The sequence below is a fragment of the Vipera ursinii genome (assembly GCF_947247035.1).
Source record: "Vipera ursinii genome assembly, chromosome: 2".
NCBI lineage: Eukaryota > Metazoa > Chordata > Lepidosauria > Squamata > Viperidae > Vipera > Vipera ursinii.
Genome location: NC_139513.1, coordinates 121,843,711 through 121,987,889, shown reverse-complemented (window position 1 = coordinate 121,987,889; position 144,179 = coordinate 121,843,711). Strand labels below are relative to the sequence as shown.

The window sequence follows — 144,179 nt, the reverse complement described above, 5'->3', positions numbered from 1 at the left end:
ACTGCAGTGATTTGCTTAACAACCACGGCAACAAGGTTGTAAAATCGAGGCACAAATCACTTGACAGCTGTCTTACTCAGCAACCGACATTCTAGTTCCAATTGTGTGGTTGTAAGTCAAAGACTACCTGAACTTGAATCTGGATTCAGGATTACCGAAATGGAACCCTTTTCCTTCTTTTTCTCTTGGTAATCTCAAGATGGCAGTCTACACTAAATGGAGAGAGTATTTGGTGAATTAATGTATGAATGAGGAAATCTTTAACTTAAACTGAGGCTCTTCTGATAAATCTGTTGAGAAAATACCTTGGATATGTGTAGGAACAATGTTACTGCTAGAAAGCCTCAGCCAATCAGATTAAGTAAAATCAGGGGTACGACTGAAGGCTTGAGTCTCAGATCCTTCACCTTTGACCTCTTATCTTCTGCAATGGGCCCCATTTCATGAGAAGGAATGTTAAAGAAAGTTGTTCTGTTGTGCTCCATTTGTATTCAGCTAAAATGCACTCAAGCTGTCTTGTTTCTGAGGTTTAATTACTTTTAACTCATTTACAGGACAATTTGTTCACGCAGGCAACATATTGGCCACCCAGCGTGTGATTCGGTGGCATCCGGGAGCTCACGTAAGATGTTCTCTTTGTTATTTCAAATACCACTTAATTAAGACTTGATTCCATTTTTATCAAAGCATCTGTTTCCTTGCCTTATTCTAAATTATCCTGGCATTAACCATTTTTCATTATGGTCTGCCAAACCTCTTGGCCTCATTTTTTATTATTTTTCAAGATTCTTTCTCTCAGCTGAGACAAGAATACAATTCTTTTTTTGATCTCTCTTGCTATCAAAGTGCCGACATTAATAAACAGAAACTGGAGCGTCTCTCCCACCCTGATTAGAGTTTCACAGAACCACCTCTTTATATTTAGTAAAAATCCAGACCCAGTATAGTTGCCATATGAAATACCAGATTATGTCAGATACACTGAAAACCCATCTTCCTAGCCGGGAGAAAAAACCCTATAGAATACCTGAGGTGAAGCAAGAGGAACACAGGAAAGTGCATTGTGGTGCATTGGATGACTTCAGATCACCCGCGAAGGGGGGTTGGGAATCAAGTTGTGGAAAAGGAGAATAATCAGGCATTTCTTTATCTTGATCTATACTACAACTTGCATATATTTTTGTAATCAATGCCTTCTAAGGAGAAATGCTTGCTTACCCAGAGGCCAAGTCCATACCACGAAGTAACTGGGCAAAATGATATCATAAAATTGGGCTTGCTGGAGATACCATCTTTAAGACTGAAATTATCTTCAGCCATTTCTGGGTGTGAAGAAATCAACTCTCGCCCAACATTTTTTGGGCTCACAAGCTGACATTTATCTTACTCAGCTGGCATCGAACCAGATTCAGGCCAATGGGTTGAACTGTGACATTAGAACTCCAAAACACACCATCGGGAGTTGGTGTCAAGAAAAGATGGTGGCACAAGGAGATGTAATTGGCTTGCAGAGACAAATTACTGAGGGTGAAGGTTCATTCTCCGAGCTTGTAGGTTTGTTTCTGAACATTTTGTTTACCAGGCTAGGTAACATCTTCAGTGGAGTTTCACGGGTATCGGTGTCAGTGTTGTTCTGTTCACCTCCCAGTGACCCTCACCTGAGGTAACCTTCCCATCACAAGCCTCTCACTGAAGACCCTCACTTGACATACCCACACCTGAAGCCCTTATAAACAGAACACTGGCACTCCCTAAACTCCACTGAAGATGTTACCTAGCCTGGTAACAGAATGTTCGGAAACCAAGCCACAAGCTTGGAGAATGGACCTTTACCCTCACTCGAGCTACATATATTTGCCACTATTGCAAACAAATTACTTGCTACATCCCATGAACCAGGTATCCCAGGTTACGAGTGTAAACCCTACCAGAGGAGGGATTCTGAATTTAATCTGCAGAAGTGTCTTTTGTTTCTGCAAGTAATTGGAATCCTGCAGCCTCACTTTGACATATTTGCATTATGCTGTTATCATTCTGGTGATAGTGATGTCTTTCTTGCACAAGCAATTGTGCTTTAGCACACAATTGGCAAACTGTACCAGTGTCTGAGATCTGCTGGCAGTCCCAGTGATAGGCACTGCCTGCACTCTGATCCAGAGGCAGCTGTTTCCTTTCTTTAATTATGATTCTGTTTCTCTGTCCCAGGTGGGGATGGGCAGCAACAAATGCTTGTATGCTCTTGAAGATGGAATTGTGAGGTTCACTAAAGAAGTCTATGTACCTCCTGCCCGGGGCCAGGAAAGCCGAGAAGTGATCTGCCAGTTGCCCAAAGGAGCTGTGCTGTATAAAACTTTCATCAACATTGTTCCTACCGAAGAAGTGGGAAGTTTTAAGTTGATCACCATGATCTGAGAGCTAGTTCTGAATGACTTTTGTTTAGTCCTCTGCAGCTGGGAATGAAGCAATATTTGGAGCAACTATAGCATATCATACAGAGACATGCTTTTAACACACAGCTCTGATGTGCTGCTGATGAAAGAAAGATTGATAGTATTTTTTCCCCCAAAACACAACTGTAGTACTGCTGCTGCTCATTTCAGAGGAACTACTTCAAGCTAATTCTTTATTCTTGGGGTAAAAGCAGATGCTGGAGGTAATTTTCCAATTTAAGAGTGTCCTTAAAGCATTCTCAGCAAATTTTGTAACCAGTATGTCTACCTACAGACATATGAAATTATTTCTTCCCAACTTCAGCGCGTCACAATCTGTACACACTGTAATACCATTACTTGTACATTATGCCAATGTATGCACACAATAAACTTTTGCAGTGTTGCTTGCTATGTACCAAATATGTGCAGCTGCTATAGATGCAGTCTAGCAGGAAGTTCCTATCCCAGCTTAATCCTTATCCAATGTGTCAAAGTAGTAATCAGTTTACACAGCAATTTTATATAAAATGAAATTTCTTTGGTGTTGGCTTGGCTTAGTGCATCCATTAGTGTGGATCCAGCCAGGTGGTTTGAAAACCATAGATTACATGTGAACCATAGTTATTACTTAGAACCAGGTGTGGTTTCAGTCCCAGTTATATAGCATATGACTTATTTGGGAAACCTTTATAACAATACATAATTCAAACTTTATTGCAACAAAAGGAGGAAGCAAGATTACTTGATTGCTTAGACTAATTGCAAATTTGACTTTTATGGTACCTGGGCAGAGCTTGGTCTCTAGATAATTTTTCTGTTAAGACTCATAATTCCAGACCTTGGATATATGTCTGTCACTGTGACCAACTGAAACAGGTGACCTGGGAAATGGTCCACAGACCAGGGATAGGCAACCTCAGGTCTTTTATAACTAGTGGACTTCAACTCCCAGAATTCCTGAGCCAGTATAGCTCAGCTTGGAAACCTCTCCCTTTTCCCTCAGCATGGCTGGCTCAGGAATTCTGGGAGTTGAAGTCCACAAGTCATAAAAGAGCCAAGGTTGCCTACCCCTGGCATAGACAATCAAAATTATAAGAAGGGATTGGATGAAATTCCACAGCAAAGTCTTTGTTTCAGCTTGCTTTCACCCATGAAATCAGAAAACTTTAATGCCTGTTCTAGTACATAGGTGACAACCTACCTTGACCATTAGCCACATTTGCTTGGGCCTAAGAAGAGAGTGCAAATTTAGGGCTTGTCTTCACTGGGAAAATAGTCTAACCAGCCTGTACTGTATAGTTAGAATATGAAATGCAATAGTGCTAGCTTTCATATGCATTACAGGCCCATTTTTTCATGTTTCATTGACAAATGCATAATCATCAGATTCACATATCCCACTGATCCCAAAGCAAACAAGCCGCATTTTGATGGTGTTCTGAGAACTCAGTCAATGAATGCCATGGCTAACACTATATGAGGTGGGTTGTTTTAGCAGATCTGACATAAAAATAAGTCTGGCTGACTTGACATATCCCATCAAGCCAAAATGATTATTCGATAGGTCATGGTGACTGGCTTCATATTCCAATCTGAGTTGAAACTTGTTTATAGCTTAATGCAGTGTGTGAAACCAACAAACTGGAGGCCCATTGGTGCTAGCAATGTCCACTCCCTAATCACCCTCATTTCCTTCTGTTTTTTACCTACAGATACGTAGCTGTAGTTCTAACTAAAGTTCAAGTAAATCATTCAACAGGCTATGGAACTCAAGACAGTAATTAGCTGTATAAATACAGCATGTTAAGCGGCAGTGTGATTTCTTTGATTTTGGCTAATTGGTTCATGGCCTGTTTACAAACCATGGGTAAAACAAAGGTCTCATGTATGAACCAAGCTGTTAAAAGAAAGCCTACTTGCCTTTAAATATGAAATACAGTAGTACAAGTACACTGTTGGGGCGGGGGTAGGAGCACAGAAACATAAATTTACTAAAGCTATCTCTTTATGTGTTAGCCATATCAAGTGTTACATCAACTGTCCTTAAAATAAAACCTTAATACAAATATACCTGAACTCACATCTGTTCTTTTCAATCTCACAGACAGGAAAGGGTAAATAAGTAACTTCATTCTGGTAGCTTACATGTTAGACTGTAGAAGAAATCCCAAGCATTTCCCAATTAGATTAATTTTCATTGATGGCATTAGGAACATTTGGAGTGATTATTAATCAAACAAACAAACAAAAACCTGTCCCCAAATCCAAACAAAAAAAAAACAGATTTAAGCTTATCAAGATTGCCTGAGCTCCAGCTGACAAGTAGAATAAACAATTCTGGTATACATGTTAATAGCTAAAGCTTCCCTTCCAGGGAGATTTCTACATTTTGACAGGTAACCCTTTAATCAGTTATGGCTTAGCTACAAAACAGGCTATTTGTATTTCAACTGGGGAAACATGAGACATAAGTGCCAGACTTGTCTTCTGCTTAATCTCTGAACTTGTCCGGATCTTCAAAATGGCTCCCACCCTTCAAAAGGAGAAAAATAAATCCCACCAGAATTTGTCCGAAGAGTTCATTCACTGGTATAGATTGATGAAAATAGCCAGAGGGTAAATTACATTCATCGTGTCACTTAAAGCCCCGAATTGTGTTCTGTGGATATAATTCTATGACAGCAAAAAGAAAAGAAAATGTTCAGGTAAGTATCTTGAAAGTTTGGCAGCTCTAACAGGTACTTTTTTTAAAAAAAGGGGAAGAGCTGCTGTACATTCTCTGAAGGTGGTCTTTGAACTAGAAGCCTTTCTCTGTCTTTAAAAAAACAATGAGGGAAGGTTCAATGGCTTTGTCTGATGTTTAGCTTCTGGGGATCAAACAAATTCCAATGTTGTATCTGCTTGACTTACTCCTGCAGCTAGAAGAGCATCTGGAGATAAACTTGGAAGTAGTCTCTAGCCCAGAGAGTGGCAATGTTTGACTAGCTGGGGAATTCTGGGATTTGAAGTCCACACGACATAGCCAAGGTTGAGCAACATTGCTCTAGGCCAAGGGTGTCTTAACTGCCGGCCTGCAGGCCGGACACATCATGACAAAATTGTGCCCACCCCATTGCCGGCAATGGGGAAAAAGCTCCGATACGTCGTGTGACGTCACGTGACATTGTGAGTTTGATATGTGCTCTAGGCTGTTCTTGTTGGAAGTTTATTTGGGTTCCGATGTATAAAAAAGAGGAAGAGAAAAGCTGATCAGAACTTCCCTAGAGCAATTTGTTCCATTGGGATGAGTAAATTTCTGTCTTCAAGAATAAATTCAAGACAGCAGTCCCAAAGCTGTAACTGTAAGGTGGGTGGGTGGGTGGGTGAGAATGGCTTGCTTTGCAACAATGCCAGAGAGTTTCATTCCATTTCCTCAGCATCACGGTTTGGCCAATTGCCCTGCAGAAACGAAAGCATTGCCCAGTCTGTGCCATGGAGAGTGGAGGACTCATTCCCAGCTTACACCGAAGTGTTCCTCTGAGTCTGGTAAGTGGGAGAAGCTTGCAACATGTCTGGCAGGCTCTGCCTGGTTGATAACTCTGAGCCGGCTCCGGTTCTTGACAACGCGGCAGGATACTTCAAGGCCTGTTCATAAGGGGGCGGTAACTGTGAAGAGAAGATCAGGAACACGGTATATTTCATGCCAACTGAGCTCCATGCTCCATTAAAGAATTAGTAGAGGGGCAACATATTCACCAGCCACTATAACCAAATGAAAGCTAGGTGATTTCAAGGCCTTGCACACATGGCTGAATAAAGGTGGAGACTGAGGCAGATATGAAGAAAACCTCTTACAATTATTGAATGGATTCTATTACAAAGACTGTAAATAAAAATTCATTGACTTGGGCCTGCACATATTGTACTAAGCCAAAAGAATTAATGGGTGCAAGTTTGATGCCAGGAATCAGTACAAGAACAAAGCAGTATTAGACTAGTTTAACTTCCCAGGATACTCCATTACAGATCTCAAAGTAGCTGTTTTTGCCAGCACAATTGACTGAGCAGCTGCTGAACTCACATGCATCAAAAGGTTTCAGGTCTTCTCAGAAAGCCTCAACCAGCCCAATGGATAAAAAAACGCCGTTTTTTGTAATTTGTCTCACATATAATCTGTATCTACCTAACCAGCCTTTCTTTCCCCCACTGCACTCCAATTTAAATCCTGCCTCAATTTAGACACACTGTGCCTCTGAAAAAGGGAGCTGCAGTGCACAAAAGCCTTTGAATAAGATGTGTTTTTCTGAAGAGTTCTCCTGATTACTACAAAGTAATCCAATTCTTGTAAAATAAGCCACACCTGGGTATTGTGCAGATCCACTCATTATGTCTAATAATCCATGGTTTATGGTTTGGACTGGAGCAATGGGTGATCTCAGCCTTTGCATGTTATACAAGAACAGTGCAATCCAGTGCAATGGACTTTCTGCATTCTTCCTTTCATTTCCATTTCTTTGCTCAGCTCTCCTTAGAACAGAGGCCTCTAGTCACCCTAGCAGCTTCTTTATACTTCTTTGTAACTTTTTAAATAATAAGTTATTCTTTTCTATTTTTTCCCCTATTTTATCTTTTCACTGTTTACTATTTACTATTTGGTTTATTTTATTTTACATTTTTTACTATGTTAGAAATTTTTTCAATAACACTATGATAGGATGTAGCGTAGTAAGTCACACTTACCAGCAACAGGAAGGCAAGATGTGGGGGAGGGACTGGTTGGTCCCATACATATAGCACAGGAAATGCGTATTTCTTATGTGTGAAGTGGGTGTTTGTAAACATGCCAAATGTTTCAAAAAATTGTGATAGCATTTTCCCTTAGTTGTTGCAATTAAATTACCGAGCAGCTGAGCAAGTGATGCACTGCACTGAAGGAAATGAAATAAACTGCAAAGCAGTGCAACATGATAAGCATCTACCTTACAATATAACCTACCAGAAGTATGTCTATAGCTTTCTATTGGCATCTAAATGTTGTGTTTAAACACCTGTTACGTAAACTAGGATTGTCATCCATTGCTTTAATTATACTTAAGCTGTAATCCTACACCCATTTATTTGGGAATAAGCATTTCTGAACACAAGGGAAACTCCGGTAAACATAGGTAAGGTTGTAGTATTGTCCATTAATAAAGGTACATGCCTTTGCATGCAGAAAAGAACAAAAGTTCTGAAACTAGAATCATGCTTAGTTTTTAAAGGGTGCCAGTATACATGGCAGGGGATAAAAATAAAAGAAGGGGTATGCTATCTTGTATTTGCATACACACAAATGATTTTTTAAAATCTGGGCTACTTTAATGAGGGACTCCTTTTTTATTGATTAAAGGTTTTAAACCTCTTAATGGGAACTGACTGACTTAAAGGTAAAGGTTCCCCTGCGTGCTAGTCGTTTCCAACTCTAGGGGCCAGTGCTCATCTCCGTTTCAAAGCCGAAGAGCCAGCGCTTGTCCGAGGACGTCTCCGTGGTCATGTGGCCAGCATGACTAGACACCAAAGGCGCACGGAACGCTGTTACCTTCCCACCGTAGTGGTCCCTATTTTTCTACTTGCATTTTTACGTGCTTTCGCACTGCTAGGTTGGCAGAAGCTGGGATGAGTAACAGGCGCTCACTCTGCTATGTGGCACTCGGGATTCGATCCGCCAAACTGCCGACCTTCTGATCGACAAGCTCAGCATCCTAACCCACTGAGCCACCGCGTCCCTTTCTGACTGACTTAGATTCTCGGAAATCTACCATACTGGTAGGAGCCTTCTGATAAAATAAGCGTCTCCCCCCACCAAGAGGAAAAGAGAATTTTTATCAGAAGGGCCAATATCCCCAGACATATCCCTTCCTCATTTCCATCACAACTTCCCACAAATCTTATTTTTCTGATGGAGGAGAGGATGAATTGATGGATAGAGGAGAGGCTTTGGATCAAGAGAACTTAAGGACTTATTTGCTTTCACCCATACATTCAAAGAGCTTTTAAACTAAGATAGGGTTTGGGTTTGCATAATCACCTTCCTTTTTTTTTCAAAGGGAGAAACTGTTGATTTAAAAAAAAGAGGAAAAGCCAAATTCAGAGATACTATATTCCTTGCTATGCCTGGCTGATTTGTCAGCAGCAAGAGCATGGATTCACTGGGATTGCAACACTAGAGCTCTCCGCAAACAGAAGAGACTTGTTTGGCAGACAATACCACCTGCATTTTAATTAATAATTTTTGTGACAATTTTAGTGTGTGTGGGGGGGGGAGGAGAGACGATTCTTCCATAAGCCTTTGCCCTTTTGTGTAGAAAACAGTTGATTAATCAGAGAACTGTTGGGCTGCATGAGAGATTTCAAAACTAATTTCATTTATATTTTTGAAAGACTGTTTTCTTGAAAGACAATGCACATCAGCAGTAGCAATGAATCAGTGCAATAATAACAAATACATTTTAAAAATGGAATATTGTAATTCACAGACACATATCTGGCATCAATAATTCCCCATCAATGAGGTCTCAAAGGGATTTGGGAACAGCCAAGTTTTTATAGGATTTTACATGTTTCTGGAAGGAATCCTGTAATTCAGAGAATGGAATCCTCTTTGCTTTGGGATGAGGGGAAATTCCATAAGGAATGTCCATTTCGGTCATAGAAACTCTCATGTTTTCTCTTTCTGCTCTGTATTCAGATTGGACAGTGATCAATATTTATATGTATTTATATGTAGGGTGTGTGTATGAATAATGTGTATATGTGTGATACATGTGTGTATGGATAGATATATACTTTCTTTTGAGAGCAGGCAACAGAAGTTCATTTTTAATGTGAGCCAGTGTGCTCATAGTAAAAAAAAATGACAATAAAGCTTATCTTATCTTATCTAGAAAAAGACAGGTAGAAAAGGAGTGATTGTCACCTATTACATCAAAAATACACATGTACAATATTCCAGGACTACACAGAGACAGGGAAATTGTCAAGGTATAAATCACCTTAGTAGAGGGCGAAGGACCGTGCTTCAGAGGATGCATGATGTGCGTGAAGGAAGGAAATAAAACACAATGCATAATCTTACTAAATACCTTTTAATTACAAAACTAAATATATATTATAAAGACAGCTAGCTGACTACATCCTAACGTAACAGACAGTAACAGCAAAGTGAAAGAAAATAAAAGAATAACTGTGAGAAACTTTTTCTAGACATGCGCACAAAACAGTCTGAAACCATAACATATGGGATTCACTATGGTTACCAGATAAGCTATCACCACAGGTGCAGACTGCAGGGGAAATGTACAGTTAGAAATGAACTTTTCTGATGAACAAAAAAAAAACAAAAACGTGCAGTGACAGAAATTTCAGTATTGTTTTGTGCAGGATGGGAAAAGCTACACCTGCTTAAAATCTTCTTAACTATTCCTAACTATCTTCTCTCTAACTGTTAAAAAGCAGAAGAGTCCGTTCCGCTGTTCTTATTGTCTGGGTACCTTGGCACTGAGATGGAATGTGACATATCCAGGACAATGTTTAATATATTAATCCATATAATTGTGAAAACATGCCCTAAAGACTAAAAGAATCTATAAGTCAAGAGATTAATAAGAAAACGCAAAGAGAGGCCACTGCAAATAAACTATGGTTGCTGAACTTGGCTATGATTCTGAGAAATGAATAAGCATGCTAAGGTTGCTTATGAATTTCTGCAGCAGCTCTAATACATCTGTGTAAAGCAGACATGTCAAACACAAGGCCTGGGGGCCACATCCGGCCCGCGAAGTGGTTTCATGCGGCCTGCGAAGCCATCCTGGAAACAGTGAGGGAATGGCCCCCACTGCCTTGGCCCTGGCCCAGAGACCCTCCTCCTGCCAGAGACCCTCAGATCTGTCCCACTCCTGCCCAGGCCCCCATAGGCACCCTTGATGCAAACGATGTAGAGCTGGCCATGCCCACCGAGTAGGCCATACGCACTTTAGCCACGCCCACCCAGTAGGCCATGCCCACCCAGGCCACACCCACCCAGCCCCCTGAGGGCAACCGCAATGCAGATGCGGCCCTCAATGAAATTGAGTTTGACACCCCTGGTGTAAAGAAATGGAACCCACAATAAACATTAACTGTCCTGGGCTTGTTTAGGGCAAAATTTTGCCTATAAAGATATTCAACCTATTTAATTCAGAGGAAACATCTTTTCTAGGAAAGAAAAGGAAGAACATCCTTTTTTAAACCCCACGTTTACAGAATTTCAGTTCCTGGTATCGTTCACTCCTGTCAAGGTGGCTAGAGATGCAGTTCAGAAATACTTGCTCTGCTCTCTTTTCTGACTTCAGTTTGTAAGCTTTGGCAAATATTTATTTTCAAAGCATTCTCTTGATGTCTCACAATGAGTTCCCTTTCCAAAGTCCATTACTTCAGGTTTGGCATGTAGAGAAAATAAACCTTAACACAGTGCAGGGAGAAAAGGTAGGATGAGAGGAAAGAAGTGCTGAATTTTGAGGACAGAAGTATGATCTGAGTACAAAGACTTGAAGCTAGATGCATGTTCCAACCTGAGTTCTTTCTTATCTACTGTTTGGCCTATCTAAATTATGTGCTAATATAAGGGCTTACATATCTGTAGAAAGTGCTTTAAGTGTGCAATATAAGTTGTAATTGGTGTTCAGGTTGCTGACTGTTCTTATTATTTGTCGATATGAAAGTTTTAAGGCTCAAGGCCATTAAAAGTCCCAGCATAGAATTCCAGGTTGTGAATTCAAAAACGTTTACGTTCAGGTAAAGGATCTAGGTTGTAAATTCCACTGGGATCAATTGAATGGACTTTCTAATAATTATATACAAGATTACATTCCTAGAAGTGAAGCTTGGTGCTATTCCATCTCAGTTAAGTATTCTGCTATAAGCAATTATTTCCTTGCAATTTCAATATCATTCACTCCGATTATTAACTCTTTCACTACAGCGCAGGACAGATTGAAAATTGTTTGAAATGGGGCTTCAAAGCACTTATATGAGGATACAGTTTTAAACAAATGCCAATGATATGAAGGAACCATATTTGCACAGGGGCCATGCACTTTTTCCTTTTCTCCTATTATCATTTCTTGTCAAACAAATTCTGTACATTTTGAAGCCCTGAAAGCAGCAGCAATAGGATGAGCCTTTCATTTAACCACAGTTCACTGAGGGTAGAAACAAATCACTATTCTGACTAAAATAACAGAGAAAAGCACCTTCTAATAGACTCTTTTGATTTCGGTGGGCACTGGTGGTTTTACGAAATGTTTCAAAGTATAATTAAAAATATGCACGTTTTTTAGCTGTTCAGTTAAAAAAAAAAGAGTTGTTCCAGCTTTCCTAAAGGTTTTCAGATACTGCTCCACTCATCTCAAGGTCAGTTTTCAAGGCCAGAATACTTTCACAACAGCCTGAGTAGTACCAGAATGCTCAGTACAATCATTTTGAACTCCAAACATCATCTTTTGTACCAGTATTTGTACTAGACAGTGTTTTGAAACACTTTAGATTCAAAAGGTTTTGCACACCACTAGTTGTTAGAAGAGGCAAGATTAGTTTTGTTTCCATTTTCTTACACCACTGTTACAAGGCATAGTAAAGACCCTGATGTCTTGAACGGCTTAGTTAGAGTACTGGGTAAAGGGCAGCCAGAATACATGTCACAGGAGACCTACTGATAGCTTGAGACCCCTAGCTTTTCCAGCCTTCCCTCAAAAGCACATTAGGAATACAACCTCCCTCTTCTCTTTTCCAGGATTCCGTATCTGTATTATCCCTTATCAATAGTATTGTTTATTTTACCTACATCTGACCTTTCCTTCAGAGACATAAGAGGACATACAGAGGATTCTCATCATCTACTTTCTCCACAATCACCTTCTGTGATTGGATGGCTGAGAGCGTGTGACTAGTCAAAACTCACTGAGCAAACTTCCGTGGCTAAAGGTAACTCTAACCTCACAAACACCTCAACCGCTCCAGCACTCTTTCAATTTCTTGCATAGGTAAGTTCTTGCTCTGCTATCTTAACCAGAGGGTTTTTAATATACTCAATTAAAACTAGTGAGAACTCCGAATGGGTGTTTTGAATGGGGGCTGAAGGAGTCTCACAGGTCTGCCTATGACTTGGTATAAGCCAAGCTGTATCCTGCACACAAATATCAAGGTTGGAAGTTGCACTGGTGTCAACTGAATTCACTTTTAAATAATTGGGAAAGAACTATAATAAAAGTAAGTGGCATTCTGTGTCAAGGAAAACCAATACAATTATACATTTATCGCAATTTCTCTTGATTTAGGATAGGTTGGGCATCTGGGATATCAAAATAAATGAACAATGGATTTTGAAAAAATTGATAAATCATTCCCTTTTGCATGGATGAATGAAGAAAATACAGCTATCCAGATGATGGACAACAAGTTGCATCATCTGCATCATTTGCTATCATTAGCCATGTCAGCTTGACCTGAAGCGAGTTAATCATCTAACAAGCCCTGAAGAGTCAGAAATTTCCTATCTGTACTTTGGTGAGTGGTTGCAAACTGAGAGGAGCCACATGTTTGGGGACAGTTTTGCTTGCAGAAAACATCTTTCAGGTTGCACGACCTTGCAGTAAAATGATTACAAGTAAAAACGGGAAAAGGACTTCCTTCCTTTGCTACAAGATGGATAAATAGCTAGACTTGGTCCAAAACAAACACTGCAAGTTTAATGTGGACCCACATGGTTTACTTTGAATTACATATATTTTAGCTGAAATCTTAACAAGGTAAAAAGGTAAAGGTTCCTCCGCACATGCGTGCTAGTCGTTTCCAACTCTAGGGGCCGGTACTCATCTCCATTTCAAAGCCGCTTGTCCGAGGATGTCTCTGTGGTCATGTGGCCAGCATGACTAGACACCAAAGGCGCACGGAACGCTGTTACCTTCCCACCGTAGTGGTCCCTATTTTTCTACTTGCATTTTTATGTGCTTTCTAACTGCTAGGTTGGCAGAAGCTGGGACGAGTAACAGGCGCTCACTCTGCTACGTGGCACTCGGGATTTGACCCGCCAAACTGCCAACCTTCTGATTGACAAGCTCAGCGTCTTAACCCACTGAGCCACCGTGTCCCTATGAAGGTAAAGATAAAGGTTCCCCTGCACATGCGTGCTAGTCGTTTCCGACTCTAGGGGCCGGTGCTCATCTCCATTTCAAAGCTGAAGAGCCAGCGCTTGTCCGAAGACGTCTCCGTGGTCATGTGGCCGGCATGACTAGACACCAAAAGTGCACGGAACGCTGTTACCTTCCCACTGTAGTGGTCCCTATTTTTCTACTTGCATTTTTTACATGCTTTCAAACTGCTAGGTTGGCAGAAGCTGGGACGAGTAACAGGCGCTCACTCTGTTACGTGGCACTCGGGATTTGACCCGCCAAACTGCTGATCTTTCTGATCGACATGCTTAGCGTCCTAACCCACTGAGCATCTCTATCTTAACAAGACAAGGATGGATAAGAGGCAGAAGCAAAGTTGAAAAAAAGCACCAATTATTTCAGATATCCAGAAAGATCCCAAAGACTACTCTAGCAAGATGAGGAACAACTAAAAAATGTTAGCATCTTTATGATCTGTTGCCCTGCACAAGGTTGTGAGAGAAGCTGGAAATAAAGCCATTTGCCTCCATTGAAACCCATGGGGCTATATTCACCATGAACCAACCCACTCAGTTATGGTGTGAACATTTAAATGGACAGATCTCTTATGCACGGTTGCCTTCTTGTCTGCTGTAGCTCCTTGCAGAAGACAGAAAGACTACTTTTCAAAAGATACCAGATGAATCATTAACCAGAAAGAATATAAACAAGTGGCAAGCACTGGAGATTCCTGGAACATTCTGTTCCTTCCTCCAAGATTGGGAAAAAAAGAAAAAGAAAAAATTGAGCAGAGTCCCAAGTTATCTCAATAAAAAGTGCTTAGAAGAAATTCTATAAATACTTCATCAGGGGAATAATTTTATAGAACTAGATATGAGGTAGATATTTTTCATCCTGAGAGACCATTTTTACTGATTGCTCACCTCTGGAGAGACTTCTGCCCATAATCCAAATCTATCAGCAATCATCTGGTGAATCTCCCGTTGCCGATCCTTTTTTCGTACACTCTCATAGCTTGGTAGATGAGGCTGCTCCCACTGGGGAAGCTGATAGCTACCAGGGCTTCCAACACAAAACAATTCATCCCCCTAGATATGCAAAGGAAGCAAAGTCATCCTTCAAAAGTTTGGTAGGTTTACAAGACATGTTTGCCCATGTTTAGTATGCATACTGTCAGCGAGCATCCACATTAGGTTTATACTTATTATCAAATAGATATAAGGTCAGAACCGAGGCTAATGTAACTCTACTGATCTCTTCCTTTCAATGTCTATAAACCAGCCACATCCATTATAGCAGGGGTCCTCAAACCTGGCCACTTTAAGACTTGTGGACTTCAACTCCCAGAATTCCCCAGCTAATTGTCAAGTTTCTGACGTATGGGCTTTTCAAGTGACTCTGAGGCATTGTTTACCTTAAAAGTCCTATATTAGCCTAATACACCGGCAAATGTTTGCTCGAAAGAAGCTGGAATCTGAAATCTCCGCCCCTTGCACAATATATTAAAACACAATTCTCCACCTTTCTAATTTTGTCATTAATCATATTCTCCAATTAATTTAAAGAATCAGTTTCCCTTCCGTTAGAAGAACAGCCAAAGCCTTATCTTCTTTAGAAGGACAAATGGCCTTGAAAGTGCATTCCTACTCTTCCCTCCTCCCAACTTTAAACTAAAGCAATACACAAGTCTTAAAGCAATACACAAGTTTAACATATGAAATAGCTACTTCATCTCTTGTCAAGCAATAACATTCGATGTTAGCAGCGTTTACACTAGCCATGGCTGGCTGAGGAATTCTGGGAGTTGAAGTCCACAAGTCTTAAAGTGGCCATGTTTGAGGACCCTTACATTAAAGTAAGCAAGCATTCAGAGTACTCCAACAATTTTCAGCAAGCAGATTGGTGCTGATTTATGAGACAGAATAATTTTCTTTCCGCTCATGTAATCCTCGACTTACGACCACAATCGAGCCCAAAATTTCTGTGGCTAGGTGAGTCAGTTGTTAAATGAATTTTGCCCCATTTCACAACCATTCTTGCCACAGTGAATCACTGCAGTTGTTAACGTAATAACATGATGGTAAACTGAATCTGGTCTCCCCATTGACTTTGCTTGTCAGAGGGTCACAAAAGATGATCACGTGACCTTGGGGACACTCTGACCGTCATAAATTTGAGCCAGTTGCCAAGCATCCAAATTTTGATCCTATGACCATGGAAGTTCTGCAGCCGTCGTAAGTATGAAAAACAGTCATAAGTCACTTTTTTTCAGTGCTGCTATAATGTCAAACGGTCAGTAAACAAATGGTTGCAAATTGAGGACTACCTGTATACCAGCTATACGTTGCCATATTTCAATAAGGATTTAAAAACTCTGAATTTAAAAAAATACTGTAGCAAATAAAGATTAGGGGGAAAAAAGCTAGGAAGAAGATTTAGAGCCCATCTTCCCGTGCATATCCAATAAAATTATTCCTGATCTGTATTTCAGATTGCAGGGAAAAAGAATACATGTGCATGGAAGACTTCATACGGAGGGAACAGGGGGGCATTCGGACAAGTAATTACAGATAATCCTTGATTTATGACCATTCATTCAGCAACCATTTGAAATTATAATTGCGCTGAACAAATGGTGGTTACAATCAGTTCTCGGTGTTCTGACCATCCCAGCACCCTTATGGTCACATGATCGCGATCTGGGTCATTGGCAACTGGTTCACACTTATAACCAGTTATAACATCCCACAATCCCGACTGTCATTTGCAACCTTCTGTGCCAGCTTCCCCTGAAAATCAATGGGGAAGCCAGCAAGGAAGGTTGTAGATTGCTGGGGGTAAGTCTTCCCCACCCACATATCTTCCCCTAGCTTTTCTGTGCCAGCCACTCATGTGCCCTCCTGCACCCTTCCTGAGCCACCCTATTGAACCCCTGCACAAGCAGAGCAAAAGTTGTAGCCTCATCGCCCCACATCCTTGTGCGCTGTCTCAGTGCACCTTCCTTGCACATCCCCATGCATTCTCCTTGAGCTTCACCTCCCTCTCAGCTTCAGGTATCTCTGCACACCCTCACAGGTCCTCACCACACCTCCTTCGCATGCTTGTGTACCCTCACTGAGCCTTGCTGCATCTCCCTTGCGTCCTCTCTGTCCATGGCCATGCCTCCTTCATGTCCTCCCCCCACTCAGCCACAGCCCACCTCTGCCTGCTGGCCTGCTTGCAAGCCACCTGGAACTTGCAACTTCCTGCTGGCTTCTCCAATGACTTAGCTGTGAAAAGCTGACAGGAAGCCGCCTCATCCAATGACTCTGGGATTTAGTTAACGGTCACAACCAGCACTGCAGGGATTGCCATTGTTAAGTGATGGGTCACACTCTAAAACTGCATCACAGAGGAACAGAAATTCTGGTCCTGATGGCCATTGTATCTATAAAGATGAAGTACTACCCTTTAGAAAAGTGGCATCTCATTGTTCAGCGGAGAAGAAATTGCCAAGTAATTCAGATGAATGTGAAGAATGGCTGTCATGTTAAAACAGGTTTTTTTTTATTTAGCAAATTTATATAGCTGCCCATTTCATTAAACCTGACTGTGGGTGGCATACAACCAACAACAGTTAAAAACAATATAATAGTACTGTAATACAAATATTAATAATTGTAGTAATAACATTCCTCTAAAACTTCTAGCCTTTAATTGTAAGTGTCAAAGGAGACCAAACTTAACTGCATCGAAGCTGATTTTTTTTTCCTAATCTAGTACCTCCATATATACAGGCAATACTCGACTTGCAACCATTTCTTTGGTGACCCTTCAAAGTTGCAACAGTGTTGAAAAAAATGACTTATGACCACTTTCCTCACATAACAGCCAGTGCAGCATCCCCATAGTCACGTCATCAAAAACCAGACATTTGGCAACCGGCATAGATTTATGACAGTTGCAGTGTCCCAAGGTTATGTGATCATCTTTTGGGAAGCAAAGTCAATAGGGAAGCCAGATTCACTTCACAACTAACTTAATAACCGCAGTGATTCACTTAACAACTGTGGCAAGGAAAGGCTGTAAAATGGGGCAAAACTCACTTAACAACAGTCTTGCTTAGCAGCATAAATTTTGGGCTCAACTGTGTTCATAAATCGACGATTACCTGTACCATACTATAATTCCCATAATAATTCTCAGCAATCATGATCTACGGCTATGATGATTGCAGATAATTGCATCTGTTGCCGAACTGGCCTAATCTGGTAGCACGCTGATTCAGGAAAGACCAACACAAACCTACACTTTTCTGAAGAAAACCATTCAAGTGATTTGCAGCATTTTTATATTAAAAAAGGCAACAATCTAGCTTGCTACCCAATTAAAAAGTCTGTAAAGTACGCTAAGGTAGCTAAAGTGGCCCAGTCTTTAGTGTGTCTTAACCACACACTAGAAGCCAACTTCTATCTTTACCTGATCAAAAAGCAGTGTTAACTCTATTAGATTCTTTTCTTGCTATCTAGTGAGATATCTTATACCATAATGATAGGTAGCATCTGTGTTGACCCATACTGATACTTATCTGATGATTATATTAAATGTGTCATTCAGATAATTTACAATTTCTCAAAATATCCAAATTCCTGCTAAGACCAGTTTGGTTTAGTGATTAAGGCACCAGACTAGAAACCAGGAGACTAAGTTTTAGTCCCACCTTGGACATGAAAGCCAGCTGGGTGACTTTGGGCCACTCATACTCTCTCAGCCCAATTCATCTTACAGGGTTGTGGTTATGGGGAAAATAAGAGAAGGAAAGAGTACTAGGTATATTTGCTGCCTTGAGCTGCTTATGAAAATAACAAAGGCTTCTTAAAAATTCTAAGCCCTCCTCTCAGTTTACTTCAAAAGACAATTCCAAAAGCAAAGGAGAAAAAAAATCAGTAGGCTGTTTGGAGGAAGAACAAGATAATAATTAAATTCATGTTACCACATTCATATGGTTATCCAGATAAACAGTTTCTTCATTATGGTTCCTTTGAGGCCCCATTGCCAAGTTCCTCTACTATACTCAACCCAACCATGCCTTTCCCGTGTCCCCATCTCTTTTTCTAAGTGATCCATCTGTCCATAAAAGAAAGCTCTCCCACCTGGACACCAGGGTTTTCAGCAGCACCTGTCTCCATTTGCTGTGCTCCAGACTGGGATCTCACCAGTCGCTGGTTGCTATTGAAGTAAGAAGGAGGACATGCCTGTGGGATGGGAGGAGAATTTTAAAAACAAAAGCTGTGTTTTTCTTCTGGAAATTCCAGAGCGGAAAAGCAACCTATTACTCAACATGAACTAGAAAGTGATCTACAAGAAATACTAATTCTACTGAATCCTTTCTGTGGAGCCCATTCTGTATATTTCACTATAATGTATGGAGTAAGCGTAGGAAAGGGAGGAGTAAACTTTGCTTTCCCCAAATGGAAACATACAGGGCAAGTTCACCATTACAAAATTCCCAAACAACAGCTGCTAAATAAAGGCAGTATCCCAAACCACCTCTCGGTATCCTGTTGTTGTTCTCTTGAGCTTTTCTCTGTTCTCTCCCCAAAACTAGCAGCAGCTCTCTATGAGCTGAGAAATAGTCCCATCAGCGAGAGTCATAAGGCTGCTCTTGATCATGGAAGCCCCCTGAGATATGCCCCCATATCATATCAGCAGGGTGGGAGGAGTTTCCAATCTCACTCTTTCTTTGACCAGCCAAACCTGAGAGGTAAAATGAGATGAAAACGACACAATTCTTGCACACACAAAATCTGATGTGGCTGACTAATCTTACTGGGTGGTGTTGTTGATGCCCCAGAATGTTCCATTATGCCCAAGGGCAACAGGTAGTTTAAGCAGAGGTTGATAGGCCATCTGCCACCTTTGGGGGTTTCATGGGTGTGTTTAAAACAGGCAAGATGTTGGATGCAGGGTTGCAATGCAAGTCCAACCTCTTTGCCTATGCATTTGACATCAATGCCCACGTGAAAAAGGGAAGTTTGAGGCCGCAGCCACCACCTTGCCGGTTTCATCCACCTTCCACTGTGGATCCCAATGGACAGACCACAGTTTGCACACTTTTTCCGTTCTCCAACAGTGCAGCTACCTGGAGGAATTCCCTCAGTGTCCCAATAGGAGGCCTTTGTGTGTCTCCACTTTCACAGATAATGGCCAGGTAAATATTTTGCTCTGTCCGCATAATGCTGCCTTCCTCTAATTCTCAGCTCATGAGTAAGGCACGCTTAAATTGCCCTTAGCTGTACCAGTGCTAAAGTGGCATTTTTCTTCTTATTCCAACACTATTTAAGGGCAGCTCAAGTTGGTAAAATCCATTAGTCTCTGCCACCCATTAACCCAGGAGAGAAATTAGGTGACTGCAGTGTGTTGAAAAAGCGGTAGGAGAAGGATCACATGGAGATGATGAGTTTCCTAGCTGGTATTATTTCCTGCTGACTCAAGGATGAGTGGTAGGCATTATGCTTGGGTACAGAAATGCCCCAAGACTGATTGGATGGGCAGACATGTCATGCATACCTGAGTAACTGTAAATCATTTTATACATTGGGAGAAAGCCACTCTAAAGGCAGCAACATGGGTCAACAACACTGGTCTCAATCACAACTGTGAAGGGAGAAGATGTCTAGAAAGTGTTTCTTCTCCCACATAGAGGAAGGCATGTTCATAGTAAGCCCCACCCACCCACGCACCAGAATGCTCATTGTCTTCATCTAATCCTCCTTATAACTGTGCAAAGTGCCATTGTTCTTGAGATCAGCATCAGCTGAAATGTTATGCCTCTGCAAATCGACATTTCCTTTTTCAGACAGCAACTTCTCTTCAATCACTCATTGAGGGGTGTATTTTTTCTGCTTTTGAGTAAACCTACACTTGTCTGGATATTTCCACCTGGCAGTACAATACTGCAGTAATCCTACTTCCTAGAACAAGGAGAGAACAAAAGCAGGGCATTGATTGGGTATCACATTAAAGGTACTGTTTTTATTCTGGGGTTGTTGTTTTCAGGATACTTAAACATGGCCTTAAATAAGTACGTGGGAATTTTTTTTATTTAGTTCTGTTTGATGTAACTTTGCCAAATTTGCATAATAAATGATCTAGATAAAATTATACTCCAACTAAAGGTTTAGGAAATGGACGCTAGATACAAAAACATGCTCTATTAGAAAAATACTTGAAAAAATATATTAGGCAAAGCCTAGTAGAAAAATTAGGAGAAATGTAAACATGTATTTACATTTGGAAAATATGAAAACTCATGTAAAAAGAAGCAAATGTTTAAACCACATGAAGCAGAATTTGAAAGCTTTTTCCTTTCCTATTTTTAACCCTCTCTCTCTTTGTGTGTGTGTATCATCATCATAATCATCATCATTTTAGCCACTGTCTATCCACTGCAGGATGAAGGCCTCTTCTGCATGTTTCCAACCAATACGGTCCCAAGCTTCCCCCCCCCCCGCTATTTGGGGCTGCAATACTTGCTGATGTCATCAATCCATCTTGTTTTAGGTCTCTTTCATGGATGCTTTTTATCAAGTGGGATCCATTCTATGTTCATGCGTATATGTGTGTACAGTACTATATTCTCTGAAGCTGCAAAAGATCTGATTCAGACTTCTGGGATCTGCTTTATTTTCTATTAAAACTGGTAGCTAGAAAGAAATATGACAGATAAGGTGGTTCAGAGATGAGGAGCGCACATTCTAAAAAATAAATAGGAATGTGCATTTCCAGGGAGTTTGTTTTAATAATGAACTCACAAGTGAACTGAACACAGAAGTCCTGATGACTGCTATGTAATTATGCCATTCAGTTCTGATTACTGAGGAGCAAGTCCAGAGGATATGACTGTTTTGAAGCTCCTCTTGTATTCTTTCCAGGGTCATCTATACAACTCAAGTGCTGGACTAGACTACATTTTTGATCTGCTCTAATATAACTTTTTGTTCTAACGTATTCAAAGAGATTTGTTTCTCTGACTACAGAAAGCGCAAGCCATCTCGATTGTTTCAATATTACTTTAGAAAACCTAAAAGGCAGTGTGGTGCCATTCACTCAAAGGTTTGCATATGCAACTGCCTATGTTTGCAACTGCAAAATAATTGTGACCGCGTTCCCTCTTGAAGTCCTATCCAAAGAACAATGATCGCATGGGGAGCTATGACTAAAGGAGCCACAGTGAAAATAAAAGTGAGTCATCTCTAGTAAAATCCCTATCACTGGTCCTTCCCTGAGGTTTTTCCACTCCATGTCTGCTCTCTGCAGGCTGATTCCTTTGGGGAGGGGAGTTTTCACTTGATTGCGTTCAAAGTCCTTTGTTGCAACAATGGGGCAGCCCTCTCTGGAGGAGGGACAGGAAATTGTAATTAAGCATAGGAGGCAGTGTGTGACCAGTCACGTTTTAAAGAAATATAAAGCATGAATCTGAATGACTAATAGAGCTCAAAAAGCCTCCATTTTGCATTTCCCCCTTTTTTCCCCCTAAAATACAGAATTGACTGCAGAGGCCTACTATTTGAAGCTAAAGCCTTGGCAAGGAATATTAGTTTGCCAATTAATCCCATCGCTAAGGCCAGCCAAATAAACCAAAAGACCAAAAACAAACTAAAAAGCGGAAAAAAAAACACCAAAGAACACCACCACCCATGAGATGTTTCATGTTTGGTCTGAAATCTTAATCCGGGATTTGAAAAATAAGATAGAAGCCTGATATTGCTTTAGGGCAGGGGTAGGCAACCTTGGCTCTTTGATGACTCATGGACTTCAACTCCCAGAATTCCTGAGCCAGCGTGGCTGGCTCAGGAATTCTGGGAGTTGAAGTCCATGAGTCATCAAAGAGCCAAGGTTGCCTACCCCTGCTTTAGGGTAGCATTTCTTAACCTCAGCCACTTTAAGATCTATAGGCTGGGAGCTAAAATCCGTAGCTTAAACAATGCTTTAGGTTTTGCAAGTTTAACTGACGTATGGCATAGATTCACCGGACCTGAGCTGAGCTGAGCATGACTGCTTTAGGACCACCACAGAACAACATTTTCAAGGCAGTCTTACCTTCATCAAATAACCAAACTTTTCAGAAACCTTTGTAAATAGGCATGTAAACATGAAAAAAAATGGGATATGTGCACCCACTTAAAAAAGTATAGTTGGCCAGATAATTCCAAATCAGGCAACAGCTTAAAGCACAGGTGTCAAAGTTGCCACTTCACGTGACGTCGTGACAGATCGCAACCTTTTTTTTGCACTGCCAGAGCTGGGTGCAGCCTCCGCATGATGCAACGGGCCCATGGGCCGGCAGTTTGACACCCCTGGCTTAAAGGATCCATCCCCTCTCTGTTCCTCTCCAAATACTACAGTCTTTAAGAAGCCCTGCTTGATTGGTAACTGAAAATCCTGGGACATTCCATTACACACAGAGGACAACAGGTTAAAGAAAAAGTTGCCGGGATACATTTTTTTATGCAGATCTGCTTCAATGTGGTTTGTTTGTTTTTAGAAACCAATCAAAACCAGTCAACTGTGGTTAACTCAGCAAACAATGACTAAACCAGTAATAGTTTTACGCATTATTTAAAACAGTGGCTAGGTTTAATCTTATGCTTAAGTATCAGTATGTTTCCTCTGAAACAGTCCAGCCATTTGATTTCTTATCCAAGAGAGGATATCCATATGGGCTGGAAGCAAGGGGTGATTTCTTTCCAGGCAATTGATTTTCAAGAGATTAAGAGAACTGAGTCCTTGGGGACATCTATCTAGTCACATGGCATACTCTTCGAGCCAAGTTTGACTCGACCTCAGCTTTTGAAACAAACTGAGTAAATTTTGAAAGCTCTAAACATAGGACAAACATAGCAATTAGGCTGATGCACTTCTGAGAAAAATAAGCAAGAACCACCATGAGAAATAAATCCCTGGGGACATCAATCTACTCACAGGAATGCTCTCCGAGCCAAGATAGTTTGACTAGACCTCAGCTTATAAAACAAAACGAGTAAATTTTGAAAGCTCTAAGCCTAAACAGAGACAAACATAGTTCTTAGGCTGATGCACTTCTAAGAAAAATCAGCGAGAACCACTGTAAGACCTTGACATGCCTTTGCATATAAAATCAGCTAGGCGAATTCTCACACTTACACCCTGGAAGCTTTCTTTCCTTACTGAGCCGGGGCTGCTTAAGAAAAATGTTGCATGAAGGCAGCCTTTCCACTTACCCTGGGGACATTTGGTAATAAAGAACTTCCTGAGAAAAAGCTGTCCCAAGAAAAGCGAATCACAAAACACTCGGCTGAATCATAGATGAGACAGATGTCAGCTACTTCCAAGCTATTCTCAAGAAGTTTCTACACAGAATGATATGACACTGTATCTCTAACTTCCATAATTCCATATGATTTAGATTTACTACATAATGATTCCATTCTTCTGATCACAGAGGGGATAACTAAAACCATAATTTCTATGCTTACTACAGCTATGGGGGAAGGAGTCTTATGTTAAATCTATGGTCTATTTAAACTGGAAACCTGCAAGGGACTGTTGCTGCAACAAATGGGGAAATACAGTAGACAAGGGGTCTCCAGCCCTCAGTCCGTGGACCTGCATCGGTCCGTGGCATGCCAGCAACTGGGCTGCACAAAAAGCGAAGCCCCATCCACGGTATGCAGCCAGGATGGAAAACCACATCCCCTCTGGTCCGCAGAAAACCCTTTCTCCATGGAACCAATCCCTGGTGCCCAAAAGGTTGGGGGTCGCTGTAGTAGATGCAACAGAGAGTAGTGCAGGCCAGAAATCTATTTGCATCACAATTATCATAGCAACGTCTTCTTTGAAATGCAGGCTCTTTGGACTTTAAATGTGGATTATAGAAAACCAGATATTTTGCGGTAGGATGCATGTCATTTTGTGGCATAGGGCAGGAGAGGTCTATTTTAAAAGTCAATCCTATAACTGAGCAAGTTACGGTATATAAGGGTACCTCTGGATATGGAAATACATACATATTGCAAGTCTGTATAGACTTCAGGCTACCCTCCGAGAGTTTGGAATTTTTAACAGGAGATCGGGTGAGGTAGGATGGGAGGGTGGTGTAGTGAATCCACCCATTCTGGATTCCTTTTGGTTCCACGTCTTTAGCGCTCGCAAACAAGCATTATTTTTTTTAAAAAAAACACTACATGCCTCCGCAAAAAAGAGAAAGGGGGAACTCAGGAGAATGTTCTCTTTCTGGCTGTCCCCAGTCGTGAACTGTGAAAGGTATAAAGCTGGTTGCTGGGATACTGGCAATGGAGAATGGGGTTGTCTGCATTTACAAGTTCCTTACAGAGCATTCCCTGCTGTTTTCCATCCCTACAAGGAAAAGAGGAGGCCTGGGGCTGAACTGGGCCAGAAAAGTAAGGAGGGGCACAGTTCTCCTGGCACCATCATTACCCCCTGACACGACTCCCTCTCAGTGTTACCTTACCACCTGTTCTCGTACTTCAAAACACGCTCCCTGATAGTACCACCCACCCTCAAAAGCAGCCAACTCCCCAACTGGGGACAGGTTCAGGTGAAAAGGCTTTGTTTGTAGACAGAGTGGGAAGTAAACAGGCACTCCTTGTGTGCAACACTATAACTTGGCAGGAGAGTACTGTAAATAGACTTTGAGTTGCTATTCAGCCAGCGGAAAGAAAAACTAGACCCTGTTATTCCAAGGGTGAGATGACAACCATGCAAAGGGAGGCCTGCCAAAGACTGTGCAGGGAAACAGCGTGTGGGCTCCAGTCCTTGCAGAACACCAAGAGGCATGCTCTTTGCCAAGGATCAAAAATGGTCGGGGGAATGGTGAGGCCTGGTGGGCAAAGGAGACTGATCAAACCTGAAGAAGCAGGCAACTGGCAAGATACTCACATATTGACTAGGGCTCTGGAAGAGTCGGCAAGAGCACAGAAATTGGCAGCACAGAGGGTCCCGGTGGTACAAAAGGAGCAGCAGCACCAAAAGGGCCACAATGAACACAGAGGAGGAAACTGCTGACAAAGAAGAGAAAAAGGGAAATACAATGAAACATCTTGTACAGTTTCCAAATACCATCAAGCTCACTAAAATCTCTGCAAAGTATGTATTCAACTTCAGCCCAGACTTCCCCAAGGTCTACAACACTTGTCATCCCCAATGAGGAGAGTTGCTGTCCTAATGCCAATAAGAAAAAGCAAGGAAGTCAAAAGGCCCAAAGCTGAAATAGCAAATGTATTATTGCAGCAATGGGCATGCAATCAGTTTGATAGCCCATAGCTCCAAAGACGACGCCCTCTTTCGGAGAGTCTGCACCACTGATTTTTTTTTTTAACACAGGAATATCTGCCCCTGATAGAATTAGACATTTACCATGCTCTGAACCCACCCACCAGACCTCCTTTGCTAGATGCTAATAGCTAACATAAATATGGATCAAAGGTACAAGTGGTAAGTTGAACTAAAGCAACCATCTCATCTGTATCTACAGGTTTTAGAAACTTAAATTGATTCATTAAACCAGGGGTCTTCAAACTTGGCCCTTTTATGACTTGTGGACTTCAACTCCCACAATTCCTCAGCCAGGCACACTGGCTGAGGAATTCTGGGAGTTGAAGTCCACAAGTCATAAAAGGGCCAAGTTTGAAGACCCCTGCATTAAACCATGACCAATCGGAACTACCACCATCTTTCTGTCTACATCTGTTGCAGTTGTAAAAAATCAACTTCTACTTTGAAGCCATATTCTCAAAATGCTTAGCAAATTCATCATAGATAACCCGAGGTTTAAAGGGTTATCACCATCAAGTACTGTTCAGTTGCCCTGCAGGATCCCAAAAGAATTAGTTTCGTTTGATTTTAGACTTGCACTATCTGAATTCCCAATGTATTACAGCCCAAGGCATTGTGAGAAGCAAAGGTGCATTTCTGTTTCCACAAAGCTGAGGAGGGTATTTACGTACAATTGTTTCAATGGCTCTTTCCATCTCATACTTCCACAGTGTGATATTTGACATAATCACCAGCTCTGCCAACTAGAAATCCCATAGAGTATTAAGGAATCACTTGGATTTTTCTCTATAGAAAAAGATATTTCTCTATTCTAATGATGTATTTATACCTCCAGAAATTATCTGCCGCCAGCAATCTAAATACTAGAAGTAATTTGTTTATGACAAAGTGATCAGCAAACTATTGGATCTTCTCTTTAGCCAGTTATAAGATTAGCCCATGGGCTGACAAGGAACTGAGATAGTTCCATGGTTGTAATAATGATCATGAAGTCCTGAACTGGCTCCAGGCTTCAATCTGGATTTTAGTCTTCCTATCAACTCTATTGAAGAAATGTGAAATATAAATCTCCCAAACAAAACAAGCAAACCAACAGGCAAACATTTCCATACTTATAAATATGCAAGCTTCCTTAAATAAAATTATTTGTGATTCTTTCGATTTATATCTTGCCTTTTCTCCAGGAGCTCATGGTGGGGGATAAAACATTCCCTTCTCCAAACTCCCCACCACAACAATCTTATGAAATAGGTTGAACAAAGAATAAGAGAGAGCTCAAGGATACCTAATGAGCTTCCATGATAAAAGGAGTTTTGAACCTGGATCTTCCTAATCCAACAATGACTTCACTGCACAGCTCAAAAAAATCATTAATTTTCTGAATCTCCATAATTCAGTTTTATATAAGGATGGAACACTGCTAGAATTTCTTCTCTGGAATCATAACCTGGCTTTTGACTGCAAGCCTTGTCCAACCATTATTATTTTTTTTTGGGTAAAAGACTATTCATGAAGCCAATATTATAAAAACATATATAAATAATACATGTACTAAGCATCCAGAGAAACTTCTCTACATTTTCAGGGAGCTGCTATACTAAAAAATAGGAAAAGAATGGTGCGATGAATTTTTCTCCAGATACTCAATAAAAGACGTTAGGTTCAACAATGAATTTGAATAAGAGATAGTGTGTCACTGAAAAACAAATGAAACATGATACATTTCCATTGGCATTCCATGATCTCTTCTTGTTCTTTGTGGCGAAGGAAATGATCCATTTACACAATTTTTCAAAGTTTTGCTCTGCATAGAAAGACGTGAGACTGGGAAATCCATGTGTCACAAAACCTACCGTACGTATCTTTCTTACAGCTGATAAAAAATAAAGTTGTTTCTCTAGACTGTCCTAGTTTCCTCACTCTTGACCTTTATGTCTTGATATCTCAAAAGAATTTGCTCTTGTCCACTATCTGATGGGTGGGGTTAATCAGGTGGGACACATTGTTTCAGTGGACATAGTCCATTCCTAGGTACCCCTTCCTTACCACATGCTTTCTCAGAACTTTGTAGCACAATATGAGTCGGGTTCAGCTGAGGTAATCTATTAAAATGGTCTGTAAAGTGAAATGCATAAAGATATGCTGAGCTATGCTTCTTTTTCAACTTCCAAGTTTTATTCCTTTCTTCAGCTGTTCTGAATCAAACAAAATATACTGGAAGATCCAGTTGTTATCAGTTTGGACCCCAATGAAATGGGGCCTTGCATCTTTAGACTTCATACTGAATGCACCATCAAATAAACAATCCTCCATCTTAAAAATCAAGGCATCAGGCATAGTTTTCTCTCTGTCCTATTACGGGTTTTTTTTTCTTTTAATGCAACTACAGGTATATATAGCTGTACATTAGTCAAATAAATCCCTACTATAACCAAGATACAGGGGTCTTCTTAGTGAAGATAGGATTTTAGAGATATCCTTTAACATTTCACTTTTAATTGGTGATCTTCAGGTATAGTAAATTTCTACTCCTACTATCTTCAACAGTGCTGGCTGCAAATGATATCAACAATATGGAGTGCATCAGGTTGGGCTAGGGGTTTTCGTCTACTGAGAGGGATATGGGCAGATTGCAGTCAAAATGATTGGAAAGAAAGAAAGAAAGAAAGAAAGAAAGAAAGAAAGAAAGAAAGAAAGAAAGAAAGAAAGAAAGAAAGAAAGAAAGAAAGAAAGAAAGAAAAGAATCTTTTACCAGGTTTTGCTTTACCAATTTCCTCTCTCCTTAATCCCTGCCTCTCCCTTTTCCTTATTCTTAGAACATAAATTCGTGGGCAGGCGTTTCTCTTTATTCTACTCTACATAGTGCTCAGGAAGAGGGAAGCATTTGACAAATAATTGAGTGAAATTTCTATATCTCACATAATGAAGCAAAAATATCAGCAATTAAATAGTTGTTGAACACATAGGACTAAGCTTCCAGCCTTTAGAATCTGTAATTCTGCTGAATGTTTACTTCACAGCAGTCCCATTGGCTTTTAAAGGACTGGAATGAGGAGCTCTGGATGGTGGTCTTCCTCTTTTTATTTCTGCATGCCCAGATTTCTACCACTTGTGAAGATTAGATGATAACATTTCCTTCCTGCACAAGATATTAAGTTCTCAATTGTAATCTGTTTCTGAAGACGTTCATCAAAATAAACCAAATATCACTAACTGCAGCTCTTAGATCAGGCATGTCAAACTCTTGACATCACGTGACATCATATGACATATTGCGACTTTTTCAATGGGGTGGGCGCGGTTTCAGTATGATGCATCCGGCCCGTGGGCCGGCAGTTTGACATGCGTGTTGATAAATCCAGCAGTTTCATTTTAACTAAACTCTATTTGTTTCCATTTTCACAATCTGATGTCTTTACATATATTGGTCTATGACCCTCAATATTTCTACAGGTAATCCTCGACTTACAACAGTTTGCTTAGTAACTGTTCAAAATTACAATGGCACTAAAAAAGTCACGTGATTTACATTTGGATGCTTGACAACCAACTCACACTTACAATAGTTGCAATGTCCCAGAGTGACATGATTACCTTTTGCAACATTCTGACAAGCAAAGTCAATAGGCAAACCAGATTCACTTAACAACCGTGTTACTAATCTAACATCTGCAGTGATTCACTTAACAAATATGGCAAGAAAAGTCGTAAAATGGGCAAAACTTGCTTAACAAATTTCTCACTTAGCAACATAAATTTTGGGCTCAATTGTGGTCATAAATTGAGGACTACCTGTATTAGCTTCTGGGAATTCTGGAAGATATAGTCTACTCTATCACTTCTGGAGAGCTGGGAAATACTGTGTAAAGACTTTGGGTGAATACAGTTTAAAAAATACAACAGGCTGCTGCACTATACTTTTTTCTGCAGTGTCAGAGTAATAGAGCTCATAAATTAATGTTAAAATTTGGATCTGTCATTTGAGGCATATGTTCAAAAAGAACGAATTGTTTCAAAAAGTGTTTACATTTTTTGGCTATTTTTCTAATTAAGATGTTAATTTAAGCATCCTGATTTTACATGCAGAAAACTGATTTTAAATAACCTGCATCAAATATGGCTAGATCAATGTAGTTAATATAAGGAAAACTGGTATTTATTTAGAGTCCGTGGAGTCAGCAGAATTCTCTCATCTGCTTTGTATTTATTGGGATTTTATTAGTTTAAATTAGCTTTTCTGACTTGCTCTGGAAAAATGTGGTTGCTCAGCACTATGTTCACGTTGCAAGCAGGATCAAATTAAATTATGAGTCCAAAAATAACTGTATTTTAAAAAAGCCAATTCACCAATGTTGATTTGGCAGGATGGAGAACAAAGCCAAGACTATCAACATGAAGTTCAACCAAGATTAAATTTCTGCTTTAAGATAAAACAGATTAGTAAGACTGGAAGTAATAGCCCCTGGACTAATATCAATGCATGTGTGTGTGTGGGGGGGAAATCTCTGGACTTTGAAGCTAAACAAGAATTAGTGGTCACAATTGAGCAAATGTATACTGCATCACCACAAGTAGAGCATTAGGGGATTTGGCCAACTGATCCTAAAGTACTGTGTCCAATTTGAGGCACCAAAGTTTAAGAATATCTTATTCATCCATCCATCCATCCAACATTATCTCCAAATAGCATAAGCACGATAATCACCTTCAGGGAAAAATGAGGGCTTGAAGGGTCTTCCCAATCTAACACAAAAGGGCCCAACTGACTAAGGGAAAAAAAGGGAACATTTATGCTTAAACAGGAGAAGATATTCTAAAGTATGTGTCACATAAATGATAGATAGAAAAAATGTTTTCTTGCACTTAAAAGGTCTGAACTTTAATCAGCTCAAATGATAAGGGAAAGCATCAGGGTAAACACCAGAAAGAATTTCTTGATCCAAAGCACTTTTTGTGAATAGATGGCTACCTATCAGGAGTGCTGTAGAAGTAGACTTCCTGGGTCAACAAAACATTGGACAAAATGACCTTTGAGGTCTCTTCCAACCCAATTTGTTTGTTACACAGCTGTGATTCACGCACCACGTTAACTTCTGGTTTGATTTTTGCTTCAAGTGTTCTGCAAACCCAGGCTTCAAAGTTTATGGTTTAGGATGCAATGGGAATCCTATTGATTAATGAAACAAAATAAACCAGGAAGCCTTGCAGGGCACATCTGGAACAAGAGACAAGGCAAAAAGATTATATATGCTCATGTGACACTGAATGTAACTTTTGGCCTAGGGAGAAATCTTTGAGTAAGAAATGTTCTGAAACCAAATGGTGCATTTCTATAGACAGTGTTATTCCAATAGATTTGGTGGGACTGGAGGAGGGGCTGTTTTAAAGTAGCTATATTCAAACTGCAAAACTTTATCCTGGAAAATATACCTAATACCAGCTGTGGACACTAGCATGCTTTTATCTATCAGACAGGTTAGGTTTCTCCAGTTTATCTATTGATTTCTTTCCATTGTTGTGTTTAATGCTGTGCTTTTTGTTTTTATTTATAAATAAGCACAAATTTTTTAAAAAATAACATTTCATGACAATTATAATTTGTGTTTTACCACTATTCCTAGTTATTCTACCTTATGAATTCTGGGGCATTTTTTTGATTGAAAGATAGGCATATTTTCTATTTGAACAATCTTGAAAAGATCCTAAAAACAAAAAAAAATTCTAAGGGATGGATAACTTCGTGAATATTGGTGGTTAGGCAAGATAGCAAGTATCACAGGACACTGTCAAATTGTGAAACTGCAACATTTTTTTTATAAAATGTGATCAAATTCTTTTCATTCTACTTTCTCAAACAAAATATGTGCAATAAAGAAGGATGCAAGGGACAGACTGTCTACAATCAGGGATCCCAGAATTATTTAGATTATGGAAGAATCTGTAACTGTTATTTGCTTAAAAATGTCTTTACATTTTTTTATTAGTGTGGATAAAAACACAATTTGCTGTAGCAGAGGTATAAACATGACCTCCGGAGGTTACTGAAGCACAATTCCTTACATCCTGCATCCCATTGGCCATCTTACTGCCCCTGCTCCTTCCTCTCATGGAGCTATAAAAGTGTGCAAGACTGAGTTTCAAAGATGTCTACCCATTAGTCAGAAATATTTCTGTGGCTTTCAAAAATATAAAATATAAACACATTAATTTTGATTTTGGCTTGATAATACAAAGCATTATCCTTAGGTCTCCATCTACACATTTGCATGCAAAGAAAATACAAAAAAAGAAAAGAAAATGTTGGGTGCCCTAATTGCAGCCCTAAGTCATTTGATTTTGATGGTATAATATTTTTCTTAATAAACGATACAGCACATCCTGTTCCTATGGCAAATATGTCAGCAACACATGGCTTCGTGATGACTCCTGATCAGCTTGTCCAAAGGCTGAGGCAATTTCTGAAGTCATTATTTTGATAATGAATCACCTGGCATATTATAAACAGTTTATGGTTTCTAATGATTTTTATTGTTTTTCAAATGACTTTTATTATGTTTTCAGTTATTTTGTTGCATTGTTTTTGTGTTATTAACTTTGTACTCAGCTCAGAGTCATACATGTGAGATGGGTGGCTATATAAAGTTATCAAATAAATTAAATAAACTACAGTACAGGTAGGACCCATATGACTACTGTATGCTCTAAATTAGAATTCCCTGCCAAGGAGCTATAGTGACTTCTCCCTATCTTCTCACACAGATACAAGAGAGCACCATGCACAAAGACACTGGCTAATTCACACATTACACTATGCCCCAATGTGGCTTGGTTTGATTTTGATTTAGTGCCAAATAGCCATAGTTAACATCTTAATACAATGTATATACCCAGCTGACTGTGGTTAGTAAGCAAACCAGGATCAAATATACAATGGCTTACTTCTGCAGTTGAAATCTGGGTTTGCTTCTGGAACCACGATAAAGAATAAAGAATATTTACTACATCTGTAATTCAGCTTTTCCCAATCCGTTTCCTTCGATGGTGAGCCTGGGAATGCTGGGAGTTGTAGTCCTAATACCCCTGGAGTGCATTTACGAAAACATTTTCTCAAAAAAAAAAAAAAGTCACAAGCACGGTAGCACAAAAGAGCCCAGCTAGAAACTAACCATGTGCATGCACCCGAGAGAGGGAGAAGAGAAGACAGCATGGCTTTTGGCAACACAATGAAGTGGGAGGGAAAGCAGGGGACGTTTCTACATTCCTAAAGAGAATCGAAGGCAAACGCATCGATCCCAAAGGAAAAAAAGAAAAAGAGGACGACGAGGACAGGCGGTGCAAAATACTCACTGGTAGCTATAATAATGGCCACGATATTACTGTCCATAGGAACAGTGTTGGCAGGTGTGTTAGTCTGGGCCTCGCTTAGCTGGGTCATCGCCGGAGTCGGCCGCTTTCTCTCTGCTCTCTTTTCGATTGGCGGCTCCACATGGAGGGGGACACCTGCCGGACCCGCGGCTCTTCGGATCGGCGTCCCGCTTCGCCTCTTCAACAAGCCAGCTCCACAGGCTTTGCAGTCCGCCCTAGTTCCTGATAGCGTCTTTTTTTCTCAGGCTGCTGGCTCCTTGGGCAAGTGCAGTTCAGGAGCGGCTGGGTGCCGCCCCCGCCTCTCCTATTGTGCCCGGCGATCCCGCTCGCCTCTTCTTCTATTTGCACGCTCCGCTTGTGATAAGGAGATTTCTGGCAGGCCGAAGGCCGCTGCCGAGTTTTTTCCCTCCGGAGCAGGCCTGATAGAAGAACATCTGGATCGCTCCTGAAATAAGCCGGGTTTTTTTTTCTTCTTCTTCTTCCCCCTCCTGTTCTCCGCTCTCTTACAAAGGATAGGTCTGTCCCGCAGGCGACTGCATCGGATTCGTTTCTTTTGCAGCCGGTTCCGTTGCCTTCTCTTTCCGCGAGGGAAAGCTACTGCGATACTTTTTTTCGGATTATGGTGTAGTTCTCACGTTCCGTAACATTTTAAGAATTACACAGTTCCTTCGGATTACGTGCGGTTAACCCGTCTCTCCACTGAAATCGCTCGAAATGCTTTAAACCTCCTGGGCCTAGCCCCTACCGCCCGGCATTCCCAGCCAAGTAGCCTTTTATTGGGGTGGGATGGAGTGCGATGTTCCCCAAAGGCTTATTTCAGAGGCTCCGATCCCGGGTAGGAATTACAAAAAAAAAACATTTCCCGCTCTGCTCCCCTCCCCCCGCTACCTTAGACTCTGGGATGTACGGCTCCCGCGCTAGCTTCGCCAAGAGATCTTAGCACGATCGCCTTATTGCGCCTATCGTCTAGGCTTCGCTCCCGATTGGTTACTGATGGAACGCTCTCCATCCCGATTGGTTCAAAGTGAGAATCTCTACATTCTCGGGATAGAACATTGTGTCGGCGGTCGCCATAGAAACTGTGGACCCGGAGAGGGGAAGCGAAAGGAACGTTCTCCCTCGCCTCCTCTGGCAGTCCATTATCATTTTATTTTATTTATTTTTTAAAAAAAATGTGCAACGTAATTTCTCACTCCCCCGAATTATTGGCTTCTGGCTGCCTAAAGTAACGAAACCAAGCAGAACTACAAACTTGAACGGGACAGTTGGGAGAACGTTTTAGTAGCTACAATTATCTTGGAGGGGGGGAATGCAAAGTGTTTATAATATGGGGGCTAATTGCTACACGGTAGGGAGTTTGGTTAAAATGAGACAATATGGTACAAAGTGTGAAGACGGGGGATGCTTTTATTTGGCATTCATACCCAGAACATATTAAAGCCATATTAAGTCTTTGATATTCATTAATTAATGCAGCTTGTAACCAGTGACAACGGTCATATTATTACAGGCCTAAGGTGATCCCCAAATTTAAGATAGGAATTTTCCCAGCTCTACATTGCAATGCCCAGGAACTGAGCTTGTCCTGTGCTCTGAATTACAGCCTTTCTCACAGTGGTGCATATTGAGTGACCTTTGGGACATCTATTTTGTATACTAATATTTGGGGGATAAAAAAGAGATGAGGTTTTGATAAACATATGAATTTTAAAAACTTCCATGCTTTTTGGAGAGACTTTATAGGAGTTTAAAATTAAATTGTAATTGTAATTACATTTAAATTAAAAAATTCAATTTTTTCTCCAGATTTCAGATAACTTTTTACCCTTGCTTTGCCTGTTTTCTGAAATGCAGCTATGGAACACCAACTTAAACTTTGTTCATCCTTGCTCCACGTTCCTTAAGAATGGGAATAACTTTTTGTTCTTTTACAATTAAAACTCACAAAGTGTTGAAGATGGTAGACTTTGAGCTTTTAGGGAGGAGAGGAAAAACAAAAATTACACAATCAGTATCTGCAACAATGCATTCTTCATATTGGTTGGACTATTGACTCCCATCACCTTCAGACATGTTAATTAGAATCATGAGATGACTAACAAAATGAAGTATAAGTAAAAACAAATGGTTGGGTTCTTGATGCTCTCTTGAGCTGGGCTCTTTCCTTAGAGACATTTCATTACCAGGCAAAATTACATAAGTGTGAGAGAGTATGGAAATTAGCTTTATGGGTCTACCAATGGCTGATTTGTCTGAATACCAAGCTTCCAGGAATTCCTGATATTTTTGGATTCAACTTGATTTAAAATGTAGTTTCCCAGATGAAACCATGGTTGGGTCTCTCCATGTGTTGCAAGATGAATAGACATACATATGTCAATAGACATATAAACCTCATTTACTTGCCAATTAAAAAAATATAATCAAAAACCTAGAAAGAAAATGAAGAGCTTAGAATAGGATTCCTCCAGCAACCAATGCCCAGATATGTAGGAAAAAGTACTAGCAATCAAGGAACAATGCCTTAATCAAGTGTCATATTGCTAAGCACATTGGTTTGTGCTTAAATTGTAAGCCGCCCTGAGTCTTCGGAGAAGGGCAGGATATAAATGGGATTAAAATAAAATAAATAAAAAATAAAAATAAAAGAAGCCACACCATCACTAAGTCTGGCAGGGCAATCCAGGTTCAGCATCTGTAATTTACTCAACAAATTGAAGGTTTATTGAACATTCAGAACATTATAAATGCCTTCAGGTTTACATATTTACAGAAAAATAATACTTTCCAGATTCTTCAGTAAGATAGTACAAAATATTAATATAGAAGACCAAGAGATGGGAAAGGGCAGCTGCCTAGCAAAATATACTGGATAATTTTTTAGATGTATATTTATTGGACTGGATGAAAGGAACATTGTGAACATTTCCTAGAGACCTTGTTCCTAGTAAGCAAATCTAGCTTGCTTATTGAAGTGAGTCAATACTACATCTTGGTAGTATTGACTATAAACCCGCCCCCAGTTTTTATCAGCCTGTTTTCCCCAAACTGGGACTGTGCTAGTTGAACTAGTATTGTAGTTTTTAGTACACCCACATAAATTAATTACTATCTACCTCGTCCAAAGGCCCCACTGGAGAACATTGATCTCACCTACACTCAGTTTAATAGATCAAAGGTCTAAATTTACATGAGGCAGTTGCACTTAGTTTGAATGTTATCAAAATCAGAAGCATTCTGATAAGAAGGGAGGAAAGGTTACAGCAATACTGTGATAACCAAATTAGAAGTGCTGACCATGAACAGCACATGGCTGGCAGGAGAGCTAAGTTTACAGGACCTATAAAGGCAAGGCAGCTGAAGAGAGCAGAAGATAATGACTTGAAAAACAGTGTTGGGCCTAGTAGATAGGAGGCACAAACAGAAGGAAAAAGTCTATTTACATTCTCTAATCAGCTTTGGTTGCCATAATGTAAAAAAGATGTTGACTCTAGAGTACAGAGAAGAGCAACAAAGATGATTAGGGGACTGGAGGCAAAAACAAAAAGAATGATTGCTGGAGTTGGGTATGTGTAATTTAATGAAAAGAAGGACTAGGGGTGACATCATCATCATCATAACTTGGAAGGGACCTTGGAGGTCATCTAGTCCAACCCCCTGCTAAGGCAGGAAACCCTATACCATTTCGGACAAATGGCTGTCCAGTCTCTTCTTAAAAACTTCCAGTGTTGGAGCATTCACCACTTCTGGAGGCAGGTTGTTCCACTGGTTAGTTGTTCTAACTGTCAGGAAGTTTCTCCTTAGTTCTAGGTAGCTTCTCTCCTTGACTAGTTTCCATCCATTGCTTCTTGTCCTGCTTTCAGGTGCTTTGGAGAATAGCTTGACTCCCTCTTCTTTGTGGCAGCCCCTGAGATATTGGAACACTGCTATCATGTCACCCCTCACTCTTCTCTTCGTTAAACTACACATACCCAATTCCAGCAACCGTTCCCTATATGTTTTAGCCTCCAGTCCCCCAATCATCTTTGTTGCTCTTCTCTGTACCCTCTCTAGAGTCTCGACATCTTTTTTACATCGTGGTGACCAAAACTGGATGCAGTATTCCAGGTGTGGCCTTACCAAGGCATTGTAAAGTGGTATTAGTACTTCACGTGATCTTGATTCTATCCCTCTGTTAATGCAGCCTAGCACTGTGTTGGCTTTTTTGGCAGCTGCAGCACACTGCTGGCTCATATTTAGTCTAATGAAGAGAAGGACTAGGGGTGACATGATAGCAGTGTTCCAATATCTCAGGGGCTGCCAAAAGAAGCTATTCTCCAAAGCACCTGAAGGCAGGACAAGAAGCAATGAATGGAAACTAATCAAGGAGAGAAGCAACCTAGAACTAAGGAGAAATTTCGTGACAGTTAGAACAATTAATCAACAATTAATTGCTGCTTTTCCTTTAGAGTGTTAAAAATGGTGACCAAATAGTATAAATAGCTGACAATGAATTGTAATCTGTGCCATCAAAAATTTAATCACGTTACCAATTTTACACACACTTTAAGCTGGAAATAAGGTAAGAACCAAAACTAGAAATGGAGTTTGGTCAATATTATGCCGGGCTAATAACCTCAATATCATACAATATTATTCTGGAATAAATTAAGTAGGGACAAAGATTGTGCTATGTAGAGTTAGAATTTAACACTGTAGTTTCATAAATATATTTTCTTTTTAATCGCAGAGGGTACATGTAAAAAGCCAAAAACTGTAAGGGAAATTGATACAGAATACCGAATAACAAGAGTTGGAAGGGAGCTTGGAGGTCCTCTAGTCCAAGGCCCTGCTAGAGCAGATCCTATACCTAAAGAAGATCCTCTTGAGTCCAGGTTAGTGTACATGACCTCTACTTGCTTTTATAGAAAAGGACTTCTTGGACTATTAAAAAAAATCATGGTTCTATATATTACCATGATTTCCTGATGGCCAAGGTCTCCATTGAATGATATTTGATGCCCCGGACTTCTGGGTGGCAAAGGTCCGTTGATGGCGGTCATTTCTGACCGTCAGCCCCATTGTTCCATTCGAATCGTGAAAACAGTGACAATCAGCTGTTTCGCGGTTTGGGAATCCTCCTCTTGGGAGAAGAGGGGAGGGTGAGCATTCAGGTAGAGGTAGAGCTCCCCTAGACCCCCAGAATTATCAATCTGGGGGTCGAAGGGTGAGAGCTCCCTCGGAGCCTGAATTAACTCCGGACTCGGGGACTCCTCTGTTTTAAGCATTAAAACAGAGCAGGATGCTGCAACCATCCCTGCACTCAATACTGTATTCTGGATTACTTGGACGCAGGCAGAGCTGAGCAGGAGAATATTGAAATAGCAAGTATATGATCTTTAACTCCGGTTTAACTTAAAAGAAGGGGAGGAAGATGGCGCCGGAATAAATTTTTTGGAGGAAGCGGGAAGAACAAAAGAATAAGGAAAATAATATAAAATATTAAGGAGGAAGACAGAAAGTGGATTTTTAAAGCTGTAAAAGACTGTTAAAAACATTTCAAGCTGGCTTAAAAGAGATTTAAAAGATCTGGATATTTAACAGTAAAGCAACAAAGTTGCAATTTGGGTGGAAAAGTGAAAGTGAGAAACGAAAGTTAATTGGGTGTTAAAATGGCTTCCAAACCACCTAGATTTACCGTTTCTAAAAGTGCGGGGGCATCACCAGTTCAACAATTTGGACTTCAGACATTGATGCCACCCCCCGCAGCACCTACACCCACATTAACACTAAAAGATTTAAAAGATGCTTTAAAACTTCAATCTGAGCAAATATCTGAGCAAATGGCAGAGCTCATCAATGAGAAAAATAAGGAAATATGAGAGGATATTTTGCTGGCATTTCAGGGACTGACAGTTTGTATTGAGAGTCTGGATGAACGTGTGGAAGAAGTTAAACAAAATAATTTGATATTGGAGGCTAAAATGTGTGAAGCTGAGAATAAAATGGATAAAATTGATGATGAGGTGGTAATGATACAATATAGAGACATGGAGTTTGCCTTGAGGATAAGAGGTTTGAAAGAAAATCCACAAGAAAATTTGGAAGAGATATTGGCAAAAGCTGTGGCGCCTATTTTGGGTTGGCGAGCTGAAGATTTTATATTGGAAATAGATAAAATATTTCGTGTCAACTCCTGGATTGCCAGGCAAAGAATATTACCAAGAGATGTGGTTGTTTATTTTACAAAGAGAATGATCAGAAATGCGATTATTCAAGCCTTTTATAATAACAGATTTAAAGTGGCTGATCAGGAGGTCTTAATTTTGAAAGAAATTCCACCAAGAATCTTAAGAAAAAGGAAAGAGTTTGTTTTCCTGACAGATGAATTAAAATAATGACAGATCCAGTTTAGATGGGAGATACAAACTGGGATAGTGGTGAATTATGCTGGTACAAGATATCGTCTTAATACAGTTTTGAAGGCACGAGATTTTTATTGTAACATATTGAAAGCAGACCCACCGCCATCCCCAGAATTTAAAAGTGGGAAGGAAGGAGTGCGACAGATACAATCGGAAGGTATACAGCGAGGTGAAGAAACCACCTCGTTGATTCCAAAAGAAGCACAGCAAACTCTGGAAATTGTGCAGCCCTTGGTTCCATTAGAAGAATCAAAGGCTCAAAGAGTGACACGGGCTGCAACCAGATGAAAGGAACAACAACAACAGCAACAGAAACAGTATCCTACAATTACAACTCAGTAATCTAATAGTGAAGCAGTGGGAGGAGCAAGACCAAAGAGGCAGATGCTTGTGGATCTGCAAGATATGCTCCGAAAGCTTCAAGTCGCAAAAGATGGCGACAAAGTTTCTAACATGGAATGTTAATGGTTTAAACTCACCGCAAAAGAGAAAGAAAATATTTCAGTATTTGAAACAATTTAAAAATGATGTTATATGTTTGCAGGAAACGCATATCTGTGTATCTGATCAAAAATATTTGATAAATTCCAGACTGGGTATACAGTTTATAGCATCTGCTCCAGAAAAGAAAAATGGTGTAGTTATTTATGTGAAGAAGACTTTAACAGCTAACCTAATTGAAGCAGATAAACAAGGAAGATATATTATAATTGAACTTTTGATAGAAGGGAAGAAAATACTTTTAATCGGATTATATGCACCTAATCAACAAGAATTTTACAAACTTCTACATAATAAAATAATTCAATGGGATTATAAACCGAGTATTTTAATGGGAGATTGGAATGGAGTGCTGGACACACAAAAAGATAAAAAAGGACCTTTTAAAAGTACTCCAAATCATGCTAGATTGCCTAAATCCTTTTTTGATATGAAAGATGATTTGGAACTGAGAGATGTCTGGAGAGAACGAAACATGGAAGAAAGGGAGTTTACTTTTTTTTCTGATAGACATCAATCTTTTTCCAGGATCGACTTTGTATTAACTACTAATGATTCTTTTTCTAGGGTTAAGAAGATTAAGATATGTCCAAGAACTTTATCAGATCACAGTCCAGTATGGATGGAATTGGATAAGGGGAAGGGAGATGTGAGATCTTGGAGGTTAAATGAAAATTTATTTAGATATGAAGAAAATGTGGAAGAATGCAAAAAACAAATGAAATAATTTTTATTATAAATATGCATAAGGGTACACCCATTGAAATGGTTTGGGATGCAAGTAAAGCTTATATGAGAGGAGTGTTAATATATTTGAATAATAAATATAGACATAGATTGGAATATAAGCGTAAAGAATTAGAGGAGGAAATAAAGATGAAAGAGAAGGCTTTTATTTTGAACTCATCTAATAAGAGGCTGAAAGAAGCAATTAATTTGTTAAGAGGGCAGTTTGATATGTTGATGGCAGATCAAGTGGCAAGTAATTTACAATATGTCAAACATAATACTTTTTACACTGCTAATAGGCCAGGTAGATGGTTAGCTTATCTGTTAAGGAAAAAACAAAAATCATGTAATATAGATAAGATAGAATATAAGGGTAAAGAGGTGTTTCAGCAAAATCTTATTAAAAAGGCTTTTGTTGAATTTTATTCCAAATTATATGCTAGGGATATAACTCAAAGTTTAGATATAGATAGGTATTTACAAGAAGTGAATATCCCTATACTTACACAAGAGCAAAGGGAAGGGATGAATCAACTGATAACTGCTGAAGAAATTATTTTAGCAATTAAACAACTAAAAGTGGGTAAGGCACCTGGAACAGATGGTTTGACAGCCATTTATTATAAAAACTTACAATTAGAGTTGGTGGAACCTTTAAAAGAATGATTTAGAACAATTCAATCTGGAGGAGAAGTGCCTCCATCGTGGAAAACAGCATTTATAATGTTGATTCCAAAGGAAGATCAAGATCTTACCCAATCTAAAAATTACAGACCTATATCGCTTTTAAATACTGATTATAAGATATTTGCAAAGATTTTAGCAAATAGATTAGTGAAGGTTATGCAGCAAATGATTCATAGTGATCAAACAGGATTTATAAGTGGTAGACAAATGAAAAATAATGTGAGACATATTGTAAACTTATTAGAATATTTGGAAAGAAATAATCAAGTCCCTGCAGCGCTGATTTTTTTGGACGCTGAAAAGGTGTTCGATCAATTGAATTGACAATTTTATTTAAAGTCTTAGAGAAGATGGAGTTTGGTGATAAGTTTTTACAACCTATTAGGGCAATATATCAGAAACAAACAGCTCAAATAATAATTAATGGTAGTTTAACAGAAGTTTGCAAAATTGAAAAGGGTACAAGGCAGGGATGTCCGTTGTCACCATTGCTGTTTGTTTTAAAATTGGAAATATTATTGATTAAGATACGTGACTCAAATAAAATAAAGGGAGTTAAAATTAAAGATCAAGATTATAGACTGAGAGCATTTGCAGATGACTTGGTTATTACATTAAGTCAACCGATTCAATCGGTTATAGATTTAATGGAAATAATTTTGCAATATGGATAAGTTTCTGGATTTAAGGTAAACAGACAAAAAACTAAAATATTGGCTAAAAATATGACTACAGAACAAAAGGTAGTTCTAGAAAAATTAACAGGATTTGAAATAGTTTAAAAGATTAAATATTTGGGGGTATATCTTTCAGCTTCAAATGCAAAATTATATAAAAATAATTATGAATTGTTATGGTTAAAAATACAAAAAGAGTTAGATAGTTGGAGAAAATTGCAATTGTCTTTATTGGGAAGAATTGCAGCAGTGAAAATGAATGTTTTACCAAAATTTTTATTTTTGTTTCAAATGATACCTATACTTTAAAAAGATTCAAATTTGGAGGAATGGCAGAGAGGTATTAATAAATTTATTTGGGCAGGGAAAAGACCGAGAGTAAAACTTAAGATAATGCAAGATATACGTGAAAGAGGTGGTCTTAAAATGCCCAATTTTAAATTATATTATGAGGCTGCGGCTTTATCGTCAATTAGTAATTGGTTTAATTTAACAGAAGGAAGATTATTGAATATTGAGGGATGTGATTTATTATATGGCTGGCATGCATATTTATTGTATGATAAAAAGGTGGATAATGTTTTTAAGACACATATATTAAGGTACACCCTGTTGCGAGTTTGGGAAAAATATCGATACAAGTTAAATTATAAAATACCAATTTGGGCAATACCTAAACATGCGATAGAAAATATAAGTTTGGGATTTAAACATGATGTGATTACATATAAAGATATTCTTAGATTGGAAAGGAATGTATGGCAATTAAAGCCATTTAATATTTTAAAAGAAGGAAAAATAGTACAAACTTGGTTTCAGTATGGCCAGATACAAGCTAGATGGAAAGAAGATCAGAAAATTGGCATTTTGACAACAGATGAAAATTTGGTAAAACAAATTAGAGATCAAAGTCAAGCGCATATAAGAAGGATATATAATGCATTGATAGAAATAGATTCAGAAACGGAACTTGTTAAAGATTGTATGATAAAATGGGCCCAGAATATTCAGGAGCCAATAACGTTGGATACCTGGGGAAAAATTTGGGTCAGGAATGTAAAGTTTACTCAGGCACAAAATTTAAGAGAGAATTTTTATAAAATGTTTTATAGATGGCATTTAGATCCCAAAAAATTAGCATGTATGTATCCAAATTATCAGCCTAAATGTTGGAGGTGTGGTTGTGAGGATGCAACGTACTACCATATATGGTGGACTTGTAAAAAAGTCAAAGCTTTTTGGATTAAAATTTGGTGGAATATGCAGAAGATATTTAAGAAAAAGATAAGGTTTTCTCCACAGTTATTTCTGTTGGGTATTATTACAGATTGTACCGTTATAGAAACTAAATTGATGTTGAATTTAATAACGGCAGCAAGACTTTTGGTTTCGCAATACTGGAAGAAGGAGGAACTGCCTACTATAGAAGAATGGACTTTGAAAGTTTCAAACTTGGCAGAAATGGCAAAAATTTCAGCATATTTGAAAGAACAATCGCAACAGAGATATATTTTGGAATGGAGAAGATGGATCGATTGTATTCAGAATAAATATGGGACTAAAAAAATTCATTTAGCATATGAATTTAGTATTAGAATTATAAGATGTATTATTATTTAGTTATGTTTAAGTGGAGTTAAATTGTGGTAGGATTTAAAGTGTAATTATAGATGGTTAGCATATTTTAGCTCAAGTTTGTTAGAGGCAATGCCCTGTATTCAGCTCTGGGAAGTCGGGGGGGGAGGGGAAGTTTGGGGGGGAGGGGGAGGGAAGGAGTTTATGCTTAAAATGTATTGTAAACCTTTTTAATAAAAAAAAGATATTTGACGCCCAAGCATGGCCATGTCATTTTCTTGACAACAAAAATAAAATTTTGCCACTGTTTTCCCTGGGATGTTATTTTGACTCGCAAGTCCAGATTACAGCTCTTCTATTCCCTATTCATATGAGATCCTAACAAATAATACAGCTAGATTTCATCTTTTCCCTCAATAGATTTATTTTATTTTATGGAGATAAAATGTCAGTAACAGAAGGGAAGAAAAAGTGGGACATTTCCAAGCTGAGGGCAATCCTTGGAATCCATGTTCCTCTCCACCACCCTTCCCAGCTGCCCAAAGTTTCTATTCATGAAGGAACTGCAATTGCAAGCTAAGTCTCCAATATCTGCAATATCCATTAGTTTGCAGGCAATGAACTAATGGAAGGGGGAAGCGTTGACTTTCCTTGTGCATTTCTTGTTGTATAAAGTATAGAGACTCATTGTGATCAGATTCAAGCTTTGGGTCTTCACAATGTTTTTTGAAACCATCCTGGGCATGGATCTGAGAGCACTGTTGCTATATGTGTGCTAAAAAACAAAACCACTGAGATTACAACCAGAACTTTTGCAACATTCACAGACTAGTCCCAAAATTTTAGGGCTTGACCATTGTTATTGTTAGTTGCGAAGACCCGTTGCGACCCCATGGACAACGTTCCTCCAGGCTTTCCTGTCCTCTACCATCTTCTGGAGTCCACTTAAGCTCACACCTACTGCTTGTTTGACTCCATCCAGCCACCTCATTCTCTGTCATCCCCTTCTTCTCTTGCCCTCAATCTTTCCCAGCATTAAGCTCTTCTCCAGTGAGTCCTTCCTTCTCATTAGGTGGCCAAAGTATTTATTTATTTTATTTTTATTTTAATTCCATTTATATCCCGCCCTTCTCCGAAGACTCAGGGCGGCTTTACAAACTTAGCAGTAGCCTTCATTCTATGTATATGCCTGCTTATTAGGGCTTTCACACCCCCAGGATCTGGCCTTCTAAAGAGCAGTCAGGGTTGATCTCCTCTAGGACTGACCGGTTTGAACGCCTTGCAGTCCAAGGAACTCGCAGGAGTCTTCTCCAGCACCATAGTTCAAAGGCCTCAATTCTTTGGTGCTCAGTCTTTCTTATGGTCCAACTTTCACAGCCATACATTGCAACTGGGAAGACCACAGCCTTGACAATACGCACTTTTGTTGGCAGGGTGATGTCTTTGCTTACCATGGCTTTCTTTCCTAGGAGCGTCTTTTAATTTCTACCTGGGCTCCAAGATCACCATCTGCGGTGATCTTGGAGCCCAGGAAAATAAAATCTGTCACTACCTTCATTTCTTCCCCATCTATTTGCCAGGAATTGAGAGGGCCGGATGCCATGATGTTGGTTTTCTTAATCTTAGTTTCAAGCCATACACACAGCAAATGAAGGCTACAAACCCAGCACTGTTTTTAACATTCCACCTCATCCCCCTTTCCATACAATCAGCAGCCAATGAAAATAAATCTCCCTGTTGCTGTTTCAAAGTTTACTTACTGGTTTGGAACAATGCCATATTTATTCAATCAGCTCTCATTAGGTTCATTAAAAGAATGTGATAATATCAGAAGGTAGAAAGCCTCCGTGGAGTGTATGATAGTAAAAGGGGAGATGGTGAGCTTAATCACACCTGACAGCTCTTATACCAGCTTTTATGCAAGTGGCCTTTAAACACTCCACAAAGATTAGTTCATTCATCTCCTTTGCAATAATGCAATAATGAATTCATTCAGACTTTGCAAACACAGTAACTTTGCAATCCTTCAAATTTTTGATATGCTCCTATCAGCAGATTCTACAAATACTTCATTTTGTGCATTGCTCTCCACTGGCATAATTACTAACTTTGATTTTATTTGGCACCCAACATATGCAATTGCTGCTTTAATTATCCCGAATCCCATCACAGGTCTGCTTACTTGCAACAACTGAAGACATGTAATAAAATTAAAAACAGAGGCTGCGATCCATCCAATTTGACTACTAAAAACTTTGCTCAAATTTAGCTGCATTGCTGATGAAATCATCTTGCCCATAACCATAAGAATTAGAAACTTTAAAAAGGCAAAGCACAAAATCTTTCTGAAATCAGCTTCTGGATCAAATGGCTCCATACAATGTGCACTCCAAAATTTTGCTTTGGACAAAATTAATTTTTCAATAGGAACATAAGATGAACAGATAATGTGGAAGAATTATATGATTTCAAGACATCTGATTTAGCCTAATGAATTTCACCACAGTATGTTATTTATGTTATTTAGGGACGCGGTGGCTCAGTGGGTTAGGACGCTGAGCTTGTCGATCAGAAGGTCGGCAGTTTGACGGGTCGAATCCCGAGTGCCGCGTAGCAGAGTGAGCGCCTGTTACTCGTCCCAGCTTCTGCCAACCTAGCAGTTCGAAAGCACGTAAAAATACAAGTAGAAAAATAGGGACCACTATGGTGGGAAGGTAACAGCGTTCCGTGCGCCTTTGGTGTCTAGTCATGCTGGTCACATGACCACGGAGATGTCCTCGGACAAGCGCTGGCTCTTCAGCTTTGAAACGGAGATGAGCACTGGCCCCTAGAGTTGGAAACGACTAGCACGCATGTGCGGGGGTTATGTTATTTAGAGCTTAATGAGTTGTCTAAATCTTACAAAGTAATCCAAATTTGTAAATAAAATACAGACTGACAGTGAATTGCTTAGTTAGCATAATGTACTAAACAAGTTATTATTTCCATCTTCCTCAGGCTAGCACCTTTCAGACATGTGGATGTTACTTCTCAAAGTTCACAGCTATTTTGGTCCTTCCTCAAAATCCAGACATGAAGTCCATTTATCTGGAGGTAACTAAATTGCAGAGGACTGGATTACCCATTTAAAGCTGATTAAATCAGGACTATTGGATCCAGGCTGCAAAAATCTAGACAATCATTCATTGGCAGCACAGATTGCCAAGAAAACTATAGTATTCTGAGTGTCATTCAGTGATTATCCTGTTTTTTTATGTATCCTGGATTTGGGAATCCTAATTAAATAAAGCTAGTAAAGAACTGTATAGACTGCTCAGAGAAAGAGGAAGAAATCGTGACACATCCCATCCTCCTTCTAGAGGCACAAAAGTTTGTCTGGTGTTCAGAGTTTAAGTTGTTAACAGTCAATGGGTGCTACATTAATTCTTCCTTCCAGCAAAGGCGATAGATTTTTTTGGAAGCCAGTTTTAACCACTGAAATACAGCCTCCTTTTTCTGTTCTCCCAGTTTTGCCTTCTAATAGCCTTATGACAGCAGGTTGTGTTGCTACTGATCCCCAGCCTGCCTGCAAAACACAACCTGGTATTTCTTGAGTGAGTCAAGGAAATCAACTGCAAGAATTTCACACTCTTCACGCTGTAGAGATATATATTTATCTTGCATATATAAGACAACTTTACATAATGCTCTGACACCACATTTTTCATCACTCATTCTTTGGAAAGGGTTGCAGCTGACATTCTGCCTAGTTATTCCTTTTAGCACAGTATAGGGAAGTGGCTTTGTGAGTCCCTTTTCCAGGTTGAGGTACTACTCTTTCCCCAGCCCCATGGTCTATTGCTACGTGTGGCAGAACTGATCCTAAACAATTGTGTTATTGTTCTGCCAGACCTCATCAACAAGCATTTCCATTTGCTTTGTTTCTTACATCAGTGCAGATCTTAAAATGGAAGGTTATTTTTTTAAAACCAGACAACCCTGGTCATTTATACTTTTGACCCAGGAGGTTAACCACCTGCAGGTTTTGAAAAGATTGGACCAAAACCAGAGACCAGAATGTTTTTAAAATCTTTCTGAAGTTGCTTCAGAACTTCAGCTGGGGGAGTGGGGGATAGACACATTCTAAAATCCCTTTTCACAGGCAACAATCACTCTACTTGAAATAAGTCATGGGTTCCCCATGTTGCTCTTCCAATGGCAGACTACAGCCTCCATCTTTCTTAACCACTGGCCATGTTAGCAGTGTCTTATGAAAACTGAAACTCAACAATTTGGGAATGCATCAGCTCTCCAACCCTGATCAGTATTGATCAGTATATTCTGATATGGCACACATTAAAAGTATTCCAAAGAATGACTTCTTAATACTTCCCCCCTCCAATAACCATTAGAAAAGACAACAAACTCTGACACTGCTGGCCCCAGTTCAACTGGGGGTGGTTCACTCAGCTTTCTAGGATGCATCTGAAAGAGCAGATCAGACTAAGAAATATGTTTATAGACATTGGACAACATTCAGTACAGAATAGCATCACTCTCTGAGGATGGGAAATATGTTTTTGGCTGAAGGAGCAACAGCTCTTAAAGGGACAGCTTTTCCAGTAAAGGGCAGGTTGAGGAGATGTAGATGTGTGCAGGACACAGTAATGTCTGAACCTGACAAGCTTAAGTGTTAATGAAAAATTAAGGAAAGACGAAACAACACTGAAGAAACCGTCGCAAAGATGAAACAGGTTAGGGGAATCCGAGGGAGGTAACAGGAGATAGCAGATGTCCAGCAATCCAATGAAAAGAAGCAAATGGAAAAATATATAATGCTTTGCTTCAGATGTCTTTTAGAAAGAATAGTTAGGGCCATTAGCCTAGCTCCAACAATGTGTAGCCATAGCCAGAATTCACACTGGAAGAGGAAAGATAGATGAGGCGGTAAGGCTTAAGATACCTCACAACAGGCATTAGTGGGTACATTGGATTTGGCATCACTGGCAGTTCCATTTAAAGGGGAGCTTGGCACATTGGCCAGAAATGCCCAGCTCCTGTAAGGCCAGAACGGGGAGCTCATTTCCATTTTGCCCTCAAGAAGAAAAAACTTTTAAATCTTAGCATCAAGACCCAATCACCTAGTATGCCTAGGAGGGCACTCAATTTTTTTACCCTATAAAACATCAAGACAATAAGTTAGAGAAGAGAATGGAAACACTGAGGCAGAAGAGGGAGAGGCAAGATGATGGTGGTCTATATTGCACTTTTGTCTTATATATACACATGCACTTTTATTAAAAAAAAAGAGAGAGAAAAAATAAGAACCAAAGGGATGGAGGAAGAAGATGGAAAACAGGTCTGTCAAGGAACTGGCTTCCTGTATTCCTTGACTCCATACTGTCATTTCCCAGAATGCTTTGCCAGCAACCATTTGGGAACAGAGTGTCCTGATCTTGCAGAGCGTACTCCATGACTGATGAGGCCCCGCTGACTTAGGTGCGCTGAAGCCAGGAAGCTAACGGTTGAATCTGTCAGTCAAGAACGTTTCCGTTGTTCTGACTTATAAATATGTTGCTCCTCTTGCTTGCCTTCACTGCTTTCCAGCAAATCCTGAGAACGGTGGTGGGGAATTCTGCTCTGCCACTTTTTGCACCGCTAAGCCTGCCACGACAAAATGTTTCTGTCCCCGTGTTTGTCCCACGTGACAATGGTGCATTTTCACAGGCTGAAGTCTTATAAAGAGTTTTCCCTGCAGAGAGGAGGGCTCATATCCCCCCTCCTCACCCCGTGCCCTCCATGTGGGATGCTTCCTTGATCCCAAGAGTGTGCTGCAGCTGCCCCTGCTACCTTAGCCGTCCATCAGGCTTGATGGTCCCCAGTTCTGATTTGGGGTCCGGGGACAGTGAGCTCCAAGAGGTTTTGTTACAGAGCTCCAAGGGCGAGCAGCTGGAAGGGCTCGCCATACAGAGTCCAGCTACTGACCAGAAACTGCTGATGCTGCTGTCTGTCCAGTTCTCTAGAGCATGGCCAAAGAGCTGCGCATGCTGCTGGGAAGCTCGCCCGATTTCATCCAAATGCGGAAGGTTCAGGATCCCAGCCAGGCCCTGGAAATTTTGCTCCATGTACTCGTTCCGGGGAGGGCCAGCATGGAGCCACTTGCCATCATCTGAGTCAGAACACACACAGAGACAGAGAGAGGAGATGAGCAAAGACAAAGAGCTCCTATAAATCTGCCCACGTTTTAAGTACGTATGTGTATATTTACATATATTTTTATTTAAATGCCATCCCCCAAATAGTGTACAGGAATCATGTGTACAGGTAAGTCCTCGACCTACCACAACTGAGCCCCAAATTTCTGTTGCTAAGCAAGACAGTTGTTAAGTGAATTTTTGCTCCATTCTGCGACCTTTCTTGCCACAATTGTTAAGTGAATCACTGCAGCTGTTAAGTTAGTAACACGGCGGTTAAGTGAATCTGGCTTCCCCGTTGACTTGGTGTGTCAGAAGGTTGCAAAAGGTGATCAGATGACCCTGGGACACTGCAACTGTGGCAAATGTGAACCAGCGGGCAAGCATCCGAATTTTGATCACGTGACCACGGGGGGGGTGTCGCTGCAAGTGGTTGTTAGGTGTGAAAAACAGTAAGTCGTTTTCCCCCCCAGTACCGTTGCAACTTCCAACGGTCACTGAATGAATAGTTTTAAGTCAAGGACCACCTGTACTAGGCTAGAAGCAAGCTATTAACCTGGAGTATAACTTCTGACTGTTCGGCAAATGGTTCGATCTCAGAACAATTGAGAAGATTCCGTGATGGAGCACTTTCTTTTTCGAACAAGCTGGCCTGGTCTGACGGGATGGGGTTGGGTTTTTATAAATGTTTTTTATAAATAGTCTTAATTTTAATATGTATTAATTTTATGGGCATAATGTTTAATGGCTTTTTAATTTTTGTATTCTATCTTTATTGTGTATTGCCCTGTTCACCGCCCTGAGTCCTTCGGGAGAAGGGCGGTATACAAATTAAATTATTAAATTAAATTAAATATTTTGTACAATTCTACTAGAACCAATTCAACAGACAGTCATTGGTCTTGAATCCCTCCTGTCTCTTGTCCTTATTACTGGTGGCCTTTGGGCAAAATAACTGGAGGATGGAACTGAAGGCGGGGGTGGGGGAGGGGAGAAAGAAGCCTTCCTTCCCTTCCCTCTTTAACATTAACAGTCATTGGGGAAGGGGAGGCACACTATCAGCCCCACTGAGAAGGCCAAGCAAGAAATTAACTCCACAAGAAGGCTAAAATTCACTTTTACTAATATTGGCTACCATAACCAAATCTTTGTAAGTCGGACTGTGCTTGAGTCCCACCCCACCCCACCTTTCTTTCTCAAGATCATCTTTACTTTCTACCCATATCTACTTCACCCATCGTTCTGAATTTAAACTTGCACCATTTTGGGGGCGACTAAGGATATTTCTCCCCTAATCACAGACAAGATATCCAGTCTCTGCAAGGAGCTGGACACCTGCATTAGGAAAAGAGGAATGTAAAATGGCATCCTGCTAATGTAAATGGATCAGTAAACTGAAATTCCTCCTCCCTTCTGGTTGCCATTATCAAGTGTTTTGTAACAAGTTTCAAAACTGCTTATAATCCCAGGAGATTTATAGTAGTAAGGTTAAAAATACAGGAATCAAGCATTTCAATGAAAAACCTGACCATAAATATAAAGGAGAAGAACTTGTTATCCCATCTATAATGGGTCAACCAAAACCATAAAAGTCACCCAGCATAAACACCCAATTAAATAGTGCAGTGTTCACTGCCTGAGAAATATTCTTTGGAAGGGAGCAAGTGTAGATCCAGAAGCAGGGTATCCAAATCCCGGGGGCCAATATGAAGGAGTCTGCAAGGACAGGACCATAAACCTTTCCACACATACATGTGTAAATTAGGCACATTCTACTTGCAGGAGACAATTCCTGAAATACTTTGGAATCAAACTATGTAGAGCTTTATAGATTAATTTTATGACAATTATAGTTTCTGGGTCTTTTCGAAAGAAAAGGAGATTGTGGCAACACAAAAATCTGCATTATATTTGTTTCGCCTACTGATCTGGAATTAAATGTTCTTTTAAATCAAGCTCTGTATATTTTCAAAACTATGATGTGTGCACCCTAATTTGAGAAGAGGAGAGAGATCATTGCTGCTGTGCCTCAAAAGCGAATTCTGAGCTTGCTATATATGGTCAGAGTTCAAAATATCCATGCTAAGGACTGCATTGTTGCTGTTTTGACAAGGGTCATATTTACATAATATCCCCTTCATCCTGAAAGAGGGATTTAATGCAAACCTCTGACAACGTTATATAGGGCATTTGCAGACAACAGAGTGATGGAAATTAGTTATGTTTCAGGGAATCACAAAAGACTAAGTCATAAATGTACACAAAAGACTGAGTCATAAATGTAATGTATGAATACACTGGAGGCCCTTAAAAACACATCACGCATGCATGTGCATACACATAGACACAGCTCCATACCTCTTTATCTACTGCCAATAAACTGCTGATATGCTGAATTAGTAGCAATAATGGATACTGGATATGGGCTAATACTTTCTGCTTTAACCCAGAGAGAGAGGTGGTCTTAGTCAGGAAGCAGATGGAATTAGAAAACTGATTTCAGCCTGTCTTGGAGGTTGAAGAATCAGATAGCTAATCTGGAGGTTCTTCTGGATTCAAGTTTGTTATTATTTTATTTTTATTATTTTATTTTGCTTTATTAAATTTATTTGCCACCCATCTCTTTTGAAGCAATTCTGGGTGGCTTCCATGCGGAAACTCAGAAGACAGCTGCAGCCAGCAGTGCTTCTGCTCAACTTGGATGCTCATAAATGACAACTCCTAATGACGTCAGAGAAGGCCTTGGTGATACACACCTTAATTATATCCAGATTGGATTATTGTAACACATTCTACTTGGAGTTTCCATCTAAATAGGCTTTGTGAACTGTGATTACTCCAGAATCCAGCTATTTGCTTTTTACACTGGTCTTGAACTGATCATTGGTGCAGAATTCTAATACACATCAAAGTGTTGGTGTTGGCCCTTTAAAACCGGATTACCTTTAGAAATGCCTTCTCCCATAATACTTTATCCATAGTGTCCTCTGATGGAGAAGCCCTTCTGTGTGTCCCATAATGAAAGTATGATTAGTGGAACAAGAAGGGCCTTCTGACTGACATCACATTAACTACGGGACTGTGTCTCACAGAATTGGTACCTTCTTTGCTCATTGTCTGTTCAAGGCCTTCTGATTTTAGAAGATGCTTCTTTCCCAGGCAGACTACATAATGCTCGATACGTTTAACCGTTGTACCTGCCTTTATTGTCACTTCTGTTTGTCTGCCTTTGGTTTTTCTTTTCAACACATTCATTCCATTATGCACAAGCCTTTAATCGTTTATTATTTATTTAATTAATTTATTTGCTGTCCACCTGGTCACATGGCAACTCTTTTTAGCTGTTCCCGAGGGAGCCACATATGCAAGAAAAATGGGATCTCCCTCTAATTCATACACACGCATACACACAAGCGCACGTGTAAAGGTAGAGGTCCCTTTCGTTAGCTGAAACCTTCTCCTGAGTTCACACTCCTTATTTGTTTCCAGGCACTCCCAGTTTAGCCCACTTACCTTTCCGGAGAGGCTGCTTCTGATTGAAGGTCTGGGGGACCACTAGGAACTGGCTCTCTGCCAAGGGCTCCCAGAAATGGAAAAGGCGGATGGTCCAAGCACCTGGGCGAAGGGGCCGGCTGAGAGGCGGTTTGTACTGTGTGTACTCTGCATCTGCATCGACTGTGATATCGTAGGACGTGGCAATGATATAGGTGGGGTCAATCCAAACTACGGTGGCCGTGAGGTTGGGTCCCCGTGCCCATTTCTGCATGGCCACTGGTTCGTCGAAAGGCCCAATCAGGCCACCAAAATTGCGGAAGATCCTCTCTTTGGGGTCCCACTCAGTACCTACCTGTTAAAGAGTGGACAGAAAAGAGGTGTTTGTAATGGGGAAGAACACCCACCCACAGCACGGGAAAGATGTTCTTCAATAGGCAAGAAACATTTAGAACCTTTCATCGAGTAAGCACTTGGAAAAGAAATACAGGTGGTCCTCGACTTAGGACCACAATTGAGCCCAAAATTTCCCCTGCTGAGAGAGTTATTAATGTTCTGTACCAGCCTGCTACCGGTCCTGCAGAGAAGGCAGGGACAACCCCTTTACAAACGGCAAGAGGCTGGAATTACGCCTGCCAAATTTATTCACATAAAACAGAGCAAGACAAGACACCAACCATAAAACACGAGCTAAGAAGCAGGAACAATCCAAGCGGTTGCCTTCAGCAAACCAGCCCTCCCACACATTCCCCTTAAATACAGTTCAGGGCGTGGCCTCTCTGTGCCTCCTTCCGAGGTGCCCCATTGCCTTCCTCTGTTTACTCCTGACTGACTGCCTCCTGTGTTGGGCGTCCTTGAACAGGGCCAGCTGTGGGTCATCTTCATCCACGCTGTCAGGCTCACACAGCTGGGTCTGCATCGTGACCAGATGAGAGGGGCCTTGCTGGGGGCTCTCATCAAGCTGTCCAATCCCCTCATCAAGCTCTTCAACACCCCCCTCCTCCTCCTCCTCTGAGTCGTCTGACCCAACTGCCGAACCCACAGGCTGACCCTGAATCACAACAATTAAGGGAGTTTTGCCCCACTTTACCACCTTTTTGCCGCAATTGTTAACTGAATCACTGCAGTTGTTAAGTTAGTAGCATGGCTGTGGGGTTAATCTGGCTTCCCCATTGACTTCACTTGTCAGAGGGTTGCAAAAGGTGATCACATGAACCCAGGAACAATTCAACCGTCATAAGTATGAATCAGTTGCCAAGTGTCTTAATTTTGATCATATGACCATGGAGATGCTGCAACAGTTGTTAAGTATGGAAAAACGGTCAGTTGTCACTTTTTTCAGTGCTGTTGTAACTTTGAACTGTCACTAAATGAACAGTTTTAAGTCGAGGACCAGCTGTATTCCTACACAAAGATAGAATACATTGCCACATGCATTTCTATTCCAAATGCTGTTAGAAAAAAAAATCCTTTCTTCTGCCAGCATATCCGCACAGAAAAAGATTTAAAATTTGCCTTGCCTAAGGCTTTCTTCGTTCAGCCACCCACAAGAGTTCATATCATGTACATGGGGAGCACTATTCAGAGAACTCAAGTCTGGGTTGACACACCATCCTTCTCAAGGTGACCCATCTGGATGGAAAGATTCACACATCCCAAAGGCAAAGGCTTCCCCTTTCCAGTTGTGTCTGACTCCAGGTGGTCATGTGGCTAGTATGACTAGACACCAAGGTGCACGGAACACTGTTGCCTTCCCACTGAAGTATTTAGCTACTCGCATTTGCATGCTTTCGAACTACTAGGTGGGCAGGAGCTGGGGCAAGAAACAGGAGCTCACCTCATCCTGCAGCACTTGGGTCTTGAACCCAGGCTGTCAGCTTTCCAGCAGACAAGCTCAGTGTCTTTAACCGCTAAGCCACTGCGCTCCCTCACACAACACATCGCCCTATTAATTATATTATAACACCTCACAGCCACATAGGACAGAATCATGAAAAAAACCTGAAGTTCTGTGGTTGCAGAGAAGGCTATTTCAGTCATATTCAATTCCTACAGTCTTGCTTTGGGGCTTTTTTTCACAGATCACATTCTCAACCACAGAATCCTTTTTCTTGCCCAAGTATTCTTCAATGACCTTATTTTGAATGGAGGAGGCCATCTTCTCTTTGCCTCATACTTTTCATAGGCTTCATACAGCTCAGGGAGTAAAGACTAATCTCTGTCTCCACTTGCTGGTCTACTGAATGTCACTGTCAGGAACAGACAGAATTGGAGGAAGCTGCAAAATATTGAAGAAAGGACTTCTCATAAAACAGAAACGCAGATCAACTGAAATTGTTATATATTGTTGAGACGGTGCTTGCTCAGCAATATCAAGTCCATCCACAGTCGTTGACTACCATGATTTCCTTCAAGAAGCTGAATTAATGATTGCATCTTCTGGACATCAGCTGCATATTGATAACATGGTGGGGTGGGGTGGGGGTGGGGAGAAGGTGGATACATTGGTTGAAGCAGAGAGAGCATTTGGATTAATTAGAGCCAGGAGAGAACAACAGAATAGCTAAACAGGAATCGCACCTCAAGATTCTGCAAACGGTTGGCTGACTTGCCACTAGCTGCTAATTTGAGAGTCCCACGGGGCATCATCCATATTTCTAGAGACTCCATCTGCTGAGTTGCAGAATTCTGAACTTCCTGAGTCACCAAGTAGCCCTGGAAATGGTCATCATAAAAATACAAGTGGACACTGGAGGGAAAACCCTGCGGCTCAAACCTAGAGAAATATGATAACAATTACAATAATATTAATTATAGTAGCAGTAATAGCAATAGCAATAACAACCCTGAATAGCACTTGCAAACAGTCAGAATATTTGATAAGCATAATTAGGAACAGCTCTGAAAAGTTCATTATTATTATCCTTCATATTGCAGATGAAAAAACTGAGTCAGGTAGAGAATTTGCTTACTGTGGCCCACCTAAACAGTAGAAGTGAGAATCAACCCATCAACTTCCAAATTTGTAATTCACAACCAAATGTCCTGAGCCCCAATGAGTTCAATAGGTTTATTTTCCACTGAGGTCTTAAAGTCTTTTAGCCAGTCTAAAAGATCAGTTCGCAAAACCGACATGATAGATGTAGACGCTTCTAGATCTGAGCCACCTATAGACTATTTCAAGACCAATGAGACCTATTGGAATAATACTGTTTTATTAATTTGATCTTGTCTTTTTTTCATGAGCTGAAGGTGGTTCCTCATCATGGTTCCTCTTCCAGGTTATCCAGACAACAATTCACTTCCTCAGTAAGATGCATAGTGAACAACTCAGTCATTCAGTGAGCTTCCATAGCTAAACATGGATTTGAACCGGAGTTGTCCTGATCCTAATTGAAAATTCTGACTACTACTTACCTTGAGCATCCAATGCCACTGAGAAAGTAAAGTTATTTTATGCGAGTAAGTCCATGAACCCATCTTAGATATCTCAAATGACAGCAATCTCTACAGGCAGATACCAGAAGCAAAATTTGGACTGCCTGTTTGTGAAACCTAAATCCCATGAGATTTAGGTCTTTCTCCAGAGGTAAAGTATCCCATCCCTCTGGTAAGAAGGGAGATCCAAAGGACCAAGTAGTCAACTCTTAAGCAGGATAGGACATGTCTTTTCCCTTTAGGCCACATGACCGATGGGCCAGAAATCCAGACCAGGCTCTCCCACCTCAAAGCAACCCCAGGCTCTGTCACACGCTTGCGCTACCTGCATGGCCTGTCTTTTTTCTGGATTGGTGCAGATATCATTTTCTGTAGCCCCAGCCTGGAGAAGGATGTGTACACAGTCAGGATGACGTCGCTGAGCCCACTCAGCCCATCCACACGGTCATAGACACTCTCCCAATAGGCCTTGAGGGCTGGCGTGTTAGCTGGGTAGTTACCATAGAGATGAGTGTCCAAGATTTCCAGCACCTCCTGGTTGATGGTTGACTCAAACTTCCTGGCAAAAAATGTAGGTCTGGAGAGTTGCTGGAAAGAAGAAAAAAACATTTGGAAAATGGGAGAGAGAGAGAAACAGAGGGAAAAGTTTCCTAACATGATTCAATGCTAAATCTGTAACACTAAAAAAAAAGAAACTTACCAGAAAGCAGTCTGCACTTGGAATCTAAAACTTTCCAATGTAATAATTGTTCTAAAATATCTCTCGCAAAATCCTGGGAATTAACGGAAGCTCCCGAACCCCACATACTTGTATATGAAAATGTATTAGCCATCACTTTGAAAATTAACTTATGTTTGCAAGGGCCAATAAATCTTTAATAATCTCTGACGGTTATTAATTATAAACTACGGATATGTAAAGACTCAGGAGAAGAAAAAGTATATATGGATGAAATTCATATCATGATAATTATTTTGTTCTTTGTTTTTTAAACTTAACTTAGGAACACAGAAAATTGACAGCAGGAAAAGACCTAGTGGTGTATCGAGTCTGCCCGCTGAGTTTGTTTTTTTGTTTTCTTTTTAATTAATTCATTTACTTTTCTTTATTATTTTAATTTTTGCCAAAGGATGGACATGTGTTTATCTCACACATGTTTAAATTCAGTGATTGATGACTGATCTGCCACCTCTGCTGGAAATTGGTGCCAAGCTTCCACTACTCTTTCTGTGAAGGAATACATTCTAACATTCGTTTTACACTTCCCTCCCGCCAGTCTGAGGTGATGCCCTCATCTTCTGGATTTCGTTTAATACTGAAAATATCGCCTAATACTTATGGCATTTTATCTGCTTTTTAAGGAGGGGAGGGGGAGAAAGACCACCAGAATGAAAACCATCTCTTGATTTCATCCCAGTGCAAAAGAATTCACTGTCGAATGCTAGCCGTCTAAAAATAAAACCAAAGGCTAAAAGCAACATCTTACTCCATGTTACGGTCGGGGTGGGCCTGAGGAGCTAAAACCGCTGCTCAGCAAAGAGGAAGTGGGTAACCCAACCTGGCTGACCTTGCCTGAGGTTCGAAATGAAGTAGAGTTGAAGCTGGCTGGTATTTTGATGATGGGAGAGTGTCAAGGTATTCCAGGGTGTGAGCTAGATTGGAAAGTCAGAAAAACACATCCCGAAGGAAGCAATGGCAAACAATTTCTATACTGCTGCCACAAAAACTGTGTGGACGAATTTGAGTTTGACTTAAGGGCCTATTCTTGTTATCGTTCTGCTATTTTGCCTGCGCTGAGCTACTATGGTTTGGGCAAATGAAAAGGAGAAGGATGAATAACTTCCTGAGGGTAGAAGTAATGTTACATTATGCCAAAAAAATAAAAAATAAAAAATGGAAATGTCTGGGGTACCTGCAGTCTCAAGAAGTCTTGTGGTTTGAAGTCATTTGGGGAACATCCGCACCAATCAACTATGTGCTTATATTGGCACTTGCAGCCCAGCTTGCGGTTCCAGTTTGTCACCCGGAGGTTGTTGTCTACCAAGGTCTCACAGGCATGGCTGTTCTCCAAGACAGTGTGGAAAAAGGACTGTAGGAGAAAAGGAGAAGCATCGTGATAAATTTGGCTCCACCCAGGCAGAAATTACCATGTTTCACATGCCCAGAAGGCACTAATTCTAAACTTAGAACTTTATTTCAAGGGCAGGACTCTGCATTCAGAAAAACACTTTCTCACTCTGAAAGAAAAGCCACGTGCTGCAGAAGGAACCTCAACTGGAGGTGATCGAATTATTATTATTATTATTATTATTATTATTATTATTATTATTATTATTATTATTATTATTATTATTATTATTTTGTTGCAACAAATGAACCAGTCATTCAGCCAGTGAGCGAGTCAGCCGGTTGCCGCCTGGCCTGATCTCTCAATCAGTTCGCAGATGTTTGCCTTGACTTTTTACTGTATTCACTTTGCAAGAAGTTGAAAGCTGTCAAAGAGGGGCCAGAATAACAGGAACAATGATATTATCAGCAATCTCCTCAAGGAGGGATCTATCTGGATCTCATGCCTCACCTTCTCAAGTTATAAAATCGGGTGTTGGAATCCTTTGAAGATGAGAACAGCCTACAACTGGCAGATCATACATTTGTGTTTGCAGAACATTGAGACAGAGAGAGGATAGTTCTTAACATCTCTAGATCTGCATATTAGCACTAGCACTTAGATTTATATACCGCTTCATAATGCTTCACAGCCCCCTCTAAGCAGTTTAGAGTCAGCCTATTGCCCCCAACAATACTGATCTCGGAAAGATTTTACTGACCTCGGAAGGATGGAAGGCTGAGTCAACTTTGAACTAATCAGGATCGAACTGCTGTCAGTGGGCAGAATTTGCCTGCAATACTGCACTCTAACCATTGCGCCACCAGGGCTCCTAATGCACACCCTCTTTTCAAGTGTCCCAAGCATCTAGGTTAGCAATGAACTAACAGAAAAGTTAACATTTCAGCCTGATACGGATATTCTTGGGGAAGCCATTGTTTCTATAACCAGCCTCTTTCAAAGCACTTGGAGCTGTGCTACTGATATTATGTGCATCTCACTTGATTCCAAGTAAGAGATTTTCATCTGAAGAGTCTTTGCTGAACATCGGAAGACCTCTGAAAAGAAGCTTCTGACACTACTGTTGTGGACACTAAGTTGATGTTGAATTTAATTACGGCAGCAAGACTTTTAGTAGGGCAATATTGGAAGAAGGAAGAACTGCCGACTATAGAAGAATGGACTGTAAAAGTTTCCAACCTGGCGGAAATGGCAAAGATCTCAGCGTACTTGAAAGACCAGTCGCAACAGAGATATATTGTGGAGTGGAAAAAATGGATTGATTATATTCAGAATAAATATGGGACTAAAAAGTTTCACTTAGCATTTGAATAAGTACTGATGTGATATTTATATTGCTTGTAGTTATTTTATAAGAGTTAAAGTGCGATAGATTTAATAGTTATTGTTGTTTGCATATGGTAGATTATGATTGTTTTTACTGTTATACCTTGTATTTAGCTCTGGGAAGTCGGGGAGGGGGGAGGGGGAGGGAGGTAGGTGTTGGGGAGGGTTGGGAAGAGGGGAGGGGGTTGGGAGGGGTGTTGTTTTGTTTTGTTAAAAATAAAATGTACTGTAAAACTTTTCAATAAAAAAAGAAGCTTCTCCGTCCCCGCTGCTCTTCAACTTTGCAGTTACAGATAGTCCTTGACTTACAAATGGTTGTTTAATGAGTGCTCAAAGTTACAACGGCCTTAGAAAGGATGCTTTATGTAAAGCCTTTCTGGCCATCATAAAATATCATGCTCCCCTCCACCCCGGTTGCATTTCAGGTGCTTGGCAATCAGCTTCTGTTTTACGACTGACTGCAGTGTCCCATGGTCATGGGACCATGAGTTGCAATGTTCTGGCATGGACAATGTTCTTTTTTGGGTTCTTTTTTTTAGCAACCATTTTATTTACAGAACTTATAGAATAACTTACAGAAGGAACCTTAGAGGTCTTCTAGTCCAACCACCTGCTCGAGCAGGAAACACAATATCATTCCGTGCAAATGGTTGCCTAATCTCTTCTTTAAAAACTCCAGTGATGGAGCACCCACAAGTCATTCCACCGATTAATGAATGAAGTGGAATGAAGGCAAGTTATTCCAACGATTAATTGTTCTCACTGTCAAGAAATTTCTCCCTAATTCTAGGTTGGATCTCTCTTTGATAATCTTCCATTCATTATTTAATGACTGTGTGATTCAGACTTACAATCAAGAGATTCGTTTAATGACTGCCATAAAAATAGTTGAAAAATCAGGTCTGGTCATATGGGTGCCTCAACTCATGTCTGTAGTGACTTACGACTGAATTTTTAGCCACAATTGTGATCATAAGTCAAGATTACCTGTTGTTTTGTGGGTATATTACACTTAGGACTGGCACTGGGCTGTGGTTTGCCAGAAATTGAGCCGTGCAAACAAGAAAAGCCCCATCCGTGGGATGCCGGCAGCATGTGAAACCACATCCCCTCTGGTCCACAGAAAAACTTCTCTCCATGGAACTGGTCCCTGTTGCCCAAAGGTTTGGGGGCCACTGACTTAGAACTTAGTTATGAGGACGAAGAAAGAAATTAAGTTTCTTGTCTGAAGACAAAATATGAACACAGAAAATTTAGGATACCTGTAAAGTCCACCTCATGTACTTCATTGCCTTCTGCACTAAGTTATAAATAAATATGGACTTTATGTACTTATGTCCTTCTATGCAGTGTAAAGGCACAGAAATTAAAGAAGAAGAAGAAAAAATTCAGCTGCACCATGGATAGTTTCTTCACTCACTAGAAAAGTTAAGGGAGAAGCATGTGCGAGCATATAAAAACCCAATTTATTTTCTTAACTACATCTATGAAAGTCAACATCTTAAAAAACAAAAACAAAAAACAAATCTGCTTTCCGTCCTCCTATTTCCCATTATTAACTCCATCAGGGTATTGACATGGGACCAGTCACAACATGGGCATCTATTTCCCCACAGCTTTCGGTACTGGCACCTGGGCAAAGCAGGTGCAAAGAAATATCAAGCTACTGTAGTTAGAAAGATCCTCCTTCAGCAGTATTTGTTATAGCTTAACACATCTGGATAAAAAGCAGATCTGTTTAATCCTTCATCAATACCAAATTGCATCTAATAGAGCTGTCGAGCCCCGCGGGCCCGACATCCGGCAGGGCGGGTGATGGGTGGCTGGAACGCCCCATCCACGGGCCCTCTCCGCCCATCCCGCGGCAAGGGACTCGCAGCCAGCAAGTACGGGCCTCGCCGTTCCCGCGGGAGATGCACTGCCCGGACGTCTGGCACCTCTCCGACCGGCTGTGCTCGTGCCGGACCACCCCGTGGGCTCCCGGCTGGCTGAGGAAAGCGTGCCTGCGCAAAACCGCCGAGTAGGCTCCCGTCCGCTGCTGGCCTGCCCCATGGACTCCCGGCTGACCGGAAAAGACGTGCCTGTGCAACGCTGCCGCGCAGGCCCCTGCCCGTCGCTGGCCTGCCCCGAGGACTCCTAGTTGGCAGAGGAGGGCGCGCCTGCCCAGGTCCCTCGCGTGGAACCTCGTCCGATACTGGGGACTGCACCAACGAAGCCGGCGCCAGGCCTTGCGTTGGCACAAGGACGCCTTGCCGGTGGCCCTGCCGAGGAGCGGCTGCTAGCCCGTTCCTCATAAAATGTGGCTGGAGCCTGGACTTATGAAGCGAGCCCGCTGGACCGGGACTGCGGTGGTGCCGGGGACCGTGGGGGGTGGTGAGGGTTCTGGGGCCCGGGGCCGTGAAGGGAACGTCCTTGGGTAGGAGGTGGTTGTTGTGAACGGTGGTGATGGGGTGTGGGGCTGCGGGATTAGGGCTGGGTGGGTACGTACCTGGCAAGAGGAGCGCGGTGGGTTTGAGGGAGAGGCAGGGATCAAAGGGAGCTGACGGGGAGGGGGGAGTGTAAATAGGGGGGAGCCGGATATTGGTTTGTTTGGGCGGGGCTGTGGGTGCGTGCTTCGGCTGGCTATTTAGCAGCGTTGGATGCGAGTAGCAGCCAACGCTGACTTCGCCTTTTCTTGGTTTGCTGTTTGTCTCGAAATAAATGCAATTCTTTGGAAACAACACCCATTCCAGCTGTGCGTCTTTCCTGCTTTCACGGACGAGGGGTTGTTAAGAGCTCAAAATTATGCAATATTTGGTTCTGCTTTCTATGCCAGGCTGTTCCTTTTCTTCTAGTTAAGCAATATTTTTTTTCTTAGAAAGGATTATTACTTAAGTAGCATCAGAATTTGCAAAATATGAGAGACTAGAACCCAGCCCAAAGAGAGGTACAATAAAAAATCACTAAGAAAACAAATAGAGGCAGCCGAAGTGACACCTGCGGCCGGCGTCAACCTCCCTCCGTCCAGTGCGCTCCCACAGAGAGGGCCTCCTCAGGGTGCCTCCGATCAAAGAATGTCGATTGGTGGCCCCTTGGGGGCAGGGCGTTCTCTGTGGGCGCGCCAGACCTGTGGAACCGCTTGCCGGTCGAGCTCCAGATGGCCCCCGACCTTCGCTCCTTCTGGCGGGATCTAAAAACCTATTTATTTGAGCAATCCGGCCTGGTTTGATGGGTTAAGGGCTGGGTTTTTAATATGGTTTTAATTACTGTTCATATCGGGCATAATATTTAATTGTTTTTTAACTTTTGTACTTCGTTTTTAATATGTATTGCCCTGTACACTGCCCTGAGTCCTTCGGGAGAAGGGCGGTATAAAAATTTAATAAATATAAAATATAAATATAAAAAATATGTATGCATTTATCTCAGTTAAACACAGTAAGGCTTAGAAAATGGAGACTTGGGAAGCAGGGAAGGAATGCTATTAGAAGCCTGATTTATTTCCTTACATACATAAATTAAGTCAGCCTGTTATCGGCTGTATTGGCTGTACAAAGCTTCCATCTCATAAAAAAACCCCTACCCATTCACCACAATCAACCTGAAGCCTCTACAATTGATTAACCTACCTCTGCTGGAAGAAGTGTGTATGTGTAGAACTGTTGCAGCTGGGAGACCAATTGATCGCTGGTGTACACCACATATTCCACAAAACTGCGCGTTAGGGCAAACCAATCTGAGCCACCATCTACCACGATACCATCTGGGATCTGCCGTTCACCCAGTCGCCACATATGCGAGTCACATTCATGGAAAAGTCTGTCTAGGCCCTGCTTCTTGATGAACCTATGCAGAGATGAATGCCTCAGATTCACTAGGAAGCAACATGGAATTTTAGGAATTAAGTTTTGAACAAGAAGAGTTCTAGAACACTGCGCTTTGAAAACTTTGGATTCTATAATCTGAGAGTTCCAGGCAATCGGCATAATCATATCGATTCACAGCCTTTAGATCTTCCAGCTTCAATTTTGGAAACTGGGTTGTTTGCAAGATTTTGGTTTGGTCTGATTAACCATTGGAGGCTTCAAAAGCTGCCATGATTCTGCCAACACTACACATTCCAGGAGCTTTTTTCTTTACAGCATTTAACGAGCAAATGAAGATAAGTTGTGGAAGATGCTGAAAGATCATTTTTTTGATAATTACTGGGAGTAGAAACTACAAAGTGAACATACGATTTTTGCTCCCCCCCAAAAAAAGACTCCTCTAAATCGGAGCCTGTAATCAAAAATAGCTCCAAAGCTTTTCACATTTTTGAATGCTTTTCTTTTTTTTACAATTATGAAGTTTGGAGCTCTTTTTGAAGACACGATTCAGCAAAAAACTCAGAAAGACAACAAAGAAAAATGCTATTATTTCTAAATGGATTTCAGATATAGGTTTCGATTATGTTCGGTTTCTTGTGAATAAAGCAACAGAATCTATTCAAGTGCCATGAACTTGCCATACTACAGGAATGTGATATGACTGCAACCAATGGCATCTTTTTAACCATTCATTTGTTTAGCTACTCTTTTCCTCTCTTTTTATAGATAGTATTTAATAGCAGCAAATCTCTAGCTGGCAAAAAACATGTTAAAAGACAAGAACATTTAAAAATTATTAAGTCATAAAATCTAAATAAAAGATAAAAACAGCCGCACAGGATAAAATGAAAACAAGGTTAACGGCAGTGGGAAAGGCTTCTATGCATTTTAAAAGTTCATAAATATTCAAAGAACAACAGACAACTAAAAGATAGTATAATAAATATTATAAAGTCTATCTGGGTCTGAAGAGGGAAAACAGCAGTTGCCAGGTGATCTAGGCAGGGTATTTACAACTGGGGCACCACAGCCAAGAATGCACTCTGTCCAACAGCAATTTATCTGGGCTTTTGGGCTTTTTTGCCATTTTTAATCCCAATGTCAAAACTCTCCGAATTACCTAGCATTATCTCGTCCATGAGACTTCAAAAAATTCTTGTCCCGATATTTTGTTAGAAATGTCACCAGCTCCTCATTGGTCCTGCAGGGGGCAGCAAATCAAAAGAAAGAATTAGAAAAAGCAGAAAACTGACAGGAGACTGGTCAGCTTTCTGGGGAAGGCAACCTGAAGTACATCCAAATGTTTTGGATTACAAAACCCACAATTCTTTGCCCATACTTTGGCTGGATGGGCCCTGTGATAAGTTAGTCCAATACACCTTCAAACTTTAAGTCATGATCAGGAGAGAGGAAGAATGGAGTTCCAATATATACACATTTGTGGAAGCTCTGAAATTAGACCAGTTATAAAGCTGTACCACCCATACACGACTGGAAATTCTGTTTTGTCAGGGCTCCCATTGTACAAAGAATCTTGTTTGTTTATCTATCTATCTATCTATCTATCTATCTATCTATCTATCTATCTATCTATCTATCTATCTATCTATCATCTATTAAATTTGTATACCGCCCTTCTCCCGAAGGACTCATACACTTTATACACTTGCACACAGATAAGACTGCCATAAAATCATTACTAATCTTTTCAACAATAGAATAGAAAATGCAACACCAAACACTTTGTCAGGGACGTGAATTTGTTCCTGGATAGACAAATACTAGAACAAATTTATTTAAAGAGGAAATTTTTTAGAGGTTATAGAACAGTTCTTTAGAAAAGGGGAATCGGCACACATGACATGCATAGTAAAAAAGCCTAAACTTTTAAGGCCATCTTTCCAATCTGGGTGTCCTCTAAATGTGTGAAACCTTCCTAGTAGGATGGCAGAGCTTCTATCCCCAATTGCTTCTAAAAGTGTCTCTGCAGCACTGTCCTATTCCGAGAAGAATCAGATTAAGACTGAGCTCGAAGACAAGAAAACAAAAGGAAGAGAGGGATCGGAGAAGAGAGGAATGAGGAAGAGCAGAGAACAGATGCAAACAGAGCAGAATTAATACGTTCTCATCTACGTAGATTTCCACTTAACCACATATACGTTTCCCAACCTTCCTTTTTAATAGTCATTTTCCTTGTCTCCTGTATCTTTCAAGCAACAGTTATCTAGTTATTGAGAGGCTTTGGCAAAATCCAGGACCAAACCGTGTCTCCTGTCATTGTCCCAAAGGTCCTTTTCCAAAAGGCAACTGGACTTTCTTGATTTTTTTTCCTTTGAAAACATTTCACTTCTCATCCAAGACGGTTCTTCAGTTCTAACCCAACCCACTCAGCACCAAAACTTCTCATATGCTGTGGCCTCTTGTGTGCTCTGAAATTCCCTCTTTGTTTTCCTACCTGCATTTCTGCATTAAACTGGGGGGTGGGGGGTGGGAAGAAGGAGAACCCTGATGCTTTCCATTCAAAGCTTGTCTCATGTGATCTCAATGTTCATAGGTCATCAGCATAACCCTTTGCTGCCTGCTGCGCCTTTCCTTTTCCTAAAGACTGACCTGGTGGGGTAGTCGGTGGCACTCAAATTGATGAAATAGTCCCAAGCCCAGTCTGTCACCTCCAGCAGGTCCTTCATGCTGCGCAGGTACATCTTCAGCAAGCTGGCCCCACCCCAGATCGTGACCATGCGCCAGGGGGTAACCAGGATGTTAGGATAACGCTGGGCCAGCTCCATCACTTCACGGTGCAGGTACGTAGAACGCTGTAAAGGAGACGGGAACAGGGAGAGGAAATTGAATGCCAGGGCTTAGGATACCTTGAGGATCACCACATCTCCCTTTGGCCCCTTCTTTCCCAGAAGGTGTCTGGTAGTGCAAGCATGTAAAGAAGCTCCAGCAAGTTCTGGGGTGCGGCACAGAGACTTACCTCCCTGGTATTGTAGTTGATTTTATTGTTTTAACCATTGAACCTATTATTCCCCAGGTATAATACGTATATAGACTGGAGTTTTTGCTTCTTATCCTTTTGTTATTCTGATAGTTGTTTTAATCCTATTTATATAAGTTGCCTAGATTTATCTGAGTTATTGAAGCCACTTACAAATGGATGGGTGGGTGGAAATAAATACAGAAATGCTGGCTTTGACAGAAGTTTCACATGTCAGCTTTCATTTGCAAGATACAGAGTAACAGAGTTGGAAGGGACCTTGGAGGTCTTCTAGTCCAACCCCCTGCTCAGGCAGGAAGCCCTATATCATTCAGACAAATGGTTGTCCAGTCTCTTCTTAAAAACTTCCAGTGTTGGAGCATTCACAACTTCTGGAGGCAGGTTGTTCCACTGATTAATTGTTCTAACTGTCAGGAAATTTCTCCTTAGTTCTAGGTTGCTTCTCTCCTTGATTAGTTTCCATCTGTTGCTTCTTGTCCTACCTTCAGGCGCTTTGGAGAATAGGTTGATCCTCAGATGTCCGGCTTTCACATTAAAAATAAAGTTAACAACACACTGATAATATGTATATTTTGTAAAAAAAAACCAAACAACAACTTCAGAACAAAACCCCACGTCTACTAGAACAAGATAGAATTTCTGATATTGACACAAGACTTTATATTTATTCTTTGTTTCAGAGGTATTGTTCTGCCAACTATGCAAACAGCTGCTTCCTACACTATCCTCATCTCTGCTTTACCCTTTCAAGTTCTGCAGCCCTTCCACTGAAATTAACCTAATTAATTAGGTTAATTAACCTAATTAACTTGAACAGCATGGTAAATACTGGTACTCTAAACCATCTGAAGTGCAAGACTCCCACTGATTATGCATTAAATCTTAGGATTTGTCTTGCTTTCCCCAAAGGTTTTCCTTGTGTCCAAACCAAACAGTGATTAGCAGGAAGCAAATCAGGAAACTCTATTCATCCAAAACTCTGGACCTTGTTATTTTAACGTATGCCTTCCTCTAAATTTGTATATTTAAACTGGTGCTTTATCTCAACATGCACCACAAGATGTCTTAGAGGTTTTTGCCAATGTGGTTAGCCAGCGTCTGAACCATCATATTATTATAGAGTAGAAGGCTGATGAAAAATTCTAGGGAATCAATGCAAAATATATACACATAAGAACAGGTTTGGGTTAAAAAAACATCCTTTGGGACGCCTTGAAATAGAAATGCCCAACACCACAGACATAAATTATTTTGTTCACTGATTGAGCATTTTTCCATTGACTTTTGCAACAGAATTCTGGAGGTTTCAAGACAACATAGGGAACAAAGCAGGTGGAGTGTGGATGAAGGCAAAACACAACACCGATCATGAAAGTTGGTTTCATCCACAAGGGCTACCTGCCACTGAGAAATTTTTTCTAACTCCCTCAAGGACCCAAAATGAAGACTATAGCTCCTGGCTTTAATCAAATATTGAATAAAGAAAAATAAAATCGACTTGTCTTTTTTTAAAAGGGATCTGCAAGGATCTCAGTGCAACAGGACATCTAGTAAAATAGGCAGTATCAAAATTTTCAGTCTGGTTTTGGCTAGTTGTAAGAAGACATTAAGGGGTAAAGTGGACATCAGCTTCCCCTGGGTATTCTCAATGCCAACCCACCCTGTTTGTGGTGGATAGCTTGGGATTTTTGTCTGTCTTTCCAAAAGAGGGTAGACCCATGAGGTCTGCTTTATCCAACCATTCATTTATTCATAATAAAATCTGGACTGCATGTAGGAAGGATGTGAGTAAGCAAATATCACCTCTTCTTTTGTATTGTCTACAGCGCATACACACAGGAAATGAGATTCCCATATCTAGTATAGCAGAGGATAGAAGCTGAGAAACAGATGCTTTGGTCTAGAGCAGGGGTCAGCAACCTGAAACAGTGAAAGAGCCACTCGGAACCGGTTCCCTCACAAAAGGAAAAACTGGGAGCCACAAAAAATGTGTGCACATGCGCGTACATGTGTGCATGTGCAGAACAGGGTTTGACTGAAGAGTGGAGCCAAGGTGAGATATGCACCTACCCTGCATATTTGAATTGATTGGTTGAACTTTTTTAGTCCCACTTTTTTTTTTGGACTGCACATGACAGAGGACTGGGAGCCGCAAGAGATGGCTGAAAGAGCCGCATGCAGCTCTGGAGCCACAGGTTGCAGACCTGTGGTCTAGAGATCTGTGGACCCCTGGCTCATTTTATGTCATTACTCTCCTCTTAAATGCCACATGTCTTACCTTGTCCACATGTATGTAGAAGAAATGCTGCTGGTGATACACAGCCTTTATGAGGCGCTTCAGCTGGCGAATGGCTCTCCCATGAACCACAAGCATGTATGCAATTCGAACTGGCTTGTCCATGGAGGCCCGGACCATTTTGCTCTCATCCCATTGGATCACAGGACTAACCTTCCCTGCAGAGATTGAAAGGGATCACATCTACGATCAGCATGGTCTGAATGAGAAAAGCGGGGAGCCACTGAATAAGCTCCTTAGGCCAAGTGACCTTTAGATTACAAGCCAAACTTCTCCTGGTCCACACACACACAATAAGGAACGACAGCACTAATGGCAACTCCCTATTTTGATCCAACTTGCAGCTGCTGTTCTGTACCAGCCTGCTACCGGCCATGCAGAAAAGGCAGGGACAACCCCTTTAGAAACGGCAAGAGGCTGGAATTACGCCTGCCAAATTTATTCACATAAAACAGAGCAAGACAAGACACCAACCATAAAACACGAGCTAAGAAGCAGGAACAATCCAAGCGGTTGCCTTCAGCAAACCAGCCCTCCCACACATTCCCCTTAAATACAGTTCAGGGCGTGGCCTCTCTGTGCCTCTTTCCGAGGTGCCCCATTGCCTTCCTCTGTTTACTCCTGACTGACTGCCTCCTGCGTCGGGCGTCCTTGAACAGGGCCAGCTGTGGGTCATCTTCATCCACGCTGTCAGGCTCACACAGCTGGGTCTGCATCGTGACCAGATGAGAGGGGCCTTGCTGGGGGCTCTCATCAAGCTGTCCAATCCCCTCAGCAAGCTCTTCAACACCCCCCTCCTCCTCCTCTGAGTCGTCCGACCCAACTGCCGAACCCACAGGCTGATCCTGAATCACAACAGCTGCTGGAAAGCTTGTGCTGTGCTAGAAACCTCAAGAGAGGTGAGCAAAAGCCACATTCTCAGTGCACCATTACTCCTCTCTATCTAACTGGTATGGGGATAGCCCCATCGCCCCAGGTGGCCAAGCAGGATCTTCCTGAGGGTGACAGGCTCTTGCTCACAAAGCCCAGAAAATACTGCTCCTAATACCTTCCCTATTTGGGTAAAAAGGCCCCTTTTAAAAAAATAGAAATGGGAATACAAAAGGAGAAAGGACCAGCGTAGCAAGGCCAGAAGAAAGGAGCTAAAAGGAAAGAATGCTCCTGGGACCCTCATTAAACGTTCCAACCGGGGAACTCCAGGGAAGCAAAGAATAATCTTTCAGTTCAGGAATTCAGTTTGTCTCTAAGGTATAGGTAAAAGTTTTTTTGCCAAGAATCTGTGATTGGATCTTTGATTTACTGTAAAGTGTATGCTTGTTACAGTCTTTGTCTATGATGACTACTGTCCTGTTTCTGAGGATTACTGTATCTGTGCAAGCCAGTTATTATACCCTGGGCTCTTTGAGCAGCAGAGCCCTTACTACACCTTGGATCTCTCCCAATTTTATATCTGCTGTGACTGCTTTTTATGGATGATTCCCATCTTTATTTTTAGCAGCTCTCTATTTTTATCTCTTTTGCCACAGAATGTTTAACTGCATAGAGTTTAAAAAGCAGGCTTACATTTCCTCTGTACTTCATAAAGGTTTTTTTAATTATACTTTATAATTATACTTTTTTTGACCCAACTGTCATATCAGAAGACTGATTTCCTCAGTCAGACATTTACCAGAAGGAAGCTACAGAATGCATTTGATTTATTTCATTCCTTGTGTCCCATATCTTTTTACATTTGTGTTTGCCAGGCATGCCAGTGATGGTGCACTTATGTAACGTGTGTCAAATGTGACACGCCAAAATGTTTTGGATGACACACCAGTGTCCACCAACACCTGACAGTAACTACTCTTGAAAGCACACCCTGTTCCTGTGCAATTTTCGGAGGCTGTGCCAGAATGTGGTGTCTCTCATGCAACCCTTGGACCCCCCCAGAAGTTGTGCGAGAGGGACAGGTTCTTGCAAAACTCTGGAGCCTTCAAAAATCATGTGCTTAGGTGCAGTTTTCAGAAGCTGCCCCTTCAATAACTAAGACCTTGTGCGACCTAGAACAGCCTTGGGTAGGCCGTAGAGGTCTGTCAACAGAAAGAGAACACTACCCGAAGGTAAATGGCAAGTGGCCATTCCTGGGGAGTGCTGGACTGCAGGGACAATTGCCCCTTGGGGAACAGCGGGAGGCAGCCTTTTTGAGTGGCACCAGTGGTGCTAGGGCTGAAGTCGAGACCTTGACTTCTACTTCTACTTCTCCCCTCAGGTCCCTGCTGTAGAGTAGAGGTCCCCAACCTTTGGGGCACCGGGGACCAGTTCCGTGGAGCAAGGTTTTTCCGTGGACTGGAGGGTGTGTGGTTTTGTATGCGGCCTGCATCCCACAGATGGGGCTTTGCTTGTTTGCGCGGCCCGGTTGCTGGCATGCTGCGGCCCAGTACTGGTCCACGGACCGGGGGTTGGGAATCCCTGCTATCGAGCACTGCATGCCAAAACAACCAGACGTAAAGACCCCCCCCACTGCTCTGCTGAACACTTAATTCCCACAGCACTGTCTCATTTCTCATCTTTTTTCCTCTTCTCCTCTTTCCTGCTACCTTCTCCTATTAGTTTCTTATGATTTATCAATTGTTGTTTGTAACTTATACACTGTGAGCTTATGCACCGGCGACAAATTCCTTGTATGTCCTATCATACTTGGTCAATAAAGTATTCTATTTCTATTCCTATTCCATTCTATTTTCTAGTTCAGCCTTGGAGCTACTGCCAAGTGCTGCTATTCGGGTTGGTCTAGATGGGGGAGACAGAATTGTTTCTTCTTCTGGGTTTAAGAACTCTCATCTCTCACTCTCCAGATTCAACTCTGCTGCTACCCTAGTCCACACATGTTTGCAAACATGGGTTCAAAAATGCCTCATGGCACTCAGTACCCAGGATGAGGCCAAGAATGATCGTCGAGATATGTCCAAGATTTAACTTTTTGGATTCAGAGGTTGTCACTTTGCTACATTTTAATTTTATTTTTGCCAAGTATAAAGTTTAGAGAGTTCTGCCTTCAATTTTTAATGGTAGATTTTGGGGAGTTGGGCCCTTATCTTTTTGCAGGTATCGGGCCTTAAGAAACAAGAATGTTCACCCTTAAGTTCAGCGAGAGGTCTGAGAACAGGAATGTCTCACAGCAATTACCACATACTAGAAAAAAGCGGGAAATGGGGAAAGGAAATCATGTTGCACACAGCCATTCCGGTTTGTCTTGGTTGCACATCTCAGGGATTACTGACATTTGAACTGTTCCTAGTAGAGGTGGAAGATCTTCAAGCTATTTTCAAATTCCTCTGCAAGCAATTCCTTAGGATCTGTCTGTCCCTTTTTTCAGAAGGACGCTAGATGAGGCGGCAGAAACAGCAGCTCTGTGTGTGTGTGTGTCTGTGTAAAAGAATGTAACTCTGTCATAAGCCATCTCATCACTGCCTTTTCTCCACATACCACTACAGGTAGTCCTCAGCTTATGACCACAACTGAGCCCAACAATTTCTGTTGTTAAGCAAGGTAGTTGTTAAGTGTGTTTTGCCCCATTTTACAACCTTTTTTAACCACAGTTGTTAAGTGAATCACCACAGTTAAGTTACTAACACGGTTGTTAAGTGAATGTGGCTTCCTCATTGACTCTGCTTGTTAGCAGGTCACAAAAGGTGACCACATGACCCCGGGACACTGCAACCCTCATAAATATAAGTCAGTTGCCAAGGGTCTGAATTTTGATTACATGACTGTGGGGATACTGCGATGGTTATGTCCAAAACAGTCATGAGTCAATTTTTGAGTGCCACTGTAACTTTGAACAGCCACTAAATGAATAGTTGCAAGTCGAGGACTACCTGTACTTTCCCCAGAAAGATAAGCTTTCCTGATTAAGTCTTGCGGCATTCAGACTAACCCTTTCCCCTTTTCTCCCCTTGGCTAGTTGGCAACCTCTCAGACGCTGAAATAACATCAGTGGAGCAACCAACCTCATTACAAGTAGAATTCATTTAGTCAACAGAACGGCCTTAATTGGACAGTCTGTACCTCCTTTAATCAAGGAGTCTGTCACAGGTTATTATGTTGGTGGCCACGGCTGTGTGACACAGCAGATGTTCTGAATGCAAGAGGTCTGCACTCCAAGGGATGGCCTGGGCAGGAGGAGGTGAAGGTTCCCAATCAGCAAGGCTGGGACAGGACTGTGGGCTGGCATCCCAAGAGGAACAACTCAGGTGTTGGTAAATGGGCCTAAGCCAAGGGGCAGCTGCACTCCTAAACTGTGCATATGGAAAGGATAATCATCCCTGTCCTGATACAAGGCTCGCACACTCCCACTCAGTTCATGGGGGACAATTCTCCATTCTCACCTGAGAGCTGGCACTGCCGTGGTACTGACCGTGGCATCAGGTTTCCAGCTTGGTGCAGGCACACCACATTGGCAATCTCCTGCTGACACTGCTTGCTGCTAGCTCTGGCTAATGCAGACAGCGCATCTTTGCCTGTGATTTCACACTTTGGAGTGAAGTTGTTCTCCGTAGGCTGCGGGGCCCCTTCCACGCTGCCAGTGTCTCCGTGCTGGAACATGGCCAGCTGGGCATCCCTTCTAAGCTGCGTCCGGTTCCTTCGGCTGGAAGTATCCAAGTAGACTGGCAGCTGGAAGCTTGGTTCGTGCTTCACTGTGACGGCCCTCACCACTTTGGCAACCAGCACGCCAGGATTATCCAGACGATTCTTCCACCTTTCGTGCTTCCTGTTCAAGCTGCCTCGCCGGCCTGCAGAGCTATCTGAATCCTTTGACCCATCACTGTTTTCAAGAAGCTGGGGCTTCCTTTGCTGAATCTGCTCCGGTTCCATCCAAGAGAGAGAGAGAAGGAGAGAGACACGAACACAAAACAGACAGGATGGAGAAAGAATTAGCTTGAAGACAGTTCACTTAGCTACTCTGCTGTGTGTTTTCAAGCAACGTTTTATTTTTCCAGATAAATATTCAGTCTGAAAGTTTTACATACCTCATTCATAATGCATCCTGTTTAGTACAGACAATGGAACAGGGAAAATAATAATAATGGGCACCAATATGAATTTGTTAATCGTGTCCGTAGAACAACCCAGGATTAAAAAATAGAGCATTTGCATCTACTATCAGCCACTACGATGTCAGAACAGCAGAGTAAGGCTGGAGAAGCCCACTTTAAAATCCCCCCTTCAGCCATGAATAAATGCAGTACACGCTTAGCTATTCATGACATGAACAGACAGCTCACAACTGGCATTGCAGGTCTGCAATTGCTCTCTAAGGTAGGTGACTGTTATCCCCATTTTACATTAAGTAAAATGAGGCAAAAAGACTGTGTGGCCCTGGGCTATGCAAATAACGGAAGATATGAAGGACAAAAGTGGGTTTATAATGAAAAAGATAAAAAATGTAATGTATTTTGATGTAAATCAATCACAATTTTATTCAGATTTAGACAAATGTTGAGTTTCTTGCATGAATGAGGGACTTATGGGCTACAACCAGATGCTTTGCGTGTTCCGTCCAAAACAAGTTCCATTCAGCTGAATATAGCAATAGCAATTACACTTATACCACACAAAGGATTACATTCTGATTCTAGAACATATGATTTATAAATGTGTTCTATCTTCCTGAACTATATAGCCCTGAGAAGATAACTATCAGTCCAAAACCTGAATAAAAACCATCAAGCTTAAGTGCCTATCTGCTGAACCATATCGGTTTTGGCATTTCAGAATGGAAGGGCTCATCTACATACAAAAATGTTGAGAGAGGAGGAGAGCATGTGGCTTTTAAAAGGGTTGTCGTCAAGGTTGACTCAAGTAGCATTGTTGCCTGGGAAGCAATTAATTCTTCTGTCTGGAGCCCCCCCCACTTTAAATTCCTCACTTGCACAGGAATGGAAATTGTCTCTGCCCATGTGAGCACAATCTCTGCTGGTCATCCTCCTTCTTCACTGCCATCTTTCAACTTACCAATTCCCATTAAAAGGCTTCTACCGCAAGGACTCTAAATCTTTTCTACCTCTTTCCAAATAAGGGGAAGGTAAAATCATCGGCAAGGCGATAAACCTCTTGGCTAGAATCCAATCCTTTCCCTTTGCTAGGTGCTATCAGAGAGCTTCTCTCCACCTCCCTTCCTTTCTTCCTCATCCGTGTAAAGATTTGGGTGCTGATGGGAATCTTGACCTCTTGGTAGACATGGGATTGTCTTCCCTAAGAAGGGAATTCCCATATGTGAAACAAAAAACCTAACCAAGCAAGAAACAGGATGCATTGATGAAGTGTCAGTTCATCAGGCAGCCACGGTGTATAACTGTTCAGTGTCCTCCACCTAAGAGGAGGCCATGCTACAGTGGTACAATTGGAGCTTCTGACAGCTACTCCTCATGTTCTGCAGAAGGTTAACATATGAGTATTTTCCCCACTTTCCATAGAAAGCAGCATGTTTCTGGTGGGTCACCTTGACCCTGCTTCAGCCTGCCTCTGCAGTTGGTTGGCACCAAGATGGAGGCTGTGCTGTGAGGACATCTTCTCAGTGAACAATAAGAGGGGCATCAGAGCAAAAAGACTACGTGGATGAGATGGACTAAGGATGACAAACAGAACACATCTTTTTCTAATAATACTTCCATTCAAAATTATACGTCCTGACAATTTTCATCAAAGGTTTTTGAGAGGCTGAAAGCATAGAGCCCGTTTTGTGCAGTGTTGATTTTCCATCCTTTGCTTTACTAGAATCTCTAGACAAACTGCTCCTCTTTTCTTCAATATCCTGTTATAAAAGTCTAAACTGAGTCTCAAAAGTACATTCATGAAATAAATTGATGGGTTTATCAATTTATAGGTCCAACGAATACCACTCAATTTAATTGGGAATTGACACCAATTCATAGCACAGATTTGCCTTTTCTAACCTCGTGCAATCGGCGTTCTTGTTATTATTATGGCCCTTCAAATTTGCCCTGATTTGTGATGACTATGTGGAAGGTCTGTGCAGTGTTCTTGCCAATACCGTGTCATTTTCCCAGGTTGAGTGACAGTGAGTAGTCCAAAGTCACTGTTTTATGCAGGGCCAGAAGTCAGGTTTCCCTGCTCCCTATCTAGTATATTTAACCACCACACTGTCTCTCTCTCAAAGCAACTTTACTTTGTTGATCTGATGAGATTTATATTCTCTGCATAAATGGAAGGTACCAGATTAAGGAATAGCATGTGGAAATGATTTTGGGGGGAACAAGGAAAAGCCACACTCTAGACCAGGGGTTCCCAACCCCCGGTCCGTGGACCAGTACCAGGCTGCGGCATGCCAGCAACCAGTCCGCACAAACAAGCAAAGCCCCATCTGCAGAATGCAGGCAGTACACAAAACCACGCACCCTCTGGTCTGCGGAAAAACCTCTCTCCATGTAACTGGTACCTGGTGCCCAAAAGGTTGGGGACGTCTGGTCTAGACAATGGTCTGATAAGTGAACTTAAGAGGAGAGATGCTGAAAATGCTTCAGAAGGGATTTTCCCCTAGTCTTCAGGAGAATAAAAATGAAAGAAAGAGGGATATTTTCATCTCTTTCCTTGGAACATTCTGTTATTGTATGGACTACCTTGAAGGGCTAACAGTCTGTCCACCCATTGCTTCCTTTCGTCAGATATCCAGTTCTCCTATAATTTTAAATTGCTCCAGTGAAATCTTCTACCTGATCTTGTACCTGTGCCCTTCTTTCTGCTTATAACAAAAGGTCAAAGGATAGCACCAAGAAGCCTAAATTCATTTTTCGGATGTGTGTTCCTTCAAATCTACCTTGAAACCTGATGACTGCCTGGACAAATCCATGGAGTGAGTGTTCATGAAAGAATTTTAGAAATGGATTATGACTGCCTCTTTCCTAAGGCTGAGAAAGAGCAACTGGTTGAATATTACCCAGCTGTCTTTGTGCTGAAAGCAGATCTAGAACCATGGTCTCCTACTATCTAGCCCAGTGACTTTAACTATTACACCAAGAGGTTCTCAAACTAGCTCTAGGGCTGCACAAAGCTTTTAGCAAGGCACTTTAGCGGTAGTCTCATCTCAAATGTCTTCTGTGCAACCCTCCGAATAATTTGCAGTCTTAACCGGTACTTCTGAAACAAGATAGGCTTAATATTTAGTACTGTTCTTGGATACGGAGCCCTGATGGCACAATGGTTATAATGCAATTATTGCAGGCACACTCTGTCCACAGCCCGGAGAGTGCAATCCTGACGAGGGCTCAGGATTGACTCAGCCCTTCATCCTTCCAAAGTTGGTAAAATGAGGGCCCAGACTAAAGGGGGCAATATGCTGACATGTAAACCACCCAGAGCATGCTGTAAATCACTATTATGCGGTATATAAATCTAAGTGCCATTGCTATAATGTCCATCACAGAAATCTTCCTAACATTCCTATCCTAACAGTTTGGGACATTTATTTTTATTGCTGGTTGATTGATAACTGACAAACTGGAATCTACCAAAAAAAAAGAGTGAAGTCTTCTAGTTTCTTTTCTCCCCTTTTCTGCTTCTCATTCCCATTGTATTGTAGCTACACAGTCATCCTTAGACTGCTGGGCTTATTTTTCCCTCCTTTCCTATCCTGCAAATATTTTCCCTACTTTTGCAATCATCAATGTTTCCCCGGAGCATGGTGATATATTCCTCTTATTTCTCAGCGGCCCCATTTTGGCTACAATCTTGTTGGCGCTCATCAGCTGACTTTGCTATTAGACAGAAAGATGATTAGATTTGAATTCATTTTAAATAACAACTGACTGCAAAGCTTTTCATACAGTCCCTCCCACTCGCTGTTTTTTAACTGCGTGGGAAGATGGTTACTTAGGCTTACAACTCTGATAGCTTGTACAAAGGGAAAAAGAAAAGTGTGCTTCATCCCAAAAGCAACATGACGCCACTTCCATTCCCATTTTTCACAATTTGTTTTTAATTTGGCTTGCATGCAATTGGAAGAAGGAGGGGGGGAGGGATCAGGTTGTGCACACAGAACATTCTTCAACCACAAGAGTACATGCCTAACGCTGGAATTGACTGAATCTCAGGCAGTTGGAAGGCTGATCTATAACTAAATGTACTACTCCATTAAGGATACAGAGACAGTTATGAAATTGTACTAGGAAGAAAAGGCTTTCCAGTCCTCACGTCAACCTCCTCTGCACTATTTTTGTACGCTGAGCATTTACACTGAGCTAGCATAGTGTAAAGGGGTCCATGCGTGCTGGGAATAAGACAGATTTTCTTTGCTTGATAGTAATGATTTCTATCATCGGAACAGCATCCTACAAATGCATTATCCTGCTTCAGTCAAGATAATAAGTATTCTGAATCTTCCCTCAACCTGGTGTCCCTCTAGGTATGTATAGATGCACCTTCCAAAAATTCTCAACTATTAATGTCCAAGACACTCCTGATCTCAACATGCCTAGAAGACACCAAGGAGGGGAAAGCTACTCTACAGTTTCTCTGGTTTTGCTCAGTTTGATTCACAAGACCAGACTTGTATGTAATTGAAGGGACAAAATTACCCAACTGGTTTAACCATAATTTTGAGAAACGAGAGCACCCTGGAATAAGTTTAAATAGAAAGTGAATGTGCCAATAAAATCTGCTCAGTTGACACATTCTTGTACAAACATTGGCACCCATGCTTATAGGGGATTTGAAATATAATCTCCTTTATTATACACCTTTATGATTAAAAGTCATTATTGCTTGATGTCCCCTCAAGGGAAAGTGCTTTACTTAAAAAAGACAGTTGAAGAAAGTATATCTACTCCCTCTATTATTGTGGCCTTCTAACCTCTCGCAATCTTTGCTCTTTTTCAAGCCAATTACTTTAATACGGGTATCATTAAATTATGCTGAAGCTTGTTATTACAAGAATCTAAGTATAGGTTAAGTATTAAAAACCAAGGAAGAAGATGCAAACAAAGCAGACTGCTTAACAGGTGAAAAAGAGAATTCACATTCTAACTTTTCTATTTTGAGTCACCATGGATGGTTGGACATAGGTTAACTCTAAATATTTTTGAATTACAAGCTTAAAATATCAACATCCATATACTTACCATGATATGGCCAGAAGTGACCATTTCTGATCTACCACCATCACCACCATACACAAACTAATGGAAAACTGTCCTTTTTTCTTAAAATTAATTTGTACAGTTAGGGCCAGTTGACATATAAACAATTTTGAAGCTACCCCTTCTAAGTGGTCAGCTGGAAGGACAATGTGTATCTGGAAAAAATGACATCATTTCATAAAATACCATTTTAACTACGTGCTTTCCACCTGGAAGAAAATGCTTTACTGTCTTTTGTCCCAGCACAGACCATTGATATGACAAACTCATTCTATAAATACCTCTGTCTCCTGGGATATTACTTATCTATTATACTTTAGTGGCAACCCTGGGTTTAGCTTTAAATTTATAGTTTCCATTTCAAAAATATCCAAAGGGTTATATCTGATTCAAGCTAAACTGATTTTGTAAAAAAAAATTACCCTAGTAAAAGGGAAGGATAATAATTAAATCTTAAATCTGGATAAACTGTGGTCATAAGAATGTTACAGAAACCCACACAATCTGAAAATTAAAAAGTTATATGGTATTATCTTCTCATTAAACTACTTTTCCTCAATCTAAATGTGGAATTCTGCATGTGGGGTTCTTCAGACAAGGCAAGGAAAGACTTCATCTGGAGTCTGTTACTCTGGAGGACATGAAAATTGGCCAAGGCTTCACTACCCATTGACACTGACTCAAGCCAGTCACTCTACCTATATTTATTACTTCATAGGTTCTCTAACTGTGACATTCTTATCTACTAAGTCAGTGCTTTTCAACCCGTAGTACATGAACCACTGGTGGTACTTCGGTACCTTGCAGGTGGTACGCATACGACGGGTTGAAAAGAACTGTAAAAAAAAAGTGTTAAAAAAATGTAGTGGGAGGATGAGCTAAAGCTGCGGCAGCACTGCACAGGCTTGTGGGAGAGTCAGCTGGAGCTGCAGTATTGCCCAGGCTCTGCTAAGTGCCCAGGATCAGTTTGGGACTCCAGCTGATTGGCGCTTCCGGGAGCAGAGTGCAGGCTTGGGCAGGAGGAGTCAGCTGGAGCTGCACTGGAAAGAAAAGGAGGGGGAGCGGGGAGAGAGGAGAGGATACAAAAGGAGGAGGTTTTGGTGGGAAAGGGAGAGAGAAAAAAGATGGGGAAAGAGAAGGGGATGGGGAAAGGGAGATGGAGAAACGCATAGCCTTGGGCAGGAGTCAGCTGGAGCTGCACTGAGGAGAAAAGGAGGAGGGGAACAGAGGAGAGGATACAAAAGGAGGAGGTTTTGGTGGGAGAAGGAGAGAGAAAAAAGACGATGGGAAAGAGAAGGGGTGGAGAAAGAGAGATGGAGAAGAGGAGAGGCATCTTTGAGACAAGTGGAGGGAGAGAATAGGATAGAACAGTGCAAAGATTAATGTCTGAGAAACAGGCACAAGTTTCCCATTAAAAGTGTGGTAGGAGGGTGTACAGATAGTCCTCAACCTACAACCACAATTGAGGCCAAAATTTATGTTGCTAAGTGAGAAATTTGTTAAATAAGTTTTGTTCCATTTTACTACTTTTCTTGCCACAATTGTTAAGTGAATCTGGTTTCCCCATTGACTCTGCTTGTCAGAAGGTTGTAAAAGGGGATCACAGGACCCTGGGACAATGTGACCATCATAAATATGAATCAGTTGCCAAGCATCCAAATGTAAATCATGTGACCCTGGGGATGCTGCAATGGTCATAAGTGTGAAAAATGGTCACAAGTCACTGTTTTCAGCGCCTCTGTAAGTCACAAAGCGAACTGTTATAAGGCAAGGACTACTTTATCACTCCCCCCCCCCTTTTGGTCATGTTTTTGACACCTTTGCTAGGCGACTGGTGGTACTCGAATATTGCCATATCCTAAAAGTGGTACAATCTGTGAAAAGGTTGAAAAGCCCTGTAGTAAATGATAGATGCAGTATTCTATAAGAAGCATAGCCAGAGAATTAAGTCTTTATTTGATCTTCTCTATTATAGTGCAAATAACTCGAACCTTATAATTTGGACTTATATTGAAGTCTTCACATGTATAACAGCACATGTGAAACCTTCCTCACTACAGACGTCCTGCTGCACTCCTGGACAGCCAGCTGCTCTTCACAGATGCCACAGTGTGGAAAACTACCTTTAAACTACCTTCATGGCATGGGTCAAATTTACTTGAGGAACCATCTCATCCTAGAGGTTGGCCCACCTGGGCTGGCAGAGAAGGCATGGTGCAGGCCCCGTCAGCCAGGAAATTCTGGCTGGCATGGTCCAAGAGGAGAGCCTTCTTTGCCATTCCTCCTGCCCTTTGGAACATCTTGCCCCCAGGAGTGAGGTCAGCTCCGATCCTCCTGATTTTCCGCAGGAGCTTGAAGACCTGGCTCTGCCACTTGACCTGGGGCTCCAGTAGGGGAACCTCATGCTTGAAGTGGTGGACCGATTAATAACAGATCCCACCTGCCCCTCCCCATGCTCAGCTTATTCCCTCCCTCCCATCTTTTAGCTTAATTTATAGCTGATAATTTGTATTTTTATAATGTTTTAACTCTTATTATATTCATATTGTTGTATTGTTTTATTTTTTAAATATTGTAAACTGCCCAGAGTCACCTTGTGGTTGAGATGGGTAGCAAATAAATAAAAAATAAAAGAAAATAATAAAGAAAAGAAAAGAAAAGAAAAGAAAAATCAGCTTGTGGTTGAGATGGGTAGCAAATAAATAAAAAATAAAAGAAAATAATAAATAAAATAAAATAAAATAAAATAATAAAATAAAATAAAATAAAATAATAAAATAAAATAAAAAGCTGCTCACAATAGCTCATGGGTTGATTTCTACAACTGTTGAACAAGACTGGTTGTGGATTCCAGAAAAGCTTATCCTAACCAAGATAAAATATGGAAGGATGAAAATAAATGCCAACCAAATGAGATACACATGCCACAAAGTACACTTCTGATCTACTGAAAACAATGTACTAAAAGCCAAACTAGCCCATAGTGTTTGCACCTTTCTGATTTTCACACCGTCCACTGAATTTTTAACATTTCAATGATCAAACCGATCAACTTGTCCTAAAGAGGATTTAAAAAAATAAAAAAATCAGCAGTTCTGTTTTCTAAACAAGCTTAACACAAAGATCAAACACTTCCGCAGGTTTCTACTTCAAATGTGCATCCTAGAGAGATGCTAGAACAGGCAGAGATAACAGTTCATTAGTCACCAGCCGGAGCCATCTGTTCAGGGATTTGCAGGCCTGTTTTCTCCACTCAGGAGGTGAAAGCCAAAGAAGGAGACAGGCAAACAATGGAAGTCTTTCTCCCCTTTCAATCCACGCATCCTGACAAGCATCCTTGCTAGGAAGAAGACAGTTCCATCTTTTTGTAAAGTAAGGAACTCAGCTTCCCTTTCAGCTTGGGCAAGCAAGGACCTTGTACTTTGGAGCCACAGAATGTATTCGCCTTAATTTCTTTCTAGAACAAAACTGTTTTATTTAAATACTTGAATTCCTGGTAGGATCTGTGCTAAAAGCTTTCCTTTCTGTATTCTTGATTGCCTTCTGGTGATCAAGCTCATGGCATCTTCTTTTTGAAAAAAAGTGCTCTTCAGCGCAACACAAAAATGCCTTCAATGCAAGGAAAGACAAGGAAAGACCAGCTGTAAAAACACTTGTTTGCTGTTCTTCCTTGTTCCTCTTGTAAACGTGGCCTGCCAAGCATTAAAGCTGGGCCTTCTAAACAGTGCCTCCAAACACAGCTGTAGGCTGATCTTTTCCCCAGAAGCTCTTCATGTGAACCATGACTGGCAAAAGCACATCCATCCAGGTTTTACACCTGCTACCAGCTGCCAGTTAAGGAATTCTATAGCTCCTAATTGTTGCATTCATTAATGCCAAAGAAGTCTCTTCTGCTTGAATCACAAAGGAAAAGAAATACAGTGCTGCAGATTTCTGGGCTGGCGCTGACTGTGTCTGGGTTAAATGTCCACCCCCCACCCCTAAATCCCCTGCTTGCTCCACCTCACTACACTAAAGGGGCAGCCACACATTCTTCAAAAGCAAAAGGAACTACAGAGCATCTTATACAACCTCAAGGCATCCAGAGGCTCCAATCTTGGCAGGCAACAAGAAAAATGCTATTACCGCTCCCCAGGTGGTTCTCATGGCTCTACTTCACCATCTGTCACAGCTCAGATTCCTATACCTGTAGAACAGGTGGACTGCGGATGTACTTGGCCATTCATTAGAAGACAGATTTCTTGGTAAAACATAACATGATACTTATGCGCTTATATACATATCTCCCAGAAAACAAACTAGTCGCCATCACAGTAGTACACATCTAACAGGGAGTCAAGAACATGAAGAGCTGGACAGCATCTGGTCTGGACATAATCCACACTGACTGGCTAAAGAAACTAACAGCATTCATGAACACTTAGCAGCATAGAGCAGGGCTTTTCAACCTTTTCACTCATTGCGCCCCTTTTAGGGTATGGCGACATCCGAGTACCACCAGTCGCCTAGCAAGGGGTCGAAAACTTAATGACCAAAAAAAAAAAAAAAGGAAAAAAGTGATGAACTACAGGTAGTTCTCGACTTACAACAGTTCGCTTAGTGACTGTTTGAAGTTACAATGGCACTGAAAAAAGTGCCCCCCCCCAAGCCACAGCTGAGCAAGACACCTGCCTGCCTGCCCGGCAGCGCTCTTCCTCCCGTCAAGAGGTTTTCATTGTTTTGAGCATTTCTGTTGAGGATTGGCAGCGGGGGTGGGGTGGGGGGTGTTTGGTTTCTATTCCCCCCCCCCGTATGCTGGGTGGTTGCAGCAGGTTTTGGTCACTTCACATGACCCTGGGACACTGTGACCATCATAAATATGAATCAGTCGCCAAGCATCTGAATGTAAATCACAAGACCCTGGAGATGCTGCAACATTCCAGCTGATCGGCGCTTCTTCTGGGCTCAGAAGCGCCAGGATCAGCGCCGAGCTCCAGCTGGAGCCTGGCGCTGATCCTAGCACTTCCACTGAGCCCTGGCACCCCTGCAGCTCCAGCCATCTCTCGCTCAGGCTTGTGCGCTGCTGCCACCAGTTCAGCTCATTCCCCTTCTCTGCTACCACTTTTCTAGGATGGTTGCATACCACCTGCCAGGTGCCAATGTACCACAGGCGATATCCATACCACTTGTTGAAAAGCCCTGGCATAGATGAACTGGCTTTTAGCAGCTGGCTTCTACTGGAATATCTAACACAAGGAAGGGCAGTGCTGATTATGAAAGAGCCCCACAGAGGAACATCACTTTCTTTTTTTTTAATAGGTTTTATTATTTTTTTAAAATTACAATCTTTAGAGCTTAATAGACAACATGTTGTCGGGGTTCACATATTTAACATTAGAGTCTTTAATATAAATCTATTCAGTACTGCATAATCCAGTATTTTTTCTTTGATCTTCCTTTCTTCCCCATGTTTTTCCCTTTTCTTCTCATTAAACAATTACGATTCTTAGTACTATTGACGTATACAAAATTAGATATAGTTATCTTCATCATATTTTACTAATATTATAGAAATAACAATAATATCAATTCATAAATCAATATCCTGTTGTTCGTGCTCTTAAGTTTGATTTCCCATCAGTTTTTAAAATATCTTTTCAGTTATGATTTTCTTAATATTAATTATATTTATATAGCTAAAAAAATTGATTCATACCAATCCTCCTATTATTTTCAAATTTCCCATATCAAAAGAAGAAGAAGAAAAAATGCTATTTTAAGTCTTTCTATTTTTGTGAAAGCTGCTTGGCATGAGAAAGACAATTAGATAAAGTATTTTGGGGGAGGAACTCTGCCCATCCATATTCCCTAGACGTTTCTGTTGCCCGCTCTATCTTCCATTTTCTAGAATCTTCTTCCTTGTCATCAGGTGTATTTTGGAGAAAGGAGTAAAGGTTCTTTTGTATTTTCATTGTTATAGATAGGTCTTGCAGTATTTTATTTGTGTATGACAGTCCATATTTCCCTTCTCCTATCTCCTCCATCTGTAAGTCCATTTCTTCAGTTTCACCCTCTGATTTCTGGTTTATTTGTTCATACTTTGTAGTCGTTGTCTGGGAGTTTTCCAGTTGTAGCTTCAAGTTGGAGATTTGGTCCTTTATATCATCTAGGTTATTTTTAGTCTCTTTATGGTTTCTTTTTATGTCCTCTTTGTGTGCAAGAATTGTTTGATGAATTTGCTGTAGCAAAGAGAGTATTTCCTTCTGAAAGGGATTTGTTTTTTCTTGAGGCATCATTTCCAGAAATCCTGTAGTATCACCAGTCTCAGTAAGACTGGAACAAAATTTGCTCTAGTTTTCTGGTATTTGTATATAGCCTTTATAATCTAATCCTAATAGCAATATTTTCTATAACCCTTTCTCTCAAGTATCCTGAAAATTATCAGTCAGACAAGGTTGTAATCCACAATGTCCCCAGTGTTCATAACATTCAACCTCCTTGCAGCCAGACATATTCAAAAGTCAAATTTTTCTTTCTCTCCCTCTGGCTCTTGAGATTAAAAGTCCAAGCCCAGTAGGTATTTATAGACCATGAAGGTCAGGATGATAAATATGCCAAAATATTTTCCTTTATTGGCAAGTGTTCCCTCTTTAGCTGAAAGTCACCAAGCAGCCAAGGAGCTAGTTATAGTGCTGTACTCAAATCCACCACTAGATCTCATCCAAAGTACATTATCCACTTTTAAAACAAATGATTGATGTCTTATTTCTTATATTTCATCTCAATAGCTTTTTTCCCAAAGGGAAAATCTTAACAATTATCTCAGATTTATCAAAACTGTAGTTCTGTATTACTTTCATTTCAGTATTGTGTATTTCTGTCCCCCATACAAAATTTAAAACGCCGCTTCCTTTCACATCCAGAGGTTTTAAGCTTCTTGGGAGACTTTCCCAGATAATTCCGTTGTAAAATAGTAAAGAAAGGATCAATATTCTCACCAGTACTAACATGCTGTTTACGATGTGCTTATTAAAGCTTTTGTTCTTTGGTTGTCAGCAGTTAATGGCCGGCCGCAGGGGTGTGGCCAGTCTTTCCCCTGCCAGTTTAGAGGGTTTTCTTGGATCGAAGGGAGAGACCAACATCTCTCTGTGATTGACAAGGCACCCCTCCTTCATCGCCTTTTCGGGGTGACTTTAGGCCCTTTTTGCTCCTAGCAGGGCAAAATTGGTCACGGAAGGCAGAGCTCTGCCTTCTTGGGTCCCGTCTCACTGCAATGCAAAACCTGAAGTCTGGGAACAACACTTTCTAACTACCAGCCAATAACCTGCCTCCACACAACATGGAAAGTCCTACTGGGCATCATAGCTTTCATATGGGCACAGCTCAGAAGAACATTGGGAAAAACACCAGGGGCTCAAAACGCCAGTTGTTCACAGATACAGCAATTGCCCAAGATTCAAGGTCTAGTAAGAGTAATCTGAGCAAAACTTGGATAGAATATAGGAAAGCCTATGGCTCAATGCCATACACATGGATCTGTGAATACCCTAGGTTGGGGGAGAAGCTCCAACAGATTCCAGGAACAACTTTGTCATTCTCTGTCCAGAAAAGTGCTAGGAACAGCTAAGGTAACGTGCACAACCCTCAAACTCTTCTCTGGTATAGGACCCGAGATTGAGGAAGACTCTTCTGCATAGGGGTCAGAAGAGATTTTTTTTATTATTATTAATTTAGAAATTTTCAACATAGTAAAAATATACAGACCCAAAAAAGGACATAAGAAATTAAACAAAGAAATAAAAAAGCATGCTAGTATGCCTTCTGCCCTCCTATCTATCAAGTAATTATCATCTTAAGCTTTCCTCCAATCTCTTTGTCCTTTTAAATCTCCAAGTCCCAACATTATCAATCTGATTTTTCTTGTTTCAACCAAAAGTCCCCATAAGGTTTCCAGTGTTTCTGAAAAACCTTTTATCATTTTTCCTCTGACTAAACTGGTCAGCGTCGCTATTTCTGCAAGTTCAGGTAAGTTTATAATCTAGTCTTCCACTGTAGGTCCCGTATTTCATTGTATCTCTAGCTTGTTGCATACAATAACGTAAGGTGATACTTTTTAAAATACTGACTTCAAGTGGGGATAGGAATAAAACGGTTTAGTATCTAAGACAAGGAGAATGATGGTAATTTAAAATATAACCAAGAAAATATGGCTTATATATTATTCCTAAGAAAATCAACATTTTATTGTTTCATTCTTTGGCTCATGATCAAAAAGGGATCCCTCTTCCTTTCCTCTTTTGTTTGCACAACTAGACATTTGAGGGATGCAATGCATAGTATCTGGGGCTTTTTCCAGACTGATCCAGTAAGCAATAATTTTTATAGTAATTACTTTTGTTCTGTTCTGTTCTACCCAGCTCATTCGTTCTCCCAATCCCCTGGCTGCGAACATAACTTTCCATATGCCTGCCACTGTCCCTAGTCTGATGTTGATCTATGTGTATATAAACAGAAGCTGAAAATTAAGTTCTGTCATGCAGTAGCCAACATTTGGGCACATATTTTGATCCATGTCACATTTTATTTTAAATGAACTCTAAGAACAGTCAAATACCATTGAATAATGGTACGAAATGATTTCTTCTATCATATTCACATTTTTTTTGGAGATTGGGCTTTAAGGATATTTTGAAAAACCAACAGATTTATTTACCAACAGATTCATTCAGATATTATTTTGGTGGGTTTTTTTTGTGTGGATTCTACCTAAAATGTACTTGGGTTTGCCAGAAGAGAAACTGAAGCATGTACAAAAGAAGGTTTTGTACACAAAAGAATCACAGGCCAATCCAGTGTTGAAAGCAGGGATCCCAAGATCAGCTACTACCATATATCAGCTGGAACCTAAAGTTTAGCAAGGAAATGCAGAAAGCCTGGCTTCCAGAATTTATATTTCTTTCCACAGAGATGTCACACTACCTAACAATCAAAGAACAGCTAATCCCTTCTCTGGTTATTCCTTTCTGTGCCTGAGAGAGTTTTTAGAAGTTTCAACCTACAGACTCTAGATAATTACCGTAAGTCAATTCTCACCCCAGCCATTACATGTCTCTCTGAAGCTTCAATCCCCCCAACTACAAAATACTGTGAAAAATAAATAAAGCGTACGAACTGTGACTGTTCCACACCCTAGCTACCCCAAAAGCTAAAGATCCTCCGCTTCTGATTTCTGAAGCATTAGCAATTATTATCCTCAGCCATGAAGGCTAAGGGAAAAGGGACTTCCCTGAGTCGCAGATTATGTTCTGAAACAGCACATAAGCTGCTTTTTGGTGAGTTACAGACTGGATGAGAAGTTATCCAAATTCTAAGTCGAAATGTAAGAGTCTAAAAAAAAAATCCTTTTCTTGTGGGGGGGGATGGAAACAGTTTTTACTCAAATTGTATAGAATGAAGAGCAACACTCTTCACCATTACATGATTCTCCCTGCACATTATGTCAGGCACTCACCAATTTTAAGAAGAATTTTGGTACTTAGTAAATTTAGCATTTTAGAAAATTCCTTCCTGCTGCCTGCTGGATTTTCTGTGCTTTAGTCTGGAGATACCAGGAGCAAGTATTCCAGGCTTGCCCCAAATATATGAACTGGAATACCAACAAAGTACAGGTAGCCCTTGATTTACGACCACAATGGAACCCAAAATTTTGTTGCTAAGTGAGGTATTTGTTAAGTGAGTCTTGCCCCATTTTACGACCTTTCTTGCCAGAGCGGTTAAGTGATTGCAAAAGATGATCACATGATTCTGAGACACTACAACCGCTGTAAATATGAGTCGGTTGCCAAGCGTCTGAATTTTGATCACCTGATCATGGGGATGCTGCAGCACTCGTGTGAGAAGCAATCCTGTCACTTTTTCCAGTGTCGTTGTAATTTTGAACCATCACTAAATGAACTGTCGAAAGTCGAGGACTACCTGTATTAACATGTAATTGTTGTTTTTATATAACCAGTGTAGAGGTGTTGAGGTATCTTGTTAAGACTGAATTGTCCCCGCTCTTTTTATGAGAATGCTCTCTGTTCAACATGTCAGGTTGTAAAGTTAATGCAATTTTCTAATTTCCTTTTAGGAGACATTCATATATATAAATAAAATTAGCATAAAATATTCACAGAGATGTTTCTCATCTCTCCGATTTGAACTCTCAGTGGATGTTTTAAATAAAACAGTGCAACCAAGAAACACTTCAAGCAACTGAGGACCCCACAGCTGGAATGCTACCATGTTTACTTTGAAGTGCCACATGAATTTAAAGGACTTTATTTCTTGAATGTATGCTTTAGAATGAAGCCTGTTTACATTCTATTTCATGTTGCTTTTTAAAAGAACATCCTCTTGTTTCAACAATGGAACTATGTATACATAGATATGCTATATTGGTGACTTATAAAGTATGGGGTTGTTTTTTTTGCAAATTAATACTAGTTCCTTTATACGAACAATGTACAATCTAGGAGAAAGACACCTCTTACCACCTCATCCCTTACCATCCCATCCCCAACCCACCATGATGAAATCTGGACTCTTAAGTATTTGTTAAATGCAACATTCTGGAGCAGGGATGCATCACCCTCGCTCCTGATCCTCCATGCCCCCTCCGTCATGATTGCTAGCAACAGGGGCGGGAGCCACCCTTACTGCTTTGCTGAACGCTGACAGTAGTTTCCTGCTACAGGCAGTCCTCAACTTACAACAATTCATTTAATTAGAAGTTACAATGGCATTGAAAAAAGTGACTTATAACCGTTTTTCACACGTGGGACCGCTGCAGCGTCCCCATGGTCACAGGATCAAAATTCAGACACCTGGAGGGCCGTTGCAGTGTCCCAGGTCATGTGATCACCCTTCCCGCCTTTCTGACAAGCAAAGTCAATGGGGAAGCCAGGTTCACCTAACAACTGTGTTACTAACTTAATAACTGCAGTGATTCACTTAACAACAAGTGCAGGAAAGGTCATAAAATGGGACAAACTCGGTTACCAACAGAAATTTTTCTACTCCGTTGTGGTCATAAGTCAAGGACTCCCTATACACTGGAAATGAGAAAGCATGAAAGGAAGAGTTAAGAGCTCTAAAGTTAAAACAAAGGAAACCTCTAGAAACTCAGCCCCACCCATGATATTGATGTGGTCCCACCCAAGGCACAGCTTCCGGGCCTTCCACTGCTTTAAACAATTGCTTTAAAAAGTTCATCTTCTTTTCCTTTTCTTCCAGAACTCCCATTTCTGTTCCTGAACAACACAGCCCACAACAGCGTCCAATTTCACTCTTAAGGTAGGCCATACAAACACTATACTTAAGCGAAAGCCTTTGTCTTCAAACAATACTTGAAGAAATCAGGAAGGGCAACAGAAAACCCCAAACTGTTGCTTTAAAAGGCGTGGTTTGAATGACCCGTTTTGCAACTAATTGTCTCTTTAAGGAGTCACATAGCGCTTGCAGGCAACCATTGATGCTTTCATATATCACGAAGAGATAAAAGGTGTGTTGGGAAAGGCTGGTTTCTTTTTTATATTTCAATATCAAGATGCACAAAGACTGCCGCTCCTGAATCTTCATAATACAATCAGTGGGATTTCTCCTGAAATAAAGGAGCCATGAATTGGGAGTTCAGTTTCAACTGGCAACTGACTTTTGGAGTATGACCAGGAGAGCCTTTGAATTCTTCACTGTTCATTCAAGCTGCGCTCCTCTGTCAAGTACAACAGTAAACTCCATTAAGTTCAAGAGCAGACACACTTAAGACTATAGTATCACTTCTCCAACTACTATCCAACAGCCCCCAAATCAATAGGTCATCTTGCTTGCAATTGACTAAAATTACATTTTAGGATGTAATTGGCTTAATGGATATTTTTTCCAGAGAAGCAGTAACTAAACACTGGGAATTTATTTTTTGTCAGAAGTCCCTTAAGGAACCATCCAATCAAAACCTGATAAAATCATAGCAGATAAAAGATAAGCCTCTAATTTATTTACATAACACCACCCTCCCTGCAAAGAAAAATAGAATCATCATCTTTTGAATTAATTATTTTATATGCACTGTGAATCACAGTTCTATATTGGCTTGATTAAATATATACTAACTTCTCTTTTTTTAGCCTGTTTTAATTTGCATGATAATGTAGCTACTGCATTTTTCAAAAGAATACTGGGTTGGTCAATAAAGTGACTAAATAGAAATCTTAGGAGGGATGGCTTCCATGTCTTCACTTGAATGAGAAGACACATAAACCCTTTCAGATAACAAAAATAAATTATTCCACAATCTAAAATATTTATTTCCTGCTTTTATAAGTAACTCAAGGCAGCCAACAAACAGAGAATACTTCTTCCTCCTATTTTCCCACAACAACCCTGTGAACTAGGCTGACCTAAATCATCCAGCCAGCTTTGAGACCTAAGGTGGGACTAGAACTCACAGTCTCCCAGTGTGTAGGCCAGCACCTTAAGTACACACAACCTTTAGTTACCAAGTTTGAGAAACACTGCTTTAGAATATTCTGACGTGTTCAACAAGATGAATCACAACAGTAAGTAACTTTGTTGTTGATATTAGGGTCCGCTAAAAGAAAAAGAAAAAAAACCCAGAAAGCTCCTGAGCATCTAAGAAGAGGTAACAGACGTGAAAGCAGCTCCATAAAAATATTTTCAAGAAGGATCGATACAGAAGGATTTGCCAGCCATTTTAACAGCTCCATAGGGCAAATGTGTTTCTTATTTGGTAGAACACTGAAAGTGACCTCTAGCACAGCAGATGGCAAGACATCAAATTGGACTTTTAAAAAAGCTCTAATATTAAAATAACAGGCAGACTAGATGAATTGATTTGAGAAAGCCAGCACATTTTGGACATAGCTCTTGCCCATGCTTGCTAGGACTGATGAAACTTTAGCCCAAAGGTTGACAGGTTGAATATTACTTTTTATCACATTCTTCTGAAATAACAGTCTTAGGGGAGCTTTACTGTATGATTGTTTAGTCCAAAGTCAATTAATTAAGCCCAGAGTGTGAAGCAACCAATATGACTAATTTACCTTTTGTATAACCTACTTAACTTGTTCTCTAATTGGAAGATCCTTGACCAGCTTTTGCTCTCCAGATGTGCTAGACGTCAACTCCCATGACTGCCCCACTGACACGCAATTTGTAGTAAAAACATATGGAGAGCGCCATGTAGGGCAAAGCTGCTAATGCAACAGAGGGTACCAGTTATGTGGATTACTACCCGACTGCATCCACATAACTGGTGGCTGTCACAATGGCAGAACTTCTTGTCCGGAAGTTTGATTTCTATGGCTTCTTCAGTTGCATTTAATTTTAATTAAGAAGCAATATTTGTTCCTTCTTCTTATATGGCAGTTTTAATTTAACTGCCAAGCAATACTTTGTGCTTCTGAAAGTCACAGAATCTGAAGACAAGTATATGAAGTCCTCAACATACAGCCGTTCCTTTAGCAACTGCTCAAAGTTACAAAGGCAATGAAAAAAGTGACTTGCAACTAGCCCTCGCACTTATGACCATTGCAGCATCCCCACTGTTTCGGGAAGAAAATTTGGGTGCTTGGCAACTGGCATGTATTTAAAACTGTTGCAGCATCAGGGTGTGTGTGTGTGTGTGTGTGTGTGTGTGTGTGAGAGAGAGAGAGAGAGAGAGAGAGAGAGAGAGAGAGAGAGAGAGAGAGATGTGATGGCTATTTACGACCTTCCCAGCCTGCTTCCAACAAACAAAATTAATGGTTGAAAAAAGTAATAAAATCAGGGGTGACTTGCTTATCAGGAGAAATTCTAGTCTCAATTATGGTCGTAAATCAAGATTATCTCCAGCAGAAAAGTACTCAACTATGATAAGGGGTTTGGAGACTTTTCCTTTGTTTTTTAGAGGATGCGTTCTTAAGTCACCCATAACTTTTGATTTCCAAACAGAAAAGCCAAACACAAATCTCTTCATAATTAGCCTGTCACATGTGACGGCAAAGGCATATTAATAATTCTTATAGTAGGCCTTATAAGAAGGATCAAGTCCATCTCAAACAACTACGCTATTTTATATACCTGCAAAAACAGTACATGTATCTCACCATATAACTCGAATATTCCACAACCAATACAGCTTTGAAAAAGCTGCACTACTATATTAAGAAAATCAGGGCGGAAAATACGAAAATCTGAAGAACACAAATTAGAAACAAATATTGGAGAACTTCACAGCAACAAGTAATTCAAATTCTTCAGGTGCTTGAATGTCTTTACCAGGATTAAACTCCAGTCATAACTACGGTACTTTATTTTAATTATACACACACACATGCACACAGACACACATCTGTTCAACTTAAGGCACGTTGAAAATTATGGAATGACTTAGCGTGACCCAAATTCCAAATTCTCATATGTAACAAAATGAACATTTCTAAGTTATTCCAAGTTGATGCTTCTCAATTCACGTCCAAGGATATTCCCCCCCCCACAAATATTTATTAACTCAATGAAAGAAACAAAAAAATGGCATGCATTATTACTATTTTTGCTTTACTTCTTCAATAAACTTGAGGTGGCTATGTTGACCTTTGCTGTGAATTTTTCAATGTACTTTCAGAACTCTGAATGCAAGTATATATATCCTGAATGTGACTGAAAGAAAATGCCAAACCAACTTTAGTTTGAAACTCGGTGAAGAACAAAAAACATGCTAATGTAGATAGAACCAGGCACAATCATCCAGGGCCTAGCACACAGGTCTGCAACCTGCGGCTCCGGAGCTGCATGCGGCTCTTTCAGCCGTCTCCTGCGGCTCCCAGTCCTCTGCCATGTGCAGTCCAAAAAAAAAAAAGTGGGACTAAAAAAGTTCAACCAATCAATTCAAATATGCAGGGTAGGTGCATATCTCGCCTTGCCTCCACTCTTCAGTCAAACCCTGTTCTGCGCATGCATGCATGTATGCACATGCGCACACATTTTTTGCGGCTCCCAGTTTTTCCTTTTGTGAGGGAACTGGTTCCGAGTGGCTCTTTCACTGTTTCAGGTTGCTGACCCCTGGCCTAGCATGAATTACACCTGTTTTGCTTTTCTCCTCCTTGAAATATTTCCCTGTCTGGGCTACTATATTTCTACATGGTGAATAGTAGGGCTTAAGCTGTTAGTCTCTGTCCTGAAGCTCTGGATACTCCCCCTCCTTCCCCATGCAGGCCCTGTTTTCTGTCAGTAGTTTGATTACTGTCTAGATAGAAGATCCAGCAGCAGCTCACCTCCTGGGGCGAGATTATTTTTGCCATGCCCAGTGGAAATAACCAAGCCGAAAAAAAATTCTTTTTATGCTACAGAGTGACAAAAATAAAATCCATATATAGATATAGCTCATAATATAGTAGCATCACAGAGCAACTCAGAGCAATTTTAACATGCAACACAGTCTTGAAATAGAGGATTTATCTGTCAATTTTCCAGATATTTTCCATTTTTCCTGTACTGTATTTAATGATGATTTAACACCATTTAACATCCTTTTATTCCCTCCGGCTGCAACACCATCTCATATTCCATCCACCCTTCTGCATTTCGTTTACCAAACACAGGCAAATCTTCAGATCTTCCAAAAGAAATCCGGGAGCTTCCTATATGTATATATATATATATATATGATCACTCTTATTAAAGGGAAGCTGGGCTTCATAATCCATGTTTCTTAATTGCAGAAGGATCCATAGGGAAATCTGCCAACTGCTCGGTATTATTACATGCCTCTAGATCGCCACACCAAGTTTTCTCGGAGGGCGTACAAAGAAGCGCGGGTCTCCCATCCGCAAGACCAAGCCAACGTCTCGGTTGCATTCATTCCAGGCTCCAATTACAGTAACTTCACGAGACTCTGAGGTTTTGGGAAACAGCTCCCAGTCCTCCTTCAGAGAAACAGCTACGGTACGCGAATCCTCGCCGCTCCGTCCTTCTTCTTTTTCCAAAGGGCCAATTCCAAGATTCAGCCCTGCTTTTGCCACACGAATTATCCACTCCCAAAACTATATGGATTCTCCACCCCCCCACCCCATCCCCATTATCCTATCTCGATCGTCCGGGCGGCCCTTGCTTGTCGGTCCCTCTCCCACTTCCCCAGCGCAATTCCCCGTGGCAAAGTACTCCGCTCCCGTCCATCACCTCTACCCCGCTCGGTTCTTCACGCACTAGTGACGCCTGACCCGAAGGCATCAACACCCGCACGCCTCCGAGAGCGGACGGACGCCTTTCCACTCCAGAGAGCACCATTTACCCGTACATCAGGGCTGACCGCTGCGCCGCCGCTTAGGTCTCCCGCTCTCCCAGCCCCAGACGGGAAAGTCCATCGGCAGGCAGCTTTTGGCACCGATCCCGCCCCGACCCTCCAGCGCCCACTTTTCCCCGGCGCCAGCCTTCTTCCCTTCCCCGGGAGATAGTAGCTCTCCCGCGCGATGCAAATCCCCGCAGGTTCCCGCTTCTGCTTTCTGCCTTGCCCCCTCACCTCTCCCCGATCGTCTTCCTCCAGGCTGCTGAAACTCCACACCACCAGGCCCTGGATGAGCAGGATGGCCAGCGCCGTGGCGATCGCCAGCTTGTACCGGCGAACCAGCTTCTGCACCCGGACGCTCGCCACCATCTTCATTCCAGGCGGCGGGCAAAGGGGGGGAGGGAGGGCGTGGGAGGAGAGCAAGGAAGAGCCCGGCGAAGAAGGCGGCAGAGTTGAGAAACCCTGCAGACCGCGGGCGCGAGCACGCACAGCGCGGGGACACACACGCGCGCGCGCGCGCGCGCGGGCGGGGAGGGGGAAGGGGCGGGGCCGGGGAAGGCAACCCGGATCGCTGAGAACCGTTGCCGAGGCGGGCGTTTCGGCGAGTTTTGTAAATCCCAGGATGGGAAAGAGGGAGGGAGGGAAGGAGGGAGGGTGAGAGACGGACTGACGGGGACCGAGGCATCCCGGAGAAGAAAAGAACTCGCTGCTTGAACGTCTGACGAGCCTCCCACCCACCTCCTTCTTTATTTTATTTATTTATTTATTTATTTATTTATTTATTTATTTATTTATTTATTTATTTATTTATTTATTTATTTATTTATTTATTTATTTAAATTCCATTTATATCCCGCCCTTCTCCGAAGACTCAGGGCGGCTTACAAGCTTTATCCTTGCCAATAGGGCTCGTCAAGGCTACAAGACAGCCGCGTTTGCCTGAGGGGGGGGGCTCTTCGCCTTTCTCCCCTTTCAAGTGCAAAGTACATTCACACACACACCCCTTCTCGCTGGCGCTTCGTGCCCGGCCATAGGTCGCCCACCTCCCGCAGCAGCCCTTTCTGTACGACGCGAGGTGGGTACGGGGAGGGATTGAAAGGGAATCAGCGACGGCGACAACGTTGGAGGCAAGGATGAAAAACTACGAAACGGGCATTTGTACGAGTGGAGGATAACTTTTGTTCCGGCTGAATCGGGACGGTGGAGGGGGAAATCCATTGGGTGACCTTGGCGGGAACTCTTTCACGGCTTTAATCTACCTCAGGGGTCTTCAAACTTGGCCCTTTTATGACTTGTGGACTTCAACTCCCAGAATTCCTCAGACAGCGTATGCTGGCTGAGGAATTCTGGGAGTTGAAGTCCACAAGTCATAAAAGGGCCAAGTTTGAAGACCCCTGATCTACATGAATGAGACAGATCTGTAACATGCCGTTCTGAGATCTTTTGAAGAAAAAGGAAGAACGGAAATATAATATTAAAGGAAGGGGGCACTTTTTAAAAACACGCATGCGCTTTTTTTCTTTTAAAAGTTATAAAGCTGTTTGGACCGATATATTTTCTTTTTTGTTGGTTGTTTTGACCATGCGTGTTCCAAACTGCTCCCAGACACGCTACGTGAGTACAACATGTACAAAAGAGTTCTGATGTTACTCATCTATGAACTTGTTTGTGGAAAGGTCGATATGGTGTGATTCAGGGATCTAGTGCTGCAAGATAGTTAATGTTCTCTGCCATTGTTACAAGGTGGTGGTTCTTTGTATTCCAGAGTTGCAAGATGGGCTTATCCACCTCCTAGCAATTTATTTTTGTTGGATGTATAAAAGAACACACTGAACATGCACTTAAAAACATCTAGGTTTGTACTCAGACAACAGTCTCCCTCAATAACGTTGGATCATCTTCTTCAGTATGAGTGAGTGTGGAATTTGCTCATTGTTCCAATTCCTGGAAGCTTGACATTTAAACAAACCAGTCATCAATTGCCACATAGAAATAAATCATATTTACACACCATTCAAAAGAGACAATACAAAAGATAAGAAAAAGAGCAGAACACATCTCCAGCAGCCAACACCCAGATAAGTAGGGATTAACACCAAGCAAACAAAAAAGCAGAAAACTATATCCTAACCAAGGAACTACCGAGGAGAAAACCATACCCGTACTAAAACTGGTAGGGCAAGCTACTGTATATAAACGGAGCAAACTCCAAACTCAGCTTGCACTGATGTTAATACCTAATTAGGTAATCAAATATCTGCAAGCCAATGACCAAACTCAGAAAACACCAAGGACCCCACAGTTAAACCCTGAGCTATAAATAACTACTCTTCTATTGGAACTTTGTATGTCACTCAGTCCTACCTGCAGCTCACAGAAACATTTGCCTTTTAATAAAATACCTAGATTTCTTTTGAATTTTTTTTGCCACCATGGATTTGACACCACTCTCCTACAAAATCAGTATTTTAGCTTAATTATGAAAACAAAAATGGAAGGAAGAGAATGGGGACAGAGCAAACAGCATGTCAACTGCTTTGCATTCTGGAGGAGACAGGATTCAAATCAGGACTGTCAAGGCCCCTACAAGGTTTTGTGTAACCCGTGAAGGGCCTTATTCCAAAAATGACAGGGACCAGAGCCTTTAGGGAAAGAGTTTCAGGAGTTTCCTAGGGTGAAATTGGTGCCTTTTTATTTATATATTCCATTTTTATAGCTGCTCATCTGAATCTAATGGACTCTTTCATTGCTGGCAAAAGCTGAGGCATTCCTCTTGCCCTGTAAAATTTCCCCAAACTCCAATATTAACAGGAAAACTGGCAGGCCACATTTTTGCACTTCATTTCTAGTAGCATCATAAATAACTTCTTATAAACATATTGATTTTTATTTAATTATTACCTGTGAACCTTCTGATTCTTTTGCCTCCAAGGATTTTATTGGATCGCGCACAATTAAAAGCAAAGCCAAACAAGATAATTAAATCCAGAAACATTAAAACATAGTTTAAACAGTTAAAAGCTACAATAACAAAAAGGGGAGAGTGCATTCTAAACTACTCACTATCCAACCATGTAACAGGCTCCATACTTCCATGGTATCTCTAGGCCTGATGGTAGAACCAAATATTACGGTAAGTACTTCCCAGAAAGCTAATGGAGTTGGAGCCAATCTCACTTTGTGGAGAATGATGTCCTAGAGGGCAAGTGCCATTGCAGAAAAGGCTCCTCTCCTGATCCAGCCAAACTAAGGTCCTTGATTAATGGAATCCACAACATGTTCCTTGTGCCAGACCTCCTGGGATCTGACCACTGTTGTCTCTGTTCTTAGTCACTGACATACTCCTTCGGGAGAGGGGCTGTATATAAATCTAATATAAATAAATAAATTATGCTGTGCAATGATCTAGGTTGTAATTCTCTTTTTTTTTCTAAACTTAGATGATTAATTCCTGATCGGATAGATATCTATGTGGCTTCCTACACTATGTATTAATTTCATCATGCAGAAGTGTTTGCTAGAACTTCATGATATATTTGCAATAGAAGTATAATTTATGCCAACTGTCCTTAACCAGTTACATGCATATCCATTGTGCTATTTACTTTTGGAGTATGCAATCTTGTAAAGAGAACAGAAAAAGAGTAAGAAAAAAGTCAAAGAAATTACAGGAAATAAAGAAAAGGAAGACCACTTACACTGGTTTGCAGGAACACTATTGCCTTTCTGTGTCTTTCGAATCTTGCAAACCATATTTGTTTCCACCAATACATTACATTTTTTTTCCACCAATACATTACATTTTTTTTCCAGACTTCTCATCTCTCTTTCTGTCAGCCCTTCAAATAAGCTAGATCAAAAAACAGACAGTTCAGGATATATCAGCAATGCTGCTTGATTGTTACCAATAGCAATAACAATACTTGATAAGTTGTAGGATACAGTCATATAACCTTGAAAGCCTGTCAAGGTGTCTCTCTGTCCCGTCTTATACTAAATAAAGTTAATATGAGGTTATTTGGAGTTTATCTTTCTCCCATTTTTTTCTATCTCTGTGTTACAGTATCTCTTGTCCAAGTTCCTCCTCAAAGGTTTACTCCTCTCTTCCCTCCTAAATGGCTGCCTCAAACTTTCCCAAAGATGAATGCTTAATTGAGCAACACGCAGGAGGAAAAAAAATCTAACACAAATTTTTGGATTGACTGGTTATCTATTTCTTCAAACACAAGAAGATGCTAGTTATGTTCTAGCAATAACTTTCTGAGGCTTCCAGAAAGAACAATGATAGTCCTTTGTTTTTCTCATTTGGATTTCTCACTTTCGTTTTAAAAGGGCCAAATTTGGTATATGTCTACCAGAAGGAGGGGTTGGAGGATCTGGCTTTGTGTACATACAGCTTTCCCTTCTTGAAATGAGTGTACTATAGGAGAGGAAGGAACGTACATTTTGTCCGAGCTTGTCTAAAATGAAAGCTACATCTACAGCAACTATACACTATTCTTCTACCAGAAATTAAAGGTACATTTTAAGGAAGTTGGCTAAGACAGGGGTCCCCAATCCCCAGTCCGTGGACTGATACCAGACTGTGGCATGCCAGCAACCAGTCCGCACAAACAAGCAAAGCCCCATCCGTGGGATGGAGGCAGTACACAAAACCACGCCCCCTCCAGTCCACGGAAAAACTTTTCTCCATGGAACTGGTCCCTGGTGCCCCAAAAGGTGGGGACTTCTGGGCTAAGACATTCATATACCCATACAAGCTAAATAAATAAATCAAGCAAGCAAGCAATCTGCAGGATAGGAAAGGAAAAGGATCTGAAAATCTGAAAAGTTCTGATCACAAGATCCCCAGAGCTTCATGGTTTCTTGTATTTGCCTACCAAATGAGATCCTAGGGCTTCTGCACTGCATACTTGCTGTGACAGATTTCTCTTTTCTTAAAATCTCCTGGCTTTGCTGTACCGTTGGACAAGGAGAATTGTATGTGCAGATCTTCTTTGGGCTTTAAATTTTCTCTGACAAAGTTAAACTGGATTCCGTCTTGATTTACACACCATTGTGGCAGCACTGCTGAAGGAAACTGGTTTGTCTTTTAGGAATTCCAGTGGAAGCAAATCTCAGAAATAGCTGCTGAATAAACTACAGGTCTAAGATGCAGTTAAGTATCAGGTGATAATGTGTCACAGGATGTTGGCTACTGATGTTGGCCCAATCAAGCTATAAATGCATGTTTGAAGTTCAGATGCCAGGCAGAGTCTCATATTATTTAATTGCTCCTCACACAAAATTGTGTACACAAAGTGGGTATTTGTCAGGGTGAAAAAATACCTTAAAACTTTCCCATCAAATTTCATACAACTGCACCCTTTCTTTAATGAAACAACGTTCAATCACATCAGCTTGTCCTGCAGATTAAAGGTCTATCTATTACAGACACAAGCTCCACATGTCATGAGAATAGACTCTAGACATTTGAATAGGTTTTGTAAAGTTGCAGACCAAATGGATATACTTGTGGGAACTGGATGAAAAACACCTAATCTCAAACTGTGTCTTCTTAAATGAATGCCATTCATGTGCAAATTGTAAGCCTTCTTACAAATGACACATTATGAACTGAGAACTCAATAATTAATTAATTATACTTTGTGACTTAATGAACTGTGGATTATGAATTAATAAGGTTATTTAATGTCAGTCACAGTTCACTAAGTTTTTCAGAGGAAATGATCTTTTAAGAGCTCTCTGAGGAAATGAGTGCTCACTTCTGACCAATAATATTGAAATATTCTGTTGAATTCAATGTTTTGATGGTAATTCAGGTCATTATATAGGATTTGCTATTATTTGGATTCAGGTCCCTGACACTTTTTTTTTTTTACCAAAATTTCAAGGCACAGAGGAAGAATTCAGGAATAAGACACTAGCTGCAAATACTGTAGAAGAGATGATGATACTAAGATCTGAATCAGGAAATCTGTAACTCAGTGTTGTCATGTGCCATAAATTATCTGAATGCACTTATTTTCTTCCAGATAAATAATATAAAATCATAGACTAAGTTACATGCTTTGTGTAATTCAGACCTACTTACAACATTATTGCAAGGTTACAGAATTGCTTCAAAGACTCACAACATAATACAAGTGATAATCATCATGATGATTGAAGGCCACAATCCAGCATGGAAAACATGGGCTGAATTCTTCCACTGTTGTTTTATGGAAAAAGTCTAAATTTATGTTTTTCAATGTAAATTTTGAGCATCAAGAATCTCAGAAATTTTCCTCAAATTTCTGCCCTTGAAATGTGTGTGGGAGAATGGGAAATCTATCTGAAAATGGAAGGCTGGAGTCAACCACATCAAGAAGCGTCCTGGTTGAAGAAGGTTGGCCTAGAATACAGGGGTAAGCAACCTTGGCTCTTTTATGACTTGTGGACTTCAATTCCCAGAATTCCTGAGCAAGCCAGGCTTGCTCAGGAATTCTGGGAGTTGAAGTCCACGAGTCATAAAAGAGCCAAGGCTGCCTACTCCTGGCCTAGATTGTACACCAGTGTACAAGAGTCAGTGTACCTCTTGTCCTGCAGTGAGTTGTTCTGCAGCGAGTTGACTGTGGTGAGTTGGCTGTGATGAGTTGGCCGTGGCGAGTTGGCCGCAGCTAGCCTCTGCTCTTTGGGATGTGAATAAGCTTGTATTATGTTGAAGAACTGGGCATGGCTAGTCTAGTGAAAAGAAGGACCAGGTAGAGTACATGAAGCAGTCGCTGAAAATTTGAAGTATATGGTAGTTCAAGTGGCACACTTCAGGCAATTGAATGTTTCAAGGGCACGAAGACTGTAAGATTGATGCATTTGAATGCTTTCTCTTCTATGGTTGCAGAGGACAGGTAATGAGATGATCCCATATATATGGAACAACCTAAGCCCCTGAGGATTGGCCAACTCGAGAGGGCCAAGCACATCCTTCAGTGTGTGCTGCATAGAGACGTGTAATAGTTTTATCTCTCTGATATTGACAAGGCTGCCAGAGCATGCTGATGTGGCTGATGGATTATAATCCCTCTATAACGTGCAAAGTGCTGTAGTTTATATGGCTCATCAGAAGCTGATTAAGTACAAGCAAATTTTGTAAATTCTGAAATAACATTGAATAGATATTTACATTTTACAAATTATAACTAAATCAATACTGATTTTAATTACCTTTAGATAAAGAGTTTATTAATGGTTATTATAACAAGTTTTAATACTATCTCAGTGTTATGTAGCGGGTTCTTCACGCAGGAAAGGAGATGAGGCAAGTGAGTTCAACAAAGCTCATGGTTTATTGCTTGCAGGATCTGAACTGAGAACTGGGCTGCAACTAGCAGCAATTTATAGCCTAGCCCGTAGGCGGCAGCCAATAGATTTAAAGCAACCATTGCGGCCTATGGAAAGCCAATAGCAGCACTGGAGACCTGGAGTCTGGGTAGCTGGAAAGCCGTTAGCTGCTCCAGCTAACCACGTGGTATTACAATTGAGCCCAATACATAACACTCAGCTTGTATTTTATTGCTTGTATTAGCATCAGTATAAAACTTGCAACTGTAATGTTTACAGTGTTATGGTAGTAATATTAAATTTCAGTTGCTGAAATGGTTGCTCTTGTTCTGTTTGTATAATTTTATGGGTTTTTTTGCTGGTCTGTGACTGAAATAAAGATTATTATATTACTTTTAGTGTTGTCATTAAACATACACACAGAGAGACAGAAATGTTCCTTATTCCATTTTTTGACTTGGTCAATTTCTAAAGTTACATTCAGTATGGTAGAGCAGGGCTTTTCAACCAGTGGTACGGGTACCACCTCTGGTACATTGGCACCTAGCAGGTGGTACGTAACCATCCTAGAAAAGTGGTAGCGGGGGAGGGGAATGAGCTGAACCTTTGGTAGCACCGCACAAGCCTAAGCGAGAGATGGCTAGAGCAGCTGGGTTGTCAGGGCTCAGTAGAAGAGCCAGGATCAGCACCAGGCTCCAGCTGGAGCTCGGTACTGATCTTGGCGCTTCTGCTGAGCCCAGAAGAAGTGCCAATCAGCTGGAATGTTACAGCATCTCCAGGGTCTTGTGAATGTAAATCACATGTGATTTACATGTAAATTCACATGTAAATCACATGTGATTTACATTTACATAGCAACTGATTCATATTTATGACGGTCACAGTGTCCCAGGATCATGTGAAGTGACGAAAACCTGTTGCAACCACCCAGCAGAGGGGGGGGGGGAGAATAAAAACTAAACCCCACCCCACCCCCGCTGCCAATCCTCAACAGAAATGCTCACAACAATGAAAACCTCAGACAGGAGTAGGAGCGCCGCTGGGCAGGCAGGCACATGTCCGGCTTGGCTGTGCCTTGGGGGGGGCACTTTTTCAGTGTCATTGTAACTTCGAACAGTCACTAAGTGAACTGTTGTAAGTCGAGGACTACCTGTAGTTCATCACTTTTTTCCTTTTTTTGTGGTCATCAAGTTTTTGACACCTTGCTAGGCGACCGGTAGTACTCGGATATTGCCATATCCTAAAAGTGGCACAATGGGTGAAAAGGTTGAAAAGCCCTGTGGTAGAGGAATGAGATTTTAAAAAATGTATAGCTGTCCTTCTGGAAAAAAAATCTACCATGATTATTATTAAGAACAAATGTAAAAGTTTAAAAATGATGGGATATTAGAAACAATGTAGGAAACATAAATCAGAGGATCACAAGAAGACAACAGGAAAGTGAGTCAACAAAGATACAAACTGGCCAGTCCAAACAACTCCCAGAGAGAACTCTCCATGTGTAGCTTTTATGCCAACGCCACACTATATCCCTATGATGTCCTCCTTTTGGGGTAATTTAATCTATTTTTAATTTCATCTAAGAGGACTGAGGAATTACAGTACTGACAATCTGTTAGTAATGACAAATAACAAGAGATTCAAGGATGATCAAGGAACTAAAAATTAAGTCCTGTGAAATAAGATCAAAAGGGGGCGGGGTTAGAGGATGAGAAGGGATTTGATTTATGGAACTCTGTGAGATATTTTAATCAATAGGACATGGTGTCCATCTGTAGTCTTCCAGCATCAATTTCTGAAACCTACCCTTGAGAAAGATTGCAACTGCCAGAATCCAGATGGATTGGTGATACATCCATATTATCCAATGGCTGATAACATCAAATACTGCAGAGATTATTTCCATCCACCAAGTCAGATGGAAATAAATTCAGATAGACAATATATAATCCAGAAATGTCTAGTTGCCATCACTTTGGGCATATGTACAATGAAAACATAGTAATAGTACTGGTTTATGACATCATTCACCCACTCCCAATTCAGGAAGGAAAAAAAATAGTACTTAAGAAACACTACACATCTGATGCGCCTTATTTTATCCAACAGTCACTGAAGTGATACCTTGAATAAAGTGAAGATTTGCAATACAAAGGCTAAGAATGGGTGGGTCAAAGATGATCCCAGAGATACCCTATGGCGCCAAACCGCCTCCAAAGTTATTATGGAGTCCCATGATAGAGACACCAGAAGATGAGGGTAAGTTAGTATTCATGCTGATGGGATCTTTTACTGTAATATGAATTGTTGCTGAGCTTATCCATTGAATAGCTATAGAATATATTTGCACATGCATATGTATTTTTCCCCTTCTTTTCAATTGTGATGGATTCTTAGAGACTGCGTGGAGAAGCCCCTGCAGGGTTGTTGTGTGTTGGTTTTTTTTTGGTACGGTGTTTTAGAAGTGACTTGCCCTTGCCTCCTTCCTAGAGCTGAGAGAAAGTGACTGGCCCAAAGTCAACCAGCCAGCTTTGTGCCTAATAAAAAAAAGGGACAGTGTAAATACATTACAGTACTGAATGTAAGGCAGTGGAGTTACGTGAGATATCTTTTCTTTTTTTAATAATAAAAAACAAATGCCAACTTCCAGTTCCTTTGTTCTTTGAGCAGCGATGGGGAGTAGGGTTCTCTCTTCGTCGTCTATTATTTTATTTTAGCCTTGAGCTAAACTATTATGGCCATCACCTAAAGGTACCGACAACACTGTCAGCTGACCAGTTTAGTGCTATTGAACAATTCTGATAGATCTCTACAGCAGGACTCACTTTAGTGAAACAGGAGCAGAGTGGCAGCCAACCAGGCTGAGCAGGAGCTAGAGGGAAGAATTATAATGCCCGCATGAATCTGATGTGGCAATAAACATCACTCCAGTCCCAGTCACTACTAGTTACCTGAGATTGCCTTTGGCCCTAACAGGTAAGTTCAAAGCATATCACTTGGATGCTATCAGCTAAAAGTGGAAAACACCACTCAGAACCCAGTACAGGTAAACATAAACCTCTATATGTCTCTCTCATTGGCTGGGGTGAAGGGAAAGTTTTGGCAGCATACTAGAAATAGGATGTTGTCAGGATATGCTCCTACCATAACTGAGTGTGATTATTAAAGTATCTTCCCTATCTCTGATTTTAGGTTCTGGTGGCTGCTAATTAGATTTAACACTCTTGACTCCTGTACCTATTGGCTCAAAGATAAATTCAAAGAGATTTACAGCCAAGAATGATTTTTAATCACATGCTCAGCACTTTGGGGACCCAGCACGTTGTAGAGTAATGATTGAAATATTGAATTAGGACTAGAGATGCCCTACCATTTAGATTTTCAACCGTTATGTTTATTAATGGAGTATTTTTCAGCCTAACCAGTATGGAGTTCTTATCGGGATGAAATTAGGTAGCAGGGAGGGTGGATGACATATATCTCCTTTAGCTCTTAGAGAAAAGTTGAAATAAAAAAATAAAACAATAGTACAAAATAGAAAATAGAAATCAGAGGATTGGAGGAACAAATGCCCTGTTTTGCCTATACTGCTTAAAGACAGTATAGGCAAAACAGCACATTGTATACAGTTTTGGTCCCCACGATGTAAAAAAGATGTTGAGACTCTAGAAAGAGTACAGAGAAGAGCAACAAAGATGATTAGGGGACTGGAGACTAAAACATATAGGGAACGGCTGCTGGAATTGTGTATGTCTAGTTTAACGCAGAGAAGGACGAGGGGTGACATGATAGCAGTGTTCCAATATCTCAGGGGGTGCCACAAAGAGGAGGGAGTCAAGCTATTCTCCAAAGCACCTGAAGGCAGGACATGAAGCAACGGATGGAAACTAATCAAGGAGAGAACCAACCTAGAACTAAGGAGACATTTCCTGACAGTTAGAACAATTAATCAGTGGAACAGCCTGCCTCCAGAAGTGGTAAATGCTCCAACGCTGGAGGTTTTAAAGAAGAGATTGGACAACCACTTGTCTGAAATGGTATAGGGTTTCCTGCCTGAGCAGAGGGTTGGACTAGAAGGCCTCGAAGGTCCCTTCCAACTCTATTGTTATTGTCATTGTTATTATATACCTTGTGGTTTGTGCCTCTTATTTTTCATGTGCTTTCTTTAGCTTTTCTTAATCTAATGAGCTTAAGAAAAGCGCGCAGATGCATTGCATTTGGTTAAAAAAAAGTTAGTTCAAATTAATGGCATTGTACTTAGTAACTAAACCAAGGCAGCATAATGATCACAGTCTCAGATTGTGACTGGGGAGACCCAGTTTAAGTCCTGCTTGCAACAGATATCCCTGGGTAGCTTTTAGGCTAATCCCTATCTCTTGCTGAGCTGTTGTTGTGGGAATGAAATGAGAGAAGAGCTCTCTCTATATTCAATATGTAAACAAATGAATAAGTAGACCAATTTTTTTTTGCTAAATATGGTGGTTTCTCCATCTCCTGTGCTTCACTCTTTACAGCGGCCAGAAAGGCTCAAATCAAAACACCAAAGGACTCTTTCCACCAGGTATGTGACTTTTGCTTGTTAGTTGTGAAGTCTCCTGATACATGCCACAATATATGCATGCACTTTCCACTTACGTATTTACACTTTGTACCTTATACCAAAGATGGTTTGTACTATAGGAGGACCTCGTGGTACAAATCTTTCTTCCCTACCTTACTAGATTTTCATTGTAAAATTAGAAGTAGATCCTGGGAAGGAAACAAAGAGGAGCACATTCAGTGGTGGAATTCAGCCGGTTCGCACCACTTCAGCAAAACCAGTAGCTATTTTTTTTGTTGCCCAGGCCCAGGAATGGACTTCTGGAAGTGGCATCCACACAGAGAACCGGTTGTTCACATATTTGCATGCCACCACTGAGCACATTAAACATTCTGTGAAAGAAGCTGTATGATTGTACACTAATCCTACATCTGGAAGCATCCCAGGAGAAAAGTTCAGGAGTGGATCACTGCTCACTCTGCAGGACTCCTGAGTTTTGCATGAACCCAACGAATGATAGTTTAATAGGTGTGATGGAATGAAGTGAGGTGGTGGATCGCCAGGAGGGAGGGGGATGAATTGCAGAGGTATAAAAGGCAACGTAGCCCGGATATTATGTGTGAGAGAAAGAGGGGGAAGACAACACTTGCTTAACTGGAGCCCTGGCGGTGCAGTGCTTCGAATGCAGTATTGCAGGCTAACTCTGTCCACAGCCATTAGTTTGATCCTGACTTGTTCAAGGTTGACTCAGCCTTCCATCCTTTCAAGGTTAGTAAAATGAGAGTTCAGATTTTGGGGGCAATATGCTGACATTGTAAACTGCCCAGAGACTGCTGTAAACCACTGTGGGGCAGTATATAAATCTAAGTGCTATTGCTATTAATAGTTCACAAAATATTTTATAGATGCAGATAGTAGAAGCCTCAGTCTGGTCTGATTTGTCTGTGGGTGTGAAATTTGGAATAATTGCCACATTCCGTGTGGGTGTGTGTAAGTGAGATAGATTTGGAATTTTTAAAGTCAGCTAAATTTGCTACTAGGTTCAGGTTTTGCTAACTACAGTCAGGGGCTCAAAAGTAATTATTTTCAAGACTTTCAAAAATGTATCCTTCATTTTCTTTGCCAAGCTTTCTTTCTTACAGCAGCCTAATTTAAGAAGAAAAAATCATGTTGCATTTTAATGGAGCTTGTTTTAATTGTTTTAAATTAATTGGCTTTAATTGCTTTAATTTTTGTTACTGTGCATTTTAAAATGGACATTTGCAAGTTGCTTAGAGCAAGAATTATATTAATTGTGTAATAAAATAAGATTGAAGAAATTGCTCTTGTTAAATGATTGGGAGCTAGCAATCCTTCCAGACCTACTGCAGATCATCCAGGGATCTGGTGATAAATTCCAATCTACCATCTACCAACAACTTATCTAGATGAGCTTTGCCATTCATGACTAAGAGCAACATCTTGGTGTAGGCTCTGATTAACTTTATCCTGCATTCTCCCACCATTCACATTTGGCATTGCCCTTCTGAGGAAATTACAGTTGCAATTCATGAAGCAACAAGCCCAAGTAGCAAATAAATTATTTCCAGGACTCCATCAATAGGGAGGGGCATGCACTTACTGACCTAAATGAAAATAAAGAAACTAAGTTATTCAGACTGGATGAGAATTTCGGTATAAGGATTCTGAGACAAATAACCAGTCTTTAAAACAAAGGTGACTTTTCCTTTGAGGCGAGTTCATCTCCTGACGACTTCACAGATATGTCCATGACATTTTCTTGGCAGTTAATATGGATGCACTTCACCGTTGTGTTCTAGTTTGTTTGCTTGTTGGTTAAGTAACCTTTTAGTCTAGTTTACAGTCCTAGATTTTACTGCTAATTTCATATTCAAGAACCACCCAGATCTAGCCCTGCTCAGCTTTCTGAAATCAACCATGGTGGTCTAGGATTGCCAGGACTACACCATTTAGTGGACAACAAGTATGTTTCTGACAACATGAACTCTATGTTTTGTGCCCAAGGCAATTTTGACGATTTTTGTTTTTAATCTCCCTCCAGATTCCTTCTGAAACTTACCCATGTAGTCCTTTCAAATATAGAACCAAAATCTACTCATTTGATCCTGGTCTCATCCCACCTAGAATTGTAGAGCTACCTGACCCAGCCAGCTTGAAGAAGCAGTGCCCATATCGCAAGAAATTGGAACAGGCGAAATCTAAGTCTGTAAAGAAAAGGTAAGGGATCGGATACTGAGTTTCTGTTACTAGTAGGCAGGCAAGTCCAGTTATATTTATAGCATCAATTAACAGTTGCCACCTGCAGTGCAAAAAAAGGGGGGCTTATTGTGTTTGGCTTATATTATACCCTTTGGTAAGCTGACCACTTGCTTAGGCTCATGGTATCCTTTGCCCAAACAAATAGATGGTACAGTAAAATAATTTTCAACAATTAAGGTTTGGTCTTTTGAAGCATATCTAACTTTCCGAAAATATTTTGTTTTGAATAATGGAAACAATTACCCTGAAGCAAAAATTAAAGTTATCTTTTAAACTTGCAGGTTGGACATATAGGTAGTCCTTGGCTTACAACAGTTCATTTAGTGACTGTTCAAAGGTACAACGGCATTGAAAAAAAGTGACTTATGACCCTTTTTACACTTAACAACCATTGCTGTGTCCCCAGGGTCATGAGACCAAAATTCAGACGCTTGGCAACTGACTCACATTTATGACGGTTGCAGTGTCCTGGGGTCGTGTGAATCCCCTTTTGCAAACTTCTGACAAGCAAAGTCAATGGGGAAGCCAGATTCATTTAGCAACCATGTTACTAACTTAACAATTGCAGTGATTCACTGAACAACCCTGACAAGAAAGCTTGTAAAACAGGGCAAACTTCACTTAACAAATGTTTCTCTTAGCAACATAAATTTGGGGTTCAGTTGTGGTCATAAGCCGAAGACTACCTGTAGTGGGTGCATCGGAGTCCCCATTACCTTTGAAAGGTGCCCAGTTCGGGGAAAGCAGCTTCAGTTAATACTATAGTAGATCCTCCTTCTACTATATTGCTCAGCTAAGGGGCACATTTTTACTTTTACTTGGAAACGTACAAAAATATATAGTTTAGTTCCAAATTTTGATTTGGAAGTAACATTTCCCCCCCCCTAGAATCCAGTTAATGGATGTATTACAGAGACCATTATTTTTTCTAAACCAGAGAACTTGGGTTATTGTCCTATTCCAGGAGTTAACAACCTATCTTTTCAAGTATGCAGGTTGGTCTGTCTGTGCGAGATCCGCCTTGCTGAGTTCATCCATGCTTGTATCCAGTGGACTTCTCGGTCTTGAATAACAATGGGCTGCTCACATGCAGATCGTATCATTTGCTGCTGATGGAGCACTTTCCTTACCACTTTCATTGTTTTTCAGGAGATGAGAGGTCAGGATATTGTAAGGACACTACAGTGAGGATTAAGTTATTCAATGCCCCTTCAGTTGACAACGGGGAAACTTTCTCTCCAGGCAGAGTGCAATTATTTAATGCTGTGGAATGACGCAGATCTGTCTGTGTGGTGGAAATACAACCAAGTGGTTTAAGATGTGGCTTAATCATGTGGCTGGAATTATGGGGAAAACACAAACGGCATGGAGAGAAGTGCATTTATGTCAGGTTCTACATATGTTTAGATTATGGTCTTACCAACGTTTGCTGTGGAATATTACTCCATTCTTAGCCCTGATTAAAATAATCTTATTCCCATTAGCTGCACTGGAAAGGAGAAAAGGAAGGGGGAAGGACTCTAGACACAGGCACGCTGATGACTGTTGTGCCCATATTGTAATAGCTGAGGGTTGGATTTGAAGTAACTTGGTGCCTAACTAGAACTGTGTACATAAACTCCATGAAATAGATTAACTCTCAGTGGAGAATACAAATCTCCCAGCTATTAACTACTCAGGAAACAGCATTATTGCCTTCCATTCCCTGTTCTGATATCAGAATAGACCAGATCTCAGCTGAAAATCCAGACAAACCACCAGATGGCCGTATAGAGATATTGAAAACTCCAATTCTTTGTTGCCATATTATCATGGCCCTATAGCTGAGACCTGGGACAACCGTCCCCAACCTATCCCAAATGTCTTGAGACAGTGTCAGTAGTTCTTGGCCATTCCTGATGGCTGTAATCCCAAGAATTGCCACTCCATCTTCTAAATCACTGATTCCCAGTTTGTGATCTATAGAGGGGTCCCTAACCCCCAGTCCATGGACCGGCACCAGTCCGCAGCATGCCAGCAAATGGGCCGCACAAACAAGCAAAGCTTCATCCTTGGGATGCAGGCAGTATTCAAAACCACATCCCCTCTGGTCAGTGGGAAAATCTTTCTCCGTGACAACGGTCCCTGGTGCTCAGAAGGTTGGGGACCTCTGATCTATAGAGATCTCTGGTGGCCTATGCAAGTACTGCAGATGGTCTCTGGAAAACATTCCAAAATGATTTTAAAAAGGATACTGAAGTCCTCAACTTATGACCAGAATTGAACCTTGAATTTTGGTTGTAATATGTTGTGATCATTAAGTAGGTCAACATGGGATCTGACTTGCTTTTACGATTGTTTTTGCTGTGGTCATTAAATGAGCCACTGCAGTTGTTAAGTGAGCCACATGGTTGTTAAAGCATAGTCAGCATATCCAATGGGCATTTTCTGCCAGAGAATGGCCAAGTACATAGCAAAATGTGGTCACATGACCTGTCACTGTAACCTGTTGGAAATGCAAGCCAGTCGTCAAGCACCCAAAATGCTCTCACATGACTCTGTGTGTGTGTGTGTGTGTGTATGCATGTGTGTGTGCGTAGTAGTCATGACTTTAAAGATAGGCTTTGAAGTCTATCATAACTTCAACTGATCATTAAGCAACCGGTCATTAAGGAAGACTAGATAGCCAATATCCTCTAGAAAGTTTCTGTCATAAGGCATTGACATTCTTACCTGAAATCTCAAAATATTTCAAGAAGGAAAACTGGCTTTCATAAGGTTTGGAAGTCTAACACAATTATAGACCTTATATAAAAATGACAATTATATTTAATTCATTTAACTTTTAAAATACAATTCTAAACTGTGCTCTGACGCCTGATGCTTGCGCAGTGATCTTTGTATTGTGCAATAATCCTCCCTAAAAGAAAAGAAAATACGGAGTCAAGCGACATATGCCTTAATGATATATTCTAAATTTTCATTTGCTAGGATGTATTATCCCCTTAAAAACACCTTTACAAGGCACAGAAACTAATTTGTAAAAAAATGTTTAATGATGTTTTCTTTTTTCATTCAGGTCTCAATTTTTACTCTCCAAGTTTATCAAGTCAGCGGTCCTTAAAAAAAGAGAGATTTACATTTGGAATGAAACATTGAAACCAGAAAGGATCAAGGTTAGAAAAAAGAAATCTTATAGTAAAGCATTTTTCAAGAATATTAGGTTTCCTTGCTGTGGGCCATATTTTCCAAGCTGACACATTCCACATTTGTTCAGCCATAAGACAAATGATCCCCAGCTAATATGGCCATATAGCCCATCACAAGTGGCAAACATCAGGATGGGAAAAGTCTTGGTATAAAACTTGTGTACTGTATTTTTTTATTTATTTATTTTAATTCCATTTATATCCCGCCCTTCTCCGAAGACTCAGGGCGGCTTTACAAACTTAGCAGTAGCCTTCATTCTATGTATATGCCTGCTTATTAGGGCTTTCGCCCCCCCCAAGCGGCATTATTACAAAGTCAGCTTATTGCCCCCAACAATCTGGGTCCTCATTTTACCTACCTCGGAAGGATGGAAGGCTGAGTCAACCTTGAGCCTGGTGGGACTCGAACCTGCACGAATTGCAGGCAGCTGGTGTTACTTAAGGAGGCATTAGCCCACTGCTCCACCAAGGCTCTGTAGTCATTTAAAATGCTGGATTAGGAGTGGGGATACCCAGTTCCAGTCCTCTCTTAGCAGCTACGTGATACTGGCCCAGCTATACTCTCTCAGTTGTAGACTGGAACTTTGCAAAACATCCCCAAATAAGGTAATGGTGAATCACTTCTAAAAATGTGGCCAATAAAGCTTCACAGAGGTGTTATATAGTCAACAGGAGTCCAGACTGACTCAAAACAGTAAAACAAACAAAGAGCTCCAGTCTAAATGACCATGAGAACAATGACTGCATGGTAGGCATTGCCCTGGGTAAGATGAGCAGTAAAACCCTCCACTCTAAAGCTACTAGATATTTGCAGCAAAAATTAGAAATGACAGTGAGATGGCAAAAAGAAAAAAAGAATAATTTCAAAAAATGTATGGGTCATTATTATTTGATCAGAAATAGGACATCCACCATATGGTTTAGAGCAGACATGTCAAACACAAGGCCCGGGGGCCGGATCCGGCCCATGAAGTGGTTTCATGTGGCCCGCGAAGCCATCCTGGAAACAGTGAGGGAATGGCCCCCACTGTCTTGGCCCTGGCCCAGAGACCCTCCTTCTGCCAGAGACCCTCAGATCTGTCCCATTCCTGCCCAGGCCCCCATAGGCACCCTTGAGGCGAACGATGTGGAGCTGGCCACGCCCACCCAGTAGGACATACGCACTCTAGCCATGCCCACCCAGTAGGCCACGCCTACCCTGGCCACACCCACCCGGCCCTTTGAGGGCAACCGCAATGCTGATGCAGCCCTCAATGAAATTGAGTTTGACACCCCTGGTTTAGAGGAAGCCTGCGACACTGGTTTTCGTAATCCCCTACGGGAGATTAATTAGCAGAGGTTGTGGAAACTGGATAATCGCTTTGGCTTCAATGCAAGAACTACAGTGGAAGATTATACATTTTTGGCGTTTGACTCCCGTCGGATTGTCATATATGTATCAAAATTATTCTTCCAAAAGTTGGAGAAGTCATCAAAAAAGATTTTTTTCATTTCTGGTAATCATGTGTTTAAGTCATATCCTTGTGGCCTGAAATCTTTGGAGAGATAATCTAAGTATTATTACTAATCTAAGAATTGAATGTACCTCAATGCTATGTTTTACTGCACTTATTTACAGGACCAAATCATAAGCTTAAAAATAAAGAACTTATTATTCAATTGTAGCAGCCAAAAATAATAATTATGCAACATTGGAAAACTTTAGATAACATAACATATACTGTATACAGTATATGGCAAATCTGCATATGTGCAACACCTGCTCTTTATTCTCATTGCATTACATTTTTTTGTGCTTTCTGTATTTTTTCTTTTTCTGTATATTTTGAATTTGTTAACGTAGTTGCCTTATAAAATGTAAACAAACATTTGCTATCATATCATGATGATCTGGATGTTTACAGCCAAGATCTGGTAACTTGCAGATTTATCATATTGTTGCCATGTGCAAATAGAGATAGTAAAGGAAAGCTTGTGAGTTCCTCTGCAAAGGACAATTTGAAGCTTTTCAACTTAGGAAAAAGAACAATGTAGATATTTTTCCCCTCTCTCATAACATAACAGAGATTGGAGATTTTTACCCTCATTTCCTTTCCTTTTTTGAACATTTGCATTTCTTTGATTGATGGATGGATGGATGGATTGGTTGATTGATTGATTGATTGATTGCAGGTTCTCATAAAGTCTTTGGCATCTCCTGTGGAACTTGAACAACTCTATGCAGCTCAGGTAAAAGAAAGCTTTAGATATAATCGTTATTAAGAGGGATTTTGGATGTCTGGAAAAAGATCTGCACATTCCACATCAGAAGTCATACCGCAGTGAAGTCCCTTGACTGGAAGTGAAATTTTCCATGAAGAAAAGATTCAAATCCAAAAATCCCTCAGATATATAAGACACACATAGAGTCGTGCACTCCCACTGGCTTCAACACATTGGTTAACATAGATGTTATTTATTTGGAACTATTTATTGGGAGCTAACAATGCAAGAATCCAGAAAGGCCACTAAAAGGTAATAAAAGAATGTAGAATGCTCTTTATCTTTGTTGGCATCTTGTGGTATAGAGTTTTACAGCCACATTCTGGCAGACTGACTTTCCCTGCTGTCCTCCCTCTTTCTTTCTGACTGGAGGAATCTGACTTTGTTCCAAAGCTATTAATAAGAAACATTAAACTTGATATAAGTTAGGAACTGGCCTTTTTTTTTTTTTGGTCTTCACATGGAGGCTATCTGGTGATCTTGAACAATGGCCCTCCATCTTCTAGCAGCCCAAATACCTTATGGGATCTTGCCTGAGAAAGCTGAAATCTAATGACTTTTTATGTAAGATGTGACAATTTTTGTGCTTGATTTACCTCAATCCTGTTAGATTTGATAACCTTGCAGGATTTCAACCAGGTTTTATTTATTTATTTATTTATTTATTTATTTATTTATTTATTCGTTTTATATACCGCCCTTCTCCCGGAGGACTCAGGGCGGTGTACAGAGCAAAGTAAGTATACAATAAACCAACAATAAAACAAATAAAACCCCAGATCTACAAATAAAACCCCAAATCTATCAGGCCAGGCCGGCTTGCTGGAATAGATAGGTTTTTAAATCTCGCCGAAAGGTGCGAAGGTCGGGGGCCATCCGGATTTTGGCTGGTAAGCGGTTCCAGAGGATTGGCGCACCCACCGAGAATGCTCTCCCCCTGGGGGTCACCAGCCGGCATTCTCTGACCGGTGGCACCCTGAGGAGGCCCTCTCTGTGGGAGCGCACAGGACGGAGGGGTGTTGATGCTTTCCTAATCATTAAAAAAAACATTTGACTTGGGAGAGGATTAAAGGGGGTGTTGCTTTTAGACCTCTTGTCATTTGTGGGTGTTGCTCTATGCAATACAGGTAGTCCTCAACTTATAACAGTTCATTAAGTGGCCATTTAGATTTACAATACACTGAAAAAAGTGACTTATGACTGTTTTTCACACTTACAGCATCCCCATGGTCACGTGATCAACATTCAGATGCTTGTCAACCGACCCATATTTAAGACACGTCCTGGGTTCATGTGAACTGCTTTTGTGACTTTTTGACAAGGAAACCCAATTCGCTTAACAACTAACTTACTAATTTGACAACTACAGTGATTCTCTTAAGAACTCTGGCAAGAAAAGTCATAAAATGGGGCAAAACTCACTTAATTCATGTCTCATTTAGCAACATAAATTTTGGCCTCAATAGTGATCATAAGTCGAGGACTACCTGTACAGGATCTTCATATGATTTTTGTAACTGGTTGTATGTTTACACCTATACCATTGCCTGTTACATAGAGACAGGTTTGCTTAGAGTGGCCTTCCTGATTTACAGCATATTCTGTTAGCCAGTTGATTTCAGAGTTGGGGCAATGAGAGTTATTGGTAAAGATTGGTAGGAGAGTTTGCATATTGTTATTTCGGTTCTTCCAAATAAACACCCCGGTTTTTTTTGAGTCCTACTGATTGCTTCAGATATTTCATATAGAGAACATCCCATCAGCTACATCCAGTGGTGGGATTCAGCCAATTCGCAACACTTCGGCTGAACCGGTAGCTAATTTTTTGTTGCCCAGGCCCAGAATGGACTTCCGGAAGTGGCATCCACACAGAGAACTGGTTGTTCATGTATTTGAATCCCACCACTGGCTACATCCTTCAGGTTTTATGCCTCCTCAAGCAAGGATTTACTCCTGTTCTTGTGTCCACAGATAGGCACAGCCAGGTTTTGTCTCAACCTCAAGAAAAATCTATGCATATATAGTTGCCTCCTTTTGGGATGGTTCATATGATAAGCCACAAGGCCTGAAAGTAGAAAGTCTAAAGACGTGATTCTACTGTTTCCTCCATGCAGCCAGAATGCATATATGGGAGGGAGCCATCTTTAAAGGTCAAAGAATAGTCAAAATTAGAAACATACCCTGAAGAATTTCCCCTCTCCCAATAGGAAAAGGACAAATCTGACCTTTGCAGAGCCCTGTGGTGAAAGATAGGAGTCCAGTCCCAGATTCTGGAAGATGGAGAAAAGAGTCAGTGTTTGCTGCAATGGCAATGTTCTTCCTAGTTAGTTCTTAGCTTCAGACTTTAAATAGAATGTCTGATTTGTACATCACACTAAATGAATGACAGGCAGAGTTCTCTGTAGTTATTATCTGCTGGCAGGAGAAACCTTGTGGAAGTGTTCAGTGTGACTGTTTCTTCAACAGCAAAACGGCATTCAGAAGTGACTTCAGAATGGGCTTCTCCTGCTCGTAGGCGAGAGGGCCATTGGAAAAGAAAAGAAAGAGAGTCCAAGCCTGAAAAACAGAGAAATGGGCAAATTGTGTAGCCAGGGCAGAATGATTTGGATCAGAATGAAATAAAACAGGGATAAAGAGGTTTTCAGGTCAAGGGCTTTAATATCAGGTGCAAAGAATCAGGACTATTTGCAAGTCTGCAACATTGAAGATTTATTCAAGCCTACACAAGAGAATCTGGCCAACTAAAGTTTGACACCAAATTGATGCCAGATAAGGGTCAATGGAATTCAGGAGGGGCTGGAATTGGAGCGCGTGTGCAAATGATGACTCTAAATCAGGCGTCTTCAAACTTGGCAACTTTAAGACTTGTGGACTTCAACTCCCAGAATTCTTCAGCCAGCCAGCTGGTTGACTGAGGAATTCTGGGAGTTGAAGTCCACAAGTCTTAAAGTTGCCAAGTGTGAAGACCCCTGCTCTAAATTGACAATGCACTTAACTCCACCCCACAGCTCTGTCTGCGCTTCTCCTACACTTAAAGATTGCTTTCCAAATCCAGCAAGAACATGACAGATTTTTTTCCTTTACAAATTCCAAACAGCTAATTTTATCATAGAAACACTGCTGAAAGGGAACAGTTTAACTTACAATTTATAATTTTTTCTGACATTCTCCAACTAATTCAGAGATGAAGTATTGAAACTGGACGTCAGCACAATTGTATTATTCCAAACAAACATTAAGTTCTGTTAAATATTTATTTTATATGCTAATTTACTTAAATGGTTTGATGGCTTTCAGACTTGTCATTTCTTTCTAATGCTATTTGCTATATCATTCAACATGACCCGTGCCATCAAATTATAATAATTTGCAGCCTATGTTTGTTTTGCAGTAGCTGCTATAGATTTCCACCCACCCAAATCTTGATTAATCACTCATTATTTTTATGCTTACTTCTTTTAATTTGTGATATTTGTAAGTTATGTAAGTGAGTGCATTAGAGCAAAAAAAAAAAAAAGAAAAGAAAAGGCTGACCTCACATTATGTTCCCCTGGAGGCTCTTTTTTTTTGCTCAGTAGCAACTTGCTTTGATGCGTACTGCTCAGTTCATATTAGGGATAAAATTGAGTGCTGAAGGTCTGTTATCAGAAGAGACAGAAGAATACAGACTAATCAAGGTCAGTTAAGTCTATGTCCTATCATGGACTTTTTGGACATTAGTCTTTAAGCTTCTGGTGTAATGTAGTGGGTCCGACGCAAGGAAGAGACGCCAGCCGGAGTACGAGTTCAGCTCTTTATGGGGGGGGGGTAGCATACTGGAGAATGAGGGTTACCTGGCCTCCGTAAATACCTAGCCAGGTAGGTGGCCAGCCAATGGGGTTGGCCCTAGGTTTCCCGCCGAAACTGAGTTTCCCACCAAAACCGTTCAGGCCTACGCCCCCTGGGGGCTGTTGCTATGCAGGTGCCCGCATACATAACATCTGGCATGTTTAAATTCCCGCCCCCCGCCAAAAAAACCCACAAACCTCCTTGAAGTTTCCTTCTCTTAGCTTGAGCTGAAATTCTGTAGGACCTGGATGCAGCTGTCATGGACTCCTTTATTTGAGGACTGTGTGGCAGCCTGGAAGCATCTTTGGGACTATTTCTGTGGTCCCACGTCTTTCTGAGTTCAACAGCTGGCATTGTTTGGTTCAGCACTGAATCTTCGAAAGTCTATTTCCCTCACTAGCTGGACATTTTCCTCACTTCCTGGCACCTGAATTCAGGGAAATCATTGGCTTTTGTCTCTGTAACCCCCAGATAACTTTCATTTAAAAGATTTTAGTGGAGGGGATTTTGTTTCAAGGCAATAGATGGAAAACCACCACAACCCAATAGCCAAGCTGCTGAGGTAAAGGGGGAAGAGAATCCAGCTCTTTTTCAACATTACCCGTTCTCTGTCTGGACTGCTATGTACCCAGGAAGAGTGGCAAGCATATGGCAGCAATTAAAAACTGCTTGGTTTGCTATATCCTCTACTTTTGGTCCTCTGCTTTTGTTATTGAAGGAACAAGCTAGAACTACTGTGGAAAATTCTTGATAGAAAACATTGACGACATGCTATCCTTCCAGTTTCACTGGGTTATAATGTTTTCTGGAGGAACGATAGACCTGTGCCAGCTGAATTCTTCCTGTAGCCATCACCCAGATTTCTTTTCAAATGAACAGAGAAATGCACTCTACAGGCATTGTAATATATTCGGGGGTGCTATCTTACACTTTTGTGTAGAATGAGGGGGCAGGTAGTTTTATTACTCCAGGCACAGCAGCTGATTTGAGAAAAAGGCATTTTTGATTGCTTTTTTTTCCACTTTAGTCAATTGGAAGAGCCCTTTGATTGGCTCACTGTATGTCCATGTCTCAAGGCTGCAGTATGGAACTTCTTCTAACTTTCATGGCTGATCTTCCTAGGCTCTTGGACACCTTGGGATTGCTGAAGAATCTGTTATAGCTGCACTTTATAATATTGTAAGTATGTGGACTCCTCTTGAAGTTTTAGAAATTTCAGAGTTTCCTAAGCTTCAATTCCCCTCCTTTCTTTGGACTGTTTACTTGTATGATTGATGGCTAGGAAGATGGGAACTGTAGTCCAGTGTGGTTGATCCACGATTCTCTAGTATTTGTAATGAGCAGCACTTTTCAAGTTCTGAGGCCATGTTGCTATGCTCTCATATCATGGTGGGAGGAGAGAGGTTTACCCATTCCCAGAATGATGTGCATTGCCAGCCACGAAATACCCATTTTCAAAAAGGAAAACTGGATGCCCCATTGTGCTCCCCCATTGCCAAATCCAGCTGTCAGTTTGATCCCAACCACTTTACCTTAACTTTGTATTTGTCATGAATAGTCAGATCCAAGCAAAGTAGAGTACTGAGTTATATTTTTATTTTCTAAAAATGCTTCCATTAAAATAAGTGGTCCTCGAAGCAGGGCAGGAAATAAAGGACAATGATTGAGGCATGCAAAGCTCCCATTTCTTATCTTTTTGAAATGAGAAAAAACTTTAAAACAGGGCTTTCCAACCATGGCAACTTTAAGACTTGTGAACTTCAACTCCCAGAATTCCCCGGCCAGTATGTTAAATTTGCCAAGGTTGGAAACCCTGCTTTAAAATGGGTTGAAAAAGATGGAAGTCTGCTAGGCATCAAGGAAGCCGAAGGAAGCGTTAGTGTGTCCATTAGTGGAGCAGGACAGAGAGACTACCTTGCCTTGCTTTTGACCCAGGTTGCCGTGGAGAAGGATGAAGGAAGGGAGGGACAGTGGCAGACATAAACACTGATAATGGCAAGGCCTTCACAGTAAATTGGCATGTATGTAACACTATGACCATTACAGGGTCAATTCTAACATTTCTCATTAATATGGGCTGTATCAAGATACAGATTTTTCCTTTTAGACTCTATCCTGAATGGGTGGTAATTTAATACTTCACTTGCAGACCCACTCTACTTCAGGAATAGATCATTACAACAGGATGTCACCCAGCAACATGGCCTCGTCTATCCGCTTGGGGAATTCTTAGTGTTCCTCCCAAGGACTTCTTCCTTTGACTTAATCCTCCAAAACTCAGAAAGAAAGTGCCTTAGATTTTCCTAGCCAAAATTAGCAATATGAAATTTAACAAACTGTGTATCTGAAGGTGCCTTCAAGGAAGAGGCGAGTACAAAACCTTGGAACTGATATTGTGGCAACACAACAAATATTTCATCTTTTTGACATTAGGGTGGTTGGAAACAGATAGGTTTGTGCTGCCCTTTAAACTGTGCGTTATGCATTTGGGGAAGATTTTAATGGAAAACTCATCTAGGAAACCAATGAGACCCATCTTTAAATATACAGTAGAAAGGAGAAATAAAGGCAATAATCATACATAATTTCAAATAAAACCTTGGCTTTGCTGAACTAGCTTCTCGTTATTAACTGCTTGAATAAGGTTCTGGATTTCAGAACCTATTCAGAGTTCACTGCAGAAATTAAAACAGAGAAAGATCATTGCATGGATGTCCTCTAGTAAGCTCTCATTTCTTCTTCTGACCTTGGTTGTCAATTTTACAGAACTGGAAGGATAATTGAAGGCCAGCCTTTTCCAGGGGTTTGATGGTTCCCAATTCCAGCAAATGGCCAGAGGCTTGCTGGTAAATCAAAAATCTCTGTAGGCTGAATTCACTTTTCTATTGACCTTTACTTGAAAGATAAAAACCAGAGCTAATTTTAATTACTTTTACATTGGATAAAAAGGATCACGTGAGTGAGGCCTTTTGCATTAACATAAACAGGCCTCTGAACAAAGGGTCAACTTATTCTTTTCTTTCTCTGTGTGTGTGTGTGCGCGCGCTATTGTACCATTTGAAAACTTAGGGGTTGGATATACACCTGACTTAAACCTGACCTATTCCACCAAGGAATAACTGATTTGATTGGAAGGCACAAAATAAGGAGAACTACAGTATTTATTAAGGGGAAAAAAATCTGTTTCTTTGTAAAAGGGATGACAGGACAATCTCAGAGTTGCACTCTGGGGCGAAGTTTGAGAACGATACAAGAATGGAACATTGGCATCTCTTCAAATAAGATTCCAGATGAGAAGAAATATTTCTGTGGGTTTCTGAAGTTTTAGCGAATGAGGTTTTGAAATTTATTGTGGCTGTACTACTAGAATTTGGTTTCCTACCATTTTATGGTGGGGCATATATTCGTACATACATGCATACATCAATATATACTTACACACGTGCAGACATGCATACATACATATTGTTAACACAGTTTTAAAAAACATCAAAGCGCTCATTACCCTCAAGATAAAGTAACCAAAAACAACATTAAAAATAAAACTAGATTATGGATTTGGCTCAGTTCCACATCCTGTGACCCACATCCTGCCCCAAATCATCAGATGTGGTATCTGCCTGCAAAACCTCAGTATGACGCTTAGGGTGATAGAGCAAACCCTGCTCCCTTCAGCCTTTCTTGCCTTCGTATTTTAATTTTCTCTTTTTTAAAAAAACCCCATTCCTCTCCACACATACAATGTGTAGACCTAGGAAGTAAAGAACAAGACAAAGGAATTGCAGAACCCAGCTTAATTTTCCTTAATGCTTCTGGGTCTCAATAGGGAGCCCAGAGGCATTATTGGAAATTTTTAGTCATATATTAAGCATCACACCACTAGGCCACATACCAAGTGGTGTGTGACCTAGTAGTGAAGACACTTGCCTGCCATTCGGAAGGTTGAAAGTTCAATCTGGGTAGGGGCAGGTGTTTCACTCCTTGGGTGTGAATAAAAAACTATCTGCTGCAAACTCCCTGTGGCATCAGGAAGGGCATCCGCCCAGTAAACACTCAGCTCCATCCAGTCTCCCTGACTCTACTCTGGATTAAGGAATTACAGGGTTATAAAAATCTCACCAATTGCATGTTTGGTACAGGTAGTCCTCGTTTATCAACTGCTTCGTATATCACCTGTTTGCAGTTATGATGGTGATGGAAAAGTAACTTTGCAACTAGTCCTTGCACTTACCACTTCTGTAGGTCTGTAAAGCAAAGGAAAACTGAAGTATGATCATAAACACAACTACAGTTTTACTTAGCAGCTACTTTACTTAACAATTGAATTACTGGTTCCAACTATGGTTGTTAAACAAGGACTACCTTTGGAGGTGTTTTGCTCTTAGATTACAAATGCAAGAGCCATAAGCTCAGAAAAGGCTGGTTTTATATTGAAAATACAAAATGTCTTGAGGTACTGATAGTTACCGCCCTGACACCGCCCTGAGTCCCTCGGGAGAAGGGCGGTATAGAAATTAAATTATTATTATTATTATTATTATTATTATTATTATTATTATTATTATTATTATTATTATTATTATTATTATCATTATTATTATTATCATTATTATTATTATTATTATTATTATTATTATTATTATTATTATTATTATTATTATTATTATTATTTGCCTCTTGTGCATCTGTTCTGTTCTTATACTACACAGTATTCTTGTTTGGGCTGCAATGAGTGAGTTTGAATCCTTCCAGTTCTTTGTTTCTGTGGTATTTAAGCAGGATTTCTTTTTTTAGTTTTTTATCAGTGCTTATGCCCTCAGGTTCAAGAATGTGACGATACCCCTTTGCAGTATGAGGCAGCTCGATCTCTGGCTTTGCTTGGTGAGTGACTTTTCTTCTCAAATCACAGACAAAGAAACCTCCAGTGGAAAGGCATTAGATTGGTGGGGCCTGCTGATTTTAGATTGTTCAACTGGACGATTTGATTTCCCCGCTGGTCCTTGTAATCCTGGGCCTTTGCCATAGTGTTTCTTTACAACAGGACATCATTATAAACAGCGCGAGGGAATAGAAGGGAAACTCATCAGATTTGCAAATGACACTAAACTGGCAGGAATAGCCAACACCCCAGAAGACAAGCTCAGGATCCAAAAAGATTTTGACAAACTTGAACAATGGGCCCTATCCAACAAAATGAATTTTAATGTGGAGAAAAGCAAAGTTTTACATTTAGGCAGGAAAAATCAAAGGTATAAGTACAGGTTAGGCGAGACCTGGCTCAAAAAGACGATCACTTGAATATGAGCCAACAGTGTGCGGCAGCGGCCAAAAAAGCTAATACAATCCTGGGTTATATAAACATAGGCATAGAATCAAGATCACGCAAAGTATTAGTACCGCTTTATAAAACCCCACACCTGGAATACTGTAACCAATTTTGGTCACCATACCACAAAAAAGATGTTGAGACCTTGGAAAAAGTTCAGAGAAGAGCAACTAAAATGATCAAAGGCCTGGAGATTGAAACATATGAAGAACGGCTGCAGGACCTGGGTTGGCTAAAGAAGAAACATGATAGCAGTATTCCAGTATTTGAGGAGCTGCCATAAAGAAGACAGCATCAAACTATTCTCCAAAGCACTGGCGGGCAAGACAAGAAACAATGGTTCGAAACTGACCAAAGAGAGAAGCAATCCGCAATTAAGGAAAAACTTCCTGACAATGAGGACAATTAGCCAGTGGAACAGCTTGCCTTCGGACATTGTGGGCACTCTATCACTGGAGGTTTTTAAAAAGAGACTAGACAGTCACTTGTCTGAAGTGGTATAGGTTCTCCTACTTGAGCAGGGGGCTGGACTAGAAGGCCTCCAAAGTCCCTTCCAGCTCTATTTTATTCTAAAGTGCTCATTGCAATTGTTTTCTTTGTATCATGCATTAAACCAGGTGAATTACTTAAGCATTGAAAATACAGTTAGCTGTGGAAGGTGGTGGAGTGGTGATGTACATGAACACTGAGGCAAATTTAAGTCAGGCCTCTGGAAGGTAGTGGGGTTTCTTGCCTTTGGTCTGAGGAAGAATTCTTTATTGATTGTGTGCTCACTCAGATGGTAAGAAATGGGAAAACAGGGATTCAAGCTGAGAGGCAGGCCAGGCATAATTTTTATTGGATCTCTTTCATTGGAGAAGTAGCCTCTGGACTGAGATTTTTTTTTATCCAAAAGCGATTGCTGCCTAGCAGGCATCGTTGAATGAAAAGAAAGCAATACCTCCTGTCTTTCTCAGATGGTTTAATGCCACTTCCCAGAGCACAGTGGTCTAATTGAGGGGAAAATAGACAAAATATGGACAAAAGTTTTTTCAAAGTCAACAAAATGAGCACGTGCACAGAAGTAATTGATTAGGTACATAGCAAAAGCTCTATGTAGCTGTGGAGTGGGGAAAAGGTAGGTGAAACAGGAAGCCACACAGCTGTTTCAGGCAAAGGATAAAAATATTAATAAAAAAGCAATACCCCACTCCATATGACAGTTACAGGTGTCACTATAGCAGACATGTCCTCCTTGCAGATTGAAACTTTTAGAAATCTTAAAACCTTCTTTGCGAAATGTAGGATGAACGAGAAGAAAAATCTGATGGCTAGTCAAGGAAGAATTTCTGAGAGAAAAATAAGGTTGGCGGTGCTGAAAGGAAACACAAATCTAAGTGCTCAGATATTTGAAAGGGTTGTGTGGAGAATACTCGCATAGGAATGTGCCTCAGGCCAATGTTCTGAATTAGTCTCATGGAAAGGGTGGGGATTTAGCTGTCATGACTTTTTGTGGCAGAGAGTGCAATGTATATATGATTCTTATTAATTTTATCAGATGCAGACAACCACAAACCTTGTGCAGCCTGGTATTTAGTATAAGAGCGCACATTTTTAAAATCAAGGCTAAAATTGGTTTCTGTTTCCAAGAAAGGGACTAATAACCAGTTTTAGCATTGTAAACTTGTTAAATTTCTGGGTCTTAATTCTAAGGCTAGTATCAAACCTTATGGAGAAACAAAGATATATGTTGAGGCATATATTTCCAGGCGGCCTCTGGTTTGAGGTTTAAGACAGGCAACTTGTGCACGACTGGGAGTAAACCTAAGTGCAAGCAATGGGCCATATGTGCAAGGAATTGTACATATGATTAGACTCCCATTACATTGCTCAGTAATATACACTTCAAGGATGGAAATCACAAGAACCTTGAGATCTTGCTACTGTATATTGTGTGACTGGCTTTCTGATCTATTACAGCTTTTCTAGTATATAACAGTTCATTAGCTATAATAACAAACTAGTTTATCAAAGAGCTGTGTCCTGGAGGCTGAGGCTGCTAGTCATTGTCAGTAAAAGTGTAATTGTAATGGATGTGTTTGGCCTCTGGCTCTTTGCTGTCTGACCATAGTCCTCCTAGCCTGACAGTGAAAACTCTTGCTGAAATGATGAGAAAGGACTGTAGCTCAGAACTCCTTGTGTTTTTTTTTTAAAAAAACTGAGGACAATGCTAGATGTAATCCATTACATACATAGGCTTCTGGAGGAAACTTAGAACAACTCCCCCATTATTTGCCCCTAGACTATACGGTCTGTGACTGCTGATGAATTTTCAATGAAGGTGTTTCTGTTTGTTTGTTTTTGTTTTGTCTTTCTTGGTCTCATTATTTCTTCATTCTCTGGAGCAGGTTGCCTAGAGACTTGTGTAATGAAAGTGCTGATTCGACACATGAAAGTGGCAAGCTTGAATCGGAGGGAAGACACGCTGGCTGCTCTGAAAGTTGCTCTCCAAGCATGGTCAACAACACCCTCCTTGGAGGTAATATATCAGAATGTACAACACTATGGATAGGCTAATGCTGACCCAAGCTCTGGGCAGCCATTTCCTTTCTGGAATGCTACTCACGACAACACTGCTATACCTAAACTAATTCACTTCCTCTCTCTTCGCAGTATTATTGCATTGGGGCTCGATCCAGTTTAATTCGAAATCTGAAACGCCTGGTGAATTTGCAGGAACCCTTAGACGGCATCACCTTCAATGCAGCTCTTTGCCTGGGGTACCTGGACAAGTCCAATCCAATTGCCCAAGAGGCAATGTTCATGTTTTTGACCCATGTAGAGAGGAAGAAGAAGTTTCAGGTGGGGAAGCCACATGTGAAGGCAGAGATTTAAGCTGCATTTCTATCTTCTCAAAAGGTTTCGAGGGTATCTCAGGAGCCCAGGAAAAGGAAGGGAGGAAACGAGATTTGACCTGTATTTTAATCAGAGAAGAAAGCTGTCTTGGGGTTATTAATACTTCTAATTAATATGTAGAATTTTTTTAAAAAAAATGATCTTCATTGTTCTCAAAGAGCTTTGCTTTCCTTTTCTACCTGACAGCCCCTTTTCTAGTAACAACCTTGATGAGTAAGAGAACAAATACACAAAGCTACACAAAGAATATCTGACTTATATCTGCTCTGTGGCTCCACCCAATGGTGAATGGAAGTTTTGATCCCGACTGAATTAGACAAGACGTTAGAAAATAAATTATTAGATCTCCAGGGAAGAAAAAAGCTGCAGAAGATGGAATGGAAAATTGGATTGAGGCTATAGCGTTAGGACAACAGACGTAGCATGAATGTATTCTTCACTGCAAACTTGCATTAAAACCTGCACTTTTTTTAAAAGGCAATAATAAAAAGCTAGTGACGAAAGCTAGGATTGAGATGACAATTTTTCAGATGCAGAATGATAGGTTCCTATGATGTAAAAATATGTTGCCATTAGCCTTTCCCCACCTGTACCTAACTATGGCACAAACATATTTGAGCAGTCTTGTTTTTCTGCTCTTTCCTCATGAGGTTGCCTTTATGTGTTGCCAAACTCATAATTGATGCAATTTAAAGTAATCCCTGGCTGTTTTGGAGTTAAGTATTATTGTCCTCCTCAAGCAGGCAACAGGTCCTGGCAGATCTTCCATGAGTTTTAAGGGGTGGTATCAGCCTGATACCTATTGGCTACTATAGAATGGGGTAAGTAGACATTTCCTTGAACACTATCCACTATGGCCATTCTTCTTTGAACTATGGGAGAGTCTGGTTCTTTAAAACTGGGCTATCATCATATAGCAGCCTTGTCACCAAGATATTCTATGATTTGGAGCCCTGAATCAGTCCAAATAGCTGATCAGTGTTGGTGAGGGATGAGCAGCTGACTATCCGGTAGAGTGAGAGTAAGTGTGTGTGTGTGTGTGTGTGTGTGTGTGTGTGAGTGAGAGGGGGGGGAGAGGGAGGGAGAGAGAGAGGGGGGAGAGAGGGGGAGAGAGGGGGGAGAGGGAGAGAGGAAGAGAGAGGGGGAGAGAGAGGGGGGAGAGAGAGAGAGGGGAGAGGGGGGAAAGAGGGAGAGAGAGGGGAGGGGGAGAGAGAGAGGTAGGGGAGAGAGAGAGAGAGGGGGAGAGAGAGGGAAAGGGGGGAGAGGGGGAGAGAGAGGGAGAGAGGGGGGAGGGGAGAGAGAGGGAAAGAGGGGGGAGAGAGAGGGAGAGAGGGGAGAGAGGGAGAGAGAGGGAGAGAGGGGGGAGAGAGAGAAGGGAGAGAGAGAGAGGGAGGGAGAGAGAAAACTCTGCCACTTGATAGTATACCACTGCTCCTCCACTTTGCTCAGCTGTTGTTTGGGTTGCTTTTGAATATGGGTTTAGCACTCTTCTCAAGGGATGCTACTCATATTAGCTCATTTTGAAGCATTCTAAACATAAGTCCTAAAATTGCTGACTGTGAATTCTTGGCTCAAGGTCTGGTGGGTAGCCCTTTGGCTTGGCCATGAGGAAATGTCTATGGAGATTCTCAGTCACCTAGGTCATGGTTGTCCCAAAGATGCTTTTTCAAAAGGAAACTTAACTTTCTGGACAGAAACTGGACAGAAAATACAGCTGCCTTTTGAAAAAGCACCTTTAGGAAGGCCACAGGGAAAGGTCTTATGCAAAGACTCAAACAATTTAAAAAACTGCAAAAGAAATTTTGGAATCTTCTTGTCTTGAGATTTGTCAGGAGTTGTTGGGACAAGTAGCTAGCAGAAGAGAATCACATTTACAGTTCAAAACCTAGCTTAGGTAGCCTGAGGCTTTCCTCATTTTCCCTTAATGCCGTTTTATCTAAATAGGCCTTTGGGAGGTACAACGTAAATTGTTCTTCTCCTTTTCCTTCTGAACCTGGGTTACTCTAGCCACATCTCCCTTCTGTAGGCTTTGGTTATGCTGGTAAAGCACATGGGCATAATGAATGCTATCATTATCCGGAAGGTCTTAGAACAACTGGAATGCTCTCCTGTGTACGAGGTAAGAGATTTCATTTTATGGCTGTGTGAGCCAGTATTTAATTTTTGTTTGACTTGTTTAATTTAATTTCCTACCAATGCGCCGGTCAATAGATCTTTCTCCTACTGCACACTGTCTTGATTTGGCTGTTCAAGATTGTTGACTATCAGTCTTTAGTATATAGACTCTAATGAATCTACCTCTTTTGATTTTTCATTCATTGATTCATTCATACTGTAATTCCATCTTTTTGTCCACATAATGATTCAGGTGATGTTGTAAGCATTAAAATAAGTCTTCTCAAAATGAATACTGTATAGTTAAGAATGAGAAGCTTGGTGGATAAGTTGCAGAATCAAACAGGATGGGGGACAGGAGAGACCGCAAAAACTACATGGAGTCTGACTTCATCACTACTAGGAATCTATGCTCAGTTCAAGTTTTGTTTTAGACATTAGGGAAAGTTGCAGCTAGAACAATAAAAATAAATACCTTAGAGTACTTTATTCAGCATAAGGTTTCAAAAACATAACTCATGTACAGTGTCCTACCCATTGATTTTTCAGTAAGAGACTAGCATAGCTTCCCCTCTGTATGCTGTTAAACAGGGCAATTTTGGCTCAGGCAGGATTTAGGTCCAGGTCCTGCCTATTTAACCTATATGCAGAGCACATCATGAGAAAGGCAGGGCTAGATGAATCAAAAGTTGGAATTAAGATTGCTGGAAGAAATATCAACAACCTAAGATACGCAGATGATACCACTCTAATGGCAGAAAGTGAAGAAGAACTAAAGAGCCTCTTGTTGCGGGTGAAGAAGGAGAGTGCAAAAGTTGGGTTGAAACGTAACATTAAGAAAACCAAGATCATGGCATCTGGCCCTCTCAATTCCTGGCAAATAGATGGGGAAGAAATGGAGGTAGTGACAGATTTTGTTTTCCTGGGCTCCAAGATCACTGCAGATGGGGACTGTAGCCAAGAAATTAAAAGACGCTTGCTCCTGGGGAGGAAAGCCATGGCAAATCTAGACAGCACACTAAAAAGCAGAGACATCACCCTGTCAACAAAAGTGCGTATAGTCAAGGCTATGGTCTTCCCAGTTGCAATGTATGGCAGTGAAAGTTGGACCATAAGAAAGGCTGAGCGCCAAAGAATTGAGGCCTTTGAACTGTGGTGCTGGAGAAGACTCCTGCGAGTCCCTTGGACTGCAAGGCGATCAAACCGGTCAGTCCTAGAGGAGATCAATCCTGACTGCTCTTTAGAAGGCCAGATCCTGAAGCTAAAACTCAAATACTTCGGCCACCTAATGAGAAGGAAGGACTCACTGGAGAAGAGCCTAATGCTGGGAAAGATCGAGGGCAATAGAAGAAGGGGACGACAGAGAATGAGGTGGCTGGATGGAGTCACTGAAGCAGTAGGCGTGAGCTTAAATGGACTCCAGAAGATGGTGGAAGACAGGAAGGCCTGGAGGAACGTTGTCCATAGGGTCGTGATGAGTCGGACACGACTTCGCAGCTAACAACAACAACCTTTTATACTCATTTTTCATCCCCCTTCCCCAACTATTTTGGAGAATGAAATCTCCTTCAATATATTTGGATGGCTACCAGATTGAAGAACACTGCTATGAACTTTTGGGTAGGAACTAAGTACATCAATAAAGTAATTTAGCTGGATATATTATTTGATAAAATCAGAAAAGAGTTTAAAACACCTTTCCTAGAATATTACAGCATTATTGAAATAAATGCATGAGTCGATGGGTTCTATCTAATTTATTTATTTGTCATATTTAGAAACCGCCCATCTCCCTCATAGAGTGATTTTGGATGGTGTACAGATAATTAAAAAGAGCTGTGGTCTAAGAAAAGTGGAAAAAGAATAAAGTTTATAGCCTTTCAGCAGACTTATTTAGGTCTGGATTTAATGGGTTACATTTCTAGGAAAACTATGCCTGGTACTAAAGCTAAATGCAAATTATGATGTTATAAAGACCACAATGTATATATTCCTTCTGGACCTCTCTGATGTATGTGTTCTTCCATACGTTTGGTGCGTGAACAACTGTCAATAATAGGAAACAGGCATTCCACTTGATGCAAAATAGTCTAATAATAAAGGCCAAGCTGAAGAAAGCTTGTGCTGAAATCCAAATCCTGTTACTAGCTGAGTAGTTCACATTCCTGTTATCTCTTTCCATCCAGCATCGTGCTGATTCCACAGATTTGTTGACCACCATAGGCCTTGAAATAATCCAACAGGAAGGACTAGAGGAGGATGTTTTTAATGTGCTGCTCAAGAAGATATCTGACGAGCCTTTTCTGGTAAGGATGAAGACATTTTGTACCTATTTATTTATTAGATTTATATATAGGCTTTCCTCTAGTAACTCAAGGTGATTTACATAGCATTGTCCCCTTCAGTTTTTCACACAGTAACCACCTTGGGGGGGGGGAACCTGAGAGGATTGATTAATTGATTGATTGATCACATGTCTATGGCTGCCCATTTTGCAAGAAGCAACTCTTGAGTATCCAACTCAAATTAACCTGGAGAGTTTCCATGCCTGAAAGTAGACATGGACATGGTTTTCTCTGGTCCTAGTCTAACTTTATAACCACTATATCATCAAATTGTGATGGTTCATTATTGAGTCTCATTATTTTTTTCTTAGGACTCAATTGGGATCAGAGGTCCTCTCCCTCTGTCCCTTGACACTTTTCTTTCTACCACATTTATTCTGTACAGTGGACACACTTTATCAGTCAGGGGAAAGACAAGGCTGTCTGAGCTTCGACTAGGTGATTGCTGCTGACCATCTAGCCTTCTAAATAGAGCTCCTTGTGCTAAGCCAGACATGGAAATGGTTCCTGAGAAGGTCCAGGTCCCGGCTCTCCAACCAGTTTGCTCTGCTAGTTTGGTAACAGTATGCCTGTGTTGTGCTGATAACCACTCCCAGAAATAGCTCAGCATATTAAATGTGTTCCTTGAGTTAGTCAAGACTGATCTAATCCATGCTCAAAGTCAGATGGAGATCAAAAATCAGGGGGACCTGGTCTTCATGGAAAATGGTGAACAAGAACTAACCATGGAAGTTAAAAGTCTGTGAAGAGGAGAAGGAGGAGGAGGAAGAGAACAGGAGGAGGAGGAGGAGGAGGAGGAGGAGGAGGAGGAGGAGGAGGAGGAGGAGGAGGAGGAGGAGGAGCTGACTTGGAGAAAAGCATAACAGTTTTATAGGAAGAAAGGAGATAGCAAGTCATGAATATGGCATTGCAAAAATTCCCACATTGCTATTGCCCACAGGCCAGGGAGCTTCCATGGAAGATCTTATGCATATTTTCTGTGGAATCTGTTGAGACCAGAAAGATAAATGAGTCTGGAAGGAAGTTTGGCACAGGTAGAACTGTTGCTCTCTTTCATGTTCTGCTGCAGATCAAATTTTAGGTACATCGTCTTGCTTATCCAGCTGCTGCTCTCATTTCTGTTCTAACAGGGTCTTCACAGATAAAGTTCATGTTGTACCTCAATTATGAGGTCTTTATAGCTATGAGATTTGAAAGAAACAGGCACATTTTTTTTTATCTTGGATCTTTCACGGAAGTAATTAAAACAGCAGCCTTCCCAGGTTTGCCAGAACTTCAACTCTCATGTTTCCCAACTTCAGAAGCTGTTTATTGTACTCAGATTCAGGGGAATTGAAACCCTGCCAATACAGAGATGGCAAAGTGGTCCTAGAATGGGTATAGGTCCCTGGTTCTAGTGACATGCTGCTGCGGTATCCAAGAATGCACAGTTTATACATTTCAGGTGGTGTGCTGTAAGCCATGGATAATATTGATTTTTTATTTATCATATGCCATCAAATAATTTTTGACTCTTAGCAACCACTTAGGCAGATTTTCTCTATGATGATCTATCCCTAGCCTGTTTTTTTCAAGTCTCTCAATGGTGCAGCCACTGTAACTGAGTCAATCCATTTTGCTGCCAATTGTCCTATTCTTCTATTTCCATCCACCTTTCCCAGCATAAAAACCTTTTCCAGAGAGCTGGGTTTTCGCATACAGCAGCATAAAAAAGCTTATCGTAAATGCACCCCCTACATGGGAAGCGTTATGGAAGGAGCTCACCAGCTAATTGGGAAGTAATCCTTGGGTTGAGGCCTGAGGTTCTAGCCCACAAAAAGGACAAATTCTCCAACTCAACAGTTGTCCCTCTATTAAGGCCAGAAAGTTTGCAAGTCTGATAAGCGTCAGGACTCCATCTCATATTAGGAAAATCCAGTCATTGAGTCACGCTGGATCATTTTGCTCAAATATTCAGTGCCCCTTTATTTGTCCCTAAACCTTTCACTTGTTTCTTTCCATCAATCATTCAGATAGTCAGACAGAAAATGGCTTTGGCTATTGAAGAACTCAAAATGAAAACGCGAGTTTGGGAAATAGTGGAGAGGTAAGTTGCATACAAATGTAAAGATCTGCCTCTCTTTCAAGTGACTTGAAAGTGACCCAGGGACATCTTAGCTGCTGCCGTTTTTGAACCGCCGAGAACAGACAAGCCAATCAGTGCTCTCTCCTGTACTGACAAATCAGAGTGCAAAACATTCAAACAATCCTCCTCCATATTTTAGTACAGGCTGGACACATGTGCTTGGCAGGGGCATTTGCCAGTGGGGGGGGGGGGGGGTAAGAGGTTTTTAAAAAGTCAAGTTGGCAGTCCAAACTGTGTGATCAAGAACCTTGTGGGATGGATAGGGGAAGGTAGGTGGTGGTGGAGGCTTCTACAGCATTCCTGTGGTTAGTCATAAGGCTGAACAACTGTAGGGGCACTGCAGTGGCTAGCTTTGAAACGTGGTTGTAAGTAACTTTGGGGGAGTCTGTCATAACTTTGAGCAGTCACTAAGCAACGGGTCGTAAGTTGATGATTAAAGTATTAGTAAAGTATTTCGTACAGTAAAGTAAAGTATTTCGTACAGATATGTTATGCCCTTCTGTATCTCAAGAGAGAAGTTGACTTTAGTGTGATTTCGGAAGTATGGCTGTTGGGCCAGAAATAAATCAATTCACCTGCCAAAGAGAAGCAAAGGAGTTGGTTGATGCAGTGCTGATCTGGAAACAGCCCAAAGATCCCTTCTGGAAGTTTTCCTATTGTGCTCCATTTTTCCCCCTTCAGCTCATATGAGAAACCCATTAAGAGACAAAATTTGTTTATTGCAGCAGCACTGTGAGAATTCTGTGAGCTTCATTCACATAATTATATTCCAGAATAATCACTGTTGTGTCTATTCTTTTGTACACGAGAGACCACATTCTGAAGGTCGCAAAATCCTCATTTATACACAGATGATTATTTTTTTAGAGAGTCTGATAAAATATGGCATAGACAGCTTTATCAGTATTGGCTATATGTATGTATGTGTGCGTGGAGTTAATTAAAAAGTGATGAGAAAAACACAGACTTGCTGTAGGGTAGTAAAAGTGATAAAATCAGAAGATGCTTGCTCTAATCCTGCCCTCAGGATCTCTCTCTGGGTACTGTAGGAAGAGGCTGTAGTTAGGAATTATTAACATTAAAGATCTAATGGGATTCTATCTCTCAGTAGCGAGACTCAGGCCTGCTTGGGTGACTTTGCATTGTAACTCTGAGGCCTGGGTACAGAAGACCAGCACAGCAGGAAAAGTAAACTGATAGTAATTTCTACTGGTCCAAATAAATATGGAATCTCATAGGTACACTCCAGTCTTATGTAGGTTTACTAAAAAAATAATTTTCACTACCTTCAATGAATCTTACCTATAAACAATTGTTTCCTAACTGTAGAGATTCTGCAACTGAGTATATCTGGCAGAAGAGGGTTGAGGAGAGGCACAGATTCCAAAGATCTATAAACTAGCATATGTGTTCTGTACCAGCCTGCTACCAGCCCTGCAGAAAAGGCAGGGACAACCCCTCTACAAACGGCAAGAGGCTGGAATTACGCCTGCCAAATTTATTCACATAAAACAGAGCAAGACAAGACACCAACCATAAAACACGAGCTAAGAAGCAGGAACAATCCAAGCGGTTGCCTTCAGCAAACCAGCCCTCCCACACATTCCCCTTAAATACAGTTCAGGGCATGGCCTCTCTGTGCCTCCTTCCGAGGTGCCCCATTGCCTCCCTCTGTTTACTTCTGACTGACTGCCTCCTGTGTCGGGCGTCCTTGAACAGGGCCAGCTGTGGGTCATCTTCATCCACGCTGTCAGGCTCACACAGCTGGGTCTGCATCGTGACCAGATGAGAGGGGCCTTGCTGGGGGCTCTCATCAAGCTGTCCAATCCCCTCAGCAAGCTCTTCAACACCCCCCTCCTCCTCCTCTGAGTCGTCCGACCCAACTGCCGAACCCACAGGCTGACCCTGAATCACAACAATATGGTAGTAGAACAGTCCTTACTGGCCCAGATAAGCAAAGGACTCCTCTCTCTCTCTCTCTCTCTCTCTCTCTCTCTCTCTCTCTCTCTCTCTCTCCCTCCCTCCCTCCCTCCCTCCCTCCCTCCCTCCCTCTCTCACACACGGAGAGGCAATGAGGATAGCTAAGGCAAAGATGGAGACTGAAAAGTATATCCTGTCCAACCCTAGAGTGGAGCCAGAAGCATAATGCTGGTACAAAGTTAAATGAGGCGGAGGACAATCCTGATTCATATCCAAAATATTGAATCCAACAAAAACATCAACACCTGTTCATGTCCAGCCATGTTTACTAAGAGAAGCAGCATAGTTTCAGCTTCTCCAGTGGAGACTCCTCTGGCTCACTGGCCACACTGACCACTCAGAACTGGGCTATTCTTTAGGGTTTGTCATCCAACTCGATAAGCTGGGAAATACAGATAGTCCTCGACTTACAACAGTTGGTTTAGTGACCATTCAAAGTTACAACAGCACTGAAAAGAGTGACCTATGACCATTTTTTTCCACACTTACAACCGTTGCAGCGTCCCCATGGTCCTGTGATCAAAATTCAGATGCTTGGCAACTGGTTCATATTTATGACGGTCACGGGGTCCCAGAGTCATATGATCCCCTTTTGACACCTTCTGACAAGCAAAGTCAATGGGGAAGCCAGATTCACTTAACTAGATGTCACTAGCTTAACAACTGCAGTGATTCACTTAACAGCTGTGGCAAGAGAGGTCGTAAAATGGAGCAAAATTCACTTAACAAATGTCTCGCTTAACAACTGAAATTTTGGACTCAGTTCTGGTCATAAGTTGAGGCCTACCTGTATGGAGCGGAAAAGCTTCCCTATTTGAGAATGGATCTTTAGAAAGGGTTCTTTCAAAGAATGGTATACTGGAATGCCTCTCCCTTTCTTTTTATTAAATATCAAGGCTATGGAGAAAATGTCTTTTTCTATTTCATTTAAATGTCCCTTCCCCTTCCACAGGCAGCTTGAGGATGAGAATGATGTGATCCGGAAGCAGGCGGTGATTACCTTAGTAAGTCTTAGTTCCTACCTAGCCCATTACCTTCAACTTATCAATCTGCAATCTCCAAAAGGGGTCTTATAGGTGAAATTCAGGAGGGAAAGAGAGAAGCAACATGGAATTAAGGAGAAACTTCCTAACAGTGAGGACAATTAACCAGTGGAACAGCTTCCCTTCAGAAATCGTGGGCGCTTCATCACTGGAGGTTTTTAAGAAGAGGCTAGACAGTCACTTGTCTGAGATGGTATAGGTTCTCCTGCTTGAGCAGGGGGCTGGACTAGAAGATCTTCCAACTTCTATTCTATTCTATTCTATTCTATTCTATTCTATTCTATTCTATTCTATTCTATTCTATTCTATTCTATTCTATTCTATTCCATTCCATTCCATTCCATTCCATTCCATTCCATTCCATTCCACTCCACTCCACTCCACTCCACTCCACTCCACTCCACTCCACTCCACTCCACTCCACTCCATTCCATTCCATTCCATTCCATTCCATTCCATTCCATTCTATTCTATTCTATTCTATTCTATTCTATTCTATTCTATTCTATTCTATTCTATTCTATTCTATTCTATTCTTCTCCCTCCCAGCACTGGATGTTCCTTCAGACGCCATGCTGAGGGCCTCCGACTTCTCTGGAGCAGATTCCATTCCATTCCATTCCATTCCATTCCATTCCATTCCATTCCATTCTATTCTATTCTATTCTATTCTATTCCATTCTATTCCATTCCACTCCATTCCACTCCACTCCACTCCACTCCACTCCACTCCATTCCATTCCATTCCATTCCATTCCATTCCATTCCATTCCATTCCATTCCATTCCATTCTATTCTATTCTATTCTATTCTATTCTATTCTATTCTATTCTATTCTATTCTATTCTATTCTATTCTATTCTATTCTTCTCCCTCCCAGCACTGGATGTTCCTTCAGACGCCATGCTGAGGGCCTCCGACTTCTCTGGAGCAGATTCCATTCCATTCCATTCCATTCCATTCCATTCCATTCCATTCCATTCCATTCCATTCCATTCCATTCCATTCCATTCCATTCCATTCCATTCCATTCCATTCTATTCTATTCTATTCTATTCTATTCTATTCTATTCTATTCTATTCTATTCTATTCTTCTCCCTCCCAGCACTGGATGTTCCTTCAGACACCATGCTGAGGGCCTCCGACTTCTCTGGAGCAGATTGGGGCATTGCCTAAGAATCTGCAAGGGAAAGGCTGTTGGGAGATATTTGGCTAATTAGATGCAATCCATAAAGATCCCCCTACTTTGTTTTTAACTAGGGTGTTCTTGGTATCCGCCGTACAAGTGTGTTCTTAGCCTTGTTGGAGATGCTAGAACTGGACACCAATGAAGCAGTTTGCATACAGGTGAGTAGAAGAACACTCCAGGGAGACAGAAGAGGGCTGGCTACGTTCTCTGCATCATTTTGATTGGTCAGTATTTTGGATGTGTTCCCTTCCATTACAGGTTATCAGAACCTTTTCCACTCTGGGAATTGATAACATAAATGTGAGGAAGAGCCTTAAGAAGAAGAAACAAGGAGGAGGAATTCTGGGCAGGTATTATGCACATTAAGAGTAGCTGTTACTTTAGAGCAAAAGTATAGAATCATATTTCCAACTCTAAACAAGTGCTTATTTGAGAACCAAAAAGGAACTTTGGGGCTTATCCTGGTATGAGTCCTGTTATGTATGAGTGATGCCAGGCTGGAGTTGACACCAGACACCAGGTGGCATCAGTCAGCTGGCCTGATTGGTCAACCAGTCCGGCGGGAAAGGTACAACGGCGGGAAAGGTACAATGCCGGGTTGGGTGTTACCTGGCCGGCGGGAAAATAGAGCAACCGGGTTGGCTTATTTTCAGGGGCTTCAGTTGCATAAATGGGGGAACCGGGGGTTGGGCTTCACTTTTTCCATCATGTAATCAATAAACAACATCACGTACGATGCTGACTCGTTATTGTGTCCATGCGGCCGCACCTGATTTAACAAGTCCTGTACCTGAACACGTCCTGGTGGTAACTATTTTTACATACCGAGACTGTTATTGCCTTGATCTCATCCCCAGCCCTCAAGTGAGGCAGTTTTGTCTTTAGCTGTTCCAGTCTGATGGTAGCACTAAAGGCTGTTCTGATCAAGCGGTTTCAAACTAGGTTCCCCTAGAGCTGTGGTGGCGAACCTATGGCACTCGTGCCACAGGTGGCACACAGAGCCCTCTCTGTGGGCACCTGCGCTGTCGCCCCAGTCCTATGCCTTCAGCTGGGTTTCATAAAGCCTTTTTGCTTTAGGCCTCCACTGCCGTGTGCCAAAAAAGGTTCCATCAATCAATCAATTTCAACTTCTCACGGGGGAAAAAAGATCTCGTAAAGTTGGAATTGATTGATTGAATTTTTTAGTCCCACCCAGTCTGCCATTACCACGGCAGCCATGCCCACCTGGCACCCAATGATACATAAGTGGGTTTTGGGTTGCAGTTTGGGCACTTGGTCTCTAAAAGGATCAACATTGCCCTAGAGAAAACTGCTGACTCACAGACATGGACGACAGACTCCCCTCCTGGCTGTCTACTCTGGAAACATTTTATTTATTTAATTTTAAGTTAAATGTATATGCTGCCCAACTCACTATCCCAAGTGGATACACTCTCGATTAACAATTACTTTGAGGAGAAAGAAACTAGGATCCGATTTATGGCATTTATGAAGAGGAAGTTTAAAAACCCAAGAATTTCACTTGAATGCCATGCCTTTAGATGAGAAATCTATCTACGTATAAACAATTTATGATGAAAAGATTCATGTTCATTTCCTGGTTTTTTTTTATAGGAAGGGCTGTCAGCTTGCCTCTTTTTGTGAAGGGCAGGCAATCTAATTTTTTTTTCTTTATTTTGTTAATTGCTAGATATTTTATCAGGATAAGAAATAACTCTCCCACTGGATCAGCCTAAATAACAGTTCCCTAGTGGTGGTTGCAGAGTAAAGCAAGAGAATGAGAACTAATATTAAAAATCTGCCTTTTCCAGATTCTCCTGCAAACAATTCTAGCTGTGCTCTAAACCTTATTAACCTGTGTTTAAAATAGCATAAGTTTGGGTGGTAGACATGAAGCAGTTGTGAGAACAGCAAGAAGCTGCATCGTGAGTAGAGACTATTCCCTCAGCAGTTATTCTGCTTTAAGTAGGGGTTCACTGCTGTTCTGAAATGCACTAAACTGGAGGTCTCCAACCTTGGCAACTTTAAGACTTGTGGACTTCAACTCCTAGAATTCCCCAGCCAGTGCTGGCTGGGGAATTCTAGGAGTTGAAGTCCACAAGTCTTAAAGTTGCCAAGGTTGGAGACCTCTGCACTAAACCCACACTTGAAAGCACCACAGCATGGGTTTAGCTCTTTTTCAAAACAGCAATGGATCAGTGAAGCAGGTCATCATTGCTTCACTGCCCTACCTCCCTTGTGCCTTTCTGCTGTTTCTCAGGCTCTCTGATAGATCCTCTCTGCTTCTCCTGCCGCTGTTCCCTGCCTGAATCAGTCTAGCTTAATGTCAGGGCTTGGAAGGGAAGCAGGAGAAGCAGGGAAAGACAGTTATTTATTTGCTCTTTCTTGGCATATGGGGTCAGTGAGCTGGTGGATAAAAAGCCATCTCCTCAGTTTATGCTGCCACTTTTCCCCTTGCAGTGGTAGGGGTAACTCATGGATGGCTATCTCTCCAAACTCTGCATCTTCTCCCCAAGTTGCAATCCCAACCCCATGCAAGGCGAAGTGAGGCGTGACTGTTGTTCCCACTTGCATGTGATGTTCAGTGGGAGGGGAAATTGAACCAGGAAAATCCATTCATCGTTTATATTAACCTGCCCTATATTAGAACTGGAAAGGCAATGTCCTTCCTCACCTTCATTCCAGCTGCATGGCAAAATGCGGTTGGGTAGTACGGTAACAAATTTGATGCCAACATGCTGGTGAACTATAGTTTGATTTGATTTGATTAAATTTATATGCCGCCCTTCTCCCTGAGGACTCAGGGCAGCTCACAACAATAAAAATTAAAAAAAACATAGAATAATTTTTTTAAAAAAAGAATTAAACAATAAATGCAAAATTACGAGACAATTTAACCCGGTAAAAAGCCTAATTAAAAACCGTAGTCAGTCCAGGCCTGCTTGTTGGAACAACCAGGTCTTCAGGTCATGGCGGAAGGACCGAAGGTCAGGGGCTGTCCGCAGCTCCAGGGGCAGTTCATTCCAGAGGGTCAGTGCACCCACAGAGAAGGCTCTCCCCCTGGGGGTCTCCAGCCGGCATTTCCTGGCCAACCCTGAGGAGGCCGACTCTGTGGGAGCGAACCGGGCGATGGGAGGTTGACAATGGCAGCAGGTGGTCTCGCAGCCAACCATTTGGCTGTGCCCTTTGTCAAGCATGCTGCGTTTGCATCTGCACTGGGGTAGGATTAAACACCTCCAGTGTGTTTTCTAACGGTAGCTGGGAGGGTGCAGGGAATGGTGGGGACAGGCAGTGCAAGTTGCTGAGTGCTTAAGCGTGCTTTAGGACAATCTATGAAAGTACTCAGAGTTTCACTGCACTGACTAATAAAGTGGATCTGAAGACTTAACTGGACGAGGTCCAAATCTGTCCTTTGGGGACCCTGCCATAACGGAAGTCAAAAGTCACAGTTCAGCAGCGTCAACTTTCCCAACGAAGATACTAAGTCAGCAAACAAACATACTACAAGGGATGTAATCCGACCTTCTTAATGTTTCTGAAATACACATATATCATAAGGGAGTTTTGTTGGCAACCTTCCTTTCTGTTTTTGTTTTCTTTGCTTCTCTTTTTCCCCTTTCTAACCTCTGCCTCCTTTTTTTCCAGGGAGTCTAGCAAAGCCTTGGAGATACTTGACCAACGCTCAGAAATTCAGAAAGAATTGATGCTCCGCTCTTTTATAATCCAATGAAAAGATTTTTTTGGGGGCGGGGCATGCAGACACAAATGGTGCATTAAAACATTGCCTCTGGGTTTCCAGTGTGCCGAACAGACCAAATATAGGGCCTGTTTTTCGACCAGGCGGGTTCAGGGTACCATTTGCGTTTGTAGGAGATTCAGTAAATGCCAGATGTTCAAGCCATCTGTTTGAGGCTCTCTGTGTGCAGCCAGTTTTCCTGCAGACTGTTGGCTCTACCTTGCCATGTGGTTAATGTAATTCCAAGTTACATCTATCTTGCTGCTGTCACCTCAAGCAAATACCAGGGTCAATTCTTCAGAAACTGTTGCCCAGGCAAGAAATGAACTCTAACTAGGAAAAAGCCCTGAAGGTGCATCAGCTCTAGTTTTTACCAGAAACTTTTTTCAGATTTTGTTCCATAACACTGAAAATCAGAAGAAAGCATTTGCTTTGAACGAGAGAGTTTTGAATTTTGGAGAAGCTGAAATTCAGGTCAGCAGATTATTTGATATACTGTAGATAAAAATGCATAAGAAGAAAGGCCGCAATTTAGGAAAACTGAATTTCTAATACACACACTGGCACACATCACCTTTGTGTTTAAATATTTTTCTTTCTTGCAAATTGGTACTACTGTATTTCTGGCCACTAGTTGCCACAGCAAATGCAAAACTACTTTTTTTCTGGTTATAGTGAGTTGTTGAGCCTGCCTGTTTTTAACTCTGTGGATCAGCAGCAAAGGGCTATCTTCCAGGAGAGGAACGGTTGCTTTTTGAAAGGAAAAAAGGGAATCGTAAAAGAAAATATGGCTATGATCTGGAACAGGGGTCTTCAAATTCGGCAACTTTAAGACTTGTGGACTTTAGCTCCAGGAATTCCTCAGCCTACCAATGCTGGCTGGGGAATTTTAGATGTTGAAATCCGCAAGTCTTAAAGTTGCCAAGTTTGGAGGCCCCTGGTCTTAAGGACTCACTGTATGAAAACATGGCAGTGCACTGAGTGGGGCATTTTGTGTTTCCTTGGGATTGTTAATAGTCAGGCAGCTTCTTTGCCATTCCAAATAGAGGGCTTGGATGGAAACATCCATGCTGCCATGGGTTGGTTGCTGCTGCATTTCTAAAATAACCAGCTTTATAATCAAACCTGATTTAAAAAACAACAACAAACAAATGCAAACGATTGTGTAAATGGAGCTTGGCCTGCATCAATGCAGAGCAGCATGATTACATATTTTTCATCATGTTTAATTAAACGAGCACTTAAGCTTTGCAAAATAAATATGTGCCAAATATTAATATGTTTGCAATTGATTGGAGGATGGGAAGAGGGGGATACAGCTTACTTCTTAGTGATTAACGAGGATAGGTGTTGTATCCACTGAACACCTGGATTCAAGTGGCTTGAAACTTATTTTGGTAGAGTTAAAAAATGAGAGGAAATGATCAGACCGTCTCCTTTTGTCTGAAGACAATGGGCATGAATTTTAGCAGTTTCTGATAGCAAAAATCTATTAAAGATGGTGCACCCAGATTGCAACATGCAAATGTTTGAAACCTGTTCTGAGAATACTGAGAATTTGGAGAGCGTGCCATGGGCTCCTTTACAACTTAGTTGCCAAAAGAACTTTACTGAATCATGAAGTGGGTGTCATAGGCATGCCTGGCTAATTCTGACAGTTCCATTTCCCTAAAGCTAAAGTGTTGATGTTGTTCATTGCCAACCTTATTTGTCTATCACCCACCTCCAATTGCTCTCTACTATCGTAGCTTAGCCTTTTCATTTTTGTAGGCACTTCTCAACACAGCAGTGAATTGCCATAGTGTTTATATTTTAAAACCATGTGTCCACTAGTAACTTAATAGCATAGTCTAACTAGAGGTTACCCAGCCTTTACTCAATATTTCTCTGTTGGCCCAATGATGGTTAGAACACTCTAGAACAGGGGTAGGCAACCTTGGCTCATTTATGACTCATGGACTTCAACTCCCAGAATTCCTGAGCCAGTTGAAGTCCATGAGTCATAAAAGAGCCAAGGTTGCCA

At 41.1% G+C, this 144,179-nt stretch overlaps 3 protein-coding genes across 5 annotated transcripts in view; 2 read left to right on the top strand and 1 right to left on the bottom strand.

Moving 5' to 3' along the window:
• Positions 1-3,238, top strand: part of MRPL27 (mitochondrial ribosomal protein L27) — a 9,548-nt gene extending 6,310 nt beyond the window's left edge. Inside the window, exons 3-4 of one of the 3 annotated variants that reach the window (XM_083353150.1) lie at positions 555-622; positions 2,206-3,238. In XM_083353150.1, the coding sequence (XP_083209276.1) occupies positions 555-622; positions 2,206-2,412 (275 nt within the window). In that variant the 3' untranslated portion in view covers positions 2,413-3,238. The remainder of the gene's footprint in view (positions 1-554; positions 623-2,205) is intronic. The other 2 variants (XM_083353152.1, XM_083353151.1) reach the window with 2 other exon arrangements.
• A 44,327-nt stretch (positions 3,239-47,565) lies between these two features.
• Positions 47,566-96,358, bottom strand: XYLT2 (xylosyltransferase 2; the record flags this gene model as incomplete). The annotated part of the gene is made up of 11 exons (XM_083351580.1): positions 47,566-49,998; positions 53,537-53,870; positions 56,096-56,291; positions 57,279-57,541; positions 58,867-59,043; positions 64,017-64,233; positions 65,374-65,454; positions 66,864-67,066; positions 69,530-69,705; positions 73,918-74,389; positions 96,218-96,358. The coding sequence occupies 11 exons, from the start codon at positions 96,356-96,358 to the stop codon at positions 49,676-49,678; spliced, it is 2,583 nt and encodes an 860-aa protein (XP_083207706.1). The 3' UTR covers positions 47,566-49,675.
• Positions 96,359-99,077: 2,719 nt separating this feature from the next.
• Positions 99,078-142,150, top strand: HEATR9 (HEAT repeat containing 9; the record flags this gene model as incomplete). The annotated part of the gene is made up of 15 exons (XM_083353401.1): positions 99,078-99,116; positions 109,906-110,081; positions 113,182-113,278; positions 115,484-115,540; positions 120,524-120,580; positions 124,222-124,282; positions 127,115-127,245; positions 127,380-127,568; positions 129,649-129,741; positions 131,924-132,043; positions 134,095-134,168; positions 137,140-137,191; positions 138,492-138,578; positions 138,679-138,770; positions 142,066-142,150. 15 exons carry the CDS (start codon positions 99,078-99,080, stop codon positions 142,148-142,150), a joined length of 1,410 nt encoding a protein of 469 aa, XP_083209527.1.
• Positions 142,151-144,179: the final 2,029 nt, after the last annotated feature.